The following is a 122,914-nucleotide window of genomic DNA, read 5'->3' as shown; positions in this document are numbered from 1 at the left end:
CTCTCTGTGTGGGCCCCCCTCGGCGTGGGGTCATGACCCTAACCCGGGCACCCTGAGCTCTCCGGGGTCGTGACCTTGAGGGCGGGGGGGGGGAGCCATGCTGGCTCCCATGGGGCTTCCTTGGTGGGCGGGGCCTGCAAACCCCACCCCTCTATCCATGCAGGCTATCAGCTCCTGGGTGGGACACGCCCCCAGCCGGCCCCCTGCGGCGACCTCCACACATCACTTCCCCACCCCATGCCTCAGTTTCCCCGTTTGCGCAATGGGGTGATGGGACCGACCTCCGGTAACACACATTGTGATCTGCCGAGCAGGGCAGTAGGTAACACCTCTTCCTCCTAAGCCCTCGTTTCATGCCCCTTAGATGGCCTTAAATCTAGGGTGACCATATTTCCCAGTGGGAAGATGGGACACAGTGCAGGGCTGGCCCAAGCCCCTACACAAGGCTGGGGTCACCGCTCACCCAACCCCGACCTCCCCACTTGCTCAAGCCCTGCCCCCGCGTGGGGCCGGCATTACCACTCCACCCCCCATGTTCCTCCACACCACACCCCACTTTTCTGACAAAAGTCAGTCTTTATCCCATTTGTTTTCACCAACTGATTAAGTCACCACGAGAAAATGGGACAAATGCCCACTTTTGCCAAAAAACTTGGGACGGCCAGGACATGGCTTAAAAAAGGGACTGTCCATGCCAAAACATGACGTATGGTCTGCTAAAATCTGAGGGCGAGTGTGCGTAAAACCCCGACTATGTGCTAACCCCAGTCCTAGGACCTGCTGCAGTTTGGCCCAAGATGGGGAGTGTTACGGCCTGCAGCTGTGATGCACCAGCATCGAATGCTGCCAGGGGAGAGAGACACCCAATGAGAGGGCAGCTCGGGAGGTTGAGCGGCTTGGCCTCTGGCAGGGAGGAGGCAGTTGGAAGGTGGTTAAAAAAGAAGGAGGTAAAAAGAACTGTGCATGTTTGAAGATCTGTCTCCCTCACCTGGAAACCCAACTCATACCTGGCTTAGGCCAGGCTAGGGATGCTTGCCTACGCATGCTCTGATCACAGCAGGTGCAGGGTGGTGAGAGATCAAGCCACACCATAGTTAAACACCTGGGAAGAACAAACTCCCACACAACGTTCCTCAAAGGAGGTTGCCATTGTTTGCAGTAGCCAAGAGCTCGTCCTGCCCACCGTTGGGCTCCATGTGCAAAATGCAGCACAGCCCTGCTATTGACAGCGTGAAGCGAAAGAGAAAGCAGGGCAAGGCAGAGGCTGAGCCAAGGTCATTTTTGTGTTGTCCAGCAGATGCAAATCCTGGTGGTACAAATATTTACTCCTTTAAGGGAGTCCTGAGAGTGGGGGAGGGAGAAGCAGGACTCCTGGTTTCTATCAATGGCTCTGGGTAGGATGTGAGGTATAATGGGTTAAAGTGGGGCAGGGAATCAGGATTCTTGGGTTCAGTTACCTACTTTACAGCTGTTCATATGCAGTAAGGGTTCCACTCCCAGTGCTGCCCCCCAACCTGCTGTGGATAGGGTTGCAAGCTGTCCAGTTTTCAACCAGAACACCTAGGTGAAAAGGGACCCTGGTGGCTCTCATCAGCACTGCTGACAGGGCTGTAAAAGTCTGGTTAGCGGCACAGCCGGACCCTACACCCCCCCACACGCACACTCCAAACCACTCAGCCCCAGTATGGAGCCCCCTTCTGCACCCCAAACCCCTCATCCCTGGCCCCACCCCAGAGCCTGCACTCCCAGCCAGAGCCTGCACCCCCTCCCACATTCTGAACCCCTCAGCCACAGCCCAGAGACCCCTCCTGCACCACAAACCCCTCATCCCTGGCCCCACCCCAGAGCCCACACCCCCAGCCAAAGCCCTCAACCCCCATGTGCCCCAACCCCCTGCCCCATCCTAGATCCCTCTCCTGCATCCCTCATTTCTAGCCCCACCTGGAGCCCAAACCCCCACCCCAGAGCCCAGAACCCCCCACACCACACCCCAACCCATTACCCCAGAGCCACCTCCTGCACCCCAAACTCCTCATTCCCAGCCTCGCCCAGAGCCCTCACCCACCTCCTGCACCCAAATCTCCTACTTCAGCCTGATGACAGGAAGGGAGAGAGCAAACAACCCATGGAGGGAGGGGGGATAAAGCAATCAGGGGCGGGGCCTCAGAGAAGGGGCGGGGCCGGCATGTTCAGTTTTGTGGGATTAGAAAGATGACAACCCTAGTGGTGGGGCTTTGGGCCAAGCCCTGAGCTACTTCTCTCCCTGAAATCCAGAGGGGGTGAGAGGCTTAGAACAGGAGTTAGGGGGAAGCCCCAGCCCCCCCTTTTCTGTGCCTGCAGGTGGCATGCTGAGGGGTTGGTGGGAGAGAGCCCTATGACTCAGCGGGGCCAGCAAAGCAAAAGCAAAAGTAAGAGTCTGCAACTACAACACTCCAGCAGAGGAGGTGAGAGGTGGGGCTGGGGGATCAGCGCACCCCAAGGGGGGAGGAGGAAATGTTCTGTCTGCCCCGGGGACCCAGGCCCATGTCTCCCGCCCTCCCCCCCCCCCCCTCCCGCCCAGGGTCAATGCCATGAGGCTGCTGAGAGGGATGGGGCACTCTGTCTCCCTTAGGAGCCTGACAACTGGGCAGTGCTGCCTCTGTGGCTGTGTACCCCCTGGCCTCCCCTCTGTGGGCCCAGTTGGGATCTGCAGGGGCTTCCTTGGTCTCTGGGGGACTCGGCTTCGTGGGAGGGGCTGCTGATTGGAGACTCGGTGTAGTTCTCCAATATAATAACGGGGGGGGGGGTGCTGTAGCTCCCATTGCAACCTTTTGGGACTGCAGCAGGCCAAGGTATTGAGGCTAGTCGAGTGGGCTGGGGTTCCTCTCCCAGCTCTGCCACTGACCTGCTGGGCAAGTCCCTGCATTGGCCCAGAGCCTCAGTTTCCCCATCTGTAGACTGGGGATGACACCCCTATACACACACCCCAATGCTGGGGTGCTCTAGAGCTGGGGCCGGCTGTTGCCAACACTGATGCGCCCCCCGCCCCGCCCGTAGCGATTCTCTGACCCCGGGGGTAGCATCCCCTTTAAGATCCTTGCTCTTCCTTCCAGCACCAGTGCCCCTCCAACCAATGGCACCCAGATGCCCCCCGATATCCCAAATCCCAGGCTCAGTCTGCCCCGAGCCCTGGCCTGGCTTCCCATCAGGTCCCATCTCTGCCCTGACTTCCGCCCCCTCGTCCTGCCTTAGGGCCTGATCAAGATGGCAGAGAAGCCCAAGCGCCCACATCTGGGATTGGCTCAGTACCCCCTGCTGCTCACACTGGAGCCCGAGGGGCATGGCCTGGGCGGGCAGGTCCTGGAGTTGGCTGGTCCAGAGGAGGTCCATGTCCACCAGAAAGACGGCATCCTGATCTGCGACAGCTTCCTGCTGGGGCAGTGTCTGGAGCGGGAGCGCTGCCCACGCCACCACACCCCCAACCCCTTCCACTGGCAGATGCGGCGCCAGGCAGATGGGGTGTGGCTGAGCATTGGCACGTCGGCCCAGCAGCACCTGGAGAACCTCTACTGCAGCACCAGCCACCACAGCGTGGAGCTCGTGGACAAGTACGTGGCTGATTGGACGTGGCCCAGCAGAGGGTGCCGTGGGGAGCGGGGCGGGAGCGCTGGCTGTGGGAGGAGCTCCCGGGTGCTCCAGTCCCAGCCCCCTACCAGGAGAATCATAGAATATCAGGGTTGGAAGGGACCTCAGGAGGTCATCTAGTCCAACTCCCTGCTCAAAGCAGGACCCATCCCCAATTAAATCATCCCAGCCAGGGCTTTGTCAAGCCTGACCTTAAAAACTTCTAAGGAAGGAGATTCCACCACCTCCCTAGGTAACCCATTCCAGAGCATTGGCTGAGGACAGAGGGAGAGAGGGAGGCATCGCCCAGCTACTCACTGCCAGCATGGGGGGGGCGTTGCCTGTGGTTCCTGCCCCTTGGTGACTTCTCCGCTGCCCCCGCTTCCAGGGCCGGCTTATCCTGGACCCTCAACCTGAACTCCATGGACCTGAAGCCCACCCAGCTTTATGACCGCGTCCGGCGCCTCTCCAACAGCGGCGACCCCAGCCGCAGCCCCTACTTCCCCGCAGAGTGGCAGGTGTACTGGGAGGAGTGGGGCGAGTGGCTCATGTACGAGGAGGTGAGGGAAGGGAGGTGATCCCAGGAGAGCAGCGGGTGTGGGGGATGCAGGGGGAGAGAAATGGAAAGCTAGGCCTGGATGGTCTGGGGTGAAGAGCAGTGTGGCTGGGGGGACCTGGGGTGCCCGAGGAGGGGCAGGGGTTGCTGGGAGAGGGGCTGTGTGGCTGGGGGTGACATAGCTGAGGAGGGGGAGGGGTGGCCAGGGGAGCAGCATGGCTGGGAAGGGGAAGGGGCTGTGTGGCTGGAGGTGTGGCCTGGCTGGGTGGGTGGGTGGGGGATGGGCATGGTTGGGTGGGCTGTGTGGCTGGGGTAGCTGAGGAGGGTTGTGGCACTGCATGGCTGGGAGGGGCTGTGTGGCTGGGGTAGCTGAGGGGTGGCCAGGGGAGCAGCATGGTTGGGAAGGGGGAGGGGCTGTGTGGCTGGAGGTGTGGCCTGGCTGGGTGGGTAGGGGAGGGGCATGGTTGGGGGGGCTGTGTGGCTGGGGTATCGGAGGAGGGTTGTAGCACTGCATGGCTGGGGGAGTGGCGTGGTTTGGGGAGGGGCTGCGTGGCTGGGGGAGTGGCGTGGTTTGGGGAGGGGCTGCGTGGCTGGGGGAGTGGTGTAGCGAAGGAAGTGGCGGTGCTGCATGGCTGGGGAGCATCGAGGCCGGGAGTGGGTGTGTGGCTGGGAGGAATGTGGCTGAGGGGTGTCCCATGATGGCGTCTCTCTGTGCCCAGCCGGTGCGATGGGAGCTGCTGGCGGCCTTCGAGAAGGGCATGTGGAACCATGCCTTTGAGCTGCGTGGCCAGCTGTACAATGTGGACCTGAAGAAAATGACCCAGCGCAATGTGCGTACGGGCTTCACCCGGCGCGTCCTGCGCCGCCCAATCTTCCGCCCATCCTGGCGCCTGGCGCCCCACCTGCGGTGAGTGCTCTGGCCAGGTGCCATCCCTGCCCCTGGGCACCCAAGAGGCTCCCGCCACTAGCCATGCCCTTGTGTGTCTTCTCTTGGCAGGACAGGCCCAGGCGCCACCCTCTCTTCCCCCAGCGCCATCCCTGGGGAGGACCCCCAGGGCACCTACTGGGGCCCATACCCTGCGTCCTGGGTCCCCAAGGCCCCAGTGGGCACCATGTACACACTTGCAGAAGTGGCACCAGCAGAGAGGGCCTATGAGACCACATGCACGCTGTTCCACAAAACTCTGGCAGAGGACAAGGCTCTGGTGCTGGCTGTCTACCGGGTCCGGAATGACCACCTGTGGCAGAAATACTGTGGGTAAGTAGGGCAGACATGGGGCTGGGCTGGGCATGGGGGGCTGCTAGTGGGTTCTGGACTTTCCCTTGGTGCCCTCTGGCTGCTGCCACAGGGCTGCGATGGCGGCTGGAACTGTAGCGCAAGTGCACTAATCCTGGGGCGTGGTTCCCCCTGGGCTGGGAATGGGAATCGCCCAAAGGCTGGTGTTTTGTGGTCTTGGTCCCCATGCTCTGGGTCGTGGATGCGGCTGGGCTGGAGCCACGAACCCACCTGGGGCACCCTGCCCGTCCCTAGCCAGCTGGCGATCCCAGCTTCTTACTGTGGTGACTCCTGGCTGCTCTTGGTGCCTGACCCATCATATCCAAGCCTGGGGCAATGCACCAAGGGAGCGGGTGGGTGGGGCTCCAGATTGTCAGTGACCCCCTCCTCCCCAATCTGTCCCACCCTCCAGCCAGAAGAAGTTCATGACCCAGATCCGTCCCTGTGCGTCACGGTGCTTCCTGGAGAGACACCTCTTCCACGGCACCATGGCCAGCAAAGTGCAGCCTATCTGCGAGATGAACTTTGACCCCCGGGTGTCAGGGGAGAACGGTGAGGCTTACGGGCAGGGCAGCTACTTCGCCACCGACGCCTCCTACTCCCACACTTACGCCAAGCTGGGCGAGGACAGCCTGTGCCACATGTTCCTGGCCAAGGTGCTGGTGGGGCGTTGGGCGCGGGGCAAGCCCAGGTTCCGGCGTCCCCCACCAGCACACGACGGCCGCCTGTACGACTCCTGCACGGACTGCGCTAAGAAGCCACAGATCTTCGTCATCTTTGACAGCTGCCAGTGCTACCCCTACTTCCTGATCCGCTACAAACTGCTCTCCGAGCCCGTAGCCGTGGACTCGTGATGGGGACTACTGGGGGTCAGAGGTCAGGTTGACAACTTTGTACTTCAAAAATAAGGGACGGTTTTCTTAGCCCCACCCCTCCTTCTGAGATCATTATTATTATTATTACTGTTAACAATACTAAGAAGGACTCACCTACATTCACCAGGGGGATTTCTGCTGCTTTTAGCAGCACTCAGTGACTCCCAGTCTTGCCGTACAGAGATGGAAAAAATAAGGGATGGCCCTTATAATAAGGGACTGTCGGCAACCCTAGTCACAGGTGAAGAGGGCAGCTTGCTCCCAGGGGGTGGGAGTGTGTGGAAGACCCTGAGTCCCTCCCCCCTCACCCCACCCTTGGCACTGACTGGAATAGAGCTTGGTGCTGCCACCCTGGGCCCTGGCGCCCCAGGTTGGAGGGAGGAGTCAGGGCCGTGCGGGGTCAATCACATTGTCTTTCCGCTCTCAGCGGGCAGTTGGCGCCATGGGCCTGACGCAGGCCTGCCGTCAGATCCTGCTGCCCAGAATGGCTCGGCCTGCTCCCCCGGCACCAGGGACGGGGAGAAAGTCACTGAGGAGCCATTGTCCAGGGTCACTCCTGACCTGCACCCACCCCCCAGGCCCTGCGAACTCCCCGACTCCATGTGCCCCATGGCCGTGGGCACCGGGGTGCTTGCGAGCCTTCCCTCTGGAGAAACATGGGGTTTACCCCAATATTTATCCCAGCAGTGCACTGCCCACAGTCTGGGAGAGGGGGGTTGTGTGATGTTGTGGGGGGATCTGTCACAGACTCCAGTCATCAGCCCCCCATTGCCCCCTGTTGCTGCTGGGCTGAGGAGGTCCAATCCATGGGCTGGTGTCAGGCTGGTACCTCCTGTGAAGCTGGCCCAGCTCCCACCCTCTCAGCCATCTCCCCCCACAGCCCTGCCTCTGCCAGATTCCTGGTGGGAAGTAAGCACCGCTGTTTCACATCTCTGGGGTCCTCTGCTGTCAGGGGGATGGGCCTAGGTCCAAGTCGTCCCTCTACCCCCAGGCCCAGGCAGCTGGGGTGTTGCTGCTTCCTGCCTAAGCCCTGCAGCAAAGTCCCCTCTCCTTCCCCGCCCCCATCCCCACAGCCCAGATCATTCCCTGCCCCCTGAGCGACAGGTGCTGGTCCCCCTGGTCCTGGTGTGTCAAGGGAAGAGTTTTGGGCTGCATCACTGGGGTCAGGAGGGGCGGCACGGCTGGGGGAATCCCCTTTCCCAGCACTGCCTCTGTTTCCTGAGCATCAGGTTGCCATAGGGATGCAGGGGGCCCTGGGTGAGGGCGATGGAGGGCCCAGAGGAGGAAGCAGGGAGCTGTGGGTTTGACACCAGCTGTCCCAGGTGGTGGGGCTGGAGCTGCCGGGGTCTAGGGCCTGGCTCGCTCACAGAGAGACTTCCCACAGCCCCCAAACCACCCTGCAATTGTCGCTAACCAGGCTCCCACCCCCAGCTGGCAGCCTTGTGGGGGGGCAAACAGCCCCAGAGACTGAGCCCTGCGGGGTGGCAGGGACCCTCAGGTGTCAGCTCTGCCCCCTTGTCCCCCTTGTTACCAGCTTTGCCCGTTACTTTTGGGTATGCTCATTTATTAGGGTTACTCTTCGGGGGGAGTGGGGGGTTTATACTTCTATCAATGTACTGCTTGTGTCACTTGTGTTCTCATATGGAGCTCTGCTTCTCCCTGCTGCAAGTCCCTCCCAATGGAGCTACCCTGCAGGACCTAGGTTCCCCAGGGCTGGGTCCCTCCAGCCCCAGAATCAGACAAACACACACACACAGTAAGAGAGAACATCTGAGAGGACCGGGTTAATCAGCACACCCAAGCTGACCCCTTATATGTCCCTGGGCTCAGTGGGCTGGGTCAAGCAGTATTTCCAAGCTGTCACCCACATATGGCCTTGGACTCAGCAGGTTGGGTTAAACAGCACCTCCAGGCTGCCACCCTCCTATGCCATGGGCACCGCACTGGATCAGAGTGCGCCTGAGCATATGGGATCTTTTGAGCAGGATTTTTGGGCATTATAGGGATCTTTTAGCTTAGGTACGAGGAGCGTTGCTGCAGAGCAAATGAGGAAACCAAAAAACACTAACGAGTTGGGGGGGGAGAGAGAGAGAGAAGCAACCAGCTTCATCATGAAATTTATTTATTGCCAGGTAGTAACCAAAGAGGAGCCAAACAAACAAAGCAGTTATAATATTAAATCTAACTTAAATTTAATTATAAAAGTCAGGTTTACAAACCTATAACTGATCACAGGGTCAGAAGGCTATACCGAGAGAGAGAGAGAGCTGGGTTCTCATCACTCCGTGACGTTCGAACCAGTCGGGGTTCCCAGGTGGTGGTGGTAGCTGAGGGTCCAGAGTTCTGGAGACAGGCAGAGCCCCCAGCACGATCAGTCAGGAGAAGATGAAGCCCCAGTGGAACTGATGCAGATTTTGGATCCAGGCATCAGAGGACTTACTTGAGCATGGATTCACCAAGGGAAGGTCATGCCTGACTAATCTAATTGCCTTCTATGATGAGATTACTGGTTCTGTGGATGAAGGGAAAGCAGTGGATGTATTGTTTCTTGACTTTAGCAAAGCTTTTGACACGGTCTCCCACAGTATTCTTGTCAGCAAGTTAAGGAAGTATGGGCTGGATGAATGCACTATAAGGTGGGTAGAAAGCTGTCTAGATTGTCGGGCTCAACGGGTAGTGATCAACGGCTCCATGTCTAGTTGGCAGCCGGTATCAAGTGGAGTGCCCCAAGGGTCGGTCCTGGGGCCGGTTTTGTTCAATATCTTCATAAATGATCTGGAGGATGGTGTGGATTGCACTCTCAGCAAATTTGCGGATGATACTAAACTGGGAGAAGTGGTAGATACGCTGGAGGGGAGGGATAGGATACAGAAGGACCTAGACAAATTGGAGGATTGGGCCAAAAGAAATCTGATGAGGTTCAATAAGGATAAGTGCAGGGTCCTGCACTTAGGATGGAAGAACCCAATGCACAGCTACAGACTAGGGACCGAATGGCTAGGCAGCAGTTCTGCGGAAAAGGACCTAGGGGTGACAGTGGATGAGAAGCTGGATATGAGTCAGCAGTGTGCCCTTGTTGCCAAGAAGGCCAATGGCATTTTGGGATGTATAAGTAGGGGCATAGCGAGCAGATCGAGGGACGTGATCGTTCCCCTCTATTCGACATTGGTGAGGCCTCATCTGGAGTACTGTGTCCAGTTTTGGGCCCCACACTACAAGAAGGATGTGGAAAAATTGGAAAGAGTCCAGCGGAGGGCAACAAAAATGATTAGGGGTCTAGAACACATGACTTATGAGGAGAGGCTGAGGGAGCTGGGATTGTTTAGCCTGCAGAAGAGAAGAATGAGGGGGGATTTGATAGCTGCTTTCAACTACCTGAAAGGGGGTTCCAAAGAGGATGGCTCTAGACTGTTCTCAATGGTAGCAGATGACAGAACGAGGAGTAATGGTCTCAAGTTGCAGTGGGGGAGGTTTAGATTGGATATTAGGAAAAACTTTTTCACTAAGAGGGTGGTGAAACACTGGAATGCGTTACCTAGGGAGGTGGTAGAATCTCCTTCCTTAGAGGTTTTTAAGGTCAGGCTTGACAAAGCCCTGGCTGGGATGATTTAACTGGGAATTGGTCCTGCTTCGAGCAGGGGGTTGGACTAGATGACCTTCTGGGGTCCCTTCCAACCCTGATATTCTATGATTCTATTCTATGATTCTATGGGTAGGGTTTTTTGTAGAGAAACAACAATGGTTCAAGGGAGAACACTAGATTTGTGTATATGTAAACAAGGGAGTATACCAAAGTTGTTTTGTTGAAGCTAGACAATAGGAACTGATCATTCCTGGCTATGGGCTGTGTTCCTTGGAGGGAGCTCACAATACAATTAGGGAGCTTCACTGTTTTGGATACCAATAAAGGATTTATTACTAGAATTGGTCTGATAACAACTGAGCTGGGTGTGTGCAGGCATGGGTTCATTAACATCTGGAGCAGAGATCTTCCTTCACGCAGTGCTTCCCTGTAGTCCTCGCCTTGGAATCTCTGTTCCCTGTTCTGTATGCTAATGGAGATACCTCCTTGTCCTATCTTCCATTCAAATGAGGCTAGGGGAGTTTCCTTAATCCTGTCATCCTTATCCCAGGGGTTTAGGTGTGTCTCTCACTGCCTTTTCATTGCCTTTTGTAAGTCTTCTGATTGGTTTTTGTTCAAATAGAGGCTGGGGTGGGGAAGGTCTTCTGTGAGTCAGACAGGCTGGGTACTGTGCCCTGGTTCCCCAAAAACACAGAGCTGCTAGGTAACAAGTCCCTCCGTTGATGGGGTGCTCGCGCTGAAGGAGTATCCCCATCACAGCCTTACTCCGTGATACCGGGTCTGATCTTCCATCCATTGCAGCTGCCGCATCAGTCGCTGGATCCAGCAAACCAGTAGAACCAGATAACTTGCTAGTATAATTTGGAAATCGATTATCACCACAATGGGGTGAAGCATGATATTTAAAAGACCTGTTGCACTGGGGCTCCACCCAAGCAGTCTTCCACCAGGAGTGATGGCCTGTGTTTTTAACTGTAGCGGCTAGCCTAGAGATCGCCTGGTTGTGGTGCTGAATCTCGAGTTTGCCTTTCTCCCCCAAAGTTCAGAGCTTCTGCAGCTCAGTTTGTAAGGAGCGATGAGTTAATAGTCCCTTACTGGCAGTGAGACCCATTCCCAGTGAAATGGGGGAAACCTCTTTGTAGAGCTCAGGAGAGGCATTTAAATGTTATACAGTCCATATAGGCACAGTAAACTTAATATCACAGCTAACAATAGTGGTTACATTACAGAAACAGCGGTTAACGTAAGGCACCATGGATTGAATCCAATGTCCATTAATCAATACAATATTACATCTCATTCTTACACACATACATGCTTTTCCAACATAAATAATAACAGACCCCTCTTCCTTGATAACATGGAAGGAACAGGTTTCAGAGTAGCAGCTGTGTCAGTCTGTATCTGCAAAAAGAAAAGGAGTATTTGTGGCACCTTAGAGACTAACAAATTTATTTGAGCATAAGCGTTAGTGAGCTACAGCTCACTTCATCGGATGCATGCTTTTTCTCTCCTGCTGGTAATAGCTCACCTTACCTGATCACTCTCCTTACAGTGTGTATGGTAACACCCATTGTTTCATGTTCTCTGTGTATATAAAATCTCCCCATTGTATTTTCCACTGTATGCATCCGATGAAGTGAGCTGTAGCTCACAAAAGCTTATGCTTAAATAAATTTGTTAGTCTCTAAGGTGCCACAAGTACTCCTGTTCTTTTTATGGAAGGAACAGTGAGACTTATTCCCAGGTTGTGGGAAGAAGCATTCATCATGTTCCTCCAATGCTTGGTCTTCACAGATATAGCCCAAACCTTCTTTTCTCCTACACCCCTTTACATTTACTGTGTTCCACACATTATCTTTCTGCCAGGCTCAAACGTTAGGATCTCTGGAGTACATTACTGAGTTATCATTAATCTGTTATCCCAGTGGGACTACTGGGTGGATTACTCTAATTTCTTTGCCTGCCACTGTTATCAAGAATAACTGCAAGCTTTGCTGGTGGTGATTGTACAAAGTGTTAACTAGTCTCCACCAGGGCCGGAGGACTAACTTCGTTACATGGGGCAGAATCAAGTTGATTGCCTCCATGGGAATTTGTCCTACTTTGGCTTGCTGAATCATTCTCATGATTACGTGCTGGGTGAGAGGCTGAGTTTGCTCACACACTGAGGTCAATGAGACATTATTCTGTAGGAACTGTACACCAGACATCATTAACTCTTCATCTTTTTCTATCAGTCTTTCCCAACCAGGAAATACCTTACTTATTAACTACTGTTCCTCACTTAACTGTTTCAAAGATGTTGTTAATGGGGTATATTTCTTTACTATATTTTCGGTGGCATATGATAGTTTATTAGCCAGAACTTCTATATTTGCAGCAGCATCTAAAGAGATTCCTATTCCTACAGGTGCAATCTAATCATTTAATTCCCCTTTTACTCTATTTACATGGTCAGCCCCTTGCCACATTCTTACCCGTTCATCCCAACCCTCATGGCAAGTTCCAATCAAGGGAGCGCATACAGGTGCTATGCAAGAGATATTCATGCCCTCTAAGTGGATTTGAACCTCCTTCAGAGAAGTCTGAGGTTGAAGAACCAAATGTTCTTGTTGATCCAATTTTAACACATGGGGTCCTGAAATTGCGGCGCTTAAAAGTTGGAGGGAAGCGAGGTTTGTGATCAGAGGGTCAAAATTTAAAACTGTTTTTTTCGGTTGTTGTTGGCCCAATTCTGTTCTGCACAAACCGGGCTCATGGAATCAATGTGCCCATAGAATTTAAACCAAATTGTTGGCATGAGCTTGTCACAGCGTGTGCCCTTTAATGGAACTACCCAGTCTGGGGGACCTTGCTGAATCAGGTCATGCCCAGCTAAAGTCCAGTTCAGCAGTTCCCAGTTTATGGGGAACCGTGTGATATTCTTGCCTGGTGGTGTGATCAGAGACAGCTGCAGTTCAACTCCGGGTAACGGAGGTGTCTGGGTTCCGATGACAATGATGACACATAGGGGTATGGTTGCTCCCCAAACAGCAGAAGAAACCAGGACTATCCTGCACCTTCTGCCACCCAGGAGGCTGTCACTGGTTGCGTTTGATGGTGTACATCCCTTTTGAGACCACAACGGCTTACAGAAGAATGGGACGGAGTCTGCTGTGGTCTTAGTTTCATAACAAAACTTGAGTGACTCCTCGGGGCACTCTGCGTGCAATTGGCAACGCTTTCCTAGAGGCAACCCGAGGAGTTGCTGACAGCATAGAACCGGTAGCGACGCTGCAGGGCCAGTTGCTCTCATTTTTATAGAATTCATGCATGTGGCAGAGCAATTTTACTTCCTGGGCTCCAGCTGGCAAGCCCCTCCAGAGGCTCAGAGGGATCACAGGTACAGCATAGAGCCTGGACCGCATCAGACTCCAGACACTTATGAACAGCAGGGGGCTGGTGCAACGGTGGGATGTCATGGCTCATGTTCAGGACCTGTGAAGGGGCAGAGAAGAGAGAACAAAACCCCATATATACTGGGAGAGCCTGGGACCAATATTGCAGGGGGAACATGAAGCAGTGACCTACGTGAGGGTGGCCATAAGTTGAAAACTTCTCTGGCCTTTTCCTGCCTCAGTATCGGGGTAGGCACTGACAAGCCCACCCAACGCGTGTTTTCCAATGGCCCCAAGCCGTTCCTTCTTGCTAGCCAAGAAGGGTGGCTGGCAGGACGGAGAAGACAGTTATAATATCCCTTGAGGGTCAGGTGTTTTACCCTTCCACTCTTTGAGCGGTGAGGAATGAAACCATTTCCACCAGGATTTCCTGTTTTTTCCATTCAGGATTTCTACCTGATAAACACTAGGGCTGGCCCGATTCACAATAAAGCACAGGCCATCCCAGGTGTGTGTCAAAGAGTGCTCCTTCACTGAAAACTGTCTGTACATCACTGCTTGGCCTAATTATTACCCGCACAAAATTCTCTGTTACTTATACACTCTAGGGACACCCACCTTTACCCAGTTTGTAGGACTCCAGGCGAAAGGCTAACTTTACTCCTCCGTGGGCTCTGGGCAAACAGCCTTTCCCTGTGGACTCAAGACTTAATCTTTTGTGAGTTTATGGGGTCTTCCACCAGCGAAAGAGCCCCACACAGCAATACCCCACTCAATCTCCACCTATTAACAATCACCAAAACAGAATGCACACCCCATACACACAACGCTCACCACTCCCAACAAGACAGATGAACCCTTCCTGATGGCCAGCCAGGATCAGGTCCATCTGCGGGACTCCAACCTCCACACAGTACCACCGGCAGAGTGCCGAGGTCTGGCAGCTCCGATCCTGGGGCTGTTTCCTGGAGTTGGTTCCCTTAGAGCATCCCCTTTCCCAGGGGTATTTCCCCTTCTTCATTACTCATCTCTCTAACCTGTTGGTTTTTTCCTGTCTCAAGTGAGCAGCCAAGGGTTTTTTTTCAGCCCTATCTACTTCCCTTATCTCATTAATGATCCCTACCAAAAGCCCTTTCACGCAGTCACAGTATTGCTCTAAAATCTTTACTTTTAAGCACAACTCTTTAACTCCTTATTGCATGGTCCTACAGTTATTCTAAGCACGAATCTTAACTTAAAAGTTACAGGATGTTACCAAATATTCTATGAGAGAGAGACCTCACTAAAGGAGCTTAGTCTGAAAAAGGAAGAGACAGTTTGCTCAGGTCCGTGCCTCAGTTTACCCACTCCACAACAACTACTCAACAAGTACCACGTGATTAGGGTCACGTGCTGCCTGCGTTCCTCCACCAATTTGTTACCAGCTTTGCCTGTTACTTTGGGTATGCTCATTGATTAGGGTTACTCTTCGGGGGGCGGGGCGTTTCTGTAATTCGATCAATGTACTGCTTGTGTCACATGTGTTCTCATATGGCGCTCTACTTCTCCCTGCTGCAAGTCCCTCCCAGTGGAGCTACCCTGCAGGACCAAGGTTCCCCAGGGCTGGGTTCTTCCAGCCCCAGAATCAGTCACACACACACACACATTAACAGAGCACATCTGAGAGGACCAGGTTAATCAGCACTCCCAAGCTGTCACCCTCATATGGCCTTGGACTCAACAGGCTGGGTCGAACAGCACCTCCAGGCTGCCACCCTCCTATGCCGTGGGCACCGCACCAGAACAGGGTACGCCTGAGCAGGCTGGGTCAAGCAGCACTTTCCATTTGCCACCCTCATATGCCCCTGGACTCAGCAGACTGGGTCGAGCAACACTTCCAAGCTGCAATCCTCCTAGGGCAGTTTTTTGGGCAGTTTTTCAAAGAGACATTATTCAGGGCACAAGAGCAAATTATCCCACTGCGTAGGAAAGACGGGAAGTCTGGCAAGAGACCACCCTGGCTTAACCAAGAGATCTTCAATGATGTAAAACTCAAAAAAGAGTCCTACAAAAAAATGGAAACTCGGTCAAATTACAAAGGATGAACATAAACAAATAACACAGGTATGTAGGGACAAAAGTAGAAAAGCCAAGGCACAAAACGAGATCAAACTAGCTAGGGACATAAAAGGAAACAAGAAAACATTTTACAAATACATTAGAAGCAAGAGGAAGACCAAGAACGGAGTAGGCCCGTGACTCAATGTGGGGGGAAAGACAATAACAGAAAATGTGGAAATGGCAGAGGTGCTTAATGACTTCTTCGTTTTGGTTTTCACCAAGAAGGTTGGTGGTGATTGGATGTCTAACTTAGAGACTGCCAGTGAAAATGAGGTAGGATCAGAGTCTAAAATAGGGAATGAACCAGTCAAAAGTTACTTAGACAAGTTAGATGTCTTCAGATCACCAGGGCCTGATTAAATGCATCCTAGAATACTCAAGGAGACTGAGGAGATATCTGAGCCATTAGCAATTATCTTTGAAAAGTCATGGAAGACAGGAGACATTCCAGAAGACTGGAAAAGAGCAAACATAGTACCCATCAATAAAAAGGGAAATAAGGACAACCTGGGAAATTACAGACCAGTCAGCTTAACTTCGGTACCTGGAAAGATAATGGAGCAAATAATTAAGCAATCAGTTTGCAAACACCTAGAAGATAATGAGGTGATGAGTAACAGTCAGCATGGATTTGTCAAGGACAAATCACGTCAAACCAACCTGATAACTTTCTTGGACAGGGTAACAAGCCTTGTGGATGGGGGGAAGCAGTAGATATGGTATATCTTGAATTTAGTAAGGCTTTTGATACTGTCTTGCATAACCTTCTCATAAACAAACTAGGGAAATACAACCTAGATGGAGCTACTATAAGGTGGGTGCATAACTGGTTGGAAAATCATTCCCAGAGAGTAGTTATCAGTGGTTCACAGTCATGCTGGCAGGGCATAACGAATGAGGTCCTGCAGGAATCAGTTCTGGGTCCGGTTCTGTTCAATATCTTCATCAATGATTTAGATAATGGCATAGAGAGTACACTTATAAAGTTTTTGGACGATACCAAGCCGGGAAAGGTTGCAAGTGCTTTGGAGGGTAGGATTAAAATTCAAGATGATCTGGACAAACTGGAGAAATGGTCTGAAGTAAATAGAGATGAAATTCAAAAAGGACAAATGCAAAGTACTCTACTTAGGAAGGAACAATCAGTTGCACAAATACAAAATGGGAAATGACTACCTAGGAAGGAGTACTGTGGAAAGGGATCTGTGGGTCATGCTGGATCACAAGCTAAATATGAGTCAACCGTGTAACGCTGTTGCAAAAAAAGCAAACATCATTCTGGGATGTATTAGCAGGAGTATTGTAAGCAAGACACGAGAAGTAATTCTTCCGCTCTACTGCACACTGATACAGCCTCAACTGGAATATTGTGTCCAGTTCTTGGTGCCACATTTCAGGAAAGATGTGGACAAACTGGAGAAAGTCCAGAGAAGAGCAACAAAGATGTTTAAAGGTCTAGGAAACATGACCTATGGGGGAAGATAAAATTGGGTTTATTTAGTCTGGAGAAGAGAAGACTAAGAGGGGACATTATAACAGTTTTCAAGTATGTAAAAGGTTGTTACAAGGAGGAGGGAGAAAAATTGTTGTTCTTAACCTCTGAGGATGGGACAAGAAGCCATGGGCTTAAATTGCAGCAAGGGCGGTTTAGGTTGGACATTAGGAAAAACTTCCTAACTGTCAGGGTGGTGAAGCACTGGAATAAATTGCCTAGGGAGGTGGAGGAACCTCCATCACTGGGGATTTTTAAGAGCAGGTTGGACAAACACCTGTCAGGGATGGTCTAGATAATACTTAGTCCTGCCTTGAGTGCAGGGGACTGGACTAGACGACCTCTCGAGGTACTTTCCAGTTCAATGATTCTATGATTCTATGTCCCAGGTTCAGCACGTCTCTATCCCCACTTTCATGTTACAATTGTACCGGTAGTAACCCACTTGATGAGCAAACCCCACAGGATTTTTGGGCGCTGCAGGGATCTTTTAGCTTAGGTACGAGGAGCGTTGCTGCAGAGCGAATGAGGAAACCAAAAAACACTCACGAGGGGGAGAGAGAGAAGCAACCAGCTTCATCATGAAAGTTATTTATTGCCAGGTAATAACCATAGGGGAGCCAAACGAACATAACAGTTATAATATTAAATCTAACTTAAATTTCAGTATAAAAGTCAGGTTTACTAAACTATAACTGATCACACAAGCCAGGGTCAGAAGGCTACACTGAGAGAGAGAGAGAGCTGGGATCTCACCACTCCGTGAAGCTTGAATTGGTTGGGGTTCCCAGGTGGTGGTGGTAGCTGAGGGTCCAGAGTGCAGGAGACAGGCAGAGCCCCCAGCACGATCAGTCAGGAGAAGATGAAGTCCCAGTGGAACTGATGCAGATTTTGGGTACAGGCATCAGAACACATACTTGAGCATGGGTAGGGTTTTTGTAGAGAAACAACAATGGTTCAAGGGAGAACACTAGATTTGTTTGTATGTAAACAAGGGAGTATACCAGAGTTGTTTTGTTGAAGCTAGACAATGGGAGCTGATCATTCCTGGCTATGGGCTGTGTTCCTTGGAGGGAGCTCCCAATGCAATTAGGGAGCTTCACTGTTTTGGATACCAATAAAGGATTTATTACTAGAATCACTCCTGAGCTGGGTGTGTGCAGGCGTGGGTTCATTAACATCTGGAGCAGAGATCCCCCATCATGCAGTGCTTCCCTGCTTTTCTGGTCCCAGAGTTCAGCGCGGTTCTTGCCTTGGAATCTCTGTTCTGTATGTAAATGGAGGTGCCTCCATGTCCCATCTTCGATGCAAATGAGGCCAGGGGAGTTTCTTTACTCCTGTCACCCTTGTCGGAGGGGTTTAGGGGTGTTTCCCACGGCCTTTTCATTGCCTTTTGTAAGTCTTTCTTCTGATCAGTTTTGGTTCAAGCAGAATCTGGGGGTAAGGTCTTTCGTGAATCAGACAGGCTGGGTACTGTGCCCTGGTTCCCCAAGAACACAGAGCTGACAGGTAACACCCCCCAGGCCTGGGAGCACCTGTAGGCCTTGCTTAGGGTGGGGTCATAGGTCTCACGCCCCTCCTCCTACTGTCCTGCCATCAGGGCCCATGGAAGAGTCTGGACACAAGGCCAGGGTCCTTCTGGGAAACACCCCACAACCCTATCATTAAAGACCAAACCACAGCAGAAGCACGGCAGGGCTGGAATGAGGGGACAGGGCTGGCATGGGGTTGGGTGTGTCGCTGGGCTGGCATGAGGGTGGGGGGCATGGCAGGGACAGCATGGGAGTGGGGGCAGGGCTGACCTGGTGTTGGGGGTGTGGCAGGGCCGACATGGGGGTTCATGGTAGGGACAGCATGGGCGGGGCTTGGGGACCAAACAGGGCTGGTGGGGGAGTGATGGGCCATCACAGGAAGGTGCTCCTGTCTCAGAACTCTGGGTGAGATGAGTTTGTGGGGGCTCAACCTGGTGCCCATGTGTCCCCAAAACCAGAACCACCAGGGGAGCAGAGCAGGCATCACAAGCCCAGCCGCCCCTTGTTGAGCGATAGAAAATTCCCCCCTCCCCCACATACTGAAATAGGACCAGTCCCCCACCCCCTGCACTCTGTGGGACTTGGCATCTGGCTCTGCAGCCAGTGCTTGGACCCACACAGACCCTGGCATCAACTAAGGCAACGCCCCTGAGTCCCGACCCACAGCCCCCTGCTACCCCAGTCCTGGGCTTCCAGCCCCAGCTCTGCTGGTGCCCCTCAATCCCGACCCACAGCCCCTTCCTACCCTATTGACAGTCTCTACTGGTTGAACTGTCCCTCTTTTTTCCCTGGTGCACATAGGCTGTGGATGAGAGCAGCTAATCCCATGTCCTGGGGCTTGGCCTGGGGATGCTAACCTCAAACCGCAGCAGAGAAAACCCAGCACTGCCCCCCTCCCCCACATGGATCAGCCCCAAACCGAGATGGCTGCAGGGTGGCCCTGGGAATCCAGCTGCCTTCTGACGGCAGGGGGTGCTCTTTGCTTGCACAATCCCCTGGCACAGAGGAGCTGAGCCCCTGGGACAGTGGTATCTAGTGGTTAGAGTGGCAGGGGCTGGGAGCCAGGGCTCCTGGATTCTATCCCTGACTCTGGGAAGGGGGGGTGTAGAGGTTACAGTGGGGGTAGGGAGCCAGGGCTCCTGGGTTCTATCCCTGGCTCTGGGAAAGGGGAGGGGTCTAGTGGTTGTGGGGAGGCAGGGCAGGAAGCCAGGACTCCTGGGTTCTATTTCCAGTCCTGCTCCGTAACCACAGTGAGGTCCCCACAGCTCTCAGTGGTGGGGGCTGCTGGAGCCGTGGGTCGGGGTGGGGGCTCTGGTTGCGGAGGGGAAGCGCTGCGTGTCAGGGATACCAGCCCTGCAGCCTCCCCGGCCGGTTGCAGAGGAAGCTGGGCCGGGCGCTGCCAGGGGCGGATACGCTGGGCCGTGCTGATAAAGGTTGCGTTAGACCAGGCAGCCACCCCTCCGCGAGACCAGTTACATAACGTTGCCTGGGCTCTTTAGCAACGGGGCCAGGCGGGGTGTGGGACAGCTGTGCTAGGTCCCCCCTGAAGCTGAAGGGGCGGTCCTGTCAAGTCTGTGCCCCCCAGAGCCACTCATAGAATCATAGAATCATAGAATATCAGGGTTGGAAGGGACCCCTGAAGGTCATCTAGTCCAACCCCCTGCTCGAAGCAGGACCAATTCCCAGTTAAATCATCCCAGCCAGGGCTTTGTCAAGCCTGACCTTAAAAACCTCTAAGGAAGGAGATTCTACCACCTCCCTAGGTAACGCATTCCAGTGTTTCACCACCCTCTTAGTGAAAAAGTTTTTCCTAATATCCAATCTAAACCTCCCCCACTGCAACTTGAGACCATTACTCCTCGTTCTGTCATCTGCTACCATTGAGAACAGTCTAGAGCCATCCTCTTTGGAACCCCCTTTCAGGTAGTTGAAAGCAGCTATCAAATCCCCCCTCATTCTTCTCTTCTGCAGGCTAAACAATCCCAGCTCCCTCAGCCTCTCCTCATAAGTCATGTGTTCTAGACCCCTAATCATTTTTGTTGCCCTCCGCTGGACTCTTTCCAATTTTTCCACATCCTTCTTGTAGTGTGGGGCCCAAAACTGGACACAGTACTCCAGATGAGGCCTCACCAATGTCGAATAGAGGGGAACGATCACGTCCCTCGATCTGCTCGCTATGCCCCTACTTATACATCCCAAAATGCCATTGGCCTTCTTGGCAACAAGGGCACACTGCTGACTCATATCCAGCTTCTCGTCCACTGTCACCCCTAGGTCCTTTTCCGCAGAACTGCTGCCTAGCCATTCGGTCCCTAGTCTGTAGCGGTGCATTGGATTCTTCCATCCTAAGTGCAGGATCCTGCACTTATCCTTATTGAACCTCATCAGATTTCTTTTGGCCCAATCCTCCAATTTGTCTAGGTCCAGCGTATCTACCACTCCTCCCAGTTTAGTATCATCCGCAAATTTGCTGAGAGTGCAATCCACACCATCCTCCAGATCATTTATGAAGATATTGAACAAAACCGGTCCAGGACCGACCCTTGGGGCACTCCACTTGATACCGGCTGCCAACTAGACATGGAGCCGTTGATCACTACCCGTTGAGCCCGACAATCTAGACAGCTTTCTACCCACCTTATAGTGCATTCATCCAGCCCATACTTCCTTAACTTGCTGACAAGAATACTGTGGGAGACCGTGTCAAAAGCTTTGCTAAAGTCAAGAAACAATACATCCACTGCTTTCCCTTCATCCACAGAACCAGTAATCTCATCATAAAAGGCCCCCAACTCACCCAACTGGCCCCCCACCCACCTTTCGGGCTGAGCTGCTCCAGAATCTGGGTCCAGGGTGCTGCTCCATGGGGCAGGGTCCAATCCCAGGGGGAGCCTGGGCAGTGAGCATCCCCAGGACTTGAACCTGGCATATGTCTGGGGTGACAGCGGGAGTGACTGGGGCTAGAGTAAGTGGGAGGGGGGCAGGGGGATGCCGCACTGGCTCACCTGCACACAGCCCCAGCCCCACATTGCTGCCAAGCCTGGCAGATCCTTATTCAGAAACCTGTTCTCCAGCAGTGAAATGCAGCCACCTCTGGGGTGGGTGGGGTGGGTGCTTCAATGCACTGAACAAAAGGGCCTGACTTTGTTCTGGTGGGGTCGCCACCCCCTGCAGCCCCAGCCCAGCACTGGCTCGGCCAAGCATCTCTGGGGCTAGGGAGCTGAGCCGCTCCCCTGCTGCTGCATCTGGTGCTCCCGCTCCCGTCCTCAGACTACGAGTCCCAAGATCCCCTGGGCAGGCTAGAGGGAAGCCCCAGAAATAGGCTCGGGCCCTGGGGGTTATAAATTGTCCATATGGCACAATACACAGGAGGTGGCACAGAAACCACAGTAACGGCCTTCCTGTGTGTGCGGGGGAGGGGGTCGCACAAGGGAGGAAAAACATCCAGAGCCTGTGATACCCTGGCTCTGATACCATAGTGTGGCATGCCCCAGGTAGACTGCCGTGGCACCCGTGTGCGCCGCGTGTTACAGGCGTGCACTGCCGTGGCATCCCTGTGTGTCGCGTGTCACAGGCGTGTGCTGCCGTGGCACCCGTGTGTGCCGCGTGTTACAGGCGGGCGCTGTCGTGGCATCCCTGTGTGTCGCGTGTTACAGGCGTGTGCTGCCGTGGCACCCGTGTGCGCCGCGTGTTACAGGCGTGCGCTGTCGTGGCATCCCTGCGTGCAGCGTGTTACAGACGTGCTGCCGTGGTATTACTGTGGACATGTGCTAACATGGGATTCCTATGTTATGTGCCCTGCATAATACATTACACACATGGTATTTCTGTGTGGTGCCCATTACAGCTAGATGCTGACCCAGGATTCATCCTTAAGAACGTTGCAGGTGTGTCCTGTGATCTGTATTGTTGCTACAGGAAGCAAGTCACGGTTATATGCTGTTAGAGCATCTCCACACCAGACATGTCACAGCTGTGTAACTACTAGCTCATGCCACCAGGGTTCATGTGTAAGGCATGCGGCAAAGGTGTGGTGTGATATTCCTATGTTCTGTTTGCTGCAGTGCTATGCAGCTCTGCTACTCCTGAATCTCCTCATACCAGAGCTTGACACCCATATAACTTCACTGACTTTAACAGAAAGACTCCTGGTTTACACCAGTGTGAGAAGAATCAGGACCATGACCGAGCAGTCCCATGTATACCTATTGAAGATTTATGCTGCTCTAGCATTCATGTATATTACGTGTTGCAGCATGATGATCGAGCATTGACATGTACTGCCTGTGCAGACAGATGCTGCTCTAGTATTCACATTGGTTGCATGTTGCAGGCGTGTGCAGCTGCATGATCCCCTATTAAGCCATGTTGGGGGGGGTTGCATGTTATTTACATGGGGGCAGGTATGCACTGAACTAGCATGCCTGCACCATGCACGCCACAGACACGTGCTGCTGAGATCGTTCCATGTGAGCCCCAGTACAGACGGGTGCCTCATGTCATACCCATGATACGCACACGCATGCACTGAGTGAAGACAGGGCACACGCCAGGGCTCACAGCCCGGGAGCGGCATGTGCAGCAGAAAGACTGCCTGCGCCTTTAAGACAGGTGCGTGGGGATGCCTGGTTACCTGGGCCCATAAAAGGGCCTTTGTCTCTGCCTTGGCCTGGGCCAGCCCTGGGGGAGGGGGAGCCCAGGAGAATGAAAGGGCTGAGATTCAGGTAACCCTCCCCCAGCCTCAGCCCTGGAGCCCCCACTGCCCTGGGACTGTTCAGGTATCAGATCCCTCTCCCGCCCCCTGCCATGCCCTGGGGTGCAGGGGGTGCACTTCCTGCTAGGATGCACTCCCTAAGCGCTCCGCCAGGCTTCCACGGGCCCCCCCCCAAACTGCAGGACACGTGGACTCACAGCCTGCACCCACTCACTGGCGGTGCCTAGGAGCCAGGACTCTTGGGTTCTATCCCTGGCTCTGGGAGCAGGGTCTAGTGGTTTGGTTGGGGAGCCAGGACTCCTGAGTTCTATCCCTGGTTCTGGGAGGGGGGTGGGGATGGCTCTCTGTGACAAGCAATGGGGCCGTTTGCTCCTCGATGGCCAATGTGATTCAAGCTCAACCCGGCAGCAGTCGCTCCCCTCCCAGCACCGGGGCAGAACTGAGGAGTCCTGGCTCCCAGGCCCCCTGCTCTAACCACTAATCACCCTCCCTTCCTTGAGCTGGAGATAGAACCCAGGCATCCTGGCTTCCAGCCAACCCGAGGTAACCCACTGCACCTCATTCCTGTCTCAAAGCTGGATTAGAACCCAGGAATCCTGGGCCATGAATATACAGCACCCAGCACAAGGTGCAGTAAGAAATATCCATGAGCGCTAATGCCTGTGTTTCCAGCCAGGTGGCTGATGTGATCCAGGGGGAGTCACAGCCCCTCTCTATGCATCAGTTTCCTTTCCTAGATCCCACTCCTCTCCCAGAGCCAGGAATAGAACCCAGGAGTCCTGGCTCCTAGTCACCCCTGCTCTAAGCACTGACCTCCACTCCCTACCCAGAGATAGGAACAGAACCCAGGAGTCCTGACTCCCGGGTCCTGCGCTGTAACCCACTAGACCCCTATGCAGGGCTGTCTGTGAGCTCTTTGGGACAGAGACTCACTTGGTGTGTACAGCGCCTGGTGTGGTGGGATCCTGTTCTCTGCTTAGACCCACGGGTGCTACAGGAAAAATCAGAAATACTCAAAGAGTGTAAACCATTTTTATTATTTATATTCCGGGCTCCCCTAGCGCTGCACAGACCCAGAGTGAGACACAGCCCCTGCCCCAAAAAGCTCACAAGTCTGACTAGATAAAAGGTGGGAGGGGAAACTGAGGCACAAGCAGGGAAGGAGATTTACCCAGAGTCACCCAACTGGGAATAGAACCCAGGTGTCCTGAGCCCCAGGCCCACGTGGCAGCCCCAGCCAGGCTGCCATTGGCTTAGGCCCTGTAGCCTCCTCACAACGAGGCCTTGTTGGCAAGGGCCCTGTTTCCCCTGTGTCCTGGCCCATGAGCTCTGAGTCTCCACGGCAACCCACACCGATGGCACCAGCTCTGGGGCCAACGGCAGGGAACTCCCAGGGGTGAGGGGGTTCACTCACCATCCGGCCCAGGGAATGGGCCCCCTACCCATGGGGACAGTTCTCCATGGAAAGCCCCCGCCTTGGAGACAATGTGTCTGACTCATTGTGCAATCGGCCAGTTTTGGTTCCTTCTCACGCTTGGCCAGGCAGCTGCAGCCTCCCCTTCTGGCAATGGCCTGGCGATTCCTCCCCCCAACCTCACTCCCCTCCCAGAGCTGGGAATAGAACCCAGGAGTCCTGATGCCCATTCCTCCTGCCTCCCCCACACAACCCCTCTCTGATCACCAGACCCCACACCCCTCCCAGGGCTGGGGATAGAACTCAGGGGTCCTGACTCCCAGTCTCCACTGCTCGAACCACAAGACCCCACTGTCGTCCCAGAAGTGGCCCACTCAGCCCTTGGCTGCCCCACTGAGACTGTAAGGGCCTGTTGTTTGTAGAACCCAAGTGGCTTGCGTGGTGGAGTGGAGTTGGTTAGAACAGAGGGAGCTGGGAGTCAGGACACCTGGATCCCACTAGCCATATCTGCCTCAGCTTTTCTATCTGACTTTCAGCCAGTCCCAGCCCTTCTCTGTGCCTCAGTTTCCCCATCAGTACAATTGGGTAATGGCTGGCAGGGGGGTTAACAAATGTGCAAGATTCTCACAAAAAAGACACAATGGATGATGCTGGTGCCCCCCGCATCATGCCCTCCTGCACCCCGTGGTCACCCTGCTGCCCCCCAGCTAACCCCAGGATTGCTGTGCCCCCTTTGGTCACCCAGCACCCCCGGCCACAGACACCTCTCTCCCTCCCTGCCACCGGTTCCTGTGAGACAAACTCAAGCTGTTTTATTGACTAAAAATGAATTTGCATTGAACACCCACCTGGGTATATTTGAGACTTTACCGAAATGTGGCAAAAAGTCACAAAAATTCTTGGACTCCAGTGGGGGGAAAAGAAAGAAAGAAAGAAAGAAAGAAAGAAAGAAAGAATACACCCCTGTGGATGAACCCATGTAACATTTCAGCTGAGTTGGGGGCTGCATCTGTGGGTTTGTCTTTGTCTTTCTCAGGGCTCAACAATCCCTTTTAAAGTTGTCTTTGTGTATGGAGCTCTGTGTGTGTGCGTGTGTGGCTGTGTGTGTGTTTGTGGGGCTCTCTCTGTGTGTATCTGTGGCTTTTTATGTGGGGGAGGCAAGCTCTGTGTGCACATGCTTGTGGCTGTGTTTGTGCGTATGCACAAGCGTGTGTGTGTGGCTGGGTGGGTGTTTGTGGGGCTCCGTTTTGGGCGTGTGGCTGTATGTGTGTCTGTGTGTGAGTGCAGGTGCGGCTGGGTGTGCGTGTGAGACACTGTGTGCAGGGGAAGGGGCTCTGTGCATGCTCGTGTGGCTGTGTTTGTGCATACGCACAAGCGTGTGTGTGTGTGTGTGTGTGTGTGCGTGGCACTGCGTGCAGGAGTCTTTGCGTGTCTGTGTGTTGTTGGGGATTGTGTCGTCTTGTGGTGCGTGTCTGTGTTATCACCGTGTGCCATGGAGCGAGGGCTCCTGTTTCCCTGCAGCGCAGCCCCCGGAGGCCGGGGGGGAGCGTCCCCTAGGGACACTGCTCTCTGTGGCTTCCCCTCCACACCTCGCAGGGGGGGCGGGAGGCCGTTAGACGGCGGGGCAGGGCTGGCCCCGCTTATGTAATAACAGGCAACCCCAGGGAGAGGCGCAGAGCCTCACAGAGGAGAACACGGACGAGAGCCCTGCCCTCGGTGTGCCCCACAGCCCAGCAAGGGCCCCCCAGGGCTGCCCAGGATGGAGGTGCCTTGAGAAGGCCCCCCAGCTCGCAGCAGGGACCACGCTCGGCTTCCCCAGCACCTTGGGGTCTGGCGGGAAGGAGCCACCGTGACGGAGACAGGGAAAAGAGTGAGACCCCCGCGCGCCCCCCAGCTGGGGATCCCAGGCAGGTAGGAGCCAGCAGTGATGCCCGGCCCAGCCACGGCCTCTCAAAGGAGACTTTGTTCAGGTCCCCGCGGCTGTGCAGCTCCGGCAGGTGCTGGGAACCCGAGATCGCAGCTGGGGGTGGGAGATTTTCCCAAGGCAGATGGGTCACCACTGGGCGGGGGGTGGGGGGGGTGGTGGTGGAGGAGATGAGCCCTGTCCTGCCTTCAGGGAACTGCTCGCTGGGGTGGTTCAGGAGCACCCCACCCCCAATGCACCAGGATTGGGGCCCCAGGCTCTGGAACAAGGCAGGGTACAACCCCGACACCAACCCCCGGATTCCAATTCCACCCCCCACGGCACGAATCCCCAGCCCTGTTCAGCCCCTCAATCGGGGCCTGCATCCAACCCCCTGACCAGGATCCCTGTTCCTGTCCAACACCCCCACTCCCCTCCCCCAGATCCCCATCTCTATCCCCGCCCGAGCTGTGGGGAGGGTCCGACCCAGATCCCGGTCGGAAACCTGCTGCTCGGGCCCGTCTCTGTGAGCTGGCTGAGGACACATGGGACTGGGGTCAGACGTGGGGAGGGTGTGGGGCCCACAAAGAAGCTGGGGGTATGAAGCCCTGGGCATGTGGGGTGGAGATGCTGCAGCCCCTGGGGGTTCTGATCAGACGGGCTCCACCCTGCTGGGTTTGGGGGTCTGCGCTCAGTGGCCTGTGGGGCAGTAGTTGCGCTGGGGGGTCCTGCGGAGACTTGCCCCGACTGCCCATCCTGGGGCTTCGGCGGGGGTAGGGTTTGTGTCTGAGAGGGCAGGTCAGGAGGGTGATTGGGGGGGGACTCAGCCTGGGGGCAGCCTTCTCCCGTCTGTGCCCTTGTGTCTCTGGGTGTGAGTTAGTGACTCGCTGGAGGTGAGTGGAAAACACAGCCCTCCTCCCCCCACATCACCTTCTGGTGCACAACACACATCCACACATCTTACACACACACACACTGCACACACACACCCCTACACACAGAGTGCACACACACACACACACATCCTAGACACACACACATACACACACACACATCCTAGACACACACACATACACACACTGCACACACCCACCCCTACACACAGAGTGCACACGCACACGGACACACTGTATGCACACACACATACACACAGAGTGCACACGCACACACACATACACACATCCTAGACACAGACACACACACTGCACACACCCACCCCTACACACAGAGTACACACGCACATGGACACGCTGTATGCACACACATATACACACATCCTAGACACACACACTCCACACATCCACCCCTACACACAGAGTGCACACGCACACGGACACACTGTATGCACACACACACACACACACACACACACACAGCCAGTGCAGAGGTCAGCAAATTCTCCCACCAGCTAGGTGAGAAGCAGCTCTCAAGGGGGAGCTCACAGGCATTGGCACTTTCCCCTTGGTGTGGGGTGAGTGGGATGGGGGTGGGGTCACTGTCAGCTCTTCTTCCCCCAGGGCTCGTGGCCCTGTGGCTCCAGCATTTGTTTCTGTGATGCATGCAGCAGGTTTCTGCTACTGGCAGGTTGCTGAGAGTCGAGCGTTTGCTCTGAAGGTTGAACCCAGGTCTGTGGCTTGGGTGGGACCTTGGTGGAAAAGGACAATCTAAATGGCCAGGCTGGGGCGGGGGGGGGGGGGGGGGTGTCACACACGTGCACCACTGCCCTCTCCTGGGTGCATCCAGCACTGCTACCCATGGCCCATAGACCCTGTAGTGTGAAGAATTGCAGGAGATTTTCCATTAGCTTGTGTCGGGGTTTGGGTTCTTGGGGCAGAGTGCTAAACTCGCTCCCTGCAGCTGCCGTGTAGTTCACGAGGCCCTGGCTTCATTACAGTGTTTTCTATTGAAGTCAGCAGGGCGGGGCTTGACCGTGTGCGGGAGAGAGTGTGAACCAGCAGAACTCCCTGCCACATGATATCACAGAGACACAGGGAAATGGGCATGGCACCTGCGGCTGCAATAACTGGTAATAAATAGAGAGGCTGGGGCTGTAGGGCTGAGTTGATCCAGCCCCTTGGGCTGCTGGGCTGTGCAGCAGAACCAGGCCTGGGCTCCAGGGACAGTGTGGTCAGCTGGACACACTGCGGGGAAGGGGTCTCACAGTGGAGCCAGGTCCTGGACTTAATAGCCCATTGGCCTTGCCCTTCCCTGGGGCTGTTCCTGCTGCCCCAGGGACCCTGCTCCAAGCCTGTCTCTTCCCAGCCTTTTCCTGGAAACCTGTGACCAGCCAGTTAGCGCTCACCACTGCCCTCTCCTGGATGGCTGCAGGTCTGCTTCACTGAGTGTCATAACCCCCTCACCACTAACAGCGATTTCTCTTCAGTTCAAGTGGCTGGGGCTGCACGCTTAGAGCAGCAGGGGCTGGATTCTATCCCTGAAGGGTCCCAGAGGGTTTCCTGCTGACACAGGAACCTCTTCCCCACTGCCCAAAAGCAGCCACTTCTGGGGTGCAGCGCCACCCACAGCCATTTAACATGAACTGGAAACTAGGCAGAGCTCAGGGGGGTTGGGCTCTGTTTGCTTTTCAGATTGGAGGTGTTGCCAGAGCCCCACACTGCCAGGCAGAGGGGCGGCTGGCTTGGTGGAGGTGCCCGGGGATGTGCCAGTGCTGGGGATGCCTGAGAGCTGGGTGAGGAGGCTGTTGGAGGTACCAAGTTACAATCTAGCCGTGGGGATGATGCCCCCCGCCAGACAGGCCATCGGCAGCTCTGCGGCACTGGCTTACTGGATGTGCCCAGGCCCTGGCTGGGTAGCCATGTACCTGACTAGGGGCCAGCCGAGCCCAGCTTTGCTGGCTGCCCTTTGAGGGGGTGGGCCCTGGGCCGCGCGCTGAGGGGCGATAAGGGGGTTCCTGAAGCTCTCTCTCTTTCTGAGGATCTGAGCCTTGTGGCAGCTTTGTCCTCAGACTGGTAACAAAGAGAAACAGCAAAGGAAATATCTCCCCGCAGAGTCTCAGCTCACTCCTGTCTCCAAGGGTGTGTCACGCCGGAGCAGGCGTCCCTTCTCTCTTAGCCTCAGCAGAGCAACATGTGCAACATAACGGCTGAGCTGTGTGTCATACACCTTATATTGCTAACAGCTAGTGGGGATTCTCCTTCAGCACTGGGGCAGAGGCCTGCCTTCCTGGGGGATCCAAGCCCTCTCCCTGCCCCAGCTCTGGCTCATGGCTTTGAGTGCTGATTTGGCACACAGAGTTGGAAGAACCGTGCCCGCTTCCGCCCCCTCTAAGCCAAACTCGGCACTTAGCTAGGCCGGTGTGAAGCTGGACACGCCCCACTCAGGTGCATGGTGTGACTCTGGATTTACCCCAGCGTCACCGAGGAGCAGCTGCCTCTGCAAGTCCCAAAGCTTCCTTCCCAATCCAAACCCACACAGGCTCCCACCCCCAGCCAGCTGCTCCGGCCAGGGGCAAGCAAGCCAGATTCTAGCCAGACTTCTGCATCATCTCCATTGGTGACTGCAGAGAAACAACCCAGCCGGGGGGCTGGATTGAACCCCTTTGCTAGGAGCAGAGATGGGGCTGGATGCGCCCCTGGGGCTGCACTGCCAAAACCAGGGTGGGAATCTGCGGCCGGCTCCACCCCCCCACACACACTAACCATAATCCCCATCAGGTCCCTCCCTCTGGAGCCCCTGGGCTGGCCCCAAGGCTCCAAGCCAGTGGAGTGAGACTGAAGGCCAATCCTCCTGGGCAGGGGACATTGGCTCAGAGCAGGGCTCGGCCCTGCCTGGGTTGAAAGAGGGGCCCTGAGACAAGCCCCCCGGGGCATCACAGGAGTCACATCCTAGACCCCCCAGAACCTCATGGTAGCAGGATGGGACAGATGCCTCCAGAGGCACTCCCTCCCGGATGGACACCCATGTGAAAAGAGCTTCCCTGGGAGCAGTACAGGGGCTATGACACAGAGTGCAGCGGTGTGGATTCCATCCAGTAGAGGACAGTGGAACTCACACACTGACACATGTGCACACAACACCCACCTGCCCGTGTATAAGCCATGCCCACTCAGTGTGGCGCTCTGTCCCCTTCTTGTGGTGCCTAGGCCAGGTATGGCTTGATAGACCTAGTACGGCCTTGCCTAAGAGCTGATGTTTTAGGCTTAGGGACGAAGATCCGGTTGCAGGTTTGATCCCCACTGCTGATAACCCACACAGGGCGTCAGCATTTCACATGCTTGGTACAAGCTACGTCTCAGGCTAAGTGGCAGAACAAGCAATGGTCCTGGGGGAACCCCCTGCCCCCGACCACTGAGAGTCTCTGCCTGTCTCTCCCCTTTGCCTGTCTAGCCTGCCCCAGCCCTGAGCAGACCAGGCCGCACCTACCCAGCTCTGGGTTCAAGCCCCAGGCAGCCCCATCCCAGAACTGACTCCAGCCTGAACCTGAACGTCACTGGGAGCTTGAAAAGCCCACCGAGCACACTGCTGTGCATGCTGGTTTGTTATTGTAGGGTCTCCCTGAGTACTGGGCTGCACATGCTGGTTTGTTATTCTGCGGATCTCCCTGAGCACTGTGCCACATAGGCTGGTTTGTTATTGTAGGGTCTTCCCACAACAGGTACAGGAGCTGGGCAGAATCTTGTAGCAAAGCCGTGGGCACTGGGAACTCCACGCCCAGCTCCACGCTGCATGTCGTAGCTGCATGAGACATAGAACTCAGATCCTACTGGTGTCAAAGCCACCTGCACTAAGGGAGAATCCCCGTCAGCAGTGCAGGGCCTCTGACAGCTGAGCAGTCCTTATCCTGCCTAGCAGAGGGCAGTGGTGCACACATGCTCACTGGCTCCTGCTAATGCTAAGGTTGCAGGACGCCAGCTGGGAGGCGCAGGGGTCCGGAGGGAAAGTATCCCCATCCTGCTCCACTGGGTGACATCTGGAATGGGAGGGGGAGGGGATGTGGGTCTCACCTGGTGGGGGAGTATGTGAGACCCAGCAGCTGGAAGGCAGGACAGGGTGGGGCACTTGACCGAGGGAGCAGGCAGGGGTCAGCACTGTTGGCGGGGGCGGGGGTGGAATCTCAGCTGTCAGAGCCGTTGCAGGGTCTGGAGCAAACTGCCAGCTCTCACTGCCATGGTAACAATCCTGCCAGGCTCTTCTCCATCAATCTCAAAGCGCTTCACGGAGCAGGCCAGCGCTGTGATCCCTATTGTACAGATGGGTAAACTGAGGCACAGCTTGCCTAAGGTCACCCAGCAAGCCAGAGCCAGGGACAGACCCCAGCTCTCCTGAGTCCCAGTCCAGTGCACTACCCGCGAGGCCACGCTGCCTTTGATGCTACAAGGGCAGTGACCAGTGTTTGCAAGTGGCTGCGCTGGGTGGATGGCTGGGGGGTGCTGCAGGGTCTGCACCAAGGATCCTGCTCTGTGAGCCCAGCACAGTGCATGGTGCTGATCCCATGGCAGGGAGGCCTGGGCCAAGCGTGCTGGGCAGGGCCACCCTGATGAGCCGAGAGGGCTGGGCAGTGGCCGGGGCTGGTGGGGAGGCGCCTCCTAAGGAAAACCCCCTCCCCCGCCCCGTCCCACACCCTGGGCCCAGGAACAGGGGCAGGGGACATGCCCTGCGGGAGCCAGGCACAGCGTTAACCAAGAGAGGGTTTTGCCTTGTGCAACATCCCGCCAGGGCCTTGGGAAATCGTAGGGGGCCTGTGTCGAAACACGGGCGGGAAACCAGGGGCCCCAGAAGGTGATAACGGCCCACAGGCTGCGGTGGGGAGGGAGCCACTCAGTGCCTTAACCCTCTGATCCCTGCATCTCCCTGCAATAAAAGCGCCCTGCTCCCTATAGGGCCCTAGCATCAGGTGGCAAAACTGCTCTAACAAAGGGCTCACGGGCAGAGCTGGGGCTAGAACCCAGGAGTCCTGTCTCTCTGCCCCATGGCTCTAACCCCCAGACCCCACTCCCCTGCCGGAGTCAAAGGAGAGAACCCAGGAGTCCTGGCTCCCAGCCCCATGGCTCTAACCCCCAGACCCCACTCCCCTGCCGGAGTCAAAGGAGAGAACCCAGGAGTCCTGGCTCCCAGCCCGATGGCTCTAACCCCCAGACCCCAGTCCCCTGCCAGAGCCAAAGGAGAGAACCCAGGAGTCCTGGTTTCCACTCCCTTGGGCTCTAACCCACATGAACCCACAGAACGTGGCTTGGAATGGGAGGGGTTTGACATTTAGGCCTGGCAAAATGCCCCCACTGGTGGCGCTGAAGGGGGACTCGGGTTTGGCATCTGACGCCGGTGGAGGGAGAGTGAATCTCATGTTGCTTCGGTGCAAATCTGCCCCCAGCTGACATCGGGCTCAGCCCTGTGGGGAGCTGCCCCTGACCCAGGGGCTCTGATCCACATGGAGGGGAGCTGGGTCAAAACCAGACAAACGGACGGATGCGAGAGACGGACAGAGTCCTGCATCCAGGCACCACCTGGGCTGCTCAACAGGAAGTCCCCAGCATGCCCGCAGGACAGCACTCCCCACCCCACACCCACAGCTTCTCCACTGGCTCACCCCCCTGGTGAACAGGCCTATTAACCCCGTCCACACTGCCTTCGGTGGAAACCAAGCACTGGTGGCAGAAGGCGGCAGAGCTGAGGCCCCCTCTGCTCCCCCCAGCCTGGCCTGCTGGTCCTGGTGGGATGATGCTGCAGCCAGCTGCTCTTCCCGCTTGCTGGAAAGCACCTGAAAGCAGAAGTGAGCGCAGCGGGCGGTCTGGCTGGGCGTTCCTGCGGCCGGGGAGTGTTTATTGTCCCAGGGCAAGAGGGATGAGACAGCTGGGGGCATCCACAGGGCATCCACAGGAGACAGCACAGGGCACTCTGCCAACCTGCCCCCACAGGGAGCTGCCTCTTGCTCCTCAGCCCCTCCAGGGCCCAGCCCAGTGCACCCGCAATGCCCAAAGGCAGCAGATTGAGAGCAGGGAACACAAGGGCAGCGCCAGGGTCAGGGCCCACCTCAAGGATTTGGGAGTGGGGACAGGCTCCCCATGGCCAGTTCTGATTGGTTACTTAAGTCACATGTGTGTGTATGGTGGGCGTGGGGGAGGGATTTTCAGAGAAAAACCACCAACCCCCATATTTCTGGGATCAAAGGGGTTGTTTCCTCTTTCCACATTCCGTTGTTTTTTTATTATATATATTTTTGGAAAATTACAAAATGTTTGTAATAGCTTTGAAGGGGCCGTTGGGAGCGTCTCCACCAGCCAGAAACCTTCCCCCACCAATTCCTCCCTGAACCAGAGTAGGCCTTGGAGGAAAACAGCCTTTCAAAGTTGCCAGGGATGGAGACAAAAGCGAAGGGGGGAAAAGCAAACCAAGAAACCTAGCAGATTTGGAGAATTTTTTTGGAGCTGAATTGGCCTCTTTGGAAATGCAGCAGGACAGAGAAGATCCAGTGAAGGTCCGAACTGAGAACCGAGGCCGGGTGTTGGGGGTGGATTTTTCACACCCCTGAGTCCCATAGCTGTCGACCAACGTTTTAAGTGTTGTCCAGGCCTCCAGCCCCAGAGGTGGCTGCATTGGACTGTAAGCTCTCTGGCACAGGGACCATCTGTCTGTTGTGTTTATACAGCGCCTGGCACGCTGGCGTCCTGGTCCATGAGTAAGGCTCCAAGATGCTACCGTAATACACCTAACAAATAACTACAGAGAGTAGGAGCCTCCGGAATGCCCTTCCCCGGATGCTGGATCCCTCCCAGTTCAAAGAGGAGCTGAGACATGAGTCTGTAACCGGTAGGGGAATTAGTCCTGGGAGCAGCTTCCCAGGGGACTGGTGGATTCTCCATCATGTGGAGGCTTTTGGTTGAGGATGGACATGTGTCTAAATGATCTGTGCCCATCAGTTACCAGGTTGGATGCAGGGATCTGAATGGGCCCTTCTGCTTTTATCGCCAAGAAATCTATTTATGCTCAGAACCACCTCACTAGCTTCCCAGCGGGGCTCGCAAGCCCCACCATGCCCCCATGGCAGCTCAGTTGCCAGAGCCTGTCAGCCTGGGGGAACTCGGCTGAGACTGGCCCAGGGGATCTTTTATGGATGGCTGGGGGGCAGGTGTCTCTGTGATCCAGGGACTGGCCTGAGTCCCTGCAAACTCGTTTCGCAGACGTGGAAACAGCCGCAAGGTGGTAGCTGCTGGCACTGTCTGCTGGGTTTGGATGGGTGGTCATGGAGGAAGACGCCGTATCCCGTTATCCAACAGCTGCCTCTCTGGTACAGCAATGGGTGTGGCCCGCTTGGTACCAATCAGCTGTAAAACAGTCTCTGACCTGCCTGGTCAGTTACATGGGACCCGCCTGGATGGCCCTTGGCAGTGCCCATCTCTGGGCCACTGGCGCTGGAAGTTTTTGGAGTGGGGGTGCTGAGCTGTACCCCTCTTATCCCTGTCCGCGTCTATCACTGCCCCCTAGAGCTAGGGCCAGGAGCAGAGCTATGGCTCCGGGAGGGGGGGACGTGGACAGGGGTAAGGTGGGGGAAACACAGCTAGGGGTGAGTGTAGAGCCACGGGAGTGGGGTTGGCAGCCAGGACCTCACATGCAGGGCCGGTGTCCGGGACCCTGGAGCCAGCAGTGGAGCCCCCGGGGCCAGAGGCTGAGCGGAACCTGGGGCCAGTGGCCAAGACCCTGGACAGCAGCGGGACCAGCAGCTGGGACCCCGGGCAACAGGGGCGCAGGGCCGGCAGCCGGGATGCTGGGTGCAAAACCTCGGGGTGCTGCCACACCTCCCCGCATCTCTACTTCCTGTGCCTATGCTCTGCCCCCCCATGCTGATCTGACCATACCCAGCATCCCCCTGGCCTCAGAGCTCGTCACTGGTTAGACCCACCCCTCGCGTCTGGGTGGCACCTGGCAGGTGCTGTCTGGGGATACCCAGAGCCCGGCCCTGCAGAACAGCATCCCAGAAATAGGGCCTGGGGGTCCATATGATCCCAGTTGGGTTGTCGATGTGGGTGATGCTGCCATGCGGAACTGGGGGCGGGTGAGAGGGGACTGCACTGGTAGAGGGGGACTTTGTGCCTGGATTCTGGTGAGATTCCCATAGATGAAGTATTCAAACACTCCCCTGGTTGGCGATGGGTGGATGGAGGGAAGGACAGCAGGTGGCCTGAGCAGGGTGTGCCTTTGTTTCTCACCCTTGCGTCATCTCCTTGGTTTCTTGCCCCAATCGTGTCTGTAGGTTCGGGGCTGGGCTGATTCCCCTTCCCCCACGTCTTTCCTGTGAATTGCCCCTCAGGCTTCCCCAGTGCACAGAGGGGGAGGCATGCGCTTTCGGACCTGGTTTCACGGCCATTCTGCGCTCAGGATGCAAATTACCGCTTCAGGCTCAGCTGAACCCCCAGGACGTGGGGAGCCAGGCTGGACTTTCCAAGGAGCTGCTGCCCAGCATGCCCCCGGCAGGACCATCTCTACTGAGAATCTGGCTCTGACTGGGTGCCCACCCTGTGAAGGCCGGCCTTATCATAGAATCATAGACTATCAGGGTAGGAAGGGACCTCAGGAGGTCATCTAGTCCAACCCCCTGCTCAAAGCAGGACCAGCCCCAACTAAATCATCCCAGCCACGGCTTTGTCAAGCCTGACCTTAAAAACCTCTAAGGATGCAGATTGCACCACCTCCCTAGGTAACCCATTCCAGTGCTTCACCACTCTCTTAGTGAAAAAGTTTTTCCTAATATCCAACCTAAACCTCCCCCACTGCAACTTGAGACCATTATTCCTCGTTCCGTCATTTGCTACCACTGAGAACAGTCTAAATCCATCCTCTTTGGAGCCCCCTTTCAGGTAGTTGAAAGCAGCTATCAAATCCCCCCTCATTCTTCTCTTCTGCAGACTAAACAATCCCAGTTTCCTCAGCCTCTCCTCATAAGCCTTAGCCTTGGCGCTGGGGTGGGCTTAGAGGGGAATGAGAAGGGGATGTGGGGCAGGGGAGCGTCAATCTGCCACAGTCTGTCCCTGCAAGACCCACAGAACCAGTTGGGTCAAGGGCAGGACCTGGGATCTGTCCATTTGGGCCCCATGGAGCCAGCCTGGCCATGGAGGGTGGGGGAGCTGGGGTCTCTCCTTTTGGGCCCCAGAAAACCAGCCCAGCTATGGGGGGAGCCGAGATCTTTGCTTTTGGGGCCCACAGAGTTAGTCTGGCTATGGGGAAGAGCCGAGATCTGTGCCTTTGTGCCCCATGGAGCCGTCCTGGCCATGTCATTTGTTAATTCCTGGGGTGGTACAAGTCCAGTGGGACTCAGCTCCATTGGGGGGTTAAAGACACCGACGCGCCCGTACAGGTAACCTCAGTATCGGGGGAGGGGAGTTGTAGGGGTCATTGCTTGGCAGAGCTGAATGGAGTGGCAGGGAAGTTCCCCTGGGAGGGCACTGCCAGCAGGGAGGGGGTAACATGGGCGCTGGGCGGGGCTGGCAAGTGACGGGGCCATTTCTGCTTTTCTTCCCGGCAGCCCAGGGCCTCCCCTGCCGCAAGGAGCCTCTTGTGAAATCGCTGGAGGGAGGCAGCCCTGCCCGCACGCTCAGGCGCTGGCATTAGGGAGGGCTGGGGACCCAGGGAGCGGGGCGGGGGCTTAGCAGGGGGGCGCTCTCCCCTGGCAGTCAGCACTGGCCCTATTGCCTCACTGTGGCTCTAGGGGGCGCTGTGCTGCAGGGAGCAAAGTGAGGGGCTCAATAGGGGGCGCTCTCCCCTGGCAGTCAGCGCCGGCCCCATTGCCCAAGGGTCGCGCTAGGGGGCGCTGTGCTCCAGGAGGGTGCAATGTAAATCCAAGACCTGGCCGTTCATGGCCATTAGCGTGGCGCAGTCTCTCAGGGCGGGAGCGTGAGTCCCAGCATCATGGCCAATCTAAGTCGGTTCACAGGGGTCCCCCTCCATGACCCACCATCAGCTCCTGCTGCAAAACAGGATTATTCTGTGCGTATCAGCAGCACCTAGAGACCCGGACAGAGATCAGGACGCTGCAGCGCCAGGCGCTGCACAGACACAGAGTGAGAAATGGACCCTGCCCCAAAGAGCTCCCAGGCTGAACAGAGACAAGGAGGGGAAACTGAGGCACTGAGCAGGGAAACAGCTTGCCCGAGGTCACGCAGCAGGCCAGAGTCAGGAACAGAACCCCGGCGTCCTGTGTTCTAGTGCAGTACACTACCTACTAGATCACACTGCATCCTTTGTGCTTTGGGCAGTTTCACGGGTGTGTCTGGCCCTGGAGAGAGACTGGGGACGGTCAGGGCTGGCAGGGGGTAGGTAGAGCACAGTGGGGTTCAGGGAGCTGGCTGGGCATGAGCCTGACAGCCGCTGGCCGGGGTGCATGCCGGGGCCATGCAGCTGCGGGTGATAAGGGCCCTTATCTGTGTGTTGCAGGAGCAGAGCAGGCCTCCTCGCGGCTTCATGAATGTCTGATTTTGCCAGCTGCGGGCTGCAAATTCACAGAACCGGCTCAGAGGTGAGGGGAGCGACCAGGGAGGGGAGGCTTATCGGGGCACCAGACGGAGTGGCCACGCCTGGGGTCGCCGTGGGAAACATCCCACCGGGCTGCAGGAAGGAAACGTGGTGCTCTGGAAAGGGCCCCATACTGCAGCCTCTCCCCCCAGCCCCCCAGATGCGGTGGGACACCATGGAGGGTGGGAGACTCTGGAGGGAGCTCAGGAAGGGGTGGAGGGGGTGGAGAGATCGCCCCAGGCAGAGGGGGAAGAGAAATGAGGAGGCATGAGGCTGGGGTAGGGTAACAGGGTAGCAGCGGGGCGAGTGGGGAGTGGAGGCTGGTGGGCATGGTCCTGAGCTCACCCCACATCCCCGGCTGGGTTGGGAGATTGCCAAGAGCTCAGTTGCCAGAGCTCAGTTGGAATCAGGTACTGGAGTCTTTCCTATGAATGCCCCCTCCCGTGCTATAGCCAGGCCTGGATCCAGTCCCCACTGAACTTCAGGAAGGGGGTGCCCCCCAGCCCAATTCTGTGCAAGGAGTTAGAGCCAGAACCCCTCAGGCCACCCAGCTCCAGACTGTGACCCCTGACCCAACCCCTCAGACTTGGGGGAGTTGGGATCTGGAGCCGGTCTCCACAGCGGGGCCCACGGGGAGCCTGGCCCCTCCATACACTTGGTCCAGCAGGCCGGAGGGAGATGCACAGAGCAGGGTGATCCTGGACATCCCCACTTCCCCGGCCATGCTGGACAGAACAAGCCTCAGGCCTCTAGGGAAACTGGGAGCTGCAAAGAGCCTTAGGGTGCCTCCTTAGGGTGCTTTATGTCAGAGAGAGCTCTCCAGCTCCCAAGAGAGAGAAATAGCTCAGATCACCAATCAGCAGATGGGAAGGCTGGGGGAGGGTGGGGGCGGAATCCTATCTCTACCAATCAGCAGGCAGAAAGGCTGGGGTGAATCCTGTCTCCACCAATCCCCAGGCAGGAAGGCTGGAACGGATCCTGTCTGTACCAATCAGCAGGCAGGAAGGATGGGGTGGATCCTTTCTCTACCAATCAGCAGGTGGGGAAGTTTGGGGTGGATCCAGTCCCTATCAATCAGAAGGCAGGAAGGGTGGGATGGATCCTATCTGTACCAATCAGCAGGGAGGAAGTTTGGGGTGGATTCTGTCTCTACCAATTGGTAGGCGGGAAGGCTGGGATGGATCCAGTCCCAACCAATCAGAAGGCAGGAAGGTTGGGATGGATCCTCTCTGCCAATCAGCAGCCGGGAAGGCTAGGGTGGATCCTGTCTCTACCAGTCAGCAAATGAGAAGGCTGGGCCTTTATCCAATCAAATTCTTTCTTTCCTTGTGCCACAGAATTTCGCTGCCACGGCCGGTTTTGGGGTGGCCCTTCTGGAGCAGACGCTGGGCAGGGCCTGGGCCGGCAAGATGCCCCCTTGCCCTCCCCAGCAGGGCCGGGCCCGGACAACGCTCCTGCCTGCGCCACCGGTGAGTGAGCCTGGCCAGCAGGGGGAGATGGAGCTGACCTGGCAGGAGATCATGTCCATCGCGGAGCTGCAGGTGAGCCCCAAACAGAGCCTCTGCTTCCCTCCCCCAGCCAGGCCGGCTTTGGATCCCAGCCTCCTTGCTTGCGGCAGTGGCAGTGCCTGGTGCTGTTAGCCCCCTTCTCCGTCCTGCTGGTCGAGCTGGTCGCTGCATCCAGCGCGGAGCCCTGCGATCTCCTGGGAGCTAGACAAGCTGGAGGGGCAGTTATTGTAGAAGCTATGCTGGGGTCCCAAGGCGCTGTGTTGCCAGGTCCCTGTCCCCACTGGGCTACTGCCACCAACCTGGGTGCCTGTCTCCCAGGGAGTTTGCTTGGCATCTCCCCTTGCAACGGGGCCTTGTTCCTGGGCGGCTGCCTGCTCTAGGCTCACACAAGTGACACGAGGTTGGGCAGGTTCAGAGCCCAGATCCTAGCGGGCGACTTGCTCCCAGCACCTAGAGAGGGGAAATTCTGATCTGGGTCGAAAGTCACGCGGGTTCCCTTGAGCCTGGCACAGGGAGGGGACTCACGGCTCAGCCCCCACCCCACCTTGGCACGGACACTGCCAGCTCAAGGAGGGGAGGGCACTGGCTGGCTCTTGGCCTGGCCTTGATAAGTCAAGGCTGGACTAGTGGGGCGCCCCTGCGATGGACCAGCTGCCCCAGCCAATCTGGCCCTGGCTGGAAACACAGAGCTCACCCCAGACCTGATGTTTGGGTCTAATTTCTCCCAACTGCTCCCCCCTCCTTTGGCCTCAGCCCAGTTCCCAGTGGCGCTAACCGGCCCCCAGCGCTGACCGAATCCCCGTCCCCATAGTGGGGATCCCTGAGCGAGGGAGAAATGCTGCCCCTTAGTGGCTGGGCCCACCAAGAGGATAAGGGAGCTGCTAGATGTGCGGGCCACGGGAGCGTGCCTCCTGCTGGTGAGTTCTAGTCCCACCTCCCTGAGACTCTTTGCAGCCCCCGGGGTCCATTCCCCCAGGCACCGGTGACCTGCTCAGTGTGGGGAGGCAGCCTGGGCTCTGGGGACTCACAGCCCCCAGCCCAGCACCCTGTCCTCCCAAGGCCCCGGCAGAGCTGCAGGTATTAATTACATGCAACCGCCTCTTTAATCTTCCCAGTGGGATGGAGCCGCTCACCTGCCCCTGCGCCAACACTGCCCCATTCACTGCAGGGCCCTTGCTGTGGTGTTCAGCTGGTGGGGGTAGGGCGGGAGGGCCGGCCGCACAATGGGGCGTCTGTCTGATGAGATGAATTGGCTCCATTGTTCTGGTAGGGACGATATCGCGCTGTCCATCTCTGTAGGGCTGGCACCTGCTGCAGGGCTGGGCGTCTTCCCATCATGCTTTGGGCCTGCAACCCCCTCCCCGAGGGGCAGCGTGATCCCAGCATGCTCCATTCCCCCTCCAACCGCAGGAATGACATGTTCCAAGCATGTTCTGGGTCCCCCATCCCACCCCAAGTAGTGGGGCAATCCCAGCATTTCTGGGTCCCCTATCCCACCACAAGGACAGGGTGTTCCCAGCATGCTCTGGGCCCCCCCATCCTACCCCAAGGGGGGGGCTCTGGGCCTTCCCATCCCAGACCAAGGACTGGCACATTCCCAGCATGCTCTGGGCCCTCCTATCCCACCCCAAGGGGCAGGATGTTCCCAGCATGCTCTGGGGCCTCTCATCCCACCCCAAGGGGCAAGGTATTCCCAGCATGCTCCATTCCTCCAACCCAAGAAGTGGCATGTTCCCAGCATGCTCTGGGCCTCCCATTCTACCTCCACGGGGTGGTGAGTTCCCAGCATGCTGCATTCCCCATCCCCACAGCCTTAGGCGTTCCTGACCCCTTTCTAGGGCTGGCAGTGCTGCAGAGTGTGGGTAGAGGGGCAGACAATGCTGGCGCCCTGACCAGCCTGGCAAGGGTGCCTGTAAATGCTCAGGAAAATTAAAGAGGCTACAAAAGCCGAAAGAATTTTCTGTAGTATCTGGCTGGTGAATCTTGCCCATACGCTCAGGGTTCAGCTGATCGCCATATTTGGGGTCGGGAAGGAATTTTCCTCCAGGGCAGATTGGAAGAGGCCCTGGAGGTTTTTCGCCTTCCTCTGTAGCATGGGGCACAGGTCACTTGCTGGAGGATTCTCTGCTCCTTGAGGTCTTTAAACTACAATTTGAGGACTTCAATAGCTCAGACGCAGGTGAGAGGTTTTTTGCAGGAGTGGGTGGGTGAAAGTCTATGGCCTGCGTTGTGCAGGACGTCAGACTAGATGATTATAATGGTCCCTTCTGACCTTAGTATCTATGAATGTCCCCCCAGGGCAAGATGCAGAGATAAAATTCCTCGACACCACTAACTTCCACCACTGCTTCTTGGAGCAGCTAGTCCTGGGAGCTAGTCATGAGGGGAGAGGCAGTTCTTGATTAGTCCTAAGTGGTACAGAGGATCTGGTCCAAGAGGTGAATACAGCTGACCTGCTTGGGAATAGCAACCACTGTGTAATCCTTGTAGGGGGATAACACAAGAAAGCCCACCACAGTGACATTTAACTTTAAAAAGGTGAACAACACACCAAGGAGGATGCCATTTGCTGGACATTAAAAGGAGCTGTCACACAGGTGAAATGCCTGCAAGCAGCATGGGGACGGTTCAAAACCACCATAGTAAAGCCTCCAACTAAACAGATACCCCAAGCCAGGAGAGACAATCAGAGGACCAAAAGAATGCCACCAGGGCTAAGCAGTACAGTACGAGGCAAAAAGGCATCCTTTAAAACCTGGAAATCAGGTCCCAGTGAGGGTAATAAGAAGCCGCCCAAACTCTGGCAGATTAAGCATAAAACTAAAATAAGGCTGGTCAAGAAAGAATTTGAGAAGCTGCTTGCTAAGGACGCAAAAACTAACAGTAAGACTGTTTTTAAATACATCAGAAGCAGGAAGCCTGCCAGCCAGCCAGTGGGCGATCAAGGTGCTAAAGGAGCACTCAAGGAAGACAAGGCCGTTGAGGAGAAGCTAAATGAATCCTTTGCATTGGTCTTTGCTGCAGAGGATGTGAGGGAGATTCCCACACCTGAGCCATTCTTTTTTAGTGACCGATCTGAGGAGCTGTCCCAGACTGAGGTGTCAGTAGAGAGGTTTTTGGAACAAATTGGTAAATTAAGCAGTAATAAGCAGGGGTGAAAGTAATATTAAACTCTTACCGGTATGGGGGCCCAGCTCCTGGCCCCTGGAAGGTGCAGAGCCTTGGGCGGAAAGGGCGGGGCTGGGGGGGTCAGTTTCCCCCAGCCAGCCCATCCATGCTGCCTGGCTTACGCCGCCCAGCTTGCACCGGCTGGGAGCCCTGGGCCCTTTTAAATTGCCAGCCCCGGGGCAGCTGCCTCTTTTGCCCACCTTGTCGGTGGCTCTGCCGCAGTGTTTAACTTCGGCTGCGTAAGGGCAGGTACTGACCCCGTACCGGCCTACTTTCAACCCTGGTAATTAGTCACCAGGACCAGATGGGATTCACCCAAGAGTTCTGAAGGAACTCAGATATGACATTGCAGAACTACTAACTGTGGTATGTAACCTACCACTGAGATAAGCCTTTGACCCAGCTGACTGGAGGGTAGCTAATGTAACACTAATTTTTAAAAAGGGCTCCAGTGGTGATCCTGGCAATTACAGGCCGGTGAGCCTAACTTCAGTGCTGGGCAAATTGGTAGAAACTAAGTGAAGAACAGATTTATCAGACACACATAAACACGATTTGTTGGGGAAGAATCAACATGGCTTTTGTAAAGGGAAATCATGCCTCACCAATCTATTAGAATTCCTTGAGGGAGTCAATAAATACGTGAAAACAACAAGGAGTCCAATGGCACCTTAAAGACTAACAGATTTATTTGGGCATAAGCTTTCGTGGGTAAAAAACTACTTCTTCAGATGCAACGTGGACGCAACTAAATACGTGGACAAGAGTGATCCAGGGACATAGTGAACTTGGAGCTTCAGAAAGCCTTTGAAAAGGGCCCACACAGAAGGCTCTTAAGCCAAGTAAGCAGTCATGGGATAAGAGGGAAGGTGCTCTGATGGGTCAGTAAATGCTTAAAAGACAGGAAACAAAGGGTAGGAATAAATGGTCAATTTTCACAGTGGGGAGAGGTAAATAGCAGGGTCCCCCAGGGATCTGTACTGGGACCTCTGCTGTTCAACATATTCATAAATGATCTGGAAAAGGGGGTAAACAGTGAAGTGGCAAAGTTTGCAGAGGATACACAATCACCCCTAGTTAAGTCCAAAGCTGATTGTGAAGAGCTACAAAGGGATCTCAGAACTCGGTGGCTGGGCAACAAAATGGCAGATGAAATCCAATGTTGTAGATATATGTAATGCACACTGGAAAACATAATCCCAACTACACATATATAATGATGGGTCTAAATTAGCTGTTACCACTCAAGACAGTGAGCTTGGCATCACAATGGAAAATGTCAGCTCAGTGGGCAGCAGCAGTCAAAAAAGCGAAGAGGATGTAAGGATCCATTGATAATGAGACAGAAAACATCATAATGCCACAATATAAATCCCTGGTACGCCCACGCTTTGAATAATGGGGGCAGTTCTGGTCGCCCTGTCGCAAAAAGGATACAGCGGAACTGGAAAAGGTTCAGAGAAGGGCAACAAAGATGAGTGAGGGGGTGGTTGGAGCAGTGTGAGTTGGGGGAGGGGTTGGTGGTGAGTGAGTTGGGGAGGGGAGAGTGGGTTGGGGAGCATGAGAGGGGAGAGGGGGGAGAGGGGACAGGAGTTTGCAGAAGGCGGTTGTGGGAACATGAGTTGAGGGGGGGAGGTGGTTGGAGGAGTGTGGGTTGGGGGAGGGGAGCTTGAGTTGGGGGACGGGAGGGGAGGTGGTTGGAGGAGTGTGGGTTGGGGGAAGGGAGAGTGGGTTGGGGGAGGGGAGGTGGTTGGAGGAGTGTGGGTTGGGGGAGGGGAGAGTGGGTTGGGGGAGGGGAGGGGAGGTGGTTGGTGGAGAGTGAGTTGCGGGAGGGGAGGGTGTTGGGGAGCATGAGGTGGGAGACGGGACAGGAGTTTGCAGAAGGAGGTTTGGGGAACATGTGTTGAGGGAGGGAAGGGGACACTGGTCCAGTCTGGATCCCTGTGTTGCTTTTGCACCAGTATTTTGGGCCTAATGGGTGGTGGGGAGCGTGACTGTGGGGCTATAGGAGGGAATTGGGAGTAAGGACTCCTGGATTCTATTCCTCAGTCTGCCACTGACCCTGGCTCTGAACATGAGCAAGCCGCTTACCCTCCCTGTGCCTCAGTTTCCCTACCCTGTACTATGGGGACAACACCCCAGATCCCTCAGGCATGGAAGGCCTGGCCCAGCGATGCCTCGGGGGAAGCTCCTAGCAGCCACTAACCAGCCTGTGTCTCTCAACCCCACAGGGCCTGGATGTGCCGAATGAGACCCCCTACGACCCTGCAGTCTACACCCTCATGCACCAAATGGCGCCCGCTGCCAACTACGGGCACTGTCCAGTGCTGGGGGATGGCCTGGTGCCCAGCTGCAGCCAGCCTGCCCCAGTCTATGACCGCCACTATCTGGATGTCATGGCAGCCCCATGCCCCCGGCTAGGGATGGGCCCCGTGCCCCCTATGGACCCCCCTTATGGCTACACTGGGATGCTGATCTCCTCCAGCCTTGACTCGGGGCCGGGAACCACCGCCCTGGGCCAGATGGGCACCAACAAGACTCCGTCCCTGTCCGGGCTGCTAAGCGAGTCCCAGGGGGAGGCCAGCGGGCGGGCTGAGGGGGGCCGGGCTGAGGGCTACGGACCCCCGCCACCCTGCAATGCCCAGGAGGACTTGGAATCAGATTCGGGCCTGTCGCTCAACTACAGTGACGCCGACTCCATGGAGACCGAGGGGCTGGAGTCCAGCAGGCTGCGGCCCGACTACGCGGAGATGTACCCTGTGGACTATGGCCCGCACTACCCCTTGCTGCCCACCTTGCAGGAAGCGTCCCCCTTCGCCATGCAGCCCCCGGAGCCGTTCAAGCCCCAGCTGGAGAAGGGCCGGGCGCCCCCGCGGGCCGAGCTGGCCTGCAGCCGGGACGAGCGCCGGGCCTTGGCCATGAAGATCCCCTTCCCCACCGAGAAGATCGTCAACCTGCCGGTGGACGACTTCAACGAGCTGGTGTCCAAGTACCAGCTGACGGAGCCGCAGCTGGTGCTGATCCGCGACATCCGGCGCCGCGGCAAGAACAAGGTGGCGGCCCAGAACTGCCGCAAGCGCAAGCTGGAGAACATCGTGCAGCTGGAGCAAGAGCTGGAGCAGCTGGGGCGGGAGCGGCAGCAGCTGCTGCGGGACCGCTGCGAGGTGGACAAGACCCTGGGCCTCATGAAGCAGAAGCTGGGCCAGCTGTACCGCGAGGTCTTCCTCATGCTGCGGGACGATGCGGGGAACCCCTACTCGCCTGACGAGTTCTCCCTGCAGCTCACCGCTGACGGTGGCATCTTTCTGGTGCCGCGCAGCAAGAAGCTGGACAGCGGGGACTGAGCGGGGCGGGCCTGGGGCCCCACAGCTAGGCCCTGCCTGTGCGTGGGGTGGGGTCTGTGTTCTTTCCCAGCAACCAAACCTGCTTGTGGGGGGGCCCTTTAGTGCATTACACACCTGGAGGCATCATAAGGGCATGGGGGGGCCTGTCACTGCCTTACACACCGAACCCTGGAGGTGTCATATGGGAACAGAGGGGCCTGCCAGAGCATTACACACCCAAGTGAACCCTAGAGGTGTCATATGGGGATGGGGGGACCCTGTAGTGCGTTATGCGCCCACGTCCCAGATGTGACACTGTTAGTTTCTGTGATGATTGCCCCAGCCCCCTTCACTCCCCTGCAGAGACCAGGCCCGCTGAGTCCCTTGCCCCCTACTCCCTGATCTCTGTCCTAGGGGGTGTTTGGGGCAACACTGGTGACTGCAGGGAAGAACAGCACTTCTCATGCCCACTCACCCCATGGAAATGACCCAGCCTGGAGAGAGGGAGAAGGATGCTGCCCCATGAGCCCCAAGGAGCTGGCCCAGCCGTGGGATGGGCGGGGTGGCGCGAGCCCCACAGAGCTGACAGAACCAGAGTCTTCCTTCCTGTGCATCCATAAGCTTGTTTGTCAGATGCCCCTTTGAAAAGTCACTGAGAGCAACAGGAGCCCAAGGTCCCTGAGGGAAGGGCTAGAGGGGCTGGGGAGGGGGCAGCCGGGGACAGGAGGGGGTCCCTGAGGGCAGGGCTGTGCAGGGTCAAGAGGGACAGGGACAGGAGGGGGTCCCTGAGTGCAGGGCGTGAAGGGCAGGGGGCTGTGCAGGCCCATGAAGGAGGAGATAGGAGGGGGTCCCTGAGGGGGAGCAGAAGAGCCTTTCTTCCGGGTGATGCTGGGCAGGGAGAGGCCGGCCTTGGGGCCTCTGGCTCGTGGCACTGAGCCCATGTGGCTGGGAACGGAGCCAATCCACCATCATGGTGGGCCGTATGAGCAGGAGCTGAGCACAGCAGCTGAGATCCTGTGGCCCGGAGGCCAGTTGGAGGACCCCAGAGCTCAGAGGGTTAAATGTGGGGAGCCATGGCCCCAACTGCCCTGGTGCAAGGTGCCCCCGGCAGCATTTTCCCCATTTGGACTGTTGTAAATAGAGACCTGGCCCGCAGCTGCCAACTGTCCCGCAATAAACAGCGCCCGGAGGGACCTGCTGGGAGCCCGTGTCTCCGTGCCCGTCACTGGGGGTCACTCACCGATGCACGGGGTGGGAGGGGGAGGCGGACGGTGGGAATAGGCTGCAGCCTGTGTGATATGGGAGGGCATGCGTGTGTGTGAACAGTGCAGGGGGACGTGGGGGGTTTGTGTGTGCGGGCAGTGAAGGGGTTGTATGTGTGTGTGTACGTGGTGGGAGTCTCTGGCTGTGTAACACAGCCAGCACCTGCATTGGTGGGGAGTCTGTATACAGTCCGGGGCTTGGGCGAGGGACGCTGACCCACTTCCCAGCGCTGTAATTCCATGGGCGCAGGTTGCTCCTCCTGGCTCGCCCTGGGTCATGGCTCTGCACAGAAGCCCGCACAGCCTCCCCGCAGCACGCCTGGCCTCAGTGGGCCGGCAGCACAGGCCAGTGCCAAGCGGAGCTGCCCTGCGCTACCCACACACATGGAAACTGGATCGGAGCTGGGAAAAAGTGGGACTTGAGGCAGTGCTCCTAGGCAGGTCATGTGGTGTGGACAGGGAGTGGGGCAGGGTGTGGGGAGAGCATGTGGGGCAGTATGAACAGGCTGTGGGGTGGGGCAACTTTCAGGATCAGGATCTCTGCTCCCCCCCTTCTACGTCACTTGTCCTTGCACCATTTCTGGCTGATCCCATTCCCACCGGGGGCATTTGCGGTCCATTCCTGGGCTCTGCTTTTTGCAAATATAAATCTCCAAGATGTGTTGAGCTCATAAAGCAAAGTGTGTGTGTGTGTGGGGGGAGGAATGATCTGACTGTGCCCTGCTTGGGCCTCCCCATAAGACACTGCAGAGCCCCCTGTCCATCCACCTGTCCCTGATCCATGGGGCTCTCAGACACTTTGCTGCCCAGCCCTGGCTGTTGGGCTTTGGTTCTGGGTGTATAATTAATGAAGATCACAATTATTGATGGCCCCAGAATGGGTGTGTGGTGTGTGCGCATTGTGTGGCATACACATTGTGTGTGCACATTGTGTAGTGTCCACTGTGTGGAATGGGTGGGTGTTGTCTGCATTCTGTGGTTACATATAGTGCGTTGTGTATGTTGCATGTTGTATGGTATGTACATTCTGTGTACATTGTGCAGGGGGGTGCATTCTGTGGTGCGGTGTTGTACAATAAGTGTGTTGTTTGCCCACATTGTATGGTGTGATGTTTGTGCGGTGTGGGTATGAGGTGTGTGTGTCGTGTGGAGGTGTCACGCATGTGTATTGTAGGGGAGGGTGGGTGTTGTGTGGTGTTGTGTGGGTGTGTTGTGAGTGTGGTGTGGTGGGGGTGCATTATGTAGTGTGGGTGCATTGTGTTTCAGATGTCCACATAGCTGCTGCAGCGGGTGAACCAGTTCCAGCTCTCTGCATGGTACCGTAACTGGGATAACTAACATGGAACAATACCCCCTCCCCAAACTCGCCGTGGAGCACCCAGCCCAGCCCAGGGGCGAGAGGAGACAGCACATCAGCTTGGAAGACTGCGGGATCTCTATAGTGCAAGCAGTGCATACAGGGGCTTCTCCATCCCCACAATGGTTTGGACTGACGGCCACCATGTAACCAACTCTTTACACCGCCCTCTCCCACCAGAATTGAACCCACTTATAAAGCTTTTATCCCCACCCCACTCTGAATATAGAATCACAGGACTGGAAGGGACCTTGAGAGGTCATCTAGTCCAATCCCCTGCATTCATGGCAGGACTAAGTATTATCTAGACCACCCCTGACAGAGGTTTGTCCAACCTGCTCTTAAAAATCCCCAGTGATGGAGATTCCACCACCTCCCTAGGCAATTTATTCCAGTGCTTCACCACCCTGACAGGTAGGAAGGATGGTCAGATTGGGAGGTCGTCTCAAGGTGGGTTCCACAGGGATCCATTCTCGGTCCCGTGTTATTTAACATCTTTATTAAAGACCTGGATATAAGAACAGAGAGCCTGCTGATCAAATCTGCAGGTGACACAACACATGAGGGGGGGGAGGGAGGGTTGCAAACACTTTAGAGAATAGAGCTAAAATTCAAAGGGATCTTGACAAATTGGAGAATTGGTCTGTAGCCGACAAAATGAAATTCAACTAAGAGAAATGGAAGGTGCTGCACCTAGAGAAGAAAAACCCAATGCACAAATACAGAATGGGGGATAACTGGCTTGGCAGCAACACTGCGGAGAAAGATCTGGGAGTTGTGCTGGATCACAACCTCAACATGAGTCAGGAATGCGCTGCTGTTGCAAAAAAAGCAAATGCAGTTTTGGGTTGCATTAACAGAGGCAGAGCACGCAAATCTCGGGAGGTGATAATACCGCGCTACTCGGCCCTGATGAGGCCTCAGCTGGAGTACTGTGTCCAATTCTGGTCACCAAAGTATAGACAGGATGTGGAGAAACTGGAAAGGATCCAGAGGTGAGCAACAAAGATGATCAAAGGGATGGAATGCCAGCCATATGGGCAAAGGCTGAAGGAACTCTTTAGTTTGAAAAGAGAGATTAAGGGGGAGGGGACATGATAACGGTCTTCAAATACTTGAAAGGCTGCCATAATAAAGATGGAGAAATTTTTCTCTCTTGCCACAGAGGGCAGGACAAGAGGCAATGGACTCAAACTACAGCATAGCAGATTTAGATTGAATCTCAGGAAAAACTTCCGAACTGTGTGAGCAGGATAATGGAACAGACACCGTGGGAAGTCATGGTGCCTCCTTCACAGGGTTTTGAAAAGAGGCTGGATAGCCATCTGTCCTGGATGGTTAGACACAAGTCCTGTGTCTTGGCAGGGGGTTAGACTACATGTTCCTTGCGGCCCCTCTCATGGGTCAGGGGCTGTGTGGGACGGAACGCGGAGGTGATTGCCCAGCAAGGGATGTTTCAAGCCCAGTACAGCCTGTGGGCGGAGGCCCTTGCTGTTTCCAATGTTGTACTCCGAGCATCCGGCGCTCCCTTCCCACTGAGGGAGTGTTACACACTCACACTCCGGTCACAGTCCCAGCTGACGCACCGCAGGAAGTGGTGCAACAGCTTGCAGTGGCCAGGCGGGGGCGGGCCCAGCTGAGCCCTGTGCAGCAGCTGCCCTTGCCACTCATGGTGCAGTTGATTCAAATGCCAATTGTTCATTCATTGGGAGGAAGGCTCCAGGGCTGCATTGACCCACATCCAGTTGGGGTGCATGACTCGTCACGGCAGCTGAATAGAGCAGATTCCTCTGCTGGCATCACAGGGCAAGAGATTAGGAAAACAACATTTACTGCAGCCCTTGCTGAAAGAGGGGCTGTAAGCATGGCTTTGTGGGGTCTTTTCTTACAGAGCCAGCACAGGCTGCTGCTCGGCCTAGTCACCAATGTATTTAGTCAGTAACATGGGACAATCAAAGCTTTTCAGAAGCTTGTCCCTTAGTCTCTCTAAATTTGGGATGTTTAAAATCACGCCGTGCCTGCCTGAGAAGCCAGTGACGGTGCATGGGACTGGAGAGCAGCTGTGGTATGACTCAGACGCTGCCGAAACCGCACAGAACCTTTGAGAAGAGAGACTGACCATGTAGACTGGAACAACACGCATGTTATAGGTTTCTATCCCCTCCTCCACTTGGCCCAGCCAGCTCATCCCACCTGCTGCTGTCCCACTTTTTGCCCCACCCTTCGCCTACACCTCTGCTTCACTCCCCTCCTGATACAGACAAGTTTTAGGGCTGTGGTTCTCAACCAGGGGGACACTTAGCCCTGGGGGTGCACAAAGGTCTTCCAGGGAGTACATCAACCCCTCTAGATAGTTGCTTAGTTTTACAACAGGCTACGTAAAAAACACTAGCGAAGTCAGTACAGACTAAAATTTTACACCGTGACTTGTTTATACTGCTCTGAATACCATGCACTGAAATACAAGTACAATATTTATATTTCAATTGATTTTATAATTATATGGTAAAATGAGAAAGGAAGCAATTTGTCATTAATAGTGAGCTGGGACACGTGTGTTAACCAGACAAGCTCTTCTCTTCGCATCTCCCATGTTAGTGAGTCCACCTCTTAACTCCCCTTGCTTCTCTGACTACATACAACACGCTCGCTGGGGTTCCAATCACATCCTAGAATCTCTCCAAACCCACAGCCACTCAAAGCTCTCATAGAATCACAGAACTGGAAGGGACCTCGAGAGGTCGTCTATTCCTGTCCCCTGCACTCAAGGCAGGACTAAGTATTATCTAGACCATCCCTGACAGGTGTTTGTCTAACCTGCTCTTAAAAATCCCCAATGATGGAGATTCCACCACCTCCCTAGGCAATGTATACCAGTGATTAGCCACCCTGACAGTTAGGAAGTTTTTCCTAATGTCCAACCTAAACCGCCCTTGCCGCAATGTAAGCTTCTTGTCCTATCCTCAGAGGTTAAAAACAATATTTTTTTCTCCCTCCTCCTTGTAACAACCTTTTACGTACTTGAAAACTGTTATCATGTCCCCTCTCAGTCTTCTCTTCTCCAGACTAAACAAACCCAATTTTTTTCAATCTTCCCCCATAGGTCATGTTTCCTAGACCTTTAAACATCTTTGTTGCTCTTCTCTGGACTTTCTCCAATTTGTTCACATCTTTCCTGAAATGTGGCACCAAGAACTGGACACAATATTCCAGTTGAGGCTGTATCAGTGTGCAGTAGAGCGGAAGAATTACTTCTCGTGTCTTGCTTACAATACTCCTGCTAATACATCCCAAAATGATGTTTGCTTTTTTTGCAACAGCGTTACACGGTTGACTCATATTTAGCTTGTGATCCAGCATGACCCACAGATCCCTTTCCACAGTACTCCTTCCTAGGCAGTCATTTCCCATTTTGTATTTGTGCAACTGATTGTTCCTTCCTAAGTGGAGTACTTTGCATTTGTCCTTATTGAATTTCATCCCTATTTACTTCAGACCATTTCTCCAGTTTGTCCAGATCATCTTGAATTTTAATCCTACCCTCCAAAGCACTTGCAAACCTTCCCAGCTTGGTATTGTCCGCAAGAAAACCTTTTCTAGTGATAAACACCCATTTTTTCATCGTCTGTGCATATAAAAACATCTTCTGTATTTTCCACAGTATGCATCCGATGAAGTGAGCTGTAGCTCACGAAAGCTCATGCTCAAAGAAATTGGTTAGTCTCTAAGGTGCCACAAGTACTCCTTTTCTTTTTGCAAATACAGACTAACATGGCTGTTACTCTGAAACTTTGAAAGTGTACTCTCTGTGCCATTATCTAAATCATTGATGAAGATATTGAATGAAATCAGCTCCAGAACTGACTCCCTGAGGGACCACGCTCGTTATGCCCTTCCAGCAAGAGTGTGAACCACCGATAACTACTCTCTGGGAATGACTGAGTAATGGTCTCAAATTGCAGTGGGGGAGGTTTAGGTGGATATTAGGAAAAACCTTTTAACTAGGAGGGTGGTGAAGCACTGGAATGGGTTACCTAGGGAGGTGGTGGAATGTCCTTCCTTAGAAGTTTTTAAGGTCAGGCTTGACAAAGCCCTGGCTGGGATGATTTAGTTGGGGATTGGTCCTGCTTTGAGCAGGGGGTTGGACTAGATGACCTCCTGAGGTCCCTTCCAACCCTGATCAAGATATACCACATCTGCCACGTCCCCCCTATCTACAAGGCTTGTTACCCTGTCAAAGGTAACATGACCTTTTCCAAGCCTAAACTGAGAACCAATGCCCCAGCCTCATCAACACTGACTGCTCTTCTCAATATCTTGTCTTCACTTGGCTTTTGTGAGAGTCTTCTCCTACCTCTCTAATCACTCCTTCAGAAGGTTTGGAGGATTCTCCTCACCCCCCTCAGCTTTCTATGGGGGTTCCTAAGGCAGCATTCTTGGTGCCCCTCTCTTCCTGCTCCACACAATCTCATCCACAAGTAACACCTCCATATGGATGATTCGCAGACCTACCTCTCTACGCCAGATGTCTGCTGTCCAAACTAACATGTCCAAGATCTCATTGGTGTCCCACAAGGCCTAAGGTTAGCGTGAACAAGACAGACCTCCCTGTCACTCAAGCCCATAACCTGGGTATCATCTTCACCTCAGCCCTCTCTAGAGCCTCACATTCTGCTGATTCTTGCTGTGTAAGAGAAGAACTTTCCTCTCTATCCACACAGCAAAATTCATATCCAAGTTCTCATCTTGCACCTCAATTACTGCAACATCCTTTTATGGGGCCTTGACGAATGCAATCTCAGCCTGCTCACATCCATTCAAAATGCTGCTATAAAAGTCATTGTTGTAGCTTGTTGCTTTGACCGTATCTCACCTCTGCATCCTTCCACTAGCTCCCCATTTTCTCTCACAACAAACAAACCACTTGCCTTCACTTCCTTGGCCACTCACAGCCTACCTCTCTGGCCATCATCTCATTCAATATGGAGATGACAGCTTCCACCTCTGACTGCCTAATGATGGCAGCCTTTCATCACCCATGTGTCAATTTCAGCCAAGCCATTCTTCCCCCATCCCCCCATGCTGCCCATCCTGCTTGGGAGGGGCACCTCACAGTCTTTCCCTTGTTTACAAAATCTTAACAGTAGTGAAGCAGCTACTGTGCTAAATCCATTGTCTCATGTTGACCAGTACTGCCTTATTGCTTCCTCTTTTCTGTATTGATTGACCTTGTCTCGTTTCATACTTAGAACGTAAGCTTGTTGGGGCAGGGACGGTTTTTGTTGTGCATCTGTACAACACCTTACACAATGGAGTACTAACTCAAGATGGAGGCTTCGGGTGCTACTGCAATACAATAAAACTTTCAGCCACACTAGCTTTATTTTAAAAAAAATAAAATCTTTATTTAAAAAGATGCGTTCCAATATGAACGAGTGAACACAGCTACACAGCAGCTCTGCGACTCTCCACGGAGACATCAACTGGGCTTCCGGCTAGATAAGAGAAAGTATTGCAAGGAAGTGAGAGAGCACATGAGTAGAGGGCAGACATTACCACAAGTCATTTGGGATCACTAGTAGGTCTGTTTCTTGTGTGGGCTTCTAAATTGTTTCACATTAGACAAAGCATCCCTTATTCCTGTTTGAGGGTTGAAATCTACCCCAGGCCCAAAGAGGTAGTTTTCCCAACAAAGCATACTAGAGCCATGAAGAGAAGACACCAGGCATTATCAGCAGTCATAAACAGAGTGGCCTACAATGAGAAACCCCCACAACAGTTCTCACCTTTTAAAGCAGCCACTGCAGACGTACACGGAGTCCTCTAGTTTAGAGGGCAGGCTTAGCACTGGGCATTTCCTCCTACAAAAGTGAAGGCACACATTAGATTCTCCAGCATAGCTGCTTTCCAGTACATTTAAAAGCTACCCTGCATGACCACCCCATTGCAATTTAAAGAGTTAACTACTGGCCAATTTGAGTGCCCTCTGAAAGGCACAGACAGCGCACTAAGGCAGTTTATAGCACCTGGACTGCAGTGCTAAGCAAGTGGGTAAACATTAAGCAGCTCCAATAATAATGGCAATAGAATGAGAGGCGGTGACTTGAGAATGAACGTGCCAAAATAGGTGGGTGAGCATTATTTTCAGGCCAGTGACCAAGTAATTTAAAGTCACTATATTCCAGCCATCTGGTGCTTGCGCTTACAGCACTGGGCGAGTTTAAAAAAGCAGCCCATCTTGTAGATTTCAAGACAGCTAGCCTGACTACTTGGGTTCATTATACAAAGCTTTAGCAAAGTACTCGACAAATTAATTTCAGGAAAAACCATACGGACATAAGTAAAATCTGTTCTTACCTACAAGCACAGTAATAAAACCTTGCCTTCTGGATCTGACTGCTAGTCCTAAGAGCAAGGATCTTTACTCTTGTCTGCCTCCTTCGATGGTCACTGATACTCCACTCCCTCCTAGAGTGCAGAGCCTGCACCTGGCTTATCTGTGTACACTGGACTCCACACACAAGTGTCTACTCTCTCTCAGCTGTAGAAGTGTCTGAACTCGAAGCCATTCGTGCTATGCTTGCTAGCAGCTCCTAGTAGCTCAACATCTGCATGTCTCCTGGATCTTTAAGCTACTTAGTTCTTGGCTCTTGGAGTGCCTTCCTCTGTTGTGGTATGCTACCATGTCCTCAACGTTATCAAGCCATGCCAAGAGTATACTCCATGAATCCTGAGGTCTCGTCTCCCTCTATAAGTTTAGGATCCACCTGCTATTGCAAACTCAGCCACATAAAACCCAATGGAACTAAAACTTTTTTTTTTTGCATTCCACATTAATACACTTCATAATCATTCAACTGAAGAGATCGGTTAGAAATATGCCAACACGATTTAGACAGAGGCCTGCTTCAAACAGTTACCATGGGGCTAAGTTGCTCTTTATCAAAGGATTGAGATCACCAGTGAATGCCTTCTGATTTGAAATGCCAGTAGAAGAACTGAGAGCTCTGCAATGACTCCCATGTTCTGCAATGCAGCACACAGAAGGAAACTAAAGCTATGCTTTTAGGCAGCTGGAGGAAGCAGCAGTTTGCATAAGACAGGAACTGCAAAATGTAGATTTTATACTCATTTACATCAGAAAACTCAGGTCTTCACTGCGCTGGAAGCTTAGAACGGAAGAAGGGGTGCCAGTTCAGAGTTTTTATCCCAACTACTTCAGCAGTTGGAATTTAAACCTTTAAAACACAGGCAGTAAGATTTTAATGTTCGTCAAATTACAGGGCTGGGGAAGCTTGTTCATCCCACCTCATCTCCAGCCCTCTCATACACACCAGCAAAGATCTGATATTCCTAATGAGGAGCAGAAGAAGCTGGTTTACATTTTGGGGCTATCCCCTAAGGTCAGCTTCTTCCTCTGCAGTTCCCCTTTAAAACAGGCTGAGGCACAGTTAGTTACCAACCAGTTTAAAAACAAAAAAGGGAGATTCAGTTACAGCAGTTGAATGGCTATGTTTATACACAGGTTTAAAACTGCAATGGAATCACACTGCATCAGTCAGAAAATGCCTCAGATATCAAGAGGCTACCATTCAGACAACTTCTGCAGAACCCACTCAGTGCTTAGAAGAGGCAGAGATTAGAGTTTGGTTTCAGCAGTCTGAGAAACTGCAACTGTTTCTCAAAGCTGGAAGCTGTATTTGAGAATCAACCCCTTTGCTGAGCACTTGTGTTAAAGAAAAATGCAATGCAACTTTCCCAGCATGAGGCCCAAGCTGATCCACCTATGGTCACGATGCCACTGTCTAGCTGGTGGAAACATTTAACATAGGCATCTGAACTGGATAGCTTTGCGAGAAACAAAAGTGCAGCTTGCTTTCAAAGTAACCCTGGATGCACTCAGCTTTCCTTTATCATTACACAAGTAAGATTTCACGGCCACTAGACTGGCCTCCATTAGTATCTCCTGCTGCTTGCTGTGAATTCGGGGTGTGCTTCTCAGCAGAACTAGACCCCCCCACCCCCACTGCTAGAGGGTTTTAGCATTGCTCTTCCTTTTCCAAAAGTAGGAAAGGAGTTTTAGTTCCCACCTCTGTCAGCCATTAGGGTTTGGTTAACTGGATAGAAGATCCATACCAATGAGAGTTAATGTCCCTAACTTTGTGAGATAACCCAGGGACAGTTTTATGGGAAGTTTTGGCTGGCAGGGACTGGTCCATTACACTCAATTTACAGCCTAAGCTACTCAACATCAACTGACTTTTGTTCTTGTATAGAGCAGGATCCTGATATACTTTGTTCAGGCAAGTTAATCTTGTTTGGTGAGAAAGGGTTTACATGGGCATATACACCATGCAAAGAATTAGCCCCTTTTGGTTGCTGTAAGACAGTCTCTGGACCCATCTACACTAGCAGACTTTGCAGCTGTAATTCACCAACAGCTGCATCTGCGGCAGCTGGAGTACAGGATACCCAAATTCTGTCTACAAGGGTTACACGGAGACAGCACACCGAAATCTACAGATTCCATTGGTGGTTACAGCTGTAACGTTTGCTAATGCACCCATCCTCTGGCATTAGTATTCAGGACCCAGCCCAGGAGGCCTGACATGGCCCACAAATGACTGTTCCTGCCCAGCGACACTGCAGTGGACTATTGCTGAGCTATACCTGGTCTAGTTACATGCAGGTACTGCTACATTCATATAGCTAGGATGGCATTCAATTGACTTATATCAGACTAACTTACACAGCACATTTAAAAAAAGACACATTTATTCAGCGTCATGATCAGTCTATTACAATTAGCAATCAACAGCATGGGTGCGGAAAAAAATAAAATAAATTCTACATAAAAACCCTTATTGGAATGCTTTGCACTTTCCACAGAACAGAAACTAAAATAACCTGTTATACAATTAGTCACAAATACAGTCCTTATGTTTGCAAAGGAGAGTTTGTCTAACACATGTCTTCATGTAGCAGCTACACCCTGCCACAACTGTGTTTGGCTGAGTTCACAACTGTTGTAACCTGTAGCTTCCCTGTCCCTTCTCTGGCTCTCCTCTCCTGCTAAGCTTTGTTTCCTGTTGAATAATATGGAATAAAGTTGTTAATCTAAACACATTGAGACTCAAGGCTACAATCCAATAGCAAGTTCGTTCCCACAGATAGCTGATTGGAATATTAGCTTAAACAACCACATTTTACTGAAATTAAGTCTTTTTACTGTGTACTTGCTCAGCTACATTAGTTACTATTACGGATTCACTAGCATGATATGTTTGACTGAGAGGTGCAACGTCCAGATGCTTACCTGGTAGTTAAAACCGTCTCCCACCGCCATAACTACCGCCACTACTGGAGCCACCGTAGCCACCTGAGAGAGCAATTGGAGACGGCGTTATAGCAGTGGTTTTCAAACTTTTGTTCTGGTGACCCCTTTCAGATAGCAAGCCTCCGAGTGCGACCCCCCCTATAAATTAAAAACACTTTTTATATATTTAACACCATTATACATGCTGGAGGCAAAGCAGGGTTTGGGGTGGAGGCTGACAGTTTGCGATGTAATAATCTTGCGACCCCCTGAGGGGTCTCAACCCCCAGTTTGAGAACCCCTGTGTTATAGCAAACACAAAGACTGAGGGTTTGGCAAACCTGACTGTAAGGTAGGGCAGAGGATTAGATTCAGGTAAGCCAAAATTGCAAAGGACTGCTTTTGATCCCAATTGTATGTTTGAATGTCTGCAATATAAGCATATTCTGAAGCATGAATTTGTTCCTGTTAGATATTCAAGTTGTAATACTCAGCTAGAATTACATTTGATTTATTATGATTATAGCAGTCTGTGAGAGGTTAAATGGACAAGGATATTTTCATGTCAGGAGAAAAGCTTTTTAACTGTGGGCTAGTGACTGTTCCTGTGGTTAAAGCTAGATAATTGTAGGCCCTCTTGGGAACCTGCAAGTGGGAGGGTGGAAGCCTGCCCACTGCTAAAGGACCTCCCCCAGCCTAAGGGGAGGATCCACAAAGTCTGGGATCTCAATTAATTGTGGCAGACAACTAGGCAGGTAGATTTTAAGCTTTTACCACAAGTGTGGCATCGTGATATTGGCTTAGGCTTCTCTCACGCCTACTCCCCTTTACAAGGACGGACCCCTCATTCTGAGACTCACCACCACTGCTGTACGGACCAGAGCTCCTGCCTCCAAAGTTCCCTCCTTTCATAGGGCCAAAGTTTGAAGATTGGTTGTTGTAACTGCCAAAGTCATTGTAGTTTCCACCACCTCCAAAACTGCTTCCTAAGGAGTGGAACAAGCAATGGGAAGACTGTGATCTGTAATACCTTTCTCAGCAACAGTACACTTTGCAGGGCAGTTTTTGCAGCTTGATTTTGAGAACTCAAAGGCAGCCTCAAGAGTGAGGACGTTCTCTTACCTCTGCAACATGGCAGGGGAGGGAGAGAGCTGGCCCAAGGGTGGAGACGACACAGAACGGAATTTTGGGAAACAGGAGGTACAACACACCATGTGATAATGGGGAGGTTCACCTAGCGTAGGAAGTTATGCCCCATGTCAGTCTACTAGTAATGAAGGCTTTTGTCATGGAACTGTAGCAGAGCAGAAAGAACTGGCATTGCTGTCTGAAAGCCAAATAGTCCACTTCTGGGCAAGGTCCCCTAGTGACAGTGGGGGGATACTTACCTCCACTGCCGCTGCCAAAGCCACCACCTCCGTTGTTATAGCCGTCATAGTTGCCACTGCCACCATAGCCTCTGCTTCCTCCAGAGTAGCTAGGCCCACCACCGCCGCCGCCACCATAACCTACAAAATAAAAACACAAGACTGCTGAATTCCAGCATTTCACAACCCACAGTCCACTGATGGAATTAGAAACTCCCCAAAGAACTGATCACAGCATGCACTTTGGTAAATCAATATATTTGTAACCAATCAATGTGACATGCTTAACACAATAATTATTCTATCTGGATGGATCCAGTTGGGTCCATGCTGTAGTCAGTTTGTATCAGCCATCCACCAGGCCAAGGGATTGTAGTTTAGTCAGTCACTTTCCTCATGTCACCAGTCCTTCTTCATGGGCGTAGCACCTTTGAGCCTGGAAACAAGGCAACCTGGCCGCTGACATGTCAGTAAAGTTATGCTTTGGCCTTACCCTCATTGCTAAATCCATTATAGCCGTCTCCACTGCCTCCATAGCCACCACCGCGGCTGCCACCAAACCCACCTGAAAAGAACAAACCTTTGTGTTCAGTCTATCCAGGAAGGGAAACTGTCAGGTGATGGCGCCCAGGGCACACGGTTTTGTAAGCCAGTTTTACAGAATGAAGCAGCTGTATAAATTGATGGAGACTGTTGCAAGGAATCAGGGATTCCAAGGTCTGTCTGAATGAGCCCTTGTACTATGTTAGAACGCCAAGAGCGAAGAAAGGAGAATTGCACTTAGTCCAACGTCCAAATCAACAAGTAAAATCAATAGCCAGAACTGCAGCAGCAGGTGTGTTAACCTATGGGCTAAAACTTTAGTTTTGTTAGCCTGACAGTATCCTTTTAATTTTAGTCAGAATTACCCCTCAAGTCACTTACCACGACCACTGAAGTTGCTGCCACGGTTAAAGTTGTCATTTCCACCAAATCCACCTCCACGGCCGCCACCACTGAAGTTCCCAGAGCCACTGCGACCTAGAAGAGAGAGTAGTGTTTGTGAATGGCACAGCTAATTATCAAGGGGCCATTTGGATTAATTTCAAACTGATTTACAGAAACTGGCACTCACCTCTCTGGCTGGATGAAGCGCTGGCCATTTCTTGCTTTGAAAGTGCTTTCCTCACTTCGCAGTTGTGGCCATTCACAGTGTGATACTTCTGAACTGAAAGGGAAGAATCAGACATTACTAGGTTGTTATTAACTGTTACATCCACAATTGCGTCCTGATTTTAAGCCAAGGACAATTCCCCTTCAAATACTATAAATTCTTCACTGGTTTGCAGAGTTTTGTGTAACAGACTCGCTGGGATACTTACTAACAATCTTGTCCACAGAGTCGTGGTCATCAAAGGTGACAAACGCAAAACCTCTCTTCTTGCCACTGCCACGGTCTGTCATGATCTCAATCACTTCGATTTTGCCATACTGTTCAAAGTAGTCTCTCAGGTGGTGCTCCTCTGTGTCTTCCTTAATCCCACCAACAAAGATTTTCTTCACTGTAAGGTGAGCTCCAGGCCTCTGAGAGTCCTATGCAGGACAGAATAGAGCAATATGAAGTATTATCTGAGATGTATGAATTTAGGACACCACAAACACTGGTCTGAACAGCAAGGCTCCGATAGCTCAAACAAAGAAAGCCAACACTCAGAATTGTGGTAGTTGTACACTATGACTGCGAACAGAAGTTAAAGGCTAGTGCACAGCTGAAATTTTGTCCCCCTTCATAATCAATTGTAGTGACTAATGGCATGGTTCTGCTTTAAGAATTTCAGTACCATCTATGCCAAACTTGGACAAACATTTTGGCCCGAGGGCCACATCTGGGTATGGAAATTGTTTGGCGGGCCACGAATGCTCAAGAAATTGGGGCTAGGGTGCAGGAGGGGGTGCGGGCTCTGGGGTTGGGCCAGAAATGAGGAGTTCAGGGTGTGGGAGGGGGCCCTGGGCTGGGGGTATGTGGGCTCCAGCTGGAAGTGTGGGCTCCAGGGTGGGGCATGCAGGAGGGTGCTCCGGGCTGGGATTGAGGGGAATCAGGGCTGGGGCATGGGAAGGACTCAGGGGTGCAGGCTCTGGGCAGCCCTTATCTCAACCAGCTCCTGGAAGCAGCGGCATGTCTCCACTCCCGCTTATCGGTGGAGCACGGCAGCCCTGCCCTGCAGCTCCCATTGGCCAGTTTGCAGTCAATGGGAGCTGCGGGGACAGAGCAGAGCCCCCTGGCTGATTCTGCACAAACGAGCTGGAGGGGGGACATGCCACTGCGCCCAGGAGCTGCGGCACTCGCACACGGAGAGGACCTCGACCCCGCTTCCCAGCTGGAGCTCGAGGGCCGGATTAAATCAGCCCACCCCGATCTATGCCATTGACTAATGTCCTTTTTTGGGGGGCGGGAGGGGCGGCACATGTTCTTGCTGTCACCAGTGCATTGGCAGTTACAGCCAGCGTGATTAATGTAGGGGGAGTTCTGTGTGTGGGGAGTGGCTGCTTCCCCAACCCATGAAGAGGACAGGAGCTATTCTTCTCAGTTTAAACCCTTGATTATAGCCACACCATACTCACAATAACCTCATCCCACCCCCTACACAACCACACAGGACCATTTAACACTATCACCAGTGCGTGAACAGCCAATTTAAGGCTACAGAAACGTCATGATTAGATTAAACATTAATTCATACCTCTCTGGATACAGCCCTCTTTGGTTCAACAACTCTGCCATCAACTTTGTGTGGTCTAGCATTCATGGCAGCATCAACCTCTTCTACTGTAGAGTATGTAACAAACCCAAAGCCCCTGGAGCGCTTGGTATTTGGATCTCTCATTACCTAGAAATGACATCTCCATTAGTGACCGAAGTAGATAATGTGAAACAAGCAAAGTGGCATACAGATGAGAACAAAGGAACATCTAAGGTTATTATCTAGCATTGGTTTTGTCCTACAAGTTACTGAAAACCTTTGACTGCCAGAAGCTGGGACTGGATGACAAAATGGATTATTCAACAATTGCCCACTTCCGTTAATTCCCTCTAAACTAGCATTTGACATCAGCCACTGTTGGAAGATAGGATACTGGGCTAGATGGACCACTGTTCTGACACAATATGGCCATCCTTATGTACAGTGAACCCTTCAGAGCAACACTAAGTATGCAACTAGACCAATTCCGTACTATTCCACTATCTAGGAATAGTGATTTAAGGACTCTTAACTGGTAAGTAAAAACAAAATTCTTCATTTCTCCCTATTTCATCAAAAACCAGTAATGCCACAGAATGAGATTCCTTCACCCATTTCTGAGTTTTAATATCAAATACATATAAGTTTATTTGCTCCCTTCCTACTCCCCTCAAGGAAATGTTTTTACTCCGTTTGACAAAAAGTATTTTGGAAGGCTGCTAAGTTACTGTAACACAGCTGTCCTGCCCAAAAGCCCTAGAGTGCTTCAGCTATGGCGCTGGGACCAAGGCACTCACCACGCAATCAGTGAGTGTGCCCCACTGCTCGAAGTGGCCACGGAGACTCTCATCTGTTGTCTCGAAGCTCAGGCCACCGATGAAGAGCTTGCGCAGCTGCTCGGGTTCCTTAGGGGACTAGAGAGGAAGAACAAGCCATGAGATGGGAACAAGATAAACAGCCTCCTGGAGCTAACAATACCCGTTCTCCCCCACCCAAGGGAGCACTGATCTAGACTAGGGCAGCAGGAATTCCCTTCCCCACAAAGGGATCAAAATAGCCTAGCAGTAGGGGGAAAAGCCACCCCCATTACACAGTGGCTTCCAGGCTAGCCACAGCTCCGGCCCCTCAAGCTGCTGAGCACTGAGAAAGAGGGGGCCAGCCTCCCTGTGCACTGATCACCGGGCCTACCCCCCCACGAGGCCTCGTATCCTGCACGGCCCAGGCGCCTAGCGCGGGAGAAGGGCGAGCCGAGCAGACACGCACGCGCACACGATGTCCGCCACGCGCCGCTCGGCCGCCCGCCATAGCTCGGATCTGGTTCTGCACAAAGACGGGCGCAGGCACGAGGGCTCGGAGCGCGGGAGGGCCCACACCCAGAAACTGGTCTCCGCCACGCATGCGCGAAAGGGCCGCCCACAGGGGGCGAGAGGAGGGCCGCGCACGCGCGAAAGTTGGGGGGGCCTCCCCGCCCTCGAGAGCGCCCGCGTAGCATACGGACCGCCGCAAGCGCAAGCAGGGGCCTCGCAAGTTAGACCGAAGCCTAAGAGGCCCCGAAATCAGAAAAGAGCCACCGGAGCAGCAGGGCCAGGGGAAGGCCGCGTGGAGAAGATGGCGGCCGGCGTCCTGGGGCTGGGCTCACCTCGGACTTGGACATGGCGGCGGGTGGAGGGGGGTGCAGGCCTCCGTCTCAGACTGCTGCGCGCGCGATGCTTCCTCCGTCAGGCGCCGATACAGAAAGGGCTGAATGACGAGCGAGTCGCCGCCTCACTCCACCGCCCCCCTTAGGGCTCCGCCCGCCGCGCGCTCCCATTGGATGAAGGGGGTCGGGTCACACCCCCTCACATCCGATTGGATAGTCACGAACGACAGACACATCTCATTGGTGGTGGAAATCCTGGACCTACCCCACTGCGGCAGTCTACTGGCTAAGGCAGCCTAAGCCCCGCCCATTAACGTATCTCATTGGGAGTCCATGCCTTCCCCCCCATCTGTCTTTCCCGCTCCACTCGCGAGAGACTGTATCTCACCTCTTTGATCACTTGAGATAGCTATTACCAGCAGGACAGTGGGGCGGGAGGGGGTATTGTTTCATAGTCTCTGTGTGTATATAAAGTCTGCTGCAGTTTCCACGGTATGCATCCGATGAAGGGAGCTGTAGCTCACGAAAGCTCATGCTCAAATAAATTGGTTAGTCTCTAAGGTGCCACAAGTCCTCCTTTTCTATCTCACCTCTGATTGGTTTGCTGATGGGCAATCACGCTCTAAACTGCCCAATGTTTGGCCGTTGCTGCCAAACGTTGAGTTTGACTGGCGGGCTGTCTTGTCAATCATTCGATGAGGCGAGGGTGTCGATTACTGTGGTGGGAAGAATTAAATGACCTGTTTTGTGTCACTGGCACTACACCGCGAGCATTAGCCCTGTGAAACAGACCGGACCAGGGCTTCTGCCTGGCAGCGTCAGGGAAAAGGGAATAAAAACGCACCAGCCAGAAAGTGCTCATCTGCGCATGCGCTGAGATAAACCCAAGGGCGCTCCCATATGTGTACAAATGGGGGAGGGAAGCGCATTGGCTGCGCATGCGCAATGTGGAGAACCAGGCGCCTGCGCGCTGGGGGGGCTGTTTTGGCGGGCGTTGCGCAGAAGCAGCCTCGGCTCTGACGGCCTGCGAGAAGGGGGAGTCGGTGCCGTGCCGGACCCGCTTCGTACCCAGGTACCCGGTGGGTGGGAGGCTTGCTGAGTTAGGGCATCGGTTTGTTCGGCCGGGAGACCCGGGGGGGGGACAGGGGCTCATTGTATGGAATGAAAGGGGTTAGGGGGCGGGACCGCGACGCCTGATGTACAGGCTAGCTGGCCAATGGAGGGGCGGGAGCGGGGCTAATGTAGCATGATTGGCAGCACGAGGCACCAGTGCCAACTGCGCGGAAGAGGGAGGGCGCGGTAGCTGGGAGCGACAGCCTTCTCCGCTAATGAGGCAGCCGCAGAGACTGAGACTGATGGCGCGGCGGGCTAATGGGCGCGCGGTGTCTCGGGGAGTGCTCCTGAAGCGCATTAGGGGGGTGCTTCAGCCTGATGGGCGGGGCAGCGGGCCAATCGGGGCCCGACGTCGCAGTGCCCGCCTCTGGACCCCATGAGATGGGGGTTGGGAGATGGGGTGCACCCCCAAAGTGCAGGAAGGGACCTGGGAAAGGAAGGGGTCCCTGGCCACATCGTCCTGGGTTCTTGACCCGTGCACTGCGCTGTCCTTCAACACCCCCGCTGCTCCCCCTGGAAGCGACCCTGCTGTTTCTCCTTGGTTGGATTCCGTACACCGCTGTGTTTTGCAGCCCCTGCTGCTCCCCCCCCACGATCCCCTGCACTGCCTTGTCCTGTAACCCTCCCCCCCACGAATCCCCTGCTGCCCCTCCCCCCCCGATCCCTTGCACAGACTTGTCCTGTAAATCTCCTTCCCCACTGTCTCTCCGACTCTTTGCAACAGCCCCTGGATCCTCTGTGCTGCCCTGTCCTGTAACCTCCCTGGGATCCTAAATCCCCTGAAAATCCCCCCCCCCCCCCCGCCGAACCTTCTTAAACCCCTCCCTCCCCCCTGCTGGGTTCCCCACAACATCCTCTTTTCTACTGCTTAGTTCCTCCTAGATCCCCTGTAAATCCTTCTCTCCAAAATTCCTCCTACTCCCAATCTCCTGTAAACCTCCCACATGCACCCCCCACCCCAACATCCCCTGTAGCCTCTCCCATCAACCTCTTGGATCCCCTGCACTGCCCTGTCCTGCAAACATCCCCTCCCAAGATCCCCTGTAACAGGCCTCCCACCTCTCTGCAGCTTCCCCCACCACAGATCTCCTGTATCTCTCCTCCCCCACACACACCCCATCACCTGCCACACACCCTCATGCTTGTCACTCCTCCCTGGGATTTCTTGCAACGTCCCCATTCCCTGCAACTCCATCTCCCCTGCTACCCTCCCCCACAGCCCTCCTTGTCCCACCTGTCCCACCCCCCAGATCTCCTGCAAACATACCCCCGCAGCCTATCTCCCTTATCCCCTGCAAAACCACCCCCCTTTAGCCCTCCTCGTCCTCCCAAGGATCTCCTGTCTCTCTCTCCTGCAGCCCTTCTCCTCTCCCTGAATGCACCTCACAGTCCTTCCTCTCCTCTCAGGATCCCCTGCAACTGCCCACCTACAGCCTCCTGATTGGGGGGGCTACAAACCATACTCCGCACTGCAGCCCCCTGCGTGATCTCCAGCAGCCCCCTACAAACACCACTTAGCTTTTTAGCCCTCCCCGCTATTCTTTGCAGGATGTTCCTAGCCCTGCAACCTCCCAACACATCCCCTATCTCTAGAACCCTCACAGTAGGCCTGCTTCTAGCCTTGCAAATCCCTATGTAGCTCTGCTTGAGATCCTTTGTGAACATCTCCTCCACTCTCATTTTTCATACCAAAGCCCTGATGTTCCCAGGATTTCACCTGAAAACCCCATATTGCTCCCAGGCCTGCATATCCCGCAGCTTCTCTTGTGCCTATGTGACCTCCTAGCCCTGCAAGTCCCTGTAGACACCCCTCTTCCTCCCAGTGCTCTCTTTATTTGTAGTTATACCCCCCCATGTTGCATGCCTTCATTTCACATCCAGATCCAGTTTAAGTCTTCAGAGCAGTGATCTTGTCTTATGAGCCCAAACTCTGCCACATTCATTCAGGGTTCCTCCTAACCAAGCGCTTCCCCCCCCACTGCAACTCTAGGTTAAATATTGTATGCACCGCTATTGGCCCATCTACATTCTTGGGAATACAGTAGAACCTCAGAGTTACAAACTGACCAGTCAGCAGCACACCTCATTTGGAACTGGAAGTACACAACCAGGCAGCAGCAGAGACGGGAGAAAAAAAAAGGCAAATACAATACAGTGTTAAATGTAAACTTAAAAAAAAAAGGAAAGGAGCATTTTTCTTCTGTCATAGTAAAGTTTCAAAGCTGTATTAAGTCAATGTTCAGTTGTAAACTTTTGAAAGAACAACTATAATGTTTTGTTCTGAGTTACGAACATTTCTGAGTTATGAACAATCCCCATTCCTAAGGTGTACGTAACTATGAGGTTCTACTGTAGTAGTTTCCAGATGTGTTCACAGCATTCTTGGTTTTGTAGACACCATGACTCCAAGTGCACTGAAGTGTCCTGGGACATGGTCTTGTACACTGTTACGATATTTGTGTTTGCACATGTGAAAATTAATCTGGAATAATATAGAATGTGAAGTTACAGTGGTTCATTATAACTATTTGAAACCCACTAATACTGTAGTGGTGTTAACTGCCTACTTCACTTTGAGTGGTCTCTTGCAACATGTGTTAACTCCTTATCTGTTCCACCCTTGTATTTAGCTATAACACACTCAGTACCTTTCCCAGACCTGAAGAAGAGCTCTGTGTAAACTTGAAAGGTTGTCTTTTTCGTCAGCAGAAGTTGATCCAATAAAAGAGATTACCTCACCCATCTTGCCTGTCTAATATCCTGGGACCAATATGGCTACAACAACACTGCAATTTACTGTGGGTTAACTATTCCTGATTAACTCCATGTCTGGATGCATTTATTCCAGAATAAGCGTACCTTGTTCTGAATTAGTTTAAACATGGAAAAAGGCATGCTTATTCTGGAATAAGTATCTATATAGAGAGGTAATCCACTTTAAATTCACACACACACTACCTTATTCTGGATTAATTTTCAAGTGTGGATACAAAGCTAGTAGCAACAGAAGGGGCAGATGGGATTTGGATCTTTATCTGTTGTATGCTATAGGACAGTGGTTTTAAACTTTTTTTCCTTTGTGGGCCCCTAAATTTTGAATGGAGGTGTGGACACCTTTGGAAATCTTAGATATAGTCTGCAGACCCCAGGTTGAAAAACACTGTTCTATGGTTATAACAGCGTTTCGTGGATCCCTTAGACATAGCCTGCAGACCCCCGGGGGTCCGTGGACCAGCAGTTGAAAATCACTGCTGTAGCAGTTACCATGCTCGGGCACTCAGATACATGTCACTGCTCTATATGTAGCAAGATAGAACCAAGCTTTAACCCTGTATGTAAAGAAAAAGTATCTGGATGTCTTTGACTGATTTTTACCACTCTTGTAACTGTATAATAAAGCAAAGGTAATCTAATTTCATACTGATTGTCTGAATTCTTATTAACTCTTCCTTTGCCGTTGCCTCCAGAATTGGTCTATGTGGCAAAATTGTCCAGGTGTCTAATGAGGGACTCAGAGAGCCTTTTCCCCCTCTAAAGGAAGGCAGGATTTCAGAACTTGATGAACCAGTTACCTGCTTTTGTTAGGCAAATCCTATGCTTGAGGGTTTCCTTTGAGGAGACTGTATTCTGCCCACCTATTTCAGAACAAGAGGCAATGAGAATTTATGGTGGGAGTGGTATTCCTTACTGAAATACTGGGTTTATTTCTTACCCCCACTGTCTAGTTACCATGATGTTTGGAAACCAAGTTATATACACACGCACATGTTAAATTAGACCAGGTAACTGGAGCCTATGCTTCAGAACTTACCCTTGTGTAACTTTAATTTCTGTATGCTTAAGTACTTGTATGGCTCTCATCACCCTGGTATCCGAGCACTTCCTAATACAATAACAGACGGATTTGCTTTTTTTAATATTTGTCCAATGCTATTTTAAAACATATTACTAAATATGTTTGTATCCCTGCACTGTGTGTTAGTTGTATATCCTGAAGCAGAGAGAGCCCTTGTAATTTAAAACGCCTGAGCTACAGATTGATAGTGGTGGTTTTATTTAATAGTCTGCTTGGTATAATGAGGAGACTAAATGTGTTACTGTTCCAAATGTTAAGCCACTTGCTTGTTTCTGTTTGATCTGTAACTAGTTTTCATCCTCTTAATATTGGCTTAACCATCTTCTGTAAGGCTTCCATGTCAGTAACTTCTCAGCAAGATAGTTGCCACCAGCTTGAATTTCAGAAATTCAAATTTTTACTTCAGATTTAAACCCAGTTGACGAACAGTCAGAGCAGTAATTTTGGGGAAGGGGCTAGGATCTTTGAACTCGGAAAGGAGGCATTCTTCTCCAGTTGATCTCCTAATCCCAATAGCATTTGTTTGTATGTGTTGTAATTACTGTTCACGTAAAGTAGCTCCATAAAGCTTTTGGAGATACATGTTAGCTTCAAAATGTTGGAAGTGGGGCTACTTTTGTGCATCAGAGCTCCAACGATCCTCCTTAGAATAAAGCAGTTACTTCAGAAATGTATAGATAATTCTGATTTTTATGTTTATCCAAAGGGAACTATAATGGATATTGCAACAACATGCACTCATCTCTATAGAGCTGGTGTTGTTACCATGTGCCGCAAATGTTTCTTTACCAGACACACACTTGGATGTTTTTCATTGCTTGTAACTAAGGGCAAAGTTAGCAGTCTTCATGAGTGGAGAAATTACGATAGAAATAAAGTTCTGCCCCTTATCTTGTACCAATCACTCACAAAATCTACATTATTGCAATGTTAAATTTTACATTAAGGGAGTTCTAGTACTGCAAATGCAACCAAGTTTGCCTGACACAATGGAACACCATTTCATTTGTAGTGCAGATGGGACCTTACCAGTGTCCCTTCAAGACTTTAGTATGATGCGGGGACTCTTAATGTTCTGGTCCAAAATACAAAATTGACCTAACTGGATCTCCTGGCATGGTTATACTTCTTGGATAGAAAGATCCTTAATATGAAGCCCTTTCATTGTGTTACTAGAGCAAGTTGGGCTAGGAGCGAACTTGGGAGGAAGGGAATTCTGTCTAAACTGGGACAGTACTGCTGAATGTAACTCCTCCATTAAAAACTTTGGGTTGGAAGAGCAACCATTGCCCCTCTGCTTCCTCCACATGAGCCTTTTGAGCCATTGGATCTGTGGAAGTAGGAATACAATAGTTCTCTTGTGCTCTGGCCCAAGTGTATTACGCTCATTGCCTCAGAACGTAGAGGTTGCAGAGGCAACATTTGTTAGTCTCTACGGTGCCACAAGTACTCCTTTTCTTTTTGCGAATACAGTCTAACCCGGCTGCTACTCTGAAACATTGCATGGTTTCTCCAGCTGTGCATCCATATTATTGGGGCTTTCTGCATAAATGTCAACCCAGAATAGATAGATGGTGTTTGCAAATGCTGAAAATCATAGAATATCAGGCTTGGAAGAGACCTCAGGAGGTCATCTAGTCCAACCCCCTGCTCAAAGCAGGACCAACCCCAACTAAATCATCCCAGCCAGGGCTTTGTCAAGCCGAGCCTTAAAAACCTCTAAGGATGGAGACTGCACCACCTCCCTAGGTAACCCATTCCAGTGCTTCACCACCCTCCTAGTGAAATAGTGTTTCCTCATATCCACTGTAGACCTCCCCCACTGCCACTTGATACCATTGCTCCTTGTTCTGTCATCTGCCACCACTGACAGCAGCCTAGCTCCATCCTTTTTGGAACCCCCCTTCAGGTAGTTGAAGGCTGCTATCAAATCCCCCCCTCACTGTTCTTTTCTGCAGACTAAATAAGACCAGGTCCCTCAGCGTAATTCTCAGTTCCTTAAGCATAATTAAAATGCTTCAACCAAACAGGAGTAAGAAAGGTAGGACCTTGCTACTTTGTCCTATTCGCTTAAAAATGTGGACTCTATTCTTTGCCATTCCATTCACTTAAAAAAAGACCAGACAGCCAGATCTTTTAAACTGGCAACCCTATTAAACCAAATCTAAAAGCCAAACTAAGGAGGAGCCAGGTAACTTGTTGTTGTAATGCTACCCCTCACCCCGCTCTCCACACTTTTGTTTTCAGAATTCCACCAACCTGGCTCTCAATTTTGCCAAAACAAAGTCCTCATAAGTCCTAAAACAATAGAAATGTTTTCATGATTTTTAAACCATAATTATGCTACTGGAAACAAGTGATTGGGATACAAACATTGCATAAGAGTGTTATTTCAATATGCAGCACTTAGAAGCTAAGAGGAAAATTGGCCACCCCCACCCCTCCAAAACTGACTTCCTGGATTTTTATTGTTCAACCTGAGAGAAGAGCAAAAAGTAGACTGGATTTTTAGAATCTTTCAGTTTTAACGAATCTAATACTTGATAAAATTCTGATAAAGTGCATTCCATTTAGAAAAATCGCTGAAATAAGAATCAGCTGCATATAGTGATCAAAACCAGTGGGACAAAATCATTCCTATAAGAACATAAAATACTCCACTTGTAAGAATCAACTGCTTATAAGAATCAAATCATCCAGTACAGATGTGATTCATATAAAAAGAGTGCACTGTATTTGTATCTCCAAAACTTATGCCTTTCAAATGAAATCTGACATGCAAAATTAGTTCACTGATTGGATGTTTTTTGCTAACTTGATCAGTTCAAATAATTAATCATGGTTACCTATATTTTAAATTGTCCTGTTAAAACACCATTGAGATTAAACTGGCAGATTTATATCCGATGACTGGCGGATAGCTAATGTACTGCTGAATTTTTAAGGTTTCTAGGTGATCCTGGCAATTACAGGCCAGTAAGCCGAAGTTCAGTACCAAGCAAATAGGATGAAACTATAGTAAAGAACAGAATTATCAGACACACACATGCCACAATATGTTGGGGAAAAGTCAACATGGCTTTTGTAAAGGAAAATCATGCTTCACCAATCCATTAGAATTATTTGAAGGTGTCAGCAAACATGTGGACCAGGATGATCCAATAGATATAGTGTACTTGGACCTTCAGAAAGCCTTTGACAAGGTGTCTCACCAAAGGCTCTGAAGACAAATAAGCAGTCCTGGGATAAGAGGGAAGGTCCTTTCATGGATCAGTAATTGATTAAAATATAGGGAATAAAAGGTAGGAATAAATAGTCAGTTTTCTCAGTGGAGAGAGGTAAATAGCAGAGAAGCCCAGGGTCCTGAATTGGGACAGGTGCTGTTCAACATATTCATAAATCCTCTGGAAAAAGAGGTAAACAGTGAGAAGGAAAAGTTTGTGGAGGATACAAAATTACCTAAGACAGTTAAATCCAAACCTGACTGTGAAGAGTTACAAAGGGATCTCTCAGAACTGGGTGACTAGGCTAGAAAATGGTAGATAAAATTCAATGTTGATAAATACAAAGTGATTCACATTGGAAAATATAATCCCAACTATACATACAGAATAATGGGCTCTAAATTAGCTTTTACCATTCAAGAAAGAGATCTTGGGGTCATTGCGGATGGTTCTCTGAAAACATCCGCTCAGTGTGCAGCAGCAGTCAAAAAAGCGAACAGAATGTTAAGAACCATGAGAAAAGGGATAGATAATAAGACAATAAATATCATAATGCCGCTAAATACATCCGTGGTATACCCATGTCTTGAATTCTGTGTGCAGTTCTGATCGCTCCATCTCAAAAAAGATATATTAGAATTGGAAAAGGGACAGAGGAGGGCAACAAAAATTATCAGGAGTATGGAACAGCTTTCACGTGAGGCGAGATTAAAAAAACCAGGACAGTTCAGCTTAGAAAAGACCCAACTCGCACTTCAAAGCGCTGCCGCTGGAGCGTTCCTGCTGCAGTTATTTGAAGTTTCCAGTGTAGCCATGCCCAAAATAGCGTAGACGTGGCCTTAAGCACTGCTGTCTAACCCTACACAAAGTAGGTTTCAGATGACTTGCCTAAGTCTTGCCTAGGCTTTAAAGGTGTGTTAGAAAATGTTCACTTGACATGCTCTAACCCTCAATTGCAGACAACGCAGAGTTGACTTTTACGGTGCTAAGCTGAAGTCTAGGGTCCCCTCAGCAACCGAGACTTTAACTCACAGGTTGACATGTATTAGAGGCACACTACCTTGACTCTTAACACGTGTTAGCTAACATCTTCAGATCCTAGTATGTGTGTACAGTGCCTGGCCCAGTGAGGCATTAATCCTTGACTGGTGTTTCGAGGTGCTAGCAATACCAATAATAAAAGTATGATCAAGGGATGGCAGAGGTTATTGGGGGCTAAATTTTGATGCTGATGTAAGAAGGTGCAATTCTGTGAACATCAGTGGAGTTGCATCTGCTTATTCTGTAGCTGAATTTGGCTCCATAGCTGTATCTATGGCAACTTAAAATGTTTTTGTTAGTGTAACATGTAGCTGCAGCTACTGTTAAGTCTCTTCAGAATTAACAGTCCATTACTACAACTTGCTGGAACCTGCTTTCTTTCAGCAGTATTTACTACGTTTAAATGTAAAACATTTTTACTCATGAGACATTTAATGTTGGTAGCACGATTAAAAGCCCAGGAAATGCAAACATCAACTTTCCATCAGGAACATTAACTTCGTTGCATTGTGCATTCTATACATTTTATACAGGTGAGCAAAATATTAACCTACCACGCTAAACCTGAAACAGAAATGCAAAATACATTTGTGCAATGAGTCAAGTGAATGTTGTTAACACTTTAACTCTTGCATTTCCTGACTTAATATTGTGACAGTTGCACATAATGTTGTTGTAGCACAGTTTTACACATTTAATTTCCATTAAAAAAAAAAAAAAGACCAAAACAGAAAGGGAAGACAGGGAGAGGAATAGAATTAGCCTGGAGAAGTTTATTGTATCCTTGAATCCAGTAGGGCCCTGATCCTACAATCCTGTACTCCCACAAATTATCCCATAGGCCATGCCGATTATTGTGGTATTTTTCAATGGAGTTAAGTTCAGACATTCTTCAAGGTGTTAATCTGTATCTGCTGCACCATTGAGGGTATGTGGACATAACTTAGGTTGACATAATTTTGTAATGTCGACGTACGGCCACCACAATCATTAAATCACTTTTGCATGTCCTCACTGTGCTCCTTGTGTTGGCAGTGTGCCCCCTCACCAGGAGCACTTACAGTGATTTAACTCTCAGCATTGGGCATTGTGGGATGGCTTCTGAAAGCCAGTAACAGTTGATGTAAGCAAGCAGTGTCTGTACTGACACTGTGTTGATCGAACTATGTTGACCTAAGCACTACACCTCTTGCGGAGGTGGAATTAAGTTGGCATAGCGCGCAAGTTACATTGGCGGGAGCGATATTTTAGCGTAGACGCTTACAGAGTTAGGTTGACACAAGGCATCTTATGTCAACCTAACTCTGTGGTGTAGACCAGGGCTAGGGGGGATTTTCAGTGGAGTTAAAGTACTCAGTTGAGCTAACTTCACTGAAAATACAGCTATAGACACTGGCTTTATGGTTAACCATGCACAGCTAATGCCTCTTTAAGCAGGGCTGCCTGCTCTTATCCACACTAAGGGCAGAATCATATTTAAGATTGTTAACTTGTTTTGAAATACAGTGCATTTTCTGAGTGTAACCAAGACTTGGAAACAAGGGTTTGCCGGATCAAGGCCCTATTGCACAGGAATGCGAGTTCATTTATCTCCTAGGGTATCTCTATATTAGGAAAACCGATTCTTTTTAAAAATTGAATTAGAAAACTCCTAGGCTATGCCTTGGACCTTGTCTAGTTTAGGAGGTGTGATGTTAGTATGTGTTAGCTAATGTGCTACATAACGCATTTGAAAAGTGCTGTTTAGACCAGGGATGGGCAAACTATGGCCCGCGGCCTGGATCTGGCCCGACAGCCGTTTTAATCCAGCCCTTGAGCTCCTGCTGGGGAGTGGGGTTTGGGGCTTGACCCGCTCCGGTGCTTCAGCCAAGGAGCAGGGTTGGGGACCACTGCATGCGGCTCCCGGAAGAAGCGGCATGGTCCCACTCTGGCTCCTACACGTAGGGGCAGCCAGGGGGTTCATTCAGGCCAGTATCCTGCCTTCCCGCAGTGGCCAATGGCAGATGCTTGCAGTGGTTCTCAAACTGTGGGTCATGACCCCGTTTTAATGAGGTCACCAGGGTTGACGTTAGACTTGCTGGGGCCAGGGGCCGAAGCCCAAGCCTGAGGGCTTCAGCCCTGGACAGTGGGGATCAGATTACAGGCCCCCTGCCTGGGGCTGAAGCTCTTGGTCTTTTGCATCCCAACCCAGGGTGGTGGGGCTTGGGCTTTGGCCCCCCCACCTGGGGCGGCAGGGCTTGGATGGGCTCAGGCTTTGGTCCCCCCTCCTGGGGTCGTGTAGTAATTTTTGTTGTCAGAATAGTTTATTGCTGTCCAATAAAGTTGTAGAGCTGCTGTGAAGGAATGAACAGTACAGAGCAGTTATCAAATGATCCATTGCCTGTGTTCAAGCCCCAGTTAGAAGCTTAGGGGAAACCAGTTGCATCCCTGACCCTCTTGCCTGATAACCATTGATGGACCTATCCTCCAGAAACTTATCTAATTCTGTGTTGAATCCTTTTATAGTTTTGGCCTTCACAAAATCCCCTGGCAATGAGTTCCACAGGTTGACTGTGCTTTGTGTGAAGAAGTACTTCCTTTTGTTTGTTTTAAATCTGCTGTCTATTTAATTTCATTGCGTGACCCCTGGTTTTTGTGTTATGTGAAAGAGAAAATAACACTTCCCGCACACCATTTGTAATTTTATAGACCTCTATCATGTCCCTCCTAAATTTGCCTCTTTTTCTAAGATGAATAGTCCCAGTCTTTTTAATCTCTCCGCATATGGAAGTTGTTCCATAATCATTTTTGTTGTCCTCTGTATCTTTTCCATTTTCAGTGTGTTTTTTTTTTTTAAATGGGATGACCAGAACTGAATGCAGTATTCAAGGTGTGGGTGTACCATGGATTTATATCGTGGCATTGTGATATTTACTGTCTTATTATCTCTTTCCTAATGGTTCCTAACATTGTTAGTTTTTTTGACTGCCACTGCACATTGAGCTGATGTTTTCAAAGAACTATCCACTATTACTCCAAGATTCTCATAGACTCATGGACTTTAAGGTCAGGAGGGACCATCAGAAGCCTCTAGTTTGGCCTTCTGCATACTGCAGGCCACAGAACCTCATGAACCCACTCATGTAATAGACGCCTACTAGCTAATTTAGAATTCATCATTTTGTACCTACAGTTGGGATTATGTTTTCCGTTGTGCATTACTTTGCATTTATCATCATTGAATTTCATCTGCCATTTTGTTGCCCAGTCACCAGTTTTGTGAGTTCCTTTTGTAACTCTACACAATCAGCTTTGGATTTAACTATCTTGGGTAATTTTGTATCCTCTGCAAAGTTTGCCACCTCACTGTTTACCCCTTTTTCCAGATCATTTATGAATATGTTGAACAGCACTGGTCCCAGTACAGATCCTTGGGGGACACTGCTATTTACCTCTCTACATTCTGAAAACTGACCATTTATTCCTACCCTTTGTTTCCTGTCTTTTCATCAGTTATGATCCATGAGAGCACTTTCCCTCTTATCCCATGACTGCTTACTTGGCTTAAGAGCCTTTGATAAGAGACCTTGTCAAAGGCTTTCTAAAATTCCAGGTACACTATATCCACTGGATTACCCTTGTCCACATGTTTGTTGACCCCCTCAAAGAATTCTATTAGACTGGCGAGTCATGATTTCCCTTTACAAAAGCTAGATTGACTGTCCCCCAACAAATTGTGTTCATCTGTGTCTGAATTCTGTTCTGTACTATAGTTTCAACTAATTTGCTTGGCACTGAATTAAGGATTACTGGCCTGTAGTTGCCAAGATCGTCTCTGGAGCCTTTTAAAAATTGGTGTCACATTAGCTATCCTCCAGTCTTTGGTATAGAAGCTGATTTAAATGTTAAATAGGTTACATACCACAATTAGTAGTTCTGCAATTTCTTATTTTATTTTCATTAGAACTCTTGTGTGAATACTATCTGGTCCTAGTGACTTATTACTGTTTAATTTATCAGTCCGTCCCAGAACCTCCTTTATTGACATCTCAATCTACGACAAATCCTCAAATTGATAATCTAAGTGAATGGGTCAGTCATTCCATTATTTTGCCCCGGATGGATGTCAGGCTGACAGGCCTATAATTACTATATCGTCCTGTTTTACCCTTCTTAAATATTGGCACAACATTGGCTTTCTTCCAGTCTCATGGAATTGCTCCAGTGCTCCAAGACTTATTTAAAAAATCGACATTAAAGAGTCCAGCAAGCACCTCGGCCAGTTCTTGTAAAACTCTTGGATGTAAGTTAGCCGGGCATACTGATATAAAAAATATTAACTTTAGTAGCTGCTGATTAATATCCTCCTTAGTTACTGTTGGAACAGAAAGTATTTCATCATCATGATATGTATATATCACCTCGCTTGTTCCCAAATACAGATCAGAATTATTTTTATAGTACACTTCTGCATTATTTATTGACAACTTGATGTTTATTTTGACTAGCAAACATGAATTAAAACTACGACTTGCCATATTTCCAGTAGGGTTTCTTAATACATTTTTAAAAATAAACCTCTTTTCTAGTGCAGGCATGGCTTACGATGCAGGCTAACAGGTCTGAATTAGCCTACCACATTTTAGGTTAGGGGAGAGGCTAGGCTAAAGCACAGCCAGCTAACATGGCTTCAAACATACTTAGGCTGTATCTTAATGGAGCTTTTCAGTTGTGTTACCTTTAACTCGATTAAAAAACACACCTTTTTTTTGCCTGTCAAGAACAGGACTTTAGACTACTTTCTAGGTTATGATAGGACTAGCTAACGTGATTGTGAAGATTTATGCTGTGTCTGCACTGGATGCTAAATGGTGTTTGAAATCGTGTTAGATAAGGCATGTTACCTAAGTCAATTTTAAAAAGCACCTTGTTTCTTAATTTAGGAATTGGTCTGCACATGGTTTAGAAAGTGATATAAAGTAGCCCCCTAGGGTGGAAACTGTTATACAGGTATAAACTTGTTTACATACAGCAGTGTCCACACTAGGGGGTTGTACCGTTTTTTACTATATTGGTATACCAGTAGACTATACCATCAAAGTGCTCCTAGGGTGGATGCAGCTTATACTGGCAAAACCTGGCAAAAGCACAGTTATCTAGGTCGTCCCCTTTTCCCCCCGCCCCCAGTGAAATAAGCTGCCTTTGCTGGCATATTGTGCGTACTCTAGGGGCTTTTGCTTGCATAGCTATGTCTGTCTGGGATCACACTCTGAACAACGTAGCTGTTGACAAAAGTCTAGTGTAGAGTTGGTCTAGGTGTAAGACAGGACTGAAGGATACCTATGGACTTCACAACATTTGCTTCTGAGCATTCTTAGTAAAATAATTTCCAACAACTTTTGTTAAATCAAAAATGTTTTTCAGACCAAGTAGAAGCTCTCGTTCTCAGCAAGAACCACATCTGTTCCAAGTTTCAAATTGAGCCTATTTTTGCTGTAGCTTTTATGTATTATTTTAAGGTGGTATTACAATGGGAAAAGTGATTTTTGTCTCTACCATGTCTCATACTGCTGAAGGGACTCTGGCCACTTTTTAGAAAATTTCCTCTGGGCAGAGACCAAGCACAGAAGACTTCAATGAATATTTTTATGAAGTTGTAAGTATGGGACAAACAGGGTTTATAGTGGAAAATGTTTTGGAGCATTGATAATTATAGTGTCTGCTATCCCCGTTAGGCCAGAGCAGAGACTGCAGTTATTCTTTCTTCAAAAACATTTCCATCATTCTGTGCTACTACAGCTCCACATGTGGCAGCAATAGCGAGAATGCTGTTGTAGAAAAGATGCTGTCAGCTGCTGTATTTTAACCAACATGTTGTCTAGTCTTGTTCATTGTAGTAGCTAAAATGCAGATGGCTGCTTTGCACTAGTGGTCCTACTGTTGCTTCTGCCATGGGGAGCTGACCTGGTGTTTGAGCAACGACAGGAAGATATTTTGGTGGGAGGACTAGTATAAACAGTGGCTCTGGGGCCTGAGGGTATGTCTACACTTACATTTTATAGCGCTCTAACTTGCTGGCTCAGGGGTGTGAAAAATCATCCTTCCCCCCTCTCCCTGCGCACAACCACACTCGCATTTCAAAGCGCTGCCGCAGGAGCGTTCCCACGGCAGCGCTTTGAAGTTTCTAGTGTAGACATACCCTAAGGTACGTACAATTACTGTACCAGTTTTAACTATTTTGGCTAGGAGTATGATTTTCCTTCTGAAATAGTTAGATCAGTACAGGTCCTAGTGTAGACCCACTTGTGTTTGTGTAAAGGTGCCGCATGCTGCCAAAGGAGAATATCCATACCAGTATAACTGCATCTACATTAGGGGGGCTGTAACAATTCAACTGCAGCAGTACAATTCATATGTGTAGACAAGGCCTGGTATTTGTAGTCATAAGCAGTGAAACAGCACCATAAAAAGTATGAATTCGCCTTATTTATCTCAATTTAGTGGAAATGGCAAGGTCTGGTTTTTCTCATTTGGAAGTTAATGCTCATAGAAGAGTCGCACATCTTGATTCACTAAAATGGGGCTGTAATTCATTTAATGTATTCATTTAATTCATCACTGTGAACTTGTAAAACTCTGAAATGCATGTTTAACACAAAATGTTAAGGTTTTAGATGCAGGTGGGGCTGGGTGGCTGCTGTCATAGTGATGCTGTGTTCTTGCACTACTCTTGCCATGGGAAGAAGGCTCTATCTGTGGGTTACTGTTCAAGGCCACATCTACACTGGGAAAAAAGCATTTTTTAACATGTTAAATACATCTGTTTTCCTAGGGCAGATAAGGATTTAGGGCTGGATTGTATTAGGTGCTTGAACTTCATTAGGATTCAGTATCTTGCAAGATGTCTGCTGTGTTTTAATGTTTAACCTGGCTTTGTTTCTTTGTTCAGCATATCTTACCTGTGTTGAACACTGTGTGAGAACACTTTAGAACATTAGCATGGAAAGAATTTTCAAAATTGCAAAAAAGATAGCTAAAATCCTGGTGGAGACAAGGAACTGTAGTTTTTATCTTGATGTTAAAAGTACATCTTTTTGCAGTGAAGACTTAGGATCTTCCACTGATGTTCATTGATGCAGATTTGCCGTTTCATTTAGTTTGGACAGTTAAAATAGATGAATTGTTTTATTTTCTGGTTCTCCTGCCCTAGCCCGATGCTGTTGTTTTTTGGGTTGCACACACTGCAAGAGAATGTTTATATGTTAAATATTTCTATTAATGGGCTTTGTAAAATGTTTTTTATCCAGAACCTGTATTGGACCTAAAGTACCCCTGCAAGAGGGAAATAACCATATTTGTAGGCTGATTCAGGGTTGGTGATTAACTGTGGTATACAATATAGGAAGAACAAAATGTATTACGTTTCTCTAAATCAGTGGTTCTCAACCAGGGGTACATGTACCCCCCCTGAAAGACCTCTGCATACCCCCAACGGTACATCTACTCATCTAGATATTAGCCTAGTTTTACAATAGGCTATATAAAAAGCACTAGTGAAGTCAGTACAAACTAAAATTTCACAGGTAATGATTTGTTTATATTGCTCTGTATACTATAGACTGAAATGTAAGTACAATATTTATATTCCAATTGATTTATTTTATAATTCTATGCTAAAATGAAAAAGTAAGAAATTTTCAATAATAGTCTGCTGTGACACCTGTTGTATTTTTATGTCTGATTTTGTAAGTTTAAGTGAGGTGAAACTTGAGGATACACAAGACAAATCAGACTCTTGAAAGGGGTACAGTAGTCTGAAAAGATTGAGAGCTACTACTCTAAATGAACGATCTCTTATAGCCTTGTAGATCTGAAATGGGAACTTCCGATTTCTGTAAAAGTAGCCTTCTCTTGTATGAAACTGGCTTCTTTTGGTGTCATTTAAATAACAATATATCTGTAGCACTGAGCATACTTTTATGATATTGTGACACAATAACTCACACTTAAACATCAAAAGAGATACTTCAGAAGGCCCGCAAGGTTCAATAACTCTGTGGTTTGTTTCGCTTATCATCGGCCATTATATTTTTTACAAGCTCTTAAATTGCTACAGAGAGAAATTGTTTTGGATTGTAATGGATGGTTAAGAAGCTGCCAAGGATACCTTGTTGTATGGGGTGGAAACAGTTTAATACTATTTTGGTTTTATTTATCTAAGTTCTAGGCAATATAGCTTAAGTATAATTTGTATTACAAATACACTGAAGTGATAGCAGGACACAAAATTATACTGTGCATTAAAGGGACATTGTCAAGGGCTTCATAAACATTTGGAAGCCTCTCCTTAGAGGAGATTAAATTTTAGTCATAGTTGTTCGAGCTTTCTCTAGTCCTTGCTGTGAATCCCACACTAATAAACATCCATGATTTGATAGATGAACCGGCTGCTCAGGTTGCAGAGCTCTGCATTTGTGAATTATCCCTGTATACTATCACTGCAAGCAAGCTCCTTTTTAATAACAACACTCATAATCTTAAAAATAAGAAGAAACTCTTGAGAGGCTTGATCCAACTCCCATTAAAGTTAGTGTAATATGTTTCATTAACTTCATAGGGAATTGGATTCATTTCTAAATTAATGTCTGGCGATTTCATGTGACTTTTTTTTTTTTTAAAGATGAAGAGTCCATGTTAGAGTGATGGAAAACTTGGGAATTAAAAATTCTTGACATCTGTGTAAGGGCGTGGGTGGGTAAATGTGCACAAATACAGTTAGCTTCCATGCTGGCAAATCCAGAAATTCATAATTAACATTTTGAGAGAAATTGAGTAAAATTTTAAAGAAACATTAGGGTTAGTCTCATTCTGCAGAGGCTAGCAACAGGTCTGAGAGCATCATGAATCTAGACAAAGGTTTAGGGTTGTTGGAGTTTGATTATTCTTCTGGCTTGTAGATCTGATGAAGATGTGTTAACTTTCTCAGGAGGATGTTAACTAGTGTCTACTAAAGTTAGACATTTTTAAATCAGCATGTCCAGATAACTTGCATCCAAGAGTTTTAAAAGAGCTTCCTGTAGAGCTCACTGGACCATTAATTTTGATTCCCAATAAGTCTTGGAACATCGGGGAATTTCCAGAAGATTGCAAGAAAGCTAGTGTTATGCCAATAATTAAAAAGGATAAACAGGATGACGCAGGTAATTATAGGCCTGTCCCTCTGACATCGATCCTGAGCAAGATAATGGAGTGGCTAATACACCACTCGATTAATAAAGAATTAAGGGAAGGTAATATAAATAATGCTAATCAACATGTGTTAATTGAAAATAGATCTTATCAAACTAACTGGATAGCTTTTTTTGCTAAGATCGCTGGTTTGACTGGTAGAAGTAACAGTATTGCTGTAATATACTTAGACTTCTGTAAGGTGTTTGACTTGGACATTTTTATTTAAAAAAAAAAACCTAGGAAGATATAAAATGAACATGGCACACATTAAATGGGTCTAAAGCTGGCTAACCGATAGGTCTCAAAATGTAACTGTAAAGGGCAAATTGTCATTGAACAGGAAGGTGTGACGCTCCCCAAGGCTGTGAGGTACCTTGTTACCACCTGTTCATGGTGTGAGGAAGCCTGCTGTCTGTGCCTGCTAGGAGTCAGCTCCCCAACCCCACTGGCCACGGGCAACATAAGCACTCCCCAGGCAGGCCTTGCTGTCTCGCTCTAGATTAGTTATAAGTATGCTCCAACTTTCGAGCCTTCCACGCATCCCCCTGGAGTGACCAGCCCTTAGTCTATTGGACATTGACAGAATTCACAGACCTGCTGCTCCTAAAGGAGCAACATGCACCAGCTTACAAATTTCACCTCAGGATCATCTCTCCGTTTAACACACAGCTCTTACATGTCTATAGTGAAAACAAGTAAAAGTGTATTTAACGAAGAGTAGAGATTGAAATGATAGCAAGTAGAAATATTGGATACAAATGGTTACATGTAAAATAAAAACATAACAGGCATTCTAGAGTCCAGACTTACTTAACTAGTTACTGTTACCCTGAAAACAGATTTCTAGCTAACCTATTACTCCCACCTGGGTTTACCAAGGGTTCCCTCGAGAGGTGAAATTTAAATATCTCCTTAAAGGTTTTCCCTTAAAACCACCCACCTGTGCTCCTCAGTCTGTTTTCCTCAGGTATGGGTGGCTAAGGAATTTCCCAGAGGACATGGATACAGCCTTCTGATAAATAAACGATTAACCTAAAACAGTATTTTTACTAAAACAAGGAACCTTTTTACTGGTGCAAATAATAATCCCTAATACAATAATAATCTAAAATACAAATCCCTTGCAAGTTAGAGAGCACCCCAAACTGTAATAACATATAGTTTGAGATCATTCTAAGTGGCTGCGCCCTGCTTCAGATGGCCAGTCTTCTGCAGGACACTGACAGCAGCTCTTAAATGTTTCTTAAATCTTACATATATACATTCCTTACATATATACATTTCCTTGCAGCTTACACACATACATACACTTTTATTAACCGAAGCACACCCATATATACACTAACACTATACTGTACTATGTGCGATTATAGCTGACAAGCTTACTCTGTCTCCTAACTTCGCTGTCTTCTCCTCAGGTCTCTCTTTCCTTCCTCTATTCAGGGGACACCATCATAGGGCCTAATCACATCAGCCACAATGTCAGAGGCTCGTTCACATCTACCAATGCGATCTATGCCATCATGTGCCAGCAATGCCCATCTACCATGTACATTGGCCAAACCAGACAGTCTCTATGCAAAAGAATAAATGGACACAAATCAGACGTCAAGAATTATAACATTCAAAAACCAGTTGGAGAACACTTCAGTCTCTCTGGTCACTCGATTAGAGACCCAAAAGTGGCAATACTTCAACAAAAAAACTTCAAAAACAGACTCCGAGAGACTGCTGCATTGGAATTAATTTGCAAACTGGATACAATTAACTTAGGCTTGAATAGAGACTGGGAGTGGATGGGTCATTACACAAAGTAAAACTATTTCCCCATGTTTATCCTCCTCCCCACCCCCCACTGTTCCTCAGAGGTTCTTGTCAACTGCTGAAAATGGCCCACCTTGATTATCACTACAAAAGGTTCCCCCCCCCCCGCCGCACCCCTCTCCCCGCTCTCCTGCTGGTAATAGTTCACCTCACCTGATCACTCTGGTTACAGTGTGTATGATAACACCCATTGTTTCATGTTCTCTATGTATATAAATCTCCCCACTGTATTTTCCACTGAGTGAGTCCGATGAAGTGAGCTGTGGCTCACGGAAGCTTATGCTCAAATAAATTTGTTAGTCTTTAAGGTGCCACAAGTACTCCTTTTCTTTTTGCGAATACAGACCAACACGGCTGCTACTCTGAAACCTTTCCTTCCTCTGTGTCCCCGTCTGTGTCTCTGCGTTCCAGTGGCAGGGCAGGACTCCTCTGCTACTGTCCTGCTGCTGCTGCTTCTTTACTGGCAGCTCCTAATCCTCTGGCTGCCTACTGACACACTGACTTTTATACTGTCCTGTCAGAACTTTCTTGCACAACTGCCCACATTTTAAACTGCCAGGTCTGTTCTTAGCTTGCAACTGTTGATTACCTCAGTGTTAGGACCTTTCCCCTACTTTGGTTTTCCTGCCAATTCTATTTTTAGTGCTGTGTGACCTGCAGCTTCTAATGGCGGAGTGACTCTTGCTTATTTAAAATGGAAGCCAGGGATACAAAATGGAATCTGGGGAATTTCTCTGGTATCAGTCCCTTCCTTAATGGTTTCAAGATATTTATATATCTAGCCATCACCTACTAGTGAATTTGATGGGTGTTTGGCGTTGTCCAAAGTTGGCTCAAGTCTCTCTTTTTGAGACTGAGCATATGTTTCTTTTCATTGGCACAATACCTTACTTCCCCAATTCAGCCTCACTAGAAGGATGTAATCATTTCAGCGCTCTCTCCAACTGTTTAAGCTTTCTTTTAATTCAATGTATTAAAATAAGCATCTCGGTCACCACCAGTATCTGAAGCATTAAGATCACTATAATAGATGCAAAATTGCTTGCATTCCTGTTTGTTTTATTTTAATTTCATTTTATTTGTAAAGTGACATATAATGATCATAACTCTGTGTATATTGGCTTTGACTCTTATAACAAGTTCTTGCAAATATAATATTACACACTCACAATTGTTTAAACAAAACTAGGGTAAAACTGTTTCATGACATATTTATGAGTTATATTTAGAAAAACAAATGGTTGGCTGTAAATTGCTCACATTAAATTTTAATACATGTTTTACAAGTTAATTTTAAATTTCTTTTAATAAACCCATTACAATTTCCAATCTTTTTTGAACTATTTGTAATTTAACATAAATTTTCTTGGTTCAACAACACACTAATATAATAAATAATATACAAACAATTTGTACAAAATGGAGTCTGGGGAATTTCTCTGGTATCACTGTCATGTCTTGTAATATTGTTCAACAGTGTTTTTCAGCCAGGTGGGCTTTGATCCTTTTTTCATGAAACAAGCCACACTCTCAACTTGTTCTCTCTAGCGAAGGATCTTGTGATGTCTCCTTGCATTCTCCTGTTGTACCAGACTAGTTCTTTAATGTTTGACATCAACAGGACACCCTTCTGCTGTGTGTTCCCTCCTGTAGATTTTTGTGATCTCTTGTCAACTTCAGTCTTGATTAGCTGGTGGCTTATATGTAAATAGACTTACAATGACCAGCCAGGGAGATAAATGTCTACTGCCTCTTGCTTGAACAATTCCTGTTTATCACCTTCTAGTTACTTGTTTTACCTTACATATCTTAAGAACGTAGTTTTCGGTGTAGATACATAACTTTTTAAATAATATCCTTACGTACATTTCAAAGTGATTATGACGACCAGCAGGCTGTGGGCTCTCAGTAGAGCCTTTAAATGCCGTCTTTGGCTAACTATTATGTAGATAGGGATCCCCGGGGTTTCATAAAAACTCCCCATAGACCCCTTCTGCTAGTTGGCACCAAGGGGTCCCTTGGTCAGAGTGTGTTTCTAGCTGTGTCCTGCAGGGATTGGTTCTTGGCCCTACCCTGTGTAACGTTTCTGATAATGACCTTGAAGAAAACATAAAATAGTCACTGATAAAAGTTTGCAGATGACACAAAAATAGGGGGAAGGTAAATAACGAAGAGGACAGGTCACTGATACAGAGCGATCTGGGTTGCTTGGTAAGCTGGATGCAAGCAAACGATGTGTGTTTTAATATGGCTAAATGTAAATCTTTGAACAAAGAACATAGGCCATACTTATACAATGGGGGAATGTATGCTGGGAAGCAGTGACACCGAAAAAGACTTGGGGGGATGGTGGATAAGCAGCTTGAACACAAGCTCTCAGTGTGACGCCAGAAGGGCTAAATGCAGTCCATGGATGTATAAACAGGAGAATCTCAAGTAGGGGTGGTTAGGCCATATTACCTCTGTATTTGGCTTTGGAGTGACAACTTCTGGAATACAGTGTCCAGTTATAGTGTCCACAATTCAAGAAGGATGTTGATAAAATGGAGAAGGTTCAGAGAAGAGCCAAAAGAATGATTTAAAGGATTAGAAAACCTGCCTTATAGCGGTAGCCTCAAGTAGCTCAATCTACTTAGCTTAACAAAGAGAAGGTTATGGGTGACTTGATTACAATCTGTAATTACCTATGTGGAGAACAAATAATTAATAATGGGCTCTTCAGTCTAGCAGAAAAAGTATAACACAATCCAATGGTTGGAAGTTGAAGCTAGACTAATTCAGACTGGAAATAATGCATACACTTTTAACAGAGAGAATAATTAACTATTGGAGCAACTAGCCAAGGGTTGTGGTGGATTCTCCATCATGACCGTTTTTAAATCCAGACTGGATGTTTTTCTAAATGATCTGCTCTATGAATTATTTTGGGGGAAGTTTTATAGCTTGTGTTATACAGGAGGTCAGACCAGATGATCACAATGTTCCCTTTGGGTGTGGGAATCTGAATAATTATGAAAAGTCCCAGTTCTCTAAACATGCAACTCTTTAATGATCATTGGTTAAGGAACATGTGGTATTTAATGCTTTTTCAAACTGTAGCTAGTTAGCAAAGATCCCCTTATGTCCAAAATGTACTATGTGCTTTATATACTGTAAGAAGACAGGACTGTGCCCCAAGAGTTTACAGTCTACACAGATAACATAGGTCTTGTCTGGATGCGTATTAGCTGTGATCCCTAGGGATTACCTTGACCAGCTAATCTGTTAAAAGCACAGCTGCGTTGTCTTCACTAGAATTTTAACATGTTAACAAGTACTTGTGGCACCTTAGAGACTAACCAATTTATTTGAGTATAAGCTTTCGTGAGCTACAGCTCACTTCATCGGATGCATTCAGTGGAAGATACAGTGGGGAGATTTATATACATAGAGAACATGAAATAATGGGTGTTACACACACACACACACTAACCAGAGTGATCAGGTGAGGTGAGCTATTACCAGCGGGGGGACGGGGACGGGACCTTTTGTAGTGATAATCAAGGTGGGCCATTTCCAGCAGTTGACAAACGTCTGAGGAACGGTGGGGGTGGGATAAACATGGGGAAATAGTTTTACTTTGTGTAATGACCCATCCACTCCAGTATGCCAACATTTTTATGGCTGACTTAGAACAACGCTTGCTCAGCTCTTGTCCCCTAATGCCCCTACTCTACTTGCGCTACATTGATGACATCTTCATCATCTGGACCCATGGAAAAGAAGCCCTTGAGGAATTCCACCATGATTTCAACAATTTCCATCCCACCGTCAACCTCAGCCTGGACCAGTCCACACAGGAGATCCACTTCCTGGACACTACGGTGCTAATAAGCGATGGTCACATAAACACCACCCTATACTGGAAACCTACTGACCACTATTCCTACCTACATGCCTCCAGTTTTCATCCAGACCACACCACATGATCCATTGTCTACAGCCAAGCTCTACGATACAACCGCATTTGCTCCAACCCCGCAGGCAGAGACAAACGCCTACAAGATCTCTATCAAGCATTCTTACAACTACAATACCCACCTGCTGAAGTGAAGAAACAGATTGACAGAGCCAGAAGAGTATCCAGAAGTCACCTACTACAGGACAGGCCTAACAAAGAAAATAACAGAACGCCACTAGCCGTCACCTTCAGCCCCCAACTAAAACCTCTCCAACGCATCATCAAGGATCTACAACCTATCCTGAAGGATGACCCATCACTCTCACAGATCTTGGGAGACAGGCCAGTCCTTGCTTACAGACAGCCCCCCAACCTGAAGCAAATGCTCACCAGCAAACACACACCACACAACAGAACCACTAACCCAGGAACCTATCCTTGCAACAAAGCCCGTTGCCAACTGTATCCACATATCTATTCAGGGGACACCATCATAGGGCCCAATCACATCAGCCACAATATCAGAGGCTCGTTCACGTTCACATCTACCAATGTGATCTATGCTATCATGTGCCAGCAATGCCCCTCTGCCATGTACATTGGTCAAACTGGACAGTCTCTACATAAAAGAATAAATGGACACAAATCAGACGTCAAGAATTATAACATTCAAAAACCAGTTGGAGAACACTTCAGTCTCTCTGGTCACTCGATTAGAGACCTAAAAGTGGCAATTCTTCAACAAAAAAACTTCCAATTCAGCAGTCTCTCGTTGGAGTCTGTTTTTGAATTAATTTGCAAACTGGATACAATTAACTTAGGCTTGAATAGAGACTGGGAGTGGATGGGTCATTACACAAAGTAAAACTATATTTCCTCACGTTTATCCCCCCATCCCCCCCCCGGTTCCTCAGAGATTCTTGTCAACTGCTGGAAATGGCCCACCTTGATTATTACTACAAAAGGTTCTCTGGTAACAGCTCACCTTAAGTGATCACTCTGGTTACAGTGTGTATGGTAACACCCATTGTTACCATGTTCTCTGTGTATATAAACCTCCCCACTGTATTTTCCACTGAATGCGTCCAATGAAGTGAGCTGTAGCTCACGAAAGCTTATGCTCAAATAAATTGGTTAGTCTCTAAGGTGCCACAAGTCCTCCTTTTTCTTTCTGCGAATACAGACTAACACGGCTGCTACTCTGAAACATGTTAACAGATTCTCCTTGAAAATCATTTGAGGCTGTGCAATGACCTAGTCTTGAATGGTTTTCTTAACCAAATTCTACCTCAATTCCACTAGGAGCTATGAACTATGCTTGCTGAACATGACTGTCAGATCAAGGTTGTGAAAGTCATTTCCAGAATGGTCATCTCTTGTGGTGTGTAGAGAGAGACTAGATTTTTTTTTTTCCACTGCTAGAAGTGAGAAGTTTTAGGGTTTCTTGGAGGTTGAGTGATTTATCAGGATAATTACCACTTCTATCCTGGAGGTATGGGAATATTTAAGGATTATTATGTGCTTTGAAATCCTTACCGGGACCATATCATGTTTTGTGTTTGTGCAGCATCTAGCACTTTGTGGGTGCTACCAGAAACAACGTAACCAAACTTGATAGACAACAGTGGCATGGGAAATGTATATTTTGTTTTGGATATCTTAACCTTTAGCTTTGTGTTACAAACACTTTTTTACTAGTTTATTTTGCAGTATTACCAAAGTATTGTGAATACTGTCCCTGAATTGCCTGTAATAGCAGATGCCACATAGGCTTCCATAAAACTCCTACAGGTTTCCAATTGTTTAATTTTGTCCATCTTCCTCCCTTCCAGGAAGATTAGAGATATCTGCCTTTAGAAAAAGGCTGCCAATGGATTCTCTAGTAGCAGTACTTAAGACTCCAAAATTGAAAAGTGATTGTGCTAGTTCACAAGATGTCCAGCTGTTGTAGACATATACAAGGGAAAATCCCACTAGTTATTTCTCTCTTTGGATCTGGGTTGCATCTGGAGTTGACATTTGAGTTGCTGCAGCTCCTGTTCCTGTTCTATAATGTTTACAAGAGTCTGAGCCTGCTATTGAAAAGAGCTCAGAGCTCCCGTTAAGGCATGAAAATAAATGGCCAGTTTTTCAAAAGAGCTCAGCACATTGGGTAGACACTGGGTGTGGAGCTGTTTTGAAAACCTGGAGCAGTGCACTTTAGCAGGGGGGGCCTTAGGGAGTGGTCTTGTACATGTGATTTCATAAAGTTATTAACTTAATAAATTACCCACACTTAGGTATGTTCAGGATGCCCATTACCATGGTATCATAGCGCAACCAACTACATTTTATGGCATTTTTTTCCCTCTTCACCTTTGTTCTTTTAAAGTTTAAATACAGATTTGTTTCCTCTTAATACTCTAGCATACATTTCTATAACATAGGCTTTGCTATTCTACTACAAAACTATCTTAAACAGGTTTAACAAGTGACTTGTTTTAAAATCAAACTACATTGAGTCTGCTAATTTTGTGGTTCTTTACGTTCTGGATTAAAATACGATGTTGAAAACATGTAATCCCCAAACTTTCTGAGGTTCTGAAATAGGTGTCACCAAATGAAATTAATAGGCAGGAGGTTTAAAACAAATAAAAGGAAGCATTTCTTCACACAACGCACAGTCAATCTGTGGAACTCCTTGCCAGAGGATGTTGTGAAGGCCAAGACCATAACAGCATTCAAAAAAGAACTAGATAAATTCATGGAAGATAGGTCCATCAGTGGCGTCCCTAACCTCTGTTTGCCAGAAGCTGGGAATGTGCGACAAGGGATGGATCACTTGATGATTACCTGTTCTGTTCATTCCCTCTGGGGCACCTGGCACTGGCCACTGTCGGAAGACAGGATACTGGGATAGATGGACCTTTGGTCTGACCCAGTAGGGTGGTTCTTATGTTTTCAGGCAGGTAACACTAGAACAGTGATCTCTTTCGGGAATTAATAAATGCACTCTCTTCTGAGCCTTATCTTGTAAGGAGCTGAGAGCACCTTTAACTCTGTGGTGCTTGTTATTTTGCAGAATTGAGCTCTTAGACTGCAGCACATGCTAACGCTGAGGTGGGGGTGAGCAGCAGGCTGCTTACCAGCTAGCTAACATGGCCTCAGCCAAATGATAACGTGACAGAAAGACAGATGTTGCACATAACTATAGGCTGCGGCAGAGAGGGTAGTTTAAGGTGAGTGTAGGATTGTAGCCACATCTGGTCACCACCTGGACAGACTGAGGTCAGGTCTACATTACAAACTTACATTGGTATAGCTACATTGCTCAGGGGTGTGAAAAAATCCACACCGCTGAGCGACCTAGTTACGCCAACCTAACCCGCAGTGTAAACAGCACTATGTTGACGAGAGGGCTTCTTCACTGACATAGCTACTGCCTGTCGTACAAGTGGATAACTACGTGGACAGGAGAAGCTCTCCCATCGGTGCAGTAGCGTCTTTTCTGAAGTACTACAGTGGTGCTGGTTCACTGGTGCAGAGCTGTAACCCTCAATTAAATCACCACGCTTTTTAATAACCCTGGGGGAGGGATTGTTTGTAAAGCAGTTTAGTTGCAATTAAAGTAAAGCAAGTTCAAGAATAAGGCCTGGCCTAAATTAGAAAACTGTGTCGCTCAGGGATGTGAAAAATCCACATCCCTGAGCAATGTAGTTAAGCCAACCAAGTCCCTGTATCCTTTTTTTTTTTTTTTTTTTTTTCCCCCTTCTCTCCAGGAAAGGCCAGACTTTGATATGTGAAAGTAGTTATTCCAAGGCTCTGTCTTTGTGTTAAAACTTCCTTGTGTAGACCAGGCCTAATTCTATACACTAGAAAATGAGGTTGGTTTAGCTACATCGGTCAGGGGCGTGGCGTTGTTAAGACAACCTAAGTCCTTTTCTAGATACTGCTAGGTCGACCGAAGAATTCTTACATCAATATTGCAATCTCAGGGAGGTGGATTACTTACACTGTGGTTGTGCTGCTGTAACATTTTAAGTGTAGACAAGCCCTTAGTGTTGTAAAACATACACAATGAGCTGTGTGAATGGGGCATAACACCATTAAAAATGCTTTTAAAGTGTGATTCTACTTTGAAAACAGACTTTGTGGAAATGATTCCATGGATTTCCAGGTTTGGTTTTTTGTGTCTAGCGCATGAGCCAGTTTTACAAGTAAAAAGGCTCAGCAAACTCCCGTTGAGGTCTGTGAAGAAAATTAGGCTAATTGTGGACCATGAATCACCATCGATAAAGATTCTGCATTTGTAGTTAGCAATTCTGTTGATGCAGCAACCAGGTTAGGATTCCTGTTCATGCTCCCAGGTTCACTGAAATAGTGCAATTAAATTGGGTCTGCTGGTGGTTGGCTTGTTTCAAGCTCTGTCCATTTGCCTTTTCTGCCCTCAGGCAGCTTATTCATCCACTCCTGGGCCAGAAGTATACTAGTGCCTCATAGGACTAAATGCATAACTGTTTAATGAACATTAGCTGTGTGGCCTAAACTGACACAAGCCAGGAAATTCCAAGTTAAGAACTGGGAGTCTGCTTTAACTTGGAATTTCCTGGTTTCTGTCTAAATCACATGTTGCGTGTTCAGGGGGTGGGTTGTTGAATTCCTCTTTTAAAGAAACAACAACTGAGGTTATAAAAATATGCATTTACCTCGGAGCTTGGAAAGGTTCCCAGTTTGGTAAGCCTGTGTACTAAGAAATACTGTTGAAAAGTCAACATTTTAAACTGGGACCTTTTTTCTAATTAGCTATGCCACGTGCAGCAATGACTGTTCTGTGTATGTGCAGTGGCCGAGTTTTATACTAGAGGGGATCTGTAATTTAAAAATAAAATGAAACTTAATACCCAATGCAGTTGGACCACACAAGGTTTATGGACTAATAATTTGTTAGACTTGTTAAACTGGAAGCAGAGTAAAGTTATAGGAGCACAAATCTGCTATAACCATTTTTTTCACTCTTGTACCTCAAAGGGTATAATTGATTCCCCCTGCCTTTATTAATTTTTGTCTAAAACTTCACTCTGGGACAGAAACCTCATAACCCCATGTTTGTCTGGAATGGTTTTTATTGCCAAGTTATAAATTCCTGGAAAAATGCCATTTTATATCTAACATTGACAGAACTTTAACTATTGTCCCATGAATACCTGCCTTTAATGGCTGCAGCCCAGTAATCACAGTAGTAACGTGATAGTCAAGGTTGAAATAGCCCGTTTTTATTTCTCAATTACTTGAATTCTAGTTTGGGGCTGAACTTTCCCTTGTTTCTGACCCATGTATGTTTTGGAAAGTGATGATATCTGTTCAGATCTTTTAATAATACTTGCATAGCAGTTTTCATTTAAAGATCTCAAACCTGATTAATTTAACCTCACTACTCTCTTGGGAGATAGCTAAGTATTATCCCTGGTTTGCAGAGAGGAGAAACTGAGGCTCAGAGTTTAAGGTCCTGTCTGTGTTACCCCAGTCCAATTGTTTCTCTTACATCAGGATGCAACCTAGTTAAATTGCATCTGGACCTTTCAATATAGGGTGACATGGTCTAGTCTTTTAACATAGTCATGATTTCAAACTCTGAGCCTCGTTTTCTCTCCTCTGTAAAACAGAGATAATATTTGCCTTCTGAGGAGGATAGGGTGGTTATATCCATTGGTATCTGTAAAGGCGATGGTTGTAGAATTGGTTCAAGAACAGTCAAGCCCTCTCTACACGGAGGAAACTGTTTTTTAAAAAAAAAATGGCACCACTGCGAATGTTCAGCTCCACTGCTGCTGGAAGCCCTAATGTAGACGGACCACTGGCATTTAACGCCATCTGATAACCCTTGCTCATCCATGCTGTGGCTTCCAACATTGCTAACCTTTGTGGTGCTGAACTAGTGTTCAGAATTTCTATAAAAATGCCCCTGGAATAGGTAGGGCCCCGTTGTTGTTGTAACTGGGTCCCCAGATGTGGATGTATTTGTAGTTCTAGATGGGGGCATTCCTGCTGGGCAAATCCACAGAATATGTTTATTTACTGAACTCTGCATCCAGCCCAGGGTAGACAGGCCTTCCAGAGATTAAAATGGATCAGTTTAGCTATCATCAACAGCTCAACTGGAAATACCAACTCGCTTCAAAAATCTTGCAATTCTGGACAAAGTCACTTTGTCAAGTCCTTAAATGACAGGCTCATAGTCTTGTTCACGCTCATTCTTCCCCTTCTGTTTATAGTGGCCTTTTAAGCCCTGATCCTGCAGTGAGCTCTGACCATGGATCTCTCTGCAGGGTCGGCGCTTTAGTGACAAGAGTTGGAGAAACCTTAGAGGGTCCCAAATGGGTGGGTGATACCTTGGCTGGGAGCAGTGCTGAAGCCTGCATCAGTGCCAACAATTAACAACATTTCACTTCCGATTTGCAGGAATTGGGTGGCCTTGGTGCATTAGGTGGAACTTCCTGCGCTATGGGAAAGAAAACCAAGAGGACAGCAGATAGTTCGTCCTCTGAAGATGAGGAGGAGTATGTTGTGGAGAAGGTGCTAGACAGGCGTGTTGTGAAGGGTCAAGTGGAGTATCTTCTCAAGTGGAAAGGATTCTCTGAGTAAGTCCAACTTTCCTTCTGACTTGGGCTATCTTCTTTAGCAGCGCTCCAGGCAGTGCTTCAAATTTGACCTTTGCTGCCCTCATTCAAGCTTTCCTAAACACCTTCAAGGGTGGAGCTTGCCTTCTTCACTCCAGATAAGAGTGGCGTGCATCCATTTAAATGAGTGGGTCACGAGGAGAGGGCCTGGGATTGTGAGTGGGTTGTGAAACACTGGCAAAAGTTACTTTCCCTTTGGCATCTGCGTTCCCTCTCTCACTTCATGGAGTTGGTAGTTCCACTTGAGTTGTTCACCAGCACTCTCGTCTATAGTCTTCCTCCTCACTTGAGCACCAGTGACTGACTCCCGGGTGAAGGTGCACCTGAGCAGTTATTGTCTAGACTTATTGTGGAGATGCTATTAACTGCAGCTTGGGTAAATGGCTGTTTAGAAGAGGGATACTTCAAGTGCCTTTTTAAAAAAAATCTCCCCTTTAACTTCCTCTTAATCTGCCCCAATGGGGAAACTTTTTGCAGGTTGTGTGTCCTGTGTGTTTTTCATGGCTTTTGGCCAGACCATTGGGGAATCTAGTAGTCTACCGTGAAACACAGCCATGACTGAAAATGTGCAAGGTTTTTATCTTGGCATGGGTTGTTTAAATGGATGCACACTGCTTTATACTGTGGGCGGGGGCAGAACATTTAACACAGATGATCAGAAAGGAAGGTTCTGGGGGGAGGGATTGGGAAGTATGTATTTGCATAGAAAATCTGGTAGAACCTTGTTTAGTCAAACCTGGTTTATCCATACGTCTTCACTTAAGATAATGACCTCCATTATCACTGCAGTGAAGAGCTCTGCAGACTTCCAGGTGATTCTAGAATAATCAAATGCATTCTCTGTCTCCTGTTAGTCTGAGATTATGCTTCATTTTGAAATCTTCACCTTATGAGTCACTTAGCAACACGGCAATCTGTGTTCATGAAGTGCAAGGGTATCTAAAGTATTGATACTGCAGGTGTCTGGGCTCCCAAAGGAAATGGGGAACTCGGCTTAAAACGCTTGCTAACAACTAACTAACTTTGCCTTAGAGTAGGTCAATATCTATGATCTTTGGATGGCAGCATTAAAACTTCTCCACCTCTGTTTTGATTGTTGTTGCCCATCTTTTCCATGGCAGGGAACACAATACTTGGGAACCTGAGAAGAATCTGGACTGCCCCGAGCTGATTTGTGAGTTTATGAAAAAATATAAAAAAATGAAGGAGGGTGAGAACAACAAATCAAGAGAAAAATCCGAAAGCACAAAGAGGAAATCCAGCCTCTCCAACAGTGCCGAGGACATCAAAACCAAAAAGAAGAGGGAGGTGAGCTTGCAGGATTTTCCTTCACCCCATTCCGCCACAAGTTTCTAGCAAAGCAGCGAGCCCTGTTCTGCACAGAATATATTGATCTGTGCTGGTGGAAACCATCTCCTACCCGCAACCTCCTAAAAATTACATGAGAGAATTATAAAAACGAAAGAGTCAAGAGGGTGTATTCTGTTAGGCAAACTGGCATAGAGCAACACCTCAGTTTGGCTGTGCTTCAGTCTGCCAGCTTTGTACAACTTTCAGGAAAGCTGCCCTAGAATAGGATGAACTAAATGCTGCCGCTGACTCCAAAAAATTGAATCACTAAAAATAATTAGGGTCTTAAATATAATAAAGATTAATAAACAAACAAGGAGCAAACTGCAGTAGGCTAGGACACAAGAAATACAGCTTATTGTTTGACTGAAGAAAGAGACTTTAAATGCTGATTTAAGCTTGACATAAGTATTTTAAAGTAGATCTTGCCTTAAAACAATACGTGCCTAAAGCAAGAGGCTTTCCTGTATGTCTCAGTCTGCAACAGTCATTTGGGGCTCTAGGGAGGATGCAGCAGTAAAATGCCTGCCTCCCACTGGAATGTGGCTGGGCACTTCTGCTCTTCTCTTTGGAGAGTTGTTGCAGCATCTCCTGAAAGATGCATCTCTTTGTGCAGTTGACAAGACATGGTCTCCTCCTGACACCCACAGCTGTGTGTTGTACAGATCTCCACTGTGACAGCTCTGGCTCCTGAGTGTTTGGCCATGGACTCGGTCATCTGTACCAGCCAATAGCTGCCATGAAATACATTTTTCAAGATGGGCCTAGCTAGTAAGGGCTTCAAAGGTCAGAGGTGAAATCCTGGCCTCCTTGCAATCAGTGGCAAAACTCCCATTGATTTCAATATGGCCTAGATATCACTCCAGAACCTTGTACCTTTAAAGTAGACCTGGGAAACCAGAGTAACTTTTATGGAGGTCATGGCCTTAGCCTCGTTGAGACAAAGCACCATTCACAGCTGTGAAGATCACAAAAGACTGACAGGCCTTTCTAATCTGTTAGCAAATATTTAATGAAACCCAGCCATTTAATTTTCAAACTCTGGAGGCCAGAACTACAGTATAGGCTGATGGACAGTAATTCCCAGGGAAACTGGGGAAGGTCAAGCAGCTATAGAGGGAGTATCATGTAGCCCTACTTACCCAGACTACGGAGGTAGTGGGTGGACCTTTCATGGTCAAGAGAGGAAAGGAAATCAAGGAATACAACAGAGCGGCAGAAACATGGTGCTTTCTCTTAGAACAGGAGCTCTGTGTTTCAAAGTGCTGCACAGACTTTTAACCACCATTAAAAGCCAATGGGGCATTGAAAGTAAATCCCCAGACGTGGCTTTGAAAATGTAGGAAATCCAGACAGGTTGCTGGAGGTAATGATGCCTGTTGGTTAAATTACTGTCACTGCAAGCACCTTGATACTCAATTATGATGAGGGCAAGGGGGCCTTGTTGGCTGAAGTATAAAATAAAAATGTTGACTCCCTTTTTAAAAAAAAAAAAAAGGTTTCCCAGATGTGCAGTCCAATGCACAAAACGTGAGAAGATGGGTTATTAAAGCCCATCTTTGTGGAAAAGACTAATATATGGAATCTTACATAAATGAGGAACCGTTGAGCAGTATTTTATGTCTCAGATTTACCTTTCCTGAAGAAACTCTCCTGCAGAACTGTCTTCTCGTTGCTTTTTTTACAACCTTATTTGAAGAAATGCCCTGCCCTTTACAGCTGTGTCTGTACAAAGTTATGGCTAAGTCATTGGAGATTCAAACCCATATTGCTACTGTCTGCTGGTAATGAAATCATAAGGGGTAATAAGGTCATATATTTCATATCCAGAAGGTTACCCTTAGTGTGTCGGGATTACAGTTTTATAACCCATTATGTATCCTATTTAAAGTTTTGGAACTAAAGCTTTCCACCAGTACAATGAGCAGTTTGATTTCTGCAGCTTAGCTGAAGCATCTTGTCTTCTGATTCCAATGTTCTAGCTTGGCATAGTTTCCCAAAGAGATGATGCAAATATCAACACACACTGGTATGGGTCTTAAAAATCCATGCCATGCTTGCATCCACCAGTACTTTTCATGGCAATTGCCATGTATCTGAAGCTGGAGTCTCCCCTGCTCTGTTACCTCAGCCATGATAGTCCATGATCGAACATTAAAAGGCTGGAGACTTGCATACATCTTCTGGGGGCAAAAAAGGAATAGCAGATATTTCTTAATCATTGTTACAAGGGACATTGTTTTGAAATCTAGATAATTTTTAAAAAAAAGAATTGAAAGTAGTTTGAGATAATGTACCTGTCCCCAAGTCCCCTGTCAATTTCTGTGGTTTAGTCACACTTTCTAAAAAATGTTTTTTTCCTCTCCTTTCTTGTGTAAAGACAAAAGGGGAAGCTGGGTAATTTATAGGAGAAACAGTGAAACTGATGATACACAAAGTGTTGTGAAATGCACAAAATATACTCTTGGGAAATTTCCCCCCTCTAATCTTTCAGTGATGGTAATCTCAGTTATTGCATGTCACAATAATAGGGCCACTATTTCAAACAGAAATATGATTTGTTTGTTAAGCTGTGCCCCTTACACCATGTGATCTCTTGTGTGGCACCTGCAGTAAAACATCCTTGAGGTACACATCTTTGTTTACCCCTAAAATGCTCCTCTACCCTCCACATCTCAGCTAGATCTAGTAGCTGAGCTGTCATTGATAAGACTTCCCTGTTTTAACCAAATATACCACAGAATGTTTAGGGTTAGATTTTTAGAAAGTGCTGAGTACCCCTGTTTGGGGTCAAACATATATTTTTGAATGTGCTTAGCTGCTGTGTAGGCACCTAAATGAAGTGGAGAGACTTTCAAATGCGCCCAGCTCCCATTGTTCTCAAAGGCAGTTGTTTGGGTGCTGAGCTCCTTTGAAAATTTAGCCCCAACGCTGTAGTATTGCAGCTGAAGATAGTGATGAGTTCCAGCCATGAAGTTCTCCTCCAGACCCACACTCTTCTAAAGTTGGACAGTATTCAGGTCCGTCCTTTTGGTTTAGACCTATTTCTAATATAAAAACTAAACGCCTGTTGTAGTGCAAATTGTGATGCAGTAGCTTAGATTTTTTTGTATTTTATTCGTTTACTGAAATTGGTGCATTCCCAGTGGGTCTCCTAGTCACTAGTGAAGTAGCCAGATTTTGCTTGGGTCTGTATTCTCTCATTACCCTCTGAGCGTTTCTTCATTTGGCAAATGTTTTTAGTGCATCCAAAGCCAAACTGGCTGCCTCTTTGTTTGCCTCTTGATCTGCATAGCAGCATCTGTTGTACAGCATGGCAAGCAGCAAACATGCGTATCTGAGAATAACATGTGCTCCTGCAATGAAAGAGAGAACCTTCGCCCCAGACACTATGGCCTGTGGTGACTGAAAGCTGTCAGGCCACCTAACAGCCATCAGATGGTATGTGCGAGGAGCTGCATCACCCCTGCCTCCCTCACGCGCTCACAAGCCCCATCTCAGACTGTTAGTAAAAATGTACAAATTGTCCCATTGTTGGCGGCCTCAGCCCAGAGACCTCATGGACAGAATCAAACTCTTCTCTTCCTTTGGAGTTGGTGGTAGGCTCGAGAAGCTAGCATCCCTGTAGCCAGAGCTATACCTCTTCTGGGGAGAGCAGACTTTGATCTTTGGGGATGTCTGTTATCAATCCAGGACCTCTCACCAGCTGTTAATTTGAACTGATTGCCCTAAAATAGGGGCTTGGCTTTAGGGATTTCCTTGTTTTCCCCTCTCTCCGTGTTCATTATTATTGACTCATGAATTGTAGATTCCAAACAATGACTTGGAGAAGTTAAGGAGTCTAGCCATCTTTTTATAACCTCACCATATTTCTACATGTCAGAGGGTTGCCAGTGCCCTTTTAAGCCTGCTTCATTCTAAATTGTCAGGATGTAAAGAAACAGCCAAAGATAATATAAATCATTATAATTTTTTTTCAACCCATTCTATCCTTGCCAGAGCAACGATATTGCCAGGGGCTTTGAAAGAGGATTAGAGCCAGAAAAGATCATCGGTGCCACAGACTCCTGTGGAGATTTAATGTTCTTAATGAAATGGTAAGTCCTGGAGTATCGTCATCCCTCCCCCCCCCCCCCGCCCCCCTTTCAGATTAGTAGCTTGGATGGTTTTCTGGTCTGTGCTCTCGTCTAACACACCCAGGGAAGGAATGGTCCCAAGTGAGCCACTGTAGTAAACAGGACTAGGGCAGCTAGGTAGCTCCACTTTCTTTTGTGTGGCTTCATTCTCTCTCATTCAGGCTTGCCCCTCCTATCTTAGGTTTTACCTCTGCTGTGCCACTGACCTGGTGTTCACTGGTTCGGGGGCTGGCTCACTCCCCTGTCTCAGAACACAATCAAGTTCAAGCTTCCTGCTGGAACCAGCAACTAGGCAGTTTCCAACTCTGCTCCTCCTGACCCCCCCACCCACCCAGTGATAGTGCACAGGAAATCCTTTGAAAGAGATTCCCATTTGGCTTTCTTGGTTCCTTTGCTTTTCTCAGCTGGATTGGCATCTTGCTGGGCCAGTGTAGCAGGCAGCTAGTGGCCCCTCCCCCACCCTCTGCAAAGACAAAGAGCTGGGAGCTTCAGGCACAACAATCCTGCAGCTTTGCTAGGCAGTAGAAGGCTGCAGCTTTGTTTTGCCTGCCTGCTCCAGTTCCCAGCCCTGCCGTAAAGAGTTCCCTGGCTCGTGGCACCTGCCCTCGTTGGCCCAGAGTCCAGCCCAGAGTGAGCCCTGGCTCTGCTTTGGCTTTTCTGAAACCCAGCAGGACAGAAGCAGATTCACTCAATTCCCTCACATCAGCAGGCAGAGTCTTGTACTTCCCACAGGTCTCAGGGTCCTCTGCCCGCAATATGCACCAAATCTAAACATTATAAGGACAAAGTGACGCACACTGGGTGTTGCTCTTACAGCTGTTAATTGAGCCTATCTTCTGGTAAGCTCTTGTGCATATAGAAATCCAACAGTTCTCTTTGTTCTGTACTCGCTAGTTAAAGGTGAAAAAGCACCTTACGCATACGTTACCAGGTGGCTAAAGATGTTGTATTAGAGGAGTGTAACGATAAAAGCTTATTAAGAGTGAGCACACTTCTACATTGTAAATTCACGTGCTGTATGAAGAAATGTGTAAGGCAGCAACTTGGTCATCTTGCAGGCTTTTGCCAGATGCTGCAAACAAGGAGTGAAGGCAACATCTGCAGAGGCCTCTCTGGTCCTGGGATATTGTCTTTACAAATGGAAAACAAAAGTTTTGCCTCTAAAACATTCACTCTGATCTCAGCCAGGGCGTTTTGCTGCTGCTATTTCTGCACTGGGGGAAGAACATCTACACTTTGACTGTTCAGTCTTGTCCTAATTCACTGTTACCCTTCTACATTTTGGGTCAGATCAGTAGAAGAGTTACACTGCTGTGTTCTGCAGATGGATTTAATTGGGGAAGTTAATAATTAAGTGGGCTTTCAGGTTTGGATACCTTCTCACTGGGTTGTGTTCCTGAAGGTAGAGCCAGCCCCTGATATGGTGATTGACAGGTCTCCTCCTGCCACCTCAGTTGCACAGCACAGATTACACCCGGTGTAGGAATGGTGATACTTCGGGAAGAAGGTGTGCATAAAAGTATCCTATATAAATGGACTATGTTTATGGAACAGAGGGGGAAACTGCAAGTGATCCCACAAGATGAAGATGGCAAAATCTTGGTAGATGAGAGAGGCAGGGAGAGAGACCTCCCTGGTGAGGGGTGGATACTAAACTAATGTTGTTCTTAACATTACCAAAGTGGACAGCATTACATTGATTGGGGTGGAAGGTGATCATGGGGAGCAGGAAATGAAGTTTCCTATAATCCAGTACATGAATTGAATTTATCTGGCAGTTTTACTTGATGGTAGCGCTGGGGCAGCTGTTGCTCCACTATTCAGTTCTTCAAGTAGCGTCCCGGCGGGTGCTCCACTGGAGGTGTGCTTGCGTCCCTGTGCTGCCGATCGGAGAACTTCACATGAACTGTCTCTCCCTTCCCCCAATGGGGTGTGCCCAGCTCACCGGGCTTCAAGAAGTCCCTCTCTTGTAAAGTGGCTGTCCCTATCGCAGACAAGCACTCCCGATGTATTCGCTGCCTTGGGGAAGGATACATCCAACAAAAGTGTGGTCTTTGCCAGCAACTCAGGCCCCCGTCCTCTAAGAATAGAGAGCTCAGGCAGGTTATCTTCATGGAGTCAGCTCTCCGACCCTCTCCAGACCTGCACCACAAGTCACCTGGCAGATGTGAGTCTTCTCGACAACCCTTAACACTTAAAGACTGTGGGTCAAAGAAAAAAGCTGCTTCTCACAAATCATCAAAAAAGAGAGCGAGAAGTCCCCACAGTGAGCACCGAGATAGCTGTAAACGTTCTCTGGCAAACTCAGTATCCTCAGTACTGCTGGCACCGAGACCTTTTCAGTCCTGTTCCTATGGCTCATGGAAGTCCTCAGTGGCAGGTACCGTTGATGAGCCTTTGGACCCGATGGGCATGGGTGCTGAGTCAGTGGCACCGAGGAACAAACACAGGAGTAAGCTCTCCTCCAGGAAGGCATTACTGGTACGCGATCCTGCATTGGTGCCGTACTTAATGCTTCATCCAGCACCAGAGCGACTGGTACTGCCTAGATCCCGTCCCTGTCCCGTCCCCCCCGGCACTGCTGAATTCCGACACTCCAGGGACCTCTGTAACAGACATGCTGAGATGGTCTCCTCTTTAGTGCCGGTACCGCCACACAGAGTTTTCGTTCGGCACAGGAGTCTTCCCCGCTGTCCTGCCATGCTCCCCCGCCCTCCAGTGAGGGCTCGGACAGTGAAGCTGAGGAGATGACATCTCAGTACTCCTCACAGGCTCCTTGTGGTGCCCAATATCAGAAGAGCCCTCAAGGATACCCTCAAATGGCCCCACCACCACCACCTTGATATGGCAATCCATGAGCACCACCACTGATATCTATGCCACCACCCCAGTGGCCATACTGGGACCGTTGGCCTGCATATCACCACCAGGCCTTTTGAACCTCTAGCCCCACTCGAGAACCCATGAGTTACACCCCTTCGGCCACGATGTCCTAGGCCTCAGAACCACTGGAAGAAATTGTGGAGGAATAGGAGGGTGGCATTGATGAAGTGACCCTGAAGACCATTTCCTCCTCTTCCCCGGATGATGCCGTTATGCCTCCCCCGCTGTTTCTGGCATACAATTTTTCCTCTTCCAGGACCTAGCAAGATGTCCTAGCAAGGGAGACCGAATTCCTCTTTTCCCACCCTCCACTCAACTCCATTGTGGTGGATACTGTTAACTCCCATGGCTGTCAACACCAAATGAGGTCCACTCCCTATGATGGACTGGAAGCGTTTGGATCTTTTTGGGAGGAAGGAGTACTTCTTGGCCACGCTCCAATTGAATCGCCCTCATGGTGAAATACAACTACGTAAACTATTCAAAACTGAATGATTTTATTGAATAGCTGCCCAAGTCACATTGTGACCAATTTAAGGTCATCGTTCAGAAGGGACAGCTAGAAGCAAAGACAGCACTATCATCTGCATTTGACACAACTGACACTGCGGCCAGGTCCATCTCCACAGTGTGTTGCTTTTCACCACCAACACATTGCTCATAGTGGTGGTGCACGTTGCCACCTGATGTGCTGGGGTCTCATTGAGCCTGCCCTTTCCACCAGCCTTACGACACAAGGCAAATGGTCACTCACAAAGATATCCCTTCACATCAACCTCCTCAAACTAAGAGCAGTCAGGAATGCCTGCGCCCACTTCCTCCTGCTGATCAAAGGACCACAGACGAGTCCTAACAGACAATGTAGCCTGCATGTACTACATAAATTGACAAGGGGAAGCCTGGTCACCCTCCCTCTGCATGGAGGCAATGAGACTGTGGAACTCCCGCAAAGTCACACTGGAAGCAACCTACCTCCTGGGCACATAAAACTCAATAGTGGACAGTCTTAGTTGCAAATTCCCACTGTGACAGGTTGGACCTCCCTTTTGGGGTGCTACCTGATGTGCTGGGGTCTCACTGAGCCTGCCCTTTCCACCAGCCTGGGTTTTCCTCACCCTGTTCTTGCTGTGCTAGGCTCTCAAGCCTTCTCCAGCACACACATAGGTAAGGCCATAACCTGCCCCAGAGACGGACTGAAATCAGCTCTGTGTGGGAGGACGTAGCTAGGAGGATGGCCAGCACTTACATGCACACCTCCTTTGGGATATAAACCCAAAATAATAATGTCTTGTACTGAATAGAAAGATCTGCACAAACTGGGTTTTGAAATAGACAAGAAATACCTTTATTAACTACAAAAGGTTTATAAGGGATAGAAAACAGAACAAAGCAGATTACTGAGCAAATAAAACAAAACATGCAAACTAAACTTAACACACTCAAGAAACAGGCTACAAAATGTAATTTTTCACCCTAAATGTTGTTTTAGGTAGGTTGCAGAGTTTCTGTAGCTTAGGGTTCCAGTTATTTCTTTAGACTGGACCCCTGTCTCAGCCTTTCCCTTCAGGTGTTTTTAGCAATCTTCCTTCTTGGATAGGGAGGCAATGGAGAAGAGTCCTGATAGCATTACTTCCCAGCCATAAATAGAATTTACATAAGGCGGGAATCTTTTGTTTCCACTGGAAAAATACCAGCAGTGTCCACGGTGGTACTCCATATCAGGTGACCTCATCAGATGACCCTGCAGTGTCCAAGCAACATCCCAGGAACCTCCTCAGAAAGGTGGGAGATTAATATCTTCAAAGTTCTATTGTCCTTAAATGGCTCATTCAGGCTGATTGCTTACTGTCTGGTGGGTGTTCCCCCTCATGTACACACAGTTGTAATTGTTACATAGTCAATATTCCTAACTTCAGATACAGAAATTATACATGTATGCAAATTGGATAAACACATTCAGTAGATCATAACCTTTTCAATGATGCAAGATGGGTCATGTGAGGCATAAAACATATATCTTAGTTATGCTATATTCATATCACAACAATATTTCTATGAAGAATATGGGTGTAATGTCACACCCACATGACCACAAGTGAGAGCTAAACCCAGTAGTACTTCACAGTCTATTTGGTCGCTGGGAACACCGACCACAGTCTTGTTTGCCACTTACCTGTACAAGAAATGTACATGCTACTGCCCTAGAGCAGGGATAAGACAACACTCCCAAGGTGATGCTCTCCTCCTCCTCCCCTGGGATGGGGACCTTCTTTATGTCTTTCCTTCTTTTCCCCTACTATTGAAGGTTCTGCTGAAAATAAAAAGAAATGGAGCACACATCAGTCTGATCGCTCCTACTTGGCTGAGACACACCGTGGTCCCTTAACTGTCACAGTGCATAACGTGCCTGACGATCCCTCTCCCTGCACTCCGTACCTCCTCTCCCAGGACCTACATCCTGGCTTGGGGGTTCTCTGCCTTAAGGCATGGATCCTTGGTTCAAACACCTAGAAAGCTCCTGTTTGAATGATATGCAAGAGGTATTATTACACAGTAGAAAGTCCTCAACATGAGGTACTTAAATCCAAAAATGGTCCAGGTTTCGGATTTGGTATACTTCACAACAAATCTCCCCAACATCCGTGACTATTCCACACATCTTAGACTATGTTCTGGCCCTAAAAATATTGGGGCTGTCTCTGAGCTCTCTCTGAGTCCACCTAGCAGCGCTAACAGCCTTCCACTATCCAGTAGAGGGGTGCTCAGTGTTGTCACACCCAACCACCAAAGGATCCTCAAGGGTACAATGAACCTTTTCCCACAACCTCAACTTCCTACTCCCACATGGGACTTAAATATGACTAGGGACTGACTAGGCCTCCCTTTGAACCCATGGCCACCTGTTCGCTTACATACCTGTCAGTGACAACGGCCTTCTTGATAGCAATTACCTCAGCCAGGAGAATAGGCGAAATAGTGGCTCTGCTGGCACATCCCCCCCTTCAATGGTATCCTTTTAGGACATGGTTACGCTCCGGCTGCATCCAAAATTCATTCTGAAGATAACTTAAGGTTGATTCATCTTTCAACCTTCTATCCCAAGCCTCACCAAGACAACAGGGAGGCTAAATTACACACTCCAAATGGCAGGAGAGCCCTAGCCTTCTGCCTGGGCAGGATGAAAGCTTTCAGAAAGTTCCCCAAGCTTTTCCTTTCCATTGTGGACAGATCCAGGGGCTCACCAGTATCATCCCACGACTCTCCAAGTGGGTCTCGAACTGCATCAGACAATGTTACCAAGTTCGCAGTATGACCCCTCCAGATACTACTCTTACACACTCCACAAGGTTGATCTCCTCATATATCGCCTTTTTCAAGAATGTTCCTATCTCCGAGATCTATAGAAGTGTGACATGGGCTGTGACTGGAGTCCTGGGGAGCCACGATGAAGTTATTCAGTTAGGGTGAACTGCAAAGAATGGGGCAGACAGTCCCCAAAGCTGGTGGATATTCCAGTACTTAGATTTACCAAGCCAGCACAAAACAGCTTCTATAATACCTCACTGGTTACCCAGAAGCCAACAACACAGTTCACTTAAAGCAACCCAGCCTCAGGCCTCCACCGAGACACCCAAGTGAAATATGATGAGGATCTTATTCATCATATTAAAAAGTTCTACCAATCCCAAATGATAGGACACATTACCTCCCAGGTTAATGAATATTTCAGATCTTACCGAATTATGCGCTTACAGCCAATTCTTATTAACAAAACTAAAATTTATTAAAAAAGAAAAGAGTGAGTATTGGTTAAAAGATCAATCTACGTACAGACATGAGTACAGTTGTGAGATCAGATTCATAGTGTAGATAGTGAGTTTTGTAGCTGCAAAGAGTTCTTTCAGAATTAGTCCATAGGTTATAGTCCAATGTTCATATTCAGGGTGATCCAGATTAGGACTGGAGATCTCAGCCTTATGGCTTAAACTTCCCCTTCATGAAGCATTAAGCACATCTGAGATAAAAAGGATCAGGATCCAAAGGGTTTTTATACAGTTCCAGGTCGTTTTTGGCAACTCGGAGTCCTTAGGCAAACAATAGGCAATTATGGAGCTTTTGAAGTTGACCTATTTCCTAAGCATCACCGGTAATTAGCTACACAGATTATCATGAGGCGGTTGCCGGTTTTCCACCATTCTCAGGTGATTTGCTATACATTTCAAAGAGAGATGAATACAGTGATTATGGTTCATTTAAATGTTAGTATTTCCCTTTGAACTGTCTGTTTACATAGCTAACATCTAACGATATGAGTACACACATACAATTAGTATCACCTCTGATTTCTAACTGTATAGGTTTGCATTTCAAATTTCAAGCCTAACCACCATGGAATGGCCCTAATTACCATTCGCATACTTTTCTACATGTCTCTAAAGGTTGGCTCTGGGTCATTTAGCCTGCGAGCTGCTTAACTCTTTCTGGCCATTCATTACACTTTTTGTATAAGATTTGTTGCAATTATATAACAGTGGTAGCAACAATGATTTGCATTATTATACTCTAATCAGATAATGTCATATGGGCGTCAGTCCACACTTTCGCAGAACGTTATGCGATCACTGGGGACTCTGCCTCCAATGCCATCTTCAGCTCCATAATACTGTCATCTGTAACTGACCTGACTCTGAAGTTCCAGCCCTCCAGAACGGGTACTGCTCGAGAGTCACCTACAGTGGAACGCCCATAGGGACACTACTTGAAGAAGAAGTTACTCATCTGTGCAGTAATGACCCACCCTCCTCCCCTCTACTTCAGAGTTCTTGTCAATGACTGCGGAAGAGAAGGAACTGAGGGGGCTTAGCCCGTGCACGTTGATTAGCCTCATGGCTCAGCATGAGGAGAAACAGCACGCGTGGGCCCAGTAGACACTGCTACCAAAGTTCTCTGATCAGCAGTGCAGGGACACAAGCACACCTACAGTGGAGCACCCATAGGGACACACATCTCAAAGAGTCATTGTTACTGGACAAAGTGAGTAACTTCTTCTTTTATGTTTATGGTGAACGTACAGTTTAACAGGACATTTCTTGCCTTACGTATATGGGTATCGTTGTGTTGGCTGTTCCACCCCAGAGACGATTGCTTGTGCTGCACAAAACAAGAAATTGAAAGGGCACTGTATTGGTCCCCAAGCTAGTGCAGGTCTGTGGAGAGTTCCTAAGGAATGCTATAACTCGCTAACACCAATGGTAGTTGGGGTGGTCAGTGTTTAGTCACATGCTAAAGTGATTTTGGGAATGGAAAGCATTCCATAGAAACCGAAGCTGCTTAATAGTCTAGCATTGACATCTGACTAAAGTTGTTTCTGTGAGCCGCATTCACAGTGCTATGTGCTTTCAAGGCACTGTCCAAAACTAATCTGCACACTGAGTGAAAAGGATAATCTAGTGGACAGGAATTTAGGAGACCTGGGTTCAGTTACTCCCAGACTCCCTTTGTGTCCTTGGGCAAGTCACTTAGTCTCTCTGCCCTACAGGTTCCCATCTGTGAAATGGGTACGATGCTTCCCTTCCTTGCAAGGGAGCTGTGGAGATCACACCCATTAATGGCTGGGAAGTGCTCAGGGGTTGTGTGAGAAGAGCTATGTATATACATAAAGAGACAGACACACATCCTGTGAAGGAGGGATGTATCTCTGCGTGTGTGTGTGTGTGTGTGTGTGTGTGTTCACGCTGTTCCTCACAGCAGAGTTTTATAGTCCTATTACAGTAGAACCTCAGAGTTACAAACACCAGAGTTACAAACTGACTAGTCAACTGCACACCTCCTTTGGAACCGGAAGCACACAATCAGGCAGCAGTAGAGACAGAAAATAAAAGCAAACAGCGTACAGTACTGTGTTATACTAAAAATATAAAAGGAAAGTTTAAAAAAAAATTTGACAAGATAAGGAAACTGTTTCTGTGCTTGTTTCATTTAAATCAACATGGTTAAATCAAGCATTTTTCTTCTGCGTAGTAAAATTTCAAAGCTGTATTAAGTCAATGTTCACTTGTCAACTTTTGAAAGAACAATTATAATGTTTTGTTGAGAATTATGAACATTTCAGAGTTATGAACAACCTCCATTCCCAAGGTGTTCGTAACTCAGAGGTTCTAAGGTAATGTTGAAAGCTGGCCAGTGGGAGCCCAGAGCTAACAAGGAACCTAGTAATACTCTCTTTGAATCTTCAGGAAAGACACAGATGAAGCAGACCTGGTCCTAGCAAAGGAAGCCAACGTGAAATGCCCGCAGATTGTGATAGCGTTTTATGAGGAGAGACTGACCTGGCACGCGTATCCAGAGGACACGGAAAACAAAGAGAGAGAAGCAGCGAAAAGCTAAAGTGCCATCCTGGGCCATCCTTAGCTGTACATACACATCCACCCGACCCGACCACATCCATTGAAATGTGCTTATTACTGTGCTCCCAGGAGAAACCTTGTTATTGGTTCAGTCATAACATAAATGGTTTGCTTCATGTTCAGCTTCATCTCTAGTGAAACCCACAACATTTATGTGCTGTGTCTCCTCTCTCTTCCCCCCACCCTCCAGAAAACAGTTTTGACTTCTCACATCCTCTTAGAGCCTCCAGGGGTTTACAGAGTTGTTGGTTCCCTTTGGTTCCATCCCTTTTTGCCGCTTTAAATGCTGAGAATAGCAGCAATGCTCTTCCTAAACAGAACTAAGTGGAGTTATCCTGTCCAGGTGCACAAATGGCTTTGGCTGGAAAAGCAATAGGAGCTGTCTGCATTTGGGAAATCCCTCCTGCTAATGCAACACAGGGCAACATCCTGAGATGGTGAATGTGGCCTTTGTATGCTGGCTTGTGTGTTGTTACATAACTGGCAAAGTCTTGTTGGGACTATGCATCTGGACTCCATCCTGGGGGACACCAATTGTCCTGGGTTGTGATGCCTTCCAGCCTGTCTCGTGCCTAGGATAGTTTCCAGGCTAGTGTTCTCTTTGCAAGCCTAGCCTGCATTAGTATTGGTTCCCAGATGCAGAGCGAGCCCCCTTCCTCCAGGAGGAGTCTAATGTGTGGGAGATAGGAAAAGCAGAGCCTTCTTAACTTTAAATGCGATTGTGTATCCCCTGTCGGGCGCAGGTGGAGGTGTACCACTGCTTTTGTATGATCTTATACAGTATGTATGTATATATTCGTTTCTCATTTGGGCTGTGTATTTCCATAGTGTGAGCATATCAGGTGGCCTGGCTTTGTGCCAAGGCACCTGATCCATTTCTGTCATTGGCTGTTGCTTCAAAGGCCACAAGCATTGTGTTACCAAAGTGGCTTCCCCCTTGAGGACCTCTCCTTCCCTCCCCCATGAGCTCTGCCTTGGAAACGTGGATAGCTGATCTAATCTGGTCTGGTATGCACAGCACTTCTCCCTGGAAAATATGCCCTAGGCTCTAGGACGTGCCAGTGGAGCAGAGAGGGCATTGCTGTTTCCCAGGGGGATGAATGCTCGTTTTGCAAGGCATGGGTATCTGGGACAGTCGCTCTGCTGCCCAAGAGAGCTGGCAGCACAGTAAGGTGGTGCAGAACTGAGCCGTTGCAGCATTAGGCACTGCTCTCAGGGGTTCCTTTTTCTTTCCCTCCCTGAGTATGGTGAGGCCAGAGTGGAGACCTGACCTAGGGCTGGTTGCAGGGTCTGCTCCTTAGCATCTCGGCACAGCCCTCTTTTGCTTTCCAGCATCATGTTCACTCTTCATGCTGATCCTACATCCTGTGTAGTTTAGCTGGACTTGGGCTCTCTTGCCTGTGGCAGTCTCCTTGCCCGCAGGAACTGATGGATGTCTTAAGCTCCCCGCTCCTAATGTTGCAAACAGAGTCCTCCTTTATGACTAGAAGTAATAAAATTATGGTATTGCGGTATTGACACTGGTTTCTGGTTGGCTCGTTCCGTGTGCAAAGCTTCTGCAAGAATGTGAGAGAGTTGGTTTTGTGACCTTCACTGTGGCTTGGAAAGGCTTATTGCATAAAGTGGGGACCTGCAGGTGGATGAATTGGAAAGGGGTTGTGGGTTTATTCTCTCGAATGAAAATATCATTGTTGCATCCTGACTTTCCTCAGTCCAAAGGCCTGGTCCTGTTCTTGTTTATCTTCCGTCATTCCCACCCCTTTGCTACCCTGATTCTCTCCCTTTATAGTGAGCTTTGAAATCTTGAATGGCATTGGGGCATATCTGTAGACTGGGTACAGAGGGAGTTTTATCAGTGCTGACTCCCTTCCTGGCCCTTGGACTCTGGTTAGTCTTTGTTGTGGGCACAGAGAAGTTTGCTTGTTCTGCTTTTCTAGAGCACGTGACGCAGTTTGTTCTCAGCCTTTGTGTCTGTCTCTCTCTCTTCTGGGCACAAGCCCTTTCAGTATAATGTTCATACTGTTGGATGAATTCTGCTTGCAAGCAGTTCAGATGCTGTGGGGGAAATCCAGGCACCCTGGAAATCAATGCCAGAGCTCTCATTGACTTCTGTGGGGCCAGGATTTCACTCTGTCTCTAACACAACTTCTAGTTGAGCACATATCACTATGTGCAGTATTTCCACTTCACTGACGCACCTGCCATCGTCTTCTGTGCCTTTTGGAGGTGTGTGCAGGCAAAGGGTTAGCATGGCCATTGCTTAGAGCAGCATACTCAATGCATCATTTACTTTTGAAAGTTCCCATTGGCAGGGTCAGTATTTCTAGTTGCGTTGTCCTGGCTGATGTTGAGAGTGATTTGAAATTAAAAAATCTGCCTTCTGAGCCACACTGCCAAACAGACCAGCCAAGCTGCAGCTGCCAGCACACAGAGTAGAAATGCTGATGTTCCTAATGCTGCACACTTTTTCATATGTGCTGGGAAGTGCTCCTGGCCCTGGCACCCTTCCAAGGCTTCCGCTTAGCAGCGTTCCTGGCATCTCTGTAACTGCCTTTGCTCATCATGAAGCGCCTGTGGTCTCACAGCCTCTTGTTCCAATAACCGTGGGGCTTGCACGGGTACCTCTGGCACTAGCGCAACCCACAGAGATTGAGTGTGTGTTTATGGGGTTATGACATTTTTTTAATTTGCTTTGAGTGACCTTGGGCTAGTCAGAGAGTGCTCCCAGAGCCAGGGCATGTGGTGATGATGCTTTGGGAGGAGTTTGGGGATTCCCGTCATTCTCACTTGGTTAGGATTTGCGTAGGTTTAGGGCTAAGCCTGACGCATCTGTATTTGGATCTGAGCTGGGTAGCATGGGCTCCTTGCTGTGTAGCATGTTATCAAACATTGATGCTAGTATGTGAATTGCTGTAGGATGTAGTTGGTACAATAGGTAATGGCAACAGCTGGCTACCTTCCGACTGCATTAGTTTAGGGGCTTCCCCACCTGTAATGTGGGGGGAGGCGGGGATATCGAAAGAAGCTTTTACAGGGCGGGATGCAAGAGCATAGCCTGGCTGCAGTCTATACCACTTGGTGCGCTGCTTTCAGGTATTAGCTCAGGTATAGAAAAAGCTGCTGGCATATCAACCTGTGGCTTCCACTTCTTCTCTGGCCCCCATTCTCCCAGCATCACATGCTCCTTGTTCTTCCCCTTCCTCTCCAGCCGTTCCAGCAGGCAGACTTGCTGCTGTTGCTTTATCCCTGCCTCTGCATGGATTTCTTTTCTCTGAAGGGAGTCAGCTAGCCTTCCCGTGATTTGCTGGAGTCTTGATCTTTGCCAGCTCTGTTTTCCTCTTCCTCTCCCCGCAGCCCCCAACCTCCTACAGCCCTTTGCACCAAACTCGGAGGGAGCAAGGCAGCTGCTGTACAGCAGTGCTTCTCAATTAGGGGTACACGTCAGTACAAAGTCAGTACAAACTAAAATTTCATACAGACAATCATTTGTTTATACTGCCCTATATACTGTATCAGTGTTTCTCAGCCTGGGTCTGACAGGATGGGTTATGGGGGATTGCAAGTGCAGGGCCGTCATTAGGGGGTGGCAAGCAGGAGAGCTGCGAAACAGCTGAAGCCAAAGCATGAGTCCCGCCTCCCGGAGCTGAAAGCAGACCCTTGAAAGGGGTACAGTAGTCTGGAAAGGTTGAGAACCACTGCAGGAGTTGCAAATAAAGATGGATTAATGCTCTTTCTGTGCCTCCGTGTCTGCTGCAGATGGGAGTGGATAAGTGTGTGGGAGTGGATAAGCCTGCTGGCGATCTCTGAGCTAGTGTGAAATGCTATAGAACATGGAGCAGCACGCAGAGGACAGGCACTGTTAACAGGAGACTGGCCCCTTCTTCCCACACAGACTGTCTCTCTTTAACTCTTTGCTCTCTGGAAGCAAATCTAAGCGAAATCCACCATTGATTGTGTTGTGACCTAAGTTCCCCCTAAGCTGCGTGGCTGCTCAGCAGCCTATTAAGCATCGCACAGACGCTCGGGGCTGTGGTGGGGAGAGATGCCTCTCTCCTAGCCCCGACCCAGCCCAGCCCAGACAGTACCAGGTTTATAATGGCACCTGACTCATGCTAAGTAGGGGCCTCGCCTGCCATCCCAGGACTTCTCTCTCCGTCCCCGCCTTCCGTCACCAGCAGACAGTGACGGGGCAGGAGGCAGAAAGGAGCCCACAGCCACTGCCGCTCCTCCGGGCCGCTGGTGGGGGATGGGAAGCCCGCATCGGCGGACCATCGCTGGCGGCCCGGACTGTGGAAGGACCTGCTGTGGACAGGGAAGAGGTGCCTATACCTTGGCCCCAGCCCCGGAGCTGCTGCGGTGGGGAAAGGCGCCTCTCCCCCGCAGCCCAGGTGCTGCTGTGGGGAGAGAGAGCTGGGGGGAGTTAATGGAATCATAGAATATCAGGCTTAGAAGGGACCTCAGGAGGTCATCTAGTCCAACCCCCTGCTCAAAGCAGGACCAATCCCCAGCTAAATCATCCCAGCCAGGGCTTTCTCAAGCCTGACCTTAAAAATTCCTAAGGAAAGAGATTCCACCACCTCCCTAGGTAATCCTTTCCAGTGCTTCACCACCCTCCTAGTGAAAAAGTTTTTCCTAGTACCCAGCCTAAACCTCCCCCACTGCAACTTGAGACCATTACTCCTTGTTCTGTCATCTGCCACCACAGAGAACAGTCTAGATCCATCCTCTTTGGAACCCCCTTTCAGGTCGTTGAAAGCAGCTATCAAATCCCGCCTCATTCTTCTCTTCTGCAGACTAAATAACCCAAATTCCCTCAGCCTCTCTTCATAACTCATGTGCTCCAGCCCCCTAATCATTTTTGTTGCCCTTTGCTGGACTCTTTCCCATTTTTCCACATCCTTCTTGTAGTGTGAGGCCAAAACTGGACACAGTACTGCAGATGAGGCTTCACCAATGCTAGATAGAGGGGAATGATCACTTCCCTCGATCTGCTGGCAATGCTCTTACTTATACAGCCCAAAATGCCGTTAGCCTTCTTGGCAACAAAGGCACACTGACTCATATCCAGCTTCTCGTCCACTGTCACCCCTAGGTCCTTTTCTGCAGAACTGCTGCCTAGCCACTCAGTCCCTAGTCTGTAGCGGTGCATGGGATTCTTCCATCCTAAGAGCCCCTTGTTGAACCTCATCAGATTTCTTTTGGCACAATCCTCTAATTTGTCTAGGTCCCTCTGTATCCTATCCTTACCGGCCAGCGTATCTACCTCTCCTCCCAGTTTTAGTGTCATCTGCAAACTTGCTGAGGGTGCAATCCATGCCATCCTCCAGATTGTTAATGAAGATATTGAACAAAACCCTGCAAAACCTTCTCTCCCTGCATAGCCCTGAGGCAGCCTGCACCCCAAACCCCTCATCCCCAGCCCACACCCCCAGCCGGAGTCCTTACACCCCAAACCCCTCATCTCTGGCCCCACCCCAGAGCCCACACCCCTAGCTGGAGACCGCACACTCTAAACTCTCTGCCCCAGCCCTGAGCCCCCTCCCACACTCTGTACCCTTCAGCCCCATCCCCACCACATGAATTTTGTTATGTGCACCAATATGGTACAACATCACTTACATATTGATGCACATAACAAAATTCATTCTGCACATGTGTGGAAAAAATTAGAGGGAACACTGGTTGTGACCAAAGCTGGTTGCAAATACTCCCCATGAGCCTATTGGACTCTCATTTTAGCTGTGCTGCATGTTCTAATAGAAGCAGTAAAATGGCTCTGGATAAAAAGCCTGATATGAATCAGATTAGAGCCACATGGCTCAGCAGGCTTGGTATGTCAGGTGCTGTTTCAGCAGTCAGTCTTGAGGGTAGCTGTTATGTCTTCTCCCTTCCAGCCTGAATTATGCCCCTTTGGGAGATGCAAAATAGTTCTTAAGTTGCTTCAGCATTCGAAGTGGCTTCTAGACAGAGTAATAGATTGTGTTGGTTGCAGCCTCAGGCAGCGTAGTATGTAGTGTCATCTGTCAATAGGGCTGTCCTGGACCTCCCTGCAAGCTCGTGCGCCAGGCAGATCTCTGCCTATTGAGTCTGCCCCAGATCCCTCCCCAGTCGCTCCCTTCTAACTGCTCTTGAATGCTCAGTCCTGCTGCTTTTCCTATTGCAGAGAGGAAGCTTCTCTGCAGCTGGCCAGCCACCTTCCCTTCTGGCTAGATTTTGTTTTGCTAATTTCCGGTATCAGTGTTGCTCGAAAAGTAGATGGAGCAGCTGGCATGGGAGAAAGGGGGTGGGTAAAGAAGTGATGTCAGAAACCCCTTAGCAAACTCTGAGTAGGTCGTGGGAGGTTTTCGGTGTTTGTGGCCGAAACCAAATACTTAATGCTAGACTGAAAAGCTCTCCGGGCATTGCTTATTTTGTGTCCCAGCCTGCATGTCTAGCTATGAGCAGTACCCTGGTCCTAATCCTCTTCTTACAGGGTGTTCGGGGCAGGAGGTTAAGTGCCAAACTAAGTTCCTGAAATGGCATGTACCATCTGAAAGAGGAGACGTTTTCCTTCGGGCATCTATTGGGAACCAAAACTCAACCCTTTTCCTTGGCCCCATTTATTGCAAACAGCCCTCTCAAATTGTCCCTCGCTCACGAAAACAGCTTAGTGTCTGTGAACAAGCTGCCCGTAATGGCGCGGTTTGAAACTAACCTAATTAAACGAGTGTGAAAGGCTGTGTGGATGCTGCACTTATTTAGCTTGTTAAGAATTGGCGTAAGCCAACCTGAGATAATTGTCAACACAAGTGTTCACACTGGTTCTGCAAAATAAATTGAGAAAGGCTAAAGCCAGACTGAGGGAAGCCCCGAGAATGCAGTACGTACTGCATGCCTCCCGTTGTCACATGCGGTCTGATTCCCCCCTGTGTGTACTACGTTTGGGGGTGGGGGGGGGTGGACACCAGGATTGGGATCCTCTTGTTGCACCATAGTTTTCAAGTTGAAGTCTGATGCTAGCTAGGGAGGTCAAAGCGATTTCCCCAGCCAGCTGCCATTTCAACGCTTGGTTTGTAGTGGTGGGGGGACCAGGGTAATTTTCAAACACAAAGCGGGGTCGGCTCCGACTGGGACAGGGCTTACATGTGGCACGCAGAAGGGGAACTGAAAACCATTTAATCTTGGATCCTAAATCTGCCCCCCCTCCCCCCTCACACTGCTCAGACAAACCTGACCAAAGGCAAAGGAGCGAGCCTCTGAGTGAGAACCCGCCCAAAGGAATGGCTGGGGGTGCGGGATGCCCACATCACAATAAGGAAGCTGCACTGCAGGTGGAAGTCACTCTTCCGTATCTGCCAAGACCTAGGTTGAGGCTCCTGGTCTCCTGACGTGCAGTTGTCACTGAACAAGACCCACATTCAAACACTGGTCGTGCAGGGCTAATTTTCAATAAAGCTGGGGGACAGGCCACAGCTGTTGCACCTGTTTAAAAATGCCATTTTGAGGGGGACTCTTATCTCCAACTCTCCCAAGGAGGAACACCCAGAATCCAGGGCTGTGGTTGGGTAAAATGCTTTTCTGACCTCTCTTGCTCTTTATTTTAATCCCTTGTAAGTGGCTGTAACCCAGTGCAGTCAAGGCAGCTAGAACTCCCTGTGCCAACTCAATGCTCCCCAGCCCTACTGCACTGGGCAGTCCTCCGACGCGTATCCACACTCTCCTTTGTGGGAAATGATCCCCTTGGCCAATCTCCTCCCTCTGTCAAGTTGCTGTTCCTGGTGTTGTTGTTGTTGTTTTTTTATGGCAAAGCAGAACGCTAATTTTTTGTCAAATTTCTTTTGTTGTTGTTAAATAGAAGGGATCTGGGGAGCGATCATTCTGAGATATGGGCGTGGTCTCTGGCCAACTTTGTAACTAGTGTGTTTTTTTAAAAATCTTTCTTTTATATACTGAGCACTTCTGTGTGGACACTTTTTAGGCCGAGTCAGTTCTCAAAGCCAATTGCCAACGATTTCAAGTCTTTTGTGCTAAAGGTTGGATCCGCCCTGCTTTTAAACAACTATTAACTTTTAGAGAGTCTAGTTCCAGTCTGTCCTCTCTGTCTGTTCCATGGAGATTGCCACTTGCAAGGACTGGTAACTTGCAAGTGAAGTGGGGAAATTAATTACATTTTAATTAAACACATGAATTTTTGTCACAGATGTTCTAATTTTATCTGGGATCACAGCTGAGCCTTCTCTAAGCTGGAACATGATGATTGTCTTCCTCCTCTTATAAATTGGACTCCCCCTGATTAAAAGTCTGTTGGTGAGGCATGATTTGCTAATGATTAAAACTTGCTCTGATCCCACATGTAGAGGCAAGACAGAGCCTTAGTTCAGCCTAGTGTTGAGTCTCCTAGCGCAGTTGTTTTGTAGCATACATGCCTCCTTTTGAACAAATGTAGAGTCCATGCTCCTATAAGGGTGAATCTGCAAAATACAGGGCTACTTTCTACTTGTCAGTTTCTAGTATTCCAGGGGGCTAGGTCCTGCCATTCCATTTGGGGGCATCTTTCCTTCCTAGCCAATCTGAGCTTTTAGGGGTTCAGCTCCCACATTTTTGATGTTCCCCCCCTCCCCTGAACAGGGGGTGAACCCCTTTTTTTAAAAAAGTACATCTCTGACAAAATGAGACTCTTCCCCTGGAGAGTTCAGAAGTCATTGCTCAGCAGGCTGGATCATTTCAAGGTCTGACACATTTTAGTCCTAAATTATTTTGACAGTGTTACTTTTAATCTATGGGCCCAACCTCCTCTCCTGCCAGCCATCCCAATCGCTGCTTGGCGTGAGTAAGGGCTGCAAGATGAAGCGCGATTGGAAGAGACTTGAGAAGAACCCATGGCTGCTCCCACCACGTGCCAGGTGTGTGTTTCCTTGCTGTGTCACCATTGTGTTGCCTAGGCAGTAGGTGGCACAGCACTGTTGGTGTGGGGGCCGTGGGCAGCATTCAAACCCATCTCTCTGTTAGAACTGACTTGCTAGGGAAGAGTGGGACTCTGTCCTCCAGACCTTAGCCAGGCGCTACTGTGTGGCGCAAAGTGTCTGTCTGAGCCGGCGTGTGGCTCACGGCTCTCCCCTCTCCCGTGTGATGTTCAGTAGCGTAGCCCGTCTCTCCGCTAATGTATGTTATGCTTTTTTTAAATAGTGATGTTTTTAAACTAGGGATTTTTTTCCCATCATGAGACTGACATGTTACAAAGGCCCCCTGTCCCTTCGCACTCTTTCATACTCTTGTATTGGTTCTAATAAATGGTTACTTTTCAGTACAGTATCCTGTGTGGTTTTTCCTCCCCTGCTCTTGTCTCTGTGTGTGTGGATATAATTGTCCTGCATAGACACCCCCAACACGCACACCCTGCTCTTGGTGCATCACTCAGTCATGTGGGCGAAACAGACACATCAGGCCAGATTCTAAGCTGGTGCAAAGCACCCTAGAGCAGAGGTGGGCAAACTACGGCCCGCGGGCCACATCCAGCCCATGGGACTGTCCTGCCCGGCCCCTAAGCTCCTGGCCCAGGAGGCTAGCCCCTGGCCCCTCCCCTCCTGTCCTCCTTCCCCCGTAGCCACACCGCTGCACGGGCAGCGCTCTGGGCGGCAGGGCTGCCCGGTCATGCAGGGCAGCGCGGCAGTGTGTCTGGCTCCGGCTGGGCGGTGTGGCTCTGGACATGCTGCTCTGAGTGGCATGGTAAGGGGGCCGGGGCTGGGGGGTTGAATAAGAGCCAGGAGGTCCCGGGGGCAGACAGGGAACAGGGGGCGGTTGGATGGGGTGGAGGTTCTGTGGTGGGGTGGTCAGGGGGCAGGTCCCGGGAAGGGGCGGTCAGGGGACAAGGAGCGGGGGGGGGGGTGTTGGATGGGTGGGGGGTTCTGAGGGGGGCAGTCAGGGGGCGGAAGTGGGAGGGGGCAAATAGGGGGCAGGGGCCATACTGTTTGGGGAGGCACAGCCTTCCCTACCCAGCCCTACATAGTTTTGCACCCCAAAGTTTGCCCACCCCTGTCATAGAGCCATGGAAGCTACGCCGATTTAACCAACGTCCTTTCAGGCATAGTCGGAGCAGGAAATTCTTCCCTGTGTAAGGGGAGTGTTGCCCCCTTACTAACGTTCAGTGGGGGTGTTTTAGTTGCTAGCTCCCAGTACTAAAAAGGGGGAAGGGTCGATGGGGAATCAGGACCCTGAGACTGACAGCCCCCAGGAACAATGGGGAGAGGTGAATGCTCCAGGTCAACCTGAATGACTGGGCAGGCAGGCTAATCAGAGGGCCAGGGAGGTCCCGTCCTCTGTGTGAGCTGTATTTGCCTGGTTCAGACAGAGTGGGGCTGAGCTATGGAGAAAGGAGGGGCCCAAGCTGAGCTGGGGAGCAGAGCTGGGCCAGATCCAGAGGGGCCAGAAAAGCAGCCCAGAGAGAACAGACCCTGTCCTGGGAGCAGAGGTGCAGCCCCAAAGCCAGAGGCACAGCCCAGAGAGAGCAGACATGCCCTGGGAGCAGAGCTGCAGCAACCAGAGCCAGAGGGGCCCGAAAAGCAGCCCGGGAAGCAGGTCAGTGCTGGGAGCAGAGTCGCAGAAGCAGCCTGCAGAGCAGACCTGTCCTGGGAGCAGAGCTGCAGCAACCAGAGCCAGGGGGCCAGAGAAGCAGCCCAGGGAGCTGGAGGCAGAGCAGCAGCAGTGCTGAGACGGAGTGGTGGAGCTGGGGCTGGAGCAGTCCGGAGCCGGGTGCGGTGAGTGGGCAGCCCAGCACGGGGAGACGCCTCAGCCAAGAGGCTCTGCAGGCCAGGCTTGGATCGTAACTCCGACAGGTCGGGGGCAACACTGGGGAGAAGGGTCCTACCACTTAGAGCCTGAGAGCGTGTGGCCACCAGCAGAGCAAGTGTCCACCCACAGCATCCCTGCAGCACAGCCAGGGCCTGAGCAGGAGGCCTGGGACTTACAAGGACCAGACTGTGAACTGCCCGGACATTCCAAAGACACTGTTTGTGATGTTCCCTGCCACAGAGCGGGCTGATGTGTTTCCTTTAACCTTCCCAGTTTTCCTTATTTTTTAAAATTAATTGTTGATTAAATAACCTGCATTTGCTTTAACTTGTATGTAATGGTCAGTGGGTCAGAGGAGTGCCCGGTGCAGAGGGAGTACCCCGGAGTGGGGACACCCTAGCCCCTGTCCTAGGTGACCACAGCAGGGTTGGGGGTCGAGCCCCCCAGGAATCCTGCGCCCAGCCTTGTTGGGGTTACGAGGACTCTGCTAGACAGGAGAGTGGAAGGGGAGTCCTCAAGGGCAGGAAGGCCACTGGGTGAAGGAAGTGTGGGAGTGAGGACTCAGATCCTTTTGCTAGCCCACTTCACCGGGGTAGTGCAGAAGCCAGGAAAGTTCCCCCCAAGAGTGTGACTATTCCCCCGCTTACACCTGCGGTGAAGTCAAGGCTGGTGGAAGCTGCTGTTTCTCAGCCCCGCAGACTAATGTCCTGTGGGGATATAAGGGGCAGGCAGTTATGGGGTGATCTCCCACACACCTGGCCCCCCCTCATGTGCCTCAGCCCTGCCCTTGGGCAGGACTGTCCCTTTCCTTTGCCGTGTCCCATTCTGACCTGATCTCTCTCCTGCGTTGGGGGCTTCCCATGGAGATTCCTTTCACCTCTCCCTTAGGCTCCTCCCACAAGAGGGGCCTATGGACAAGTCACCCTCCTGTGCCCATGCTGGCCCCACAATCCCGGCACAGCCGGCTGGTGTGACTGCTAGATGGTCAGCAGTGGGAGTTAATGCTTCAAAATGTCAGTGGTGTCACTAAATTCCAGTGTCAATGTAGCAGCCAGGTCTGTGCTACACAGTTTGATGTAACTAGATTGCTTAGGGTTGTGAAAAATCCACTCCCCCAAGCGAAGCAGTTACACCAACTAACTCCCTGTGTAGGGCTTCTCCCGCTGCCTCTTGCGGAGGTGGAGTTATTGGCCAATGCCAGTTTGCAGTGTAGACTCAGGCAGTCAGTCCCATGGGGTTGCAGATGGGTGGTTCCCTGGGCAACCTGAAAGGGTGATTACACTGCAAGCTTCAATTCTTCGGGGTGGCATGTTCCCTAGAGGGGGCTGCAGCCATGTGATTGCCCCCCCCCCCCAATGCAGGCTCAGTCCCACGGGTGCTAAATCTGATGCAACACTTCCTGCCTCGGGGCATCTGGCTGGCCAGACTCCTGGGTTCCAGTCCTAGTGTAGAGCATGGAGTGGACTCTAGTGGTTAGAGCAGCGGGGGCTGGGAGCCAGAATTCCTGGGTTCTGTTCTTCCTGCTGTGCCCAGCGGGTCAATGGCGGAGCTAGGAGCATGCTGTGCTGGCGGCACTCAGGGCTTTGCAAAGGCAAGTTCATGTTGGCTCTGCTGCAGGGGAGCGAATGGAGCCACACAGGGGGCAAGCTGCAGCTTTCACAAGTGGCCTCTGCTGGGGCTGCCCAGTTTGGGGGGGTGTGGCCTGATTGCTCCCAGCACCCAAACCCCATGGGTTGCAGGTCCCAGCACCTCTGTCCCTCAGGCCCCTGCCCAAGCACGGACACTGAATGGCTTGCTTAGTCTGCAGAGGGACCCAGGAGTCCTGACCTCATTCCTCCCTCAGAGCTGGGGAGAGAATCTGGGAGTCCAACCTGGAGCACCAGCCTGCACACCTGAGCGTGTCTGTGGGCATGTGGGCCCTGGCTGCAGTGGCTTTGGCGAGGACTTGCCTGTGGGCTCAGACAGGTCTGCGTGCTGCTCCCCTGCCTTGCTGTGGGGCCGGCAGTGCTGTGGCTGGTGCCAGGGGGACGATGGGGCCGTGAGGGTGGCTGGCAGAACATGGAAGGCTGTCGGAGTTCAGCTCTGTGGTTTCTTTGTGGGGCTGTTTGGAGGACGGGGGGAGACTGGGAAGTGGAGCCAGGGCATTGGAGGGGGCAGCAGGCCATGGGGTGGGAACTGGAGTGGAGAAGGGGAGAGACTTCAGGGAAGTGGGTGGTGGGGGGGTGATTGGCTGTGGGGTTTGAAGCAAATTGGGGTGGGACAGAGCTTCCTTCACAGAGCAGTTTACACAGACAGATGCTGGGACGCCATTAACTGCAGGGGCTAGGAGCCAGGACTCCTGAGTCTATCCCCGGCTCGGGGAGCGGAGTGGGGTCAAGGGAGGTGGGGCTAGGAGTCAGGATTCCTGGGTTCTATCCCCAGCTTGGTGGGGGGCTCAAGGGATGCGGGGCTAGGAGCCAGGACCCCTGCGTTCTCTTCTTGCCCCTGCCATCCATTCATTAGCTGTGTGCTAGCTCGCCAGGACTTGGTCCTCAGCTCACCTCGCCCCTCCGGCTCCAGCCCCCCTTGCTGGGCTCCTGTAGAGGCTCCATTATCCCACCCCTACCCTCCCCCCTACTTTCCTGCACACAGGAGTCATCCCAGAGCCCCGTGCAGCCCGCAGGCCAGGTGGCTCCCTAACCCTGTCCTCCAGCGACACCTGGTGCCCGAGCTGGGCCTTGTGCTTGGGAAGGGAGCAGGCATCATCCGTGCTGCCCTGGGCGTGAGTTGGAACAGAGCGGGCTGGCAAAGGGCAGTGGCCAGTGGGGTTCGTTGCCCCCCGAGGGGCCTACAAGGCCCTTGTTCAAATGCTGGTGCAGGCTTGAGCGCCTGGGTTCTATCCCCAGCCCTGGGAGGGGAGGCGAGTCTAGTGCAGTGATTTTCAACCTCTTTTCATTTGTGAGCCCCTAAAAAATATTTT

At 49.8% G+C, this 122,914-nt stretch overlaps 4 protein-coding genes across 11 annotated transcripts; 3 read left to right on the top strand and 1 right to left on the bottom strand.

Moving 5' to 3' along the window:
• Window positions 1-2,187: 2,187 nt before the first annotated feature.
• On the top strand, window positions 2,188-6,364 carry LOC125627570 (protein mono-ADP-ribosyltransferase TIPARP). The gene is made up of 6 exons (XM_048831801.2): window positions 2,188-2,444; window positions 3,232-3,587; window positions 3,992-4,163; window positions 4,879-5,066; window positions 5,157-5,417; window positions 5,848-6,364. The coding sequence occupies exons 2-6, from the start codon at window positions 3,244-3,246 to the stop codon at window positions 6,287-6,289; spliced, it is 1,407 nt and encodes a 468-aa protein (XP_048687758.2). The 5' UTR covers window positions 2,188-2,444; window positions 3,232-3,243; the 3' UTR covers window positions 6,290-6,364.
• Window positions 6,365-26,053: 19,689 nt separating this feature from the next.
• On the top strand, window positions 26,054-47,090 carry NFE2 (nuclear factor, erythroid 2). Of its 2 annotated transcripts, XM_048832120.2 has the most exons (4): window positions 26,054-26,436; window positions 37,811-37,892; window positions 39,226-39,429; window positions 44,796-47,090. In XM_048832120.2, the coding sequence occupies exons 2-4, from the start codon at window positions 37,842-37,844 to the stop codon at window positions 45,906-45,908; spliced, it is 1,368 nt and encodes a 455-aa protein (XP_048688077.2). In that variant the 5' UTR covers window positions 26,054-26,436; window positions 37,811-37,841; the 3' UTR covers window positions 45,909-47,090. The 2 variants fall into 2 exon arrangements, with proteins under 2 accessions (XP_048688077.2, XP_048688079.2); XM_048832122.2 differs by lacking the exon at window positions 37,811-37,892.
• A 6,795-nt stretch (window positions 47,091-53,885) lies between these two features.
• Window positions 53,886-63,686, bottom strand: HNRNPA1 (heterogeneous nuclear ribonucleoprotein A1). Of its 7 annotated transcripts, none has more exons than XR_007354074.1 (12): window positions 63,173-63,322; window positions 62,707-62,823; window positions 61,910-62,056; window positions 60,551-60,761; window positions 60,304-60,396; window positions 60,114-60,209; window positions 59,683-59,754; window positions 59,211-59,330; window positions 58,683-58,808; window positions 57,823-57,981; window positions 54,293-54,367; window positions 53,886-54,001 (listed from the first exon to the last, which is right to left on the bottom strand). XR_007354074.1 is itself a non-coding variant. In XM_048832127.2 (11 exons), exons 1-10 carry the CDS (start codon window positions 63,561-63,563, stop codon window positions 57,830-57,832), a joined length of 1,149 nt encoding a protein of 382 aa, XP_048688084.1. In that variant the 5' UTR covers window positions 63,564-63,686; the 3' UTR covers window positions 57,264-57,592; window positions 57,823-57,829. The 7 variants fall into 7 exon arrangements, 5 of the variants coding, with proteins under 5 accessions (XP_048688084.1, XP_048688085.1, XP_048688080.1 ...); XR_007354075.1 differs by having other exon boundaries at window positions 57,823-57,885; XM_048832127.2 differs by lacking the exons at window positions 53,886-54,001; window positions 54,293-54,367; window positions 63,173-63,322 and adding exons at window positions 57,264-57,592; window positions 63,549-63,686.
• Window positions 63,687-64,471: 785 nt separating this feature from the next.
• CBX5 (chromobox 5) lies at window positions 64,472-118,471 on the top strand. The gene is given in 6 exon segments (XM_048832129.2): window positions 64,472-64,541; window positions 64,544-64,620; window positions 94,195-94,373; window positions 95,534-95,720; window positions 99,762-99,859; window positions 109,018-118,471. Coding segments are annotated over 6 exon segments (747 nt in total). The 5' UTR covers window positions 64,472-64,486; the 3' UTR covers window positions 109,169-118,471.
• The last annotated feature ends 4,443 nt before the right edge of the window (window positions 118,472-122,914 follow it).

Source organism: Caretta caretta, chromosome 20 (assembly GCF_965140235.1).
Source record: "Caretta caretta isolate rCarCar2 chromosome 20, rCarCar1.hap1, whole genome shotgun sequence".
NCBI classification, from domain to species: Eukaryota; Metazoa; Chordata; order Testudines; family Cheloniidae; genus Caretta; species Caretta caretta.
Note: the sequence above shows the minus strand (reverse complement) of the source record. Positions and strands in the feature narration are given on the sequence as shown.

What these genes read in the sequence shown, in the direction of transcription:
- LOC125627570 (XM_048831801.2), top strand. Translation starts at nt 3,244, where the DNA reads ATGGCAGAGAAGCCCAAGCGCCCACATCTGGGATTGGCTCAGTACCCC. An exon ending in CGCCTGGCGCCCCACCTGCG is followed by an intron (nt 5,067 to 5,156) that starts GTGAGTGCTCTG and finishes TTCTCTTGGCAG; the next exon opens with GACAGGCCCAGGCGCCACCC. An exon ending in CTGTGGCAGAAATACTGTGG is followed by an intron (nt 5,418 to 5,847) that starts GTAAGTAGGGCA and finishes CCCACCCTCCAG; the next exon opens with CCAGAAGAAGTTCATGACCC.
- NFE2 (XM_048832120.2), top strand. Translation starts at nt 37,842, where the DNA reads ATGTCTGATTTTGCCAGCTGCGGGCTGCAAATTCACAGAACCGGCTCA. An exon ending in TTCACAGAACCGGCTCAGAG is followed by an intron (nt 37,893 to 39,225) that starts GTGAGGGGAGCG and finishes CTTGTGCCACAG; the next exon opens with AATTTCGCTGCCACGGCCGG. An exon ending in TGTCCATCGCGGAGCTGCAG is followed by an intron (nt 39,430 to 44,795) that starts GTGAGCCCCAAA and finishes TCAACCCCACAG; the next exon opens with GGCCTGGATGTGCCGAATGA.
- HNRNPA1 (XM_048832123.1), bottom strand. Translation starts at nt 63,307, where the DNA reads ATGCGTGGCGGAGACCAGTTTCTGGGTGTGGGCCCTCCCGCGCTCCGA. An exon ending in AGAGGGCTGTATCCAGAGAG is followed by an intron (nt 60,762 to 61,909) that starts GTATGAATTAAT and finishes TGTCCTGCATAG; the next exon opens with GACTCTCAGAGGCCTGGAGC. An exon ending in CTCTGTGGACAAGATTGTTA is followed by an intron (nt 60,397 to 60,550) that starts GTAAGTATCCCA and finishes CTTCCCTTTCAG; the next exon opens with TTCAGAAGTATCACACTGTG.